At 42.6% G+C, this 113,775-nt stretch overlaps 1 protein-coding gene across 1 annotated transcript; it reads left to right on the forward strand.

Annotated features, from left to right (window-relative positions):
- The first annotated feature begins 1,215 nt into the window (after positions 1-1,215).
- Positions 1,216-103,638, forward strand: lamb1a (laminin, beta 1a). The gene is made up of 33 exons (XM_086010185.1): positions 1,216-1,455; positions 3,048-3,223; positions 9,698-9,827; positions 13,431-13,504; positions 19,526-19,714; positions 19,964-20,027; positions 22,082-22,287; positions 24,051-24,171; positions 26,921-27,109; positions 27,603-27,782; positions 29,918-30,030; positions 32,945-33,024; positions 33,866-34,001; positions 34,089-34,247; positions 34,342-34,469; positions 34,689-34,809; positions 35,245-35,446; positions 36,917-37,060; positions 41,704-41,935; positions 42,039-42,202; positions 43,001-43,225; positions 50,935-51,152; positions 52,846-52,942; positions 74,787-75,156; positions 78,589-78,773; positions 79,373-79,614; positions 79,970-80,173; positions 83,824-83,968; positions 87,573-87,780; positions 88,239-88,380; positions 90,640-90,816; positions 100,403-100,562; positions 103,077-103,638. The coding sequence occupies exons 1-33, from the start codon at positions 1,425-1,427 to the stop codon at positions 103,211-103,213; spliced, it is 5,349 nt and encodes a 1,782-aa protein (XP_085866311.1). The 5' UTR covers positions 1,216-1,424; the 3' UTR covers positions 103,214-103,638.
- Positions 103,639-113,775: the final 10,137 nt, after the last annotated feature.

The following is a 113,775-nucleotide window of genomic DNA, read 5'->3' on the forward strand; positions in this document are numbered from 1 at the left end:
GAACAACCCCAGCTTCTCCAGTCTATCCACATAACTGAAGTTCCTCATCCCTGGAACCACTCTTGTCAATCTTTTCTGCACTCTCTCTAATCCTTCCTAAAGTGTGGTGCCCAGAACTGGACACAGTACTCCAGTTGAGGCTGAACCAGTGTTTTATAACGGTTTATCATAACTTCCTTGCTTTTGTACTCTATGCTTCTATTTATGAAGCCCAGGATCCCATATGCTTTTTTAACCTCTTTCTCAACCTGCCCTGCCACCTTCAACGATTTTTGCATATCTCTGTTCATGCACACCCTTTAGAATTGTACCCTTTAGTTTATATTGCCTCTCCTCGTTCTTCCTACCAAAATGCATCACTTTGCACTTTTCTGCATTAAATTTCATCTGACACATGTCCACCCATTCCACCAGCCTGTCTATGTCCTCTTGAAGTCTATCACTCTCCTCTCCACTGTTCACTATACTTCCAAGTTTTGTGTCATCTGCAAATTTTGAAATCGTGTTCTGTACACCCAAGTCTAAGTCATTAACATAATCAAGAAAAGATTGGGGTTAGGGGTAGCTACTCAGACTGGCAAAAGGTAGGAGGTGGTATTCCACATGGATCGGTGCTGGGACCAGTGTTGTTCATCATTTACATAAATGATTTGGACTTGGGAGTTGGAAGTACTATTACAAAATTTGCAGACGACACCAAATTAGAAGCTTTAGTCAATACCAGCGAAGACTGCAACAAAGGGCAAGAAGACATTAATAAACTTGCAGAATCGGTGAGTAATTGGCAAATGTGGTGGTGAAAACCCTGGAATCATTGGATGCCACAATGGGGGGTGGGGGGGACGTTAGGACTTCTGAAGGCATGAATTGAATTAACATGGGCTGAATGGCCTCCCTCATATGTAATTGCCTTCTGATTCTTTACTACTTCCCTTTATGTTGCTGGCCAGTCTTCCGTCTTACCCTTTAATCTTTTTTGTAGCTGCCACTCGAGTTCTCTTTTATGTCTTAAGGTTTAGATATGACAGAGCCTCTCGAGTCTGTGTGTTTTTGCTTCAAGAAAAATATTTTAGTCAGCTTGCATTTTGCACCCTTCAAACATTTTGGAGCACCAGAAATTTCTCTGCGGGGAGGGGATCACTGACCAAGGGGTAGGTCCTGGATGTGAGGAGTGAGTGGGTGGAGGGAGGGACGCATGCGCGCTGGGTCTCCGCTGCTCCGGGAGTGAAGCGGAGTCGGAGTGTCCCGCGGAGAGAAGCTGAAGCGAGTTAAAGCGCGCCGCGCCCTGTCCTGCCGTAATGTGCTCCGTCTGACTGTGGCACTTCAATTAATGAATTGTCTCTCTCTCTTCATCTTGTGTCGTTTATTAGCCGAACAATTTGCCTCATAAGTTTATTGGCTGTGGAGAGAGCAGTTAGACCACAATGTTCCACTTCAAGATTTTAACTCTTTTCGGTAAGTTTTTAAAAAAAATATTTCTTTCACAAAACAGTCCCGACTGCTGAAGATTGCATACAACAAAGTCAAAGTACGTATTTTTTTAAAAGGGGGGAAAACTCTCAGATAAGAAAGAAAACTGATCACGGCTGCATGGCAAAAACTTTATAACCATCTGTTCGGACGAAGAGTGAATTCCCCACCAAATTCCGAAAAATGTTTAAAATAAATGATGTGCCAAATTCCCAGCCGTTTTTTTTTGTAGGAAACGTCCCAACAGTTTTAAGTGAAAAGTTTCCAGTGTTCTTCACGCTGATTTTTTTGTAGACTATCGAACGATCTTTGTCGTAAGATAATTAATTGTGTTTTGTTGGAGATTCGTTCTAAGTTCCTCAAAATACGTTTTACCATGTATGTACTCCTTGTAAAACTTTTGACTTTGCTTGACAAATTTGCTCGAGATCAATGCGATCGTCCCAGTTATATATAAATAAAAAACCCTGGTCAGTAACACAGCAATGCAAATACAGCAAGACTAGCGGTGAATAAAATCTGGATTCCGTTCTTCAAAGGGTTTCCCCCTTCTGTCTATTATCAATTAGCTGGTCCCAGCATTGTTTATACTGTAAATTTAAAAAAATCATAATTTACAGGGGTAATTCAGTACGATTTACATCTAAAGTAAAATGTATAACTGCTTTTTCTCTCTCTCTCTTCCCCCGCCCCCCGAATTTTTGGGAAATAGAACTAGCTTTTAATGTAGCTTTGTAATGGCATATGTGTTTGGTACCATTGCAGTGTACTTTGTTTTAAACTGATCTTGTAGATTTATATACTTTATGTTTAAACCAGCACTTTAGCAGCTGTCTAAAGTGCCTTTCTAACCTCATCAACTCAAAATTGTAGCACAGCCCAGGAGCCAGGTTGGCACCGCCACTGCAGCCAAGAGGTACGAGATCACCGATGAAAGGTAGTCTTGCACAACATTGGCTTCACAAAGTGCAGGATAACCGCAGTGTGGAGCAAAAAAGGTTCCCTTGCTCCCATCAACTCCCTTAATATTGGAAATGTTGCCAGAATTTGAAACCCTGGAAGAATACATGTGCGTGCGGAGTTTGGTGGTAGCTGGACAGAAAGTAGTGTGGGAGGGAGCCAGCATTGTAACTGGTATCAGTAGTTTAACTGGGTGAAATAATTTATTATTCTCATTCCGTGGACTTCAGTCAATCTGACTCTCTTAACCTATGATCTGTCTGTAGATCTTTACATTTTTAGTTACCGTTCTTCTCTCCAACAAATTATGAACTTTGCATGAGAATGTGTAACAAACCTAGAACACAACACAATATCTTAAGATCTTGTACAAGATATTATCTTATTTTAGACTAATGTTCCCAAATAGAAGTCTTGCATAGGAAAATTTGAAGGGGAAAATTTGCAGGGCTGTGGGGAAAGAGGAGGGGGAGTGGGACTAATGGAATATTTCTTTCGAAGAGCCGTACAGGCACGATGGGCTGAATGTCCTCCTTTTGTGCTGTATGATTCTATGATATTGGTCTACATCTTTAGCTATTGTGCGTTATACCCTAAATATGCTCTTTGTCTTCCAGTTGCAGCTTGGCACTCTGTTGTCACTCAAGGGCCACAGTTCAGCTATGGCTGCGCTGAGGGAAGCTGCTACCCAGCCACAGGAGACCTGTTGATTGGGCGAGCAAATAGATTATCTGCCACCTCCACCTGTGGCAAATATAAACCTGAACCCTTCTGCATTGTCAGCCACCTTCAGGTAGGATGTATGTATTAGTGGGTGTGATTCAAGAGAGAAAAAGGAGACCACAGCAGTGTATACAGAACAGAAAAGTACTGGAGCCAGGGCTATGATCTACTTTTGTCTTTATATTAACTACCCAGTCACTCTGGCCTCATTCGTGTTTAATTGCTTGGCCTTCAGCCTGCTTCTCTGATGTACCACAGGTGCTGGTGTGGTAAAGAACACCTGTACAAGGTAACACGGTGCGACAAATATATCTTGATGGGAACTACTAGGCTATTGCTATCACACAATCACTTTAAAAAGCAGCTCTATTATTCCCTGAGGGGTCCAATGATGTAGAAACTGCCCTAATTGTACTGTGGGTCAAATTACACTCACCAAAAAGAACTGTGCATGTGCATACTTGTGCAAATGCTGTTTTAAGCTGCTTTTACACTGAGGTCCAGTTTGTGGAAGTGTGGATCTTGTGCAAAGCAAATGTAAAACAACAACTACTTGTGTGTATGTATGTCTCTCTATCTCTCTCTATCACCTTTACCATAATACATCTGCGCCTTGGGACATTGTACTAAGACAAACAATTTGACACCGAGCCACATAGAGAAATTAGGGCAGGTGAAGTGGTAGGTTTTAAGGAGCATCTTAACGGAGGAAAGAGAGGTAGCAAGGCGGAGAGGTTTAGGCAGGGAATTCCAGAGCTTAGGGCCTAGACAACAGAAGGCACGGCCACCGATGGTTGAGCGATTATAATCAGGGATGCTCAAGAGGGCAGAATTGGAGGAGTGCAGATATCTCGGAGGGTTGTGGGGCTGAAGGAGATTACAGAGATAGGGAGGGGCGAGGTTATGGAGGGATTTGAAAACCAAGATGAGAATTTTGAAATCAAGGCATTGCTTAACCAGGAGCCAATGTAGGTCGGCGAGCACAGGGGTGATGGGTGAACAGGACTTAGTGCGAGTTAGGACATGGGCAGCTGAGTTTTGGATGACCTCAAGTTTACATAGGGTAGAATGTGGGAGGCCAGCCAGGAGTGCGTTGGAATAATCAAGTCTAGAGGTAACAAAGGCATGGATGAGGGTTTCAGCAGCGGAAGAGCTGAGGCAAGGGCGGAGTGGGCGATGTTACGGAGGTGGGAATAGGTGTTCTTAATTATGCTGTGGATATGTGGTCGGAAGTTCAAGTTGACACCAAGGTTGCTAACAATGTGGTTCAACCTCAGACAGATGTTAGGGAGCGGGATTGTGTCAGTGGCTAGGGAACAGAGTTTGTGGCAGGGACCGAAAACCATGGCTTCGGTCTTCCCAATATTTAATTGGAGAAGATTTCTGCTCATCCAGAACTGGATGTCGGACAAGCAGTCTGTCAATCAAGAGAAGTGGTATTCAGGTAGAGCTTGGGTGTTGTCAGCGTACATGTGGAAACTGATGCTGTGTTTTTGGATGATGTCGCCAAGGGGCAGCATGTAGCTGAGAAATAGGAGGGGGCCAAGGATAGATCCTTGGCGGACACCAGAGCGGGAAGAGAAGCCGTTGCAGGTGATTCTCTGGCTGTGATTAGATAAGAATGGAACCAGGCGAGTGCAGTCCTACCCAGCTGGACAACGGTGGAGGACGTTGAAGGATGGAGTGGTCAACCGTGTCAAAGGCTGCAGACAAGTCAAGAAGGAAGAGGAGGGATAGTTTATCTTTGTTATAAACGTTTCCTGCCAGTTTATAACATCATGATCTACAAATTTATTTCTGAATGTCATACCTTCCTCAGTAATTGGGGAAATTTGTCATGGTTAGAGACCAGAAAACTGCATAACTGAGGAGGCTAAGCCTGACAGTGGCCAGAAAAGATTACAATCTTTGCCTTTGGTGGTGATGTTTATATTGATATTTTCATCACTTCCTCTGAAGGAACTTGCCTCCAGGTAGATCTTCAGTCTTTGAAGGCAACGCTTGGACTCACAGCATTGCTGCTGCTGGAGATGGAGTTGCTTTCACCAGCAGCACTAAGGTGTTTCTTAAGTCTATTAAAGGTTCATAACCATTCAGTATAAAATCATTGTACCTGCATCTATTACGTTCTAATGCTTGCGTCAACAATGGAAATACATTTTAAGAGACATTTCATGGTAATTCCTTCACATATTAAGACTATTTCCTTCTATAGTATTACTTCAGTGTAGTATTGAGGGACTGCTGCACTGTGGGAGGTGTTGTCTTTTGGATGCAACATTAAACCAAGGCCCATCTGTCTGCTCAAGTGGATGTAAAAGGTTTCATGGAATTGTTTAAAGAGCAGGGGAGATCTTCTGATGTTCTAGATACAAACCAGGAGATAAAAAGGTTGTGGGTGGGGGGGGGGGGGGGAGAGAGGCAGGTTAGGGAAGGGATGTGAAGGCATGGTATAAGAGAGAGATTTTGGGGAGGCTTTTGAAAGCAGAAAGGTTAGTCATGAGGCCGAGGTATATTTGTTTGGGAAGGATGGATATGGAGGGTGCGCAAAGCTTTGTGCAAGAGAAGATATGGGCTGCAATGTAGTTTGAGGAGGCAGGGAAGCCAAGAAGGCAAGCATATGAGAAGTTGAACCGTAAGCTATTGGGGGGAGAAGTAGAAGGTGAGGTGAGCAATATTTGAGGTGGAAGAAAATAATTTTGGTCTTGATGACGGATCGGATGTGAAGAAGAAAGCTCTGCTCAGGATCCAGCAGGGTTCTGAGACTTCATTCCTCTGGGCAAAGCTTCATACAGTAACTGGGGAATGTGCTGCTGCGGTTTATCCTTCAATCAAGCTGAAAATATTCAGTCTCCAGTTGCAATACATGGGGTATTTATAAAAAAAAAAAAAAAAAAAATTATTTTCTTTATCAAATGACTTTGCATTACAGAAGTACAGCCAATGGCGGACTTCACATTCTCCTTGTCAGCTAAATGTGCTGCTTAGTATAAACAGCCTAGAACCGATTGCATCAGAGCTCCACAAAAATGTGGGTCTGCAAATCTTCCATCAGATTAAGGCCACTGGTTCCTGTAACGACGGGGAGTGAGTCCCAGCACTCTAAATTACAATCAGGTCTGTCTATTATATAGCTGAGCCCAGCGCGACCAGCAGCTGACTGAACAGTAAATGGGGGAAGAGCAGTGCACGGAGGCTGCTCTCCCTAGACAGAAACAGTAAAAAAATAAGCCATGTAAAAATAAAAAAAAATACCTGCAATCACTATGCAGACTTTTTTTGGGTTTGCTAGAAAATAGAGAAGTGATGCGATCACTTGAGCGAATGGCTCCAAAGATTACTTCAGTAACTGAATCAGTAATAGTACCATTGTCAGCTAGTACCAAAAGTCAACATCTTTGTTCAAATGAGGTGACCCAGAGAAGGTATAGAGAATAATGTTTGAGTCCGTAGATGTACTGGTTAAGAGTGGGGCAGGGACAGACTCGATCATCCAGTGCGCTGCATCTTTTGCTGTACATGTCTGATTGCAGAGCTGACCGACTAGTTAACTGTATTCTGTATTGCATATTTTCTTGATGCCCATCAAGGTGGAAAAAAATGGAATATTTTCCCATTTCAGTCACCCAGTGTTTGCATCAAGCAATCCTGGCTCAAGTGTAGTGCACCCAGCCGCAGAGTGAAGCTCATTCTGATCATCTGCAGCTTGATCAGAGCCAGTGGGTCACTTGCACAATGCTGCTGTTCAATCTTCAGTTTTAGCTTCTGGTGGGACCAATTGCTAAAATAATTCAGTTGGGTATTTTTCTTTTGTGCTTCAACAGCTTTATTCTCTTCAATACAAGTCAAACACTTAAAGCAGTATTATTAATATTTAGTTTAAAAAGCTTTCCGAGGTATGGGATGAACAAGTTACTCAAATAGTTAAATGCTTTTGTTGCAGCTGAGTAGTAAAGTCTTCTGTTCAATAGGCCTAATCAATTGAAGCCTGACAGCTGCTTTCATGCGAGATTATTGCTTGTAATCTCAATCGGCAATCCTGTTTTATCGTCTTTATGCAAGCAGTATCTAATTGTTAAATTTGAATGGTGCCAGTTTTTATCTTTCTTTATTTGTTCAAGAAATTGTGCAAATAATGATGCCCTGAAGGAATTAGGCCAGTCTGACCTTTACAAGAATTGATTACATTTGATTCTCACTGAGAGCAGTAACCTCATCACCGTATCTAATCCTTGCCATGGTGTTCCCTAACTATCAATGCAAATAGAGCTTTATAACTTCAATTGTAGGCTTCTAATTAACGTATGCTGAAAGTTATTTGCATTCTCTTTGGGAACTAACTGTATCCCAGGCACATCTGTTTCAGATTTTAAACTTGCAGGGCAAGCAACAAGGCACTTCGCAAACATTTCAAAAGAACAAGACTCCCTAATGTACAAAAGCAGTTTTGAATTTTATACTTTATTCCTCCAATAATTAAGTTGGCCAGCTTCAGGTAATTTTGATTAAAGCATGAACATGTTTGGAATGGAAACCGGGTGGGTGTATAATGGACAGCTGATCCACTACCGCCCATTTTGTGGCCCCAGCTGGAGTTGAATTTTACCCACTGGCTTGATGTAGATTTCATGGTATCTGTGATTTGCTGGGAAGTCAGTGATGGATTGCAGATGGTTAAATTGGCTTGCATGTTCTTGGTTTTTAATTGCAATGATTCCAAAGTTATTAAAGGCATGAACCAATTACCTAAAACAGTAATTTGTGACTTTCAAAGTGCTTTCATTTTTTTTAAAAAAGTGCTTGGCAAACTTTTTGTTTAAAACGAGACACAAGAATAATAGTCTCAAAGTATATCATCATGTCACTTACATCTGGCATTATTATAACAATGATATATGGCGGCTCTTCCTCCACAAATAACTTTATCATGAAGGAGTCACCGGAAGTTTATTTTCAAACATGTTTCCAATTCTGGTATGAGATCATGATGCAGAGATCATCTGAGTTTGCTTTGTTAATCCCTTTGTTATACTGAGGTTTTTACACCAAATTTATGCTTGTGACGTGCAAGTTGTAATGTGGAGCCATCTACTTTGTCCATACTTCAGTTACAGGTCCCTCCTATAATAATGGAAGATGCTTTGAAACATAAGTGACCATAATACACAAGCATAGGAAAGAGTCATATTTGGCAGTGTCTATCACATTAAGTATTATATGTACACCTCCTGAAAGGTTCTCCAATAGATCTGTTGTTGAGGCTGAAGAGCCCTAACTTATCCCAGTACCCTTTCCTAGTTCCTTGTGAGCAAGGCGAAGCAACGCAAATGAACACACAGCAGGTGGTAGGAGAAAGGACACTGAGGCAAAAGGACATCTTATTGACATTACATGACTTGTACTTGATCGTCTAAGAGGCATTTTAGTTTTATGCATTCCCTGCTGTTGTAAATGTGGACTGGTCTGCCTCAGCTCATCTGCTGAAACCTTCACCCATGCCATTGTCACCTCTAAACTTGACTTGATTATTCCAATGCTGTTCTGGCTGGCCTTCCACCTTGCACTTTCCGTAAACTTGAGCTTATCCAAAAACCGCTGCCCGTTTGCTAACTCGCACCAAGTTCTGTCCACCCATCACCCCTGTGCTTACTGACCTACATTGGCTCACGGTCCAGTAACTTCTCTTTCCCCAAAAAAATGTTCATCCTTGTTTTCAAATCCCTCATGGTTTTGCCCCTCCCCATCTCTCTAACCTCCTACAACCCTCTGAGATCTCTGTGCTCCTCCAATTCTGCCCTCTTGCACATCCCTGCTTTTCAACACTCTACCAATGGTGGCCATGCCTTCAGCTGCCTAGGCCCTAAGTTCTGGAATTCCCTCCCAAAACCTCAACGCCTCTCTTCCTTTTAAGACACTCGTTCAAACTTGCCTCTTTGACCAAGCTTTTAGTCACCTGTCCTAATATCTCCTTATATGGCTGTGTCAAATTTTGTTTAATAACGCTCCTGTGAAGCGCCTTGGGACGTTTTACTACGTTAAAGGTGCTATATAAATGCAAGATGTTGTTGTAGTGTTGGGTATGGCTAATTGACTATGGAAAATATTATACTCCATACCTGCCGTCATGTCCATGCACGTGCACTTTCTAGCAGTGATCACTCACTAGCATTCAGGAGTTAGATTATGTCTTTTCCCCACTCCGAGGTTGCAGACATAGGCCAATTGTTGTGTCCCTGCTGTCACCCTGACCGATCTTCTATCTCACCACTGACTCGGATTGAAACTCAGAACCTCCTGATCAGTATGGCTCAGTATCATATGTGGTGCATCTACCTCCACTGAGCACATTGGGGGAGCTTCGATTGCTATTAGAAAGAGAAAATGCAACTGGGTGGTCAGTGTGTACTACTCACTGTAAAATAGGAAAATATATAATGTGTTTGTGCCAGATTTTGCTGTATGGCTTCCATTCAATTTTACATTGGATTCAGCATTCAGAAAATAGAAAACATACACTAAATTAATTTTCAATTTAAACTTTCAGGAAGAAAAGAAATGCTTTTCATGTGATTCACGGACTCTTTTTGAGGAAAATCAAAACAGTCATACAATTGAGAATGTAGTCACAACTTTTGCCCACAACCGACTAAACACCTGGTGGCAGTCTGAAAGTGGTGAGTATGGTTCATATGAGAAAATAAATGGAATGTATTCATTATAAAACAAGACCTATATGTGTAGATTTAGTATCTGAATTGATGTATGCTAACAAATTTTCAGTTGTAAATGGTCTTGAAACTTTCTAACATTAACCTAGAGCTTTCACTGTAATGACTTGGGTGAGTAAATCGTACCTGGTGCACGACTGAGCCATGGAGATCAGAATGTTCTCTGGTTTAATCACTCTGCTGTGCTGAGCTAACTAAGCTCAGCTGGGTGCTATAATTGGGTTTAGTGCTTCTGGGCATTGGAGGAGGGCAGAAAATCAGCTGGAGTTTCCAGTCCACATTTCTGCCCAGTGACCCCCTGCTGGGAATTGTAGATGGGTGAGGGGACATCTACTTGGCTTTGAGGTCCCTTCTTAAGCCAGCAATTGGGGCCTTGGAAAACAGTGACCGGATCGGACAAAGTCAACATGGATTTACAAAAGGTAAATCGTGCTTGACTGGAATTTTGAGGATGTAACTGGTAAAATAGATAGGGGCGAACCAGTGGATGTGGTGTATTTGGACTTTGAGGGCTTTCAATAAGGTCCCCCATAAGAGATTAGCATGTAAAGTTAAGGCACACGGGATTGGGGGAAAGGTATTGACTTGGATAGAGAACTGGTTGGCAGACAGAAAGCAAAGAGTTGGAACAACGGGTCTTTTTCCGAGTGGCAGGCAGTGACTAGTGGGGTACCGCAGGGCTCGGTCCTTGGACCCCAGCTATTCACAATTATATATTAATGATCTAGACAAGGGAACTAGATGTAATATCTCCAAATTTGCAGACGACACAAAGCTGGGTGGGTGTGTGTGCTGTGAGGAGGATGCCGAGAAACTCCAGGATGATTTGGACAGGTTGGGTGATTGGGCAGAAGCATGGCAGATGCAATATAATGTGGATAAATGTGAGGTTATCCACTTTGGTGGCAAACAGGAAGGCAGATTATTATCTGAATGGCAATAGATTGGGAGAAGGGGAAGTGCAACGAGACCTGGGTGTCCTTGTGCACCAGTCGCTGAAGGTAAGCATGCAGGTGCAGCAGGCAGTTAAGAAGGCAAATGGTATGTTGGCCTTCGCAGCGAGGGGGTTTGAGTACAGGAACAAGGATGTCTTGCTGCAGTTGTACAGGGCCTTGGTGAGACCACATCTTGAGTATTGTGTGCAGTTTTGGTCGCCTTATCTGAGGAAGGAGTTCAGCGAAGATTCACCAGACTGATACCTGGGATGGCAGGAATGATGTATGAGGAGAGATTGGGTCGATTGGGCTTGTACTCGCTGGAGTTTAGAAGAATGAGAGGGGAATCTCATTGAAACTTATAAAATTCTGACAGGACTGGACAGATTAGGTGCAGGAAGGATGTTCCCGATGGTCGGGGAGTCCAGAACCAGGGGGTCACAGTCTAAGGGTAAGGGGTAGGCCATTCAGGACAGAAATGAGGAGGAATTTCTTCACCCAGAGAGTGGTGAACCTGTGTAATTCTCTACCACAGAAGGCAGTAGAGGCCAATTCATTAAATATATTCAAGAAGGAGTTAGATATATTTCTTAAGGCTCAAGGGATATGGGGAGAAAGCAGGGACCGGGTACTGAATTTGGATGATCAGCCATGATCTCATTGAATGGCGGAGCAGGCTCGAGGGGCTAAATGGCCTACTCCTCCTATCTTCTATGTTTCTATGCTCACAGATGACAAATTACCACTTGATTGAGGTGCTAGAGAGCTGTTATGCTCATGGAACAGTATCTCCGCATAGGTTACAATCTGAGGAGAGGTGAAAGAAATTAAAATTGAGACACAAATTCCTATTCATAAAGTTGACTGATGTAGAACATGTTGTATTAGTTCAGTGTGCATGTTGTATTAGTTCAGTGTGGTGAACTTTTCACTAGAATGAAGGGAGCTTTAACCAGCATCAAAGGGCAGGCATATATGTTGGTACCAAAAAGGGCTTAATTCTCCACACTAACTTTCCTCAACTAAAACATTCTCAAAAATATAAGTTTTTCTAGCCTAAATGCTTTAGATCATCCAGCCTACTATGGAACTGAGAATTCGTTCAGATGACAGTGAAAATTAACTTGAATAGCTATTGAAAATTGATTTGATCCAATGGTTAAAAAATGACTTGGATAGTACATTGTTTGGAAATGTAGTTCTGAACTACTGTAGCCAGATTTCTCATGAGATTCACTTGGAATAACTCTTTGGTCTATGGAATTCCCACTTAAGTAGCTTTTATATTGGTCTTCAGCCGGTGGCTCCTGTACCATGGATTTTGCACAAGGCCAACAGTCTGGATGATTTGTTCCTTGGTCTTGGGGCCAGTAAATATGTTGTTTCAGTGGTGGAAGCAACCTGTTTTGGGATTGCGATCGTAGCGTAATTGTTGTGAGCCACCACACATGTTTTCTCTGCAGTGACGTCATGACTTCAAAGATGCATGCTGGATAAGGTGTCATGGCTTGTCTGCTCACATGCAGAATAACAAGTTCCACAGATCAGCTGGTTTGTAGGAAAACCTGCTGTGCTATCAACAAGATCAGAAGATAGTTATGAATGAGCAAAGCCATTCAGCCCATCTAAATTCATCCATTCTGAAAGATCATAAAGTCCCCCCCTGGTTTTTCTTAACATTCTGGAATAAATACTTTGAGTCCTTCTAGCCTGTTGCCTTCATTTTGAAGTTAGATCCTTTAGGGCTTCCTCTGCTCTTGTACCACTTGTGCAGCATCTGTCTTTGTTGTATCAGCCAAGATAATGCTTACTGCGCACACACTCTTTCTTTGGTTACATTTTTTTTAAAAAGCTAGTGAACAAACGGCATGATTTTCCTGCACTACTTTTTTTCCTGCTGTATATGCTAAGCCTGGCCATAACATTTTGTACACTCTCTTGTGCCTCAAAACCTTTAATAGAAATGGTTGTAAATAATCTAGTACTACTGTATTTGTGCTTGGTTTACCGATCCTCTTAATACCGTGGTCTTTTCAAAATCACTTTCCTCGCCCGCCCATTGATCCCATGAAGAAACCGCTGATCTTCACCCACCATCTCCACCAGATGGCCTGGCAGAGAGTAGAAGCTCAATGTATCGAGTTGTGAACATGATGTATTCCCACCAGTGGAACGTAGATGTTACAGAACTAAAAGTTCAGGGTTTGTTGGAGACATTCTTGGCACCTTCCAAGGAATTTCTGTTTACATCAAACCCTAAAATCAGTGCTTGTGAAAAAGATAATGGCAAATTACTAGTGCACCAGTGGTGTTTGTTTTAGATTCTGCCACTTTACTCTGCTTCTCATTATTACTAATTGTTATTTTATTGTGCTTTAATTTTAGTGTTCGGACCTGAAGTTATTTACTTCCTGTATTTTTATTTGTAGGGTGGGAGGAGGCTTGTGTGGTGCACAAATGCCAGCGTAGACCAATTGGGCTGAATGGCCTGCTTCTGTGATGTGATTTCTATGTAATTTCTATCCTGTTTTGCCACTTACACAAGTTTCAAGTAATGAAATGTAATGAACTTTATCCTTTTTTTAAATTTAAAATTTGCTTTTCCTTTCTGTAGGAATGGAAAATGTTTCCATTCAACTGGATCTGGAGGCTGAATTCCATTTTACCCATCTCATCATGACTTTCAAGGTAAACAGTTTCAGTGCTTCTGTTCCTGAAATGCTCATAATCTTTATATAAGTGAAGGAATATCTGGAATGACCTTTCACAAGTGCAATTTTTGTTGGAATGAGTGAGTCTCCGATTTTAACTGGCCTTATAAATGTGAGCTTCCAAACCTGTAATGATTGCTCACTTACATTATAATTGTGTAAATTATTGCTCCTTTTGGGCAGTGAAAATATTGAAGCTCCTGCAAAGAGCTTGTGAATTTTGCTAAGGTTTTACCAGGCTTTTAGTCACCATTGGGGTGATGTGACATAGACACTTTTTTAGCTGCTGTTAATAAAGCAGCTGCATTTCAGGAATATTGAGAGTCATTCTTTTAAACTTGCACGTACATCTTATGCGCTTATTCTACCCACCTGGCATAGACTCTCCTGTATTTGGAGCGAGTCTCCCCATGAAGACTGCTTTATAAATAGCCACCTGAAAAGAATTAGGAATGGTTATAGCAGTTCTCTGATTTTAATTTGTCATATTATAATTAAGGAGTGAGTGGAGTGTGATGCTATGAGGCCATAATTTAGAGGAGTTAGTCCACATAATGTGGGGAATCTAAATCAACACCAATGCAGCTGAGTCGACCTTGGTTAGTGCTTGGGTGCCACTGACTCTTTTTAAAAATTCATTCTCTGGATGTGGCAAGGCTGGCATTTATTGCCCATCCTTCGTTACCCTTTTACAACTGGGTGGCTCGCAAGCCCATTTCAAAGGGCAGTTAAGAGTTAACTACATTGATGTGAGGACTGGAGTCACAAAGCCAGACTATGTAAAGACAACGGTCCGTAATTTGCGGTCAGCGGTGAAGCAAAGGTGTTCACCACTGGCCACGGAGAAAGCTCTTGTGATCTCTGTGGCGAGAAGTTTGGCTTTTCTGGCGTTCAATTGAGATCAATGTAGTATAGTGGGAATCCCGTAGCGCGATCTACTGTGATGTCAACAAACTGTCTAAGCAGCCAATCACAACGCAGAATTCTCAGACCAAGAACCAGGAAGTGAGGAATTGCTTTCGTTCTGACTTTAAGAAAAAGTGCTACAGAGAGCAAAACAAATATTGGGGTTCTTGCATGGGGAAAAGGTAAACCCGAAATAAATATCAACAAACTTAAAAAATATATATTTTTTAAGTTCCTTTAAAAATTGTAATTTTTATTAAAATGGAGAATTTTGACACTCCACAAAATTAAAATGAGTTTTTCAGGGCCATAACGTTTGTTTAGCAGTCAATACACTGTTAAAACCCCAGTTACACCTAATCCAGCAAGGTCTAACTTTTTTAATGGGGTATTTAACAGTGATATTACCGCGGAAAAGCCCAAGTTTTCATCAGTTTCACTGATTGCTGGCTATGGTGGGGTGGGGTGGGGGGAGGGGTGGTGGAGGTGCCACAGCACAGCCAGTGTCGGAGCAGTGAATGACTGACTGCAACTTTAGGAGTTCCGTGTTAGGATGCGCATGCACTACATCCTATAGTTGAGGTCAGTTTCAAAGGGGTAATAACAGTGCGCGCTGTTCGTTCGCTGTTATTACCCACCGCAAATTCCGGACCACAAATTCCGGACCAATCGGTTTCCTTTCTTAAAGGACATTGTTGAACCAGTTGTGTTTTTAGACAAACTGACTGCTTTGTGGTCACTTTTACTGGTTCCAGCTTTTCTTATTTCCAGATTTTTTCAAACTAAATTCAAATTCTCAAACTGCAATTGTGGGACTTGAACTTGCATTCTCTGAATTACTAGTCCAGCAACATAACCACTGTACTATACCTACCAAAACAGTCAGCCATTGTGGGTGGATTGTATACACGTTTGAACAGCTGACAGTAGTTTGAAACAGGCCTTTAATCAGCCCTTCTTGATGATGAAGCTGCATGGCATCGAGAGAACAATAAGTTACTGGGGCAAGAGTTGAAAATTGCCTTCACTATGTCTGTGCTTCTCAATTACTTTTTTTCTTTTGGCCTTTTGCTTCTGTGATCTCTGCACCTTTTAGAAAATGTACAGAAGACAGGCAGAATGCAGTGAAGACTTGTTCACTAATAAGGACTTGAGAATAGTACTGAGAATTCTAGATACATCAATTATTTAGGGGACGATGGGGTCTTTCTAAAGAAATGTAAGTATATTTGTAACCAGTGTTAACATACTAGATTAGAAACACAGTATTCATTTAGCAAGAAAAAAAGTGCATTTACTGCTATTTAATCTCTCTTTGAGGATGCGCAGCTTTAACAATTTAATAGTTCTTCCTTGAAGCCATATTTGTTTTCAAATTGTAGCATATTATTTGTATAATTAATATCAGTGAAGCAACCATTTATTTTTCACACTAGATTAAGCTAGTGTGCTCTAAAAGCAAAAGTATTCTAATGTTAGGTATATGCTAATCAAAACTTTGCCCCATGTGTAGGACAGTTTTTGGATTGAGGCATTTCCCGTGTTTAAGACATTCTTTAAATTATAAATCAACGACGGTGTTCTTTTATTGCTTTCTGCTCCCAAGTAGCTTTCCAGTACCTCTGGCGCAGGTCACTCTCCAGTACTTCAGTCAAGTGACCACTGTCATTTGTCAACCTAGTCATTGGGTGTCTGAAGGCTGTTTGTAGAGAGGGGTAATTGCAGTCCAAGTCCACCACCGTAAACATTTACTCCCTCCACCACTGGCGCACCGTGGCTGCAGTGTGTATCATCTACAAGATGCACTGCAGCAACTCGCCAAGGATTCTTCAACAGCACCTCCCAAACCTGCAACCTCTTCCACCTAGAAGGACAAGGGCTGCAGGTGCATGGGAACACCACCACCAAATTCCCCTCCAAGTCACATGCCATCCTGACTTGGAAATATATCGCCATTCCTTCATCGTCGCTGGGTCAAAATCGTGGAACTCCCTCCTGAACAGTACTGTGGGAGTACCTTCACCACATGGACTGCAGCAGTTCAAGAAGGCAGCTCACCACCACCTTCTCGAGGGCATGGTGTGGAGATGCCGGTGTTGGACTGGGGTGGACAAATGTAAGAAGTCACACCACACCAGGTTATAGTCCAACAGCTTTATTTGAAATCACAAGCTTTCGGAGCGCTGCTCCTTCGTCAGGTGAAGTGGAGCGATGCATAAAGACACAGCTTATATAGTCAGAGAATAATGCCAGATGATTACAGGTACTCTTTCTAACTGCCATTTATCACACCTCGGCATAGAGATAATCACAGCAATCAAAAGGTGTGAATGGTGTCCAAACAGGTCAGTCAGGAAAACATTGCATCAAAGAACAATGAGGTGGGTTCACAAGGGGGCAACTGTTGCAGATGCTGGGGTCTGTATGAAAAACAAAAAACAAGACAAAAAAACTTTTTTTTTGCTGGAAATCACAGGTCCGGCCACATCTGTGCAGAGAGAATAAGCCAACGACTACTCTAGTCTGGATGACCCTACGTCAGGTGGGGTTACGTGTAGCGTGACATGAACCCAAGATCCCGGTTGAGGCCGTCCTCATGAGTGCGGAACTTGGCTATCAGTTTCTGCTTGACGATTTTGCGTTGTCGTGTGTCTCGAAGGCCGCCTCGGAGAATGCTTACCCGAAGATCGGAGGCTGAATGCCCTTGACTGCTGAAGTGTTCCCCGACTGGGAGGGAACACTCCTGCTTGGCGATTGTTGCGCGGTGTCCAACGTTGTCTACCTAATATGTTGCAGGAAAGGATGCCCCAGAGCATGGTACATCGGCGAGACCATGTAGACACTGCGACAACGGATGAACGGACACCGCGTAACAATCGCCAGGCAGGAGTGTTCCCTCCCAGTCGGGGAACACTTCAGCAGTCAAGGACATTCAGCCTCCGATCTTCGGGTAAGCATTCTCCAAGGTGGCCTTCGAGACACACGACAACGCAAAATCGTTGAGCAGAAACTGATAGCTAAGTTCCGCACTCATGAGGACGGCCTCAACCGGGATCTTGGGTTCATGTCACGCTACATGTAACCCCACCTGACGTAGGGTCATCCAGACTAGAGTCGTCATTGGCTTGTTCTCTCTACACATGCGGCCGGACCTGCTGTGATTTCCAGCAAAAAAAATATTTTTTGTTTTTCATACAGACCTCCACATCTGCAACAGTTGACCCCTTGTGAACCCACCTCATTGTTCTTTGATGCAATGTTTTCCTGACTAACCTGTTTGGACACCATTCACACCTTTTGATTGCTGTGATTATCTCTATGCCGAGGTGTGATAAATGGCAGTTAGAAAGATTACCTGTAAACATCTGACATTATTCTCTGACTATATAAGCTGTGTATATATGCATCTCTCCACTTCACCTGACGAAGGAGCAGCGCTCCGAAAGCTTGTGATTTCAAATAAAGCTGTTGGACTATAACCTGGTGTTGTGTGACTTCTTACATTTCTCGAGGGCAATTAGGGATGATCAATAAATGCTGGCCTTGCCAGCGACGCCCACATCCCATGAACGAATTAAAAAAAATAAAAAATAAAAAAAAATTCCTAGCCAGTGGCACTAGGTAACAGCAATAAGTGAGCTCCCTAGTTGGCCAAATTTACCCAATCTTTCCTAGCCCACGGATATTGAGGCAAATTGTAGCATTCCTACCAATTGAAGAGCTAACGCCACAGACAGGGATTGAACCTGGGACCTTCCTGGTCTGTACCGTGTAGCTATTCCCCATCTATACTGCTGAACTATAGAGAAGCTTACAATTTAGTGAAATTAGTATGCCTTTCCTAGTTGTCTCTTTCCCAACCTTCTTTCCCAGAAATGTCTTGCGTTGAAGTAATTGTAAGTAGTACAAGGTATACCATAAGTCTCCTTGGTAACATACATTTATCTGGAAAAAGTAGTTTATGAAAAGACACTGAATAAACATTTTCCTGAATGCTACATTTTTGTAAATTGCATGTGAAAACATATATGAAATTAGCTCTACCTTGTGATTCTCTAAATAGAGATGCTGGAAAGGGTAGAAATAAGTCTATTCATTAAGGCAACTTTGTATGCTTTACAATCTTAAAACAAAACAAAATCTAAACAATACCAAGCACTTTTTTTAAAACTGAGTTTAAAATATACCCATACATTAAGTTAAGTGATTCGATAGTATTGAGTTGAGCAAAATGGAAGCCTGGTATTGCAAAAGATTTTTTTTTCCAGCAAAGAAAGAAAAGTTGGAATGGTCATAACATTCCTTAAATAACACTGACATTTTAGTCAATGACCTTTTTCCATTTTAAGGCTGTTCCAAGTTCTTCACATTGCCTTGCTGTCTTATTTCCTTGGGCTGAAAGGGTTAAGTTATGAGAAAATGTTGCACAAACCTGAGTCGTATTCCCTCCGGTTATTGAGGGGTGATCTAATTGATGTGTTTAAAATGATAAAAGGATTTGATAGGGTAGATGCAGGAAAACCTATTTCCTCTAGTGGGGGATTCCAGAGCAAGGGGGCAGAATTTTAAATTAAAGCTAGACCATTCCGCAGTAAAATAAGGAAGTACTTTTTTCACGCAACGAATAGTAGAAATCTGGAATTCACACTCTCAAAAGGGTGTGGATGCTGGGTTAATTAAAATGTTCAAAACTGAGATCGACAGAGTTTTGTTGGGTAAGGCTATCGAGGGATATGGATCAAAGGTGGCTGAATGGAGTTGAGGTACAGATCAGCCATGATCTAATTGAATGGCTGAACAGGCTCGAGGGGCTGAATGGCCTTCTCCCGTTCCTATGTTTCATTGCCCACACGCAAATTAAGGACATAAGAAACAGGAGTAGGAGTAGGCCATTCGGCCCTTCGAACTGGCTCCGCCATTCAATAAGATCATAGCTGATCTTCTACCTCAATTCCACCTTCCCGCACAATCCCCATAATCCTTTATTCCCTTAATATCCCCCAAATATTTCAGGAGTATTATTGAAAAACATTTGGCTGAATTAATTAGTACCTTTTTTGAAAAAGACAAAAAATGTGTCTTTTCCCCTCAGACTTTTCGTCCGGCTGCTATGATGATAGAGCGATCTTCAGATTTTGGAGAGACCTGGCAGGTCTATAGATATTACGCTTATGACTGTGCGTCATCCTTTCGAGGCGTTTCAACAGGATCATTGAAGAAAGTGGATGACATTATCTGTGACTCTCGGTACTCCGATATTGAACCTTCTACAGAAGGAGAGGTTTGTAACAAATGCTGGAGAATAGACCGAGCTGTTGGTCTGGGCTTTCCGCTTGGCTCAAAATAGTGCAAATCTAAGTATTAGTAAAATGCAATTTAAAGTAAGATGTTCATTCAAAATATTTCAATCCAAGACACTTTCCAAGAACTACATATAAATGTTATCCTGGCTCATGAATTTAAGCAAGCTTGTCTGAGATACACACATTGTCATTTGTTATCTTGTAAAACTTATCTTGTCTGTCTTTAGGTTATCTATCGAGTGTTGGATCCAGCCTTTAGAATTGAAGATCCTTATAGCCGAAGAATACAAAGTAATTGTCACTTCTGGGCATGTTTATTCTACTGCAGTTTAATAATTTAAAAAAATGTAAACTGAACATTTCTGTAAACTTCTCACTTTTTCTCCGATGATTGCTGTCAATTATTTTGCACAGCAGCGCAATGATTTAATCTTCTTACTGCTAATACTAACATGGACCACTAAATATTTTCTGTCATAATTGTTTTTCTGATCATTGTTTCTATATTGACACAGTAACTGGGTAAATTAATTTGTATTAAACATAGTTTCCTGTCTGACTTACATGCTTCCTGTTGACTTGAATATAACCTGGTTGCTGTAAAGAAGTGTAGGATGTTCCTCTTTCAGGATGTTGTTTTTGGCAGAAGACTGAAAAATGTAGATTTTTTTTTTTTAAAGCTCTCAACTTCCAGCCTTTGTTCAGTTTTGTCTGTTGCTGTTACATTCCCAATGAAACAATAATGATATTCTGTTGGAAAAGGGCGGAGGGAGAACGAGAGAAAGAAATTAATTGTATTTTTTTTGCCAACAAAGCATTTTTCCCCTCTCTGAATTTGGCAAAAATTGAAATTTGAATGTTGGACTCTAACAACATGGGCAACAGGTCCACCCAGATTTACATGTAAATCCAGCCTGGTATGTTTCAGAAACTGGCAAATAGGAGCTACGCCTGCCGTACTGAAGCTGAATTTTTATCTTGTGCAGCAGTTTCCCCCCCCGTTCTTTATCTGCATTCAGGAGTGCTCCAGTTTTATTTTTTGGCTTGTGGCATTCGGGATGGAGCCTACAATACTGTTCATGTCTCAATTGGTCTAGCTTTTACAGCTGAAATAGATTCTGAAATTTCGATTATTTATTCAAATGGGTGTAGGATTCGTCTGATTTTGTGTGTCAATCTTGCATTCTACTTGTAAATACTGTAAGAGATAACTCGGATGGCGTTGGGAGAGATATTTAGCAGCCTGATGCTACTGTCTTTTATAATGGCCCAGAAATTCGGGTCGGAGGCTTCCCGCGGGTGCAAGCCTCCGACCTGCACTTACCTTGCGCGCCCGACGTTGAGCTGTGGGCCCGTGTGGAATTGCGATCCTGGGCCGCTTCCAACTGCTGGCACGCAGTGCTTGTGTATCCCAGGGGTGCAGTTAGTTCGATGCATCCCCTGGGATCACGTGGGCCATGGAGAGCCAATGGTAGCAGGGAATGCTTCATTCATAAGTTTGACCGGAAGTGCTGTCAAACCTATAAATACTCTCAGCCCCAAAACATCACTAAAACTTCAAATAAATTTTTTTAAAATCACATTTTAAAAATAACTATAAATTACATGAAATAACTATTTTAAACAATTTAAATTTTTGAAAAAATTAATGACATTTTCTAACTGGGCTAAAAATAAACCTTTTTAAGTATTTAAAAATAATAAACCTGTGGAAAAAATGTTTTAATTTTAATTAATTCACCACTTACCTTGTTAAAAGCAGGCCTTACGACTGCTTTTTACATGTCTAACTTCTGGAGACTTACCTTCCCGGAGAAACCTGGAAAAAAAAAACGTAAGTTCAATGCGCACGCGCTGCCTCTCCCGCGCACGCATTCCACCTCTTAACCCCTTCTTTCAGGGGAACGGAAGTGCCAGTTTCCCACGCATGCGCAGTGCATGCACGAAATCTGCACTTTCGTTGGGCCTACGCGTGAGTACCCCGTGCGTACTCACACGTTGAGACCTGAATTTCTGGGCCATTAAATTTCCTAAAATTTCTAACTCTGTATTCAGTTTAGCTGATCTGAGCAGCTATTTCAGTTTCAGAACCTTCCATTGATGTGTCATAAATAACACATTTAAGGCACCTTTCGGGAGTATTAAAACTGACAGATTTGAAGACTAGTGCAAATTTTTTTGATTTCTAATTAATGCAGTGGAATTAACGAATACAGTAGTTTGATGTAGAGAAATTAATGAAACATTTTGAATGTGTATTTGAGGAAAATTATAACCATATTTTGAAGTACTCCATCTGATCTTTATGGAAGAATTCTAATTTAATTGCTTATTTTATTTTGAAGATATGCTGAAGATCACAAACCTGAGGGTTAAATTTACTAAGCTCCATACTCTGGGTGACAATTTGCTAGACTCGCGAGTGGAAATCAAAGAAAAATATTACTATGCTATCTATGACATGGTAGTTCGGGGCAATTGTTTCTGCTATGGACACGCCAGTGAGTGCGCTCCTGTTCATAATGCTGATGACCAAGAGGTGGAAGGGAAGGTGAGTACAAACGTGATTTGCAGTCCCTTTGACCTTCCTGAAGTAAACAAAATAGGCATTTTCAATTTTTGTTTTGTACTGTGTTGTTAAATTCTGATTGTAATCGCTTAACCATTGGTGGCCGTGCCTTCTGTTGCCTAGGCTCTGAGCTCTGGAATTCCCTGCCTAAACCTGTTCGTCTCGCTACCTCTCTTTCCTCCTTTAAGATGCTCCTACCTCTTTGACCAAGCTTTTGGTCATCTGCCTGAATTTACCCTTATGTGGATCGGTGCAAATTTTTTGTCTTAAAATACTCCTGTGCAGTGCCTTGGGGCATTTTACTATGTTAAAGGTGCTATATAAATATACGTTGTTGTTGTAAATACTTTTCACTGCCACTGACTTCCACGTTCAACATTGCAGCAATAAAATAAAACACAATGTTTCTGCAGTGTTGCACTTGGGCTGTTAGTTACAAAATGTAGAAAGTTACAAACTTTTGTTTCAAGTCTTGAATTGAGAATGTGGCCTACTCCACAGTGAAGTTTGCTGGTGCTACCATCAAAGCTTAATTGAACCCAGATGAAAAGTTTCCCTGACCTGGCTCTGCCATTTCCTGTTCCGAGTCTGAAGACAAAACTACGTTTGAGTTCACGAACTCTCAGCAACTATAGTAGTTTTTCAGTTTCCTGTTAACGGGGGTCAAATTGCAGACTGGAAATATTTGGTTCTTGTAAGGCACTTATTTTATTAATATCACTTTGAATTCTATTTTTTTTCTTCTCTCTTTCCTCTCCTGGGTTACACCCCAGCTGCAAGATAAAAGTGGCAACTGATCTGCTTTGAGCCTTGCACTAATAGTCTGAGCCAGCTGATGGGATGTATGCAAGAGTGGTCTAGGGAAAAACTCCCTCTCATTTCCCTCTTGGTGCCTCTGATTCCTGTTTCCCAGCTGTTTTGTGGCTGAGATCATTGATTCAGTGGTGTGACTGAAAGTAGGATTATTGTGTCCCACTGCTATATGGTGCAGTCATTTAGTGTTTTTGTTTGCTGTGCCACCATATTATTTGAAAGCCCTTTGCTGATGGGAGGCTCAGAGTCCAGTTGATCTGTGCAGACATTTGTCTTGGTGCTTGATATTACTGAGGTGCTCCAATAAATATACAATGATTCAGTTTTCAGGCAAAACACTTGATGGAAGTGTAAAAATGCTTATAAAAGCTTCAACTTCAATCACTACATTTGTCCCTGTTTCATTGCATTTGCTTTTGTGCTACAAGAAGTAGAAAAATAATGTACATTTTAGAAATTGGCACTGGAAAGAAAATGGTGAAATTACCCCCTCCCTGCCAAAGATTCCTTTCGTGTATAATTGATTAATGGCATCCCAGATCATACAAGTGCATGCTACTTCTAATACATTCCAATTTACCTTTGAATCCTCCTGAGAGAATTTTGTTCCAGAAAAAATTGTGCCTAACTTTGTACACAGTGGCTGCAGGCTCAATTTTGAGAATGTGTACAGGGATTAAGAGTTTGATTTTGAATTAAGTGGAAAATAAGTAGTTTAGTACTTGTGACTCTCAACATGGAGAGCTGCAAGAATTTTGAAGTGTTTGTCACTCAAACTGTTCTTGTGCCCATCTTGACTACATTTTTAGAATCTTAATAATTCTAATAAATGAATATTATTGGGTTTGTTGTGAACTTGTGTTCAAATCAAATTAAGGTAAATGTGGAAGCAATATTAACAATTTTTCTGTGGTGCTAAAATTGTTTTCCAGGTACATGGTCAGTGTGTATGTCGACACCACACCAGAGGTTTAAACTGTGAGCAGTGTCAGGATTTCCACCATGATCTGCTTTGGAAACCTGCTGAAGGACGCAACAGCAATGCATGCCAAAGTGGGTTTCAAATCAAAATATTTAAAGATAACAATGAATGTCTTCATTTTGGGGCTTATTTTCTGCATGCAACCTATATTTGTAGCTTTCTTTATCTTTTAAAATACAAAATGGGCAGGATTTCCCAATAACTCAGCAAGTTCATCCATTGAGTATGGACCAAAAAGGTCTCGGGTTCAATCTGTGTTGAGCTCACTGACCTCCGCTAAGATGACAGTAAGGATGGTTATAATTGACTACCACACCTATAAGTTCCTGAGGGAAGAATCAAACCTGCTTCTCATTGTGGTTCAGGCTTTCTTCCCAACTATTAATGTTCACAGAAAATGCAGGTTCCATAGGCAGACAAACCCACATCTCTTGAGATCCAAACCATGCACCCATATGCATGCCATGAATGAGAGTAATATGCCACACGATTGATCTTTTACCATGATATTTCACACCGGATGGCTGTGCACTCTGACGGAAAACATTGCACTGTCGGATTATTTTATTGGTTTCTTAATGATAAAACAAGCAGTCAAATTTTGTTACAAGATTTATTATTAGAGAAGCAAAAGCAATAGAATAAATAATGCTTGACTTGTGCAATACTTGAGCCTAGTAAAGTGTTCAAACTTAAGTCCTTTCATGATGTTTTAACTGAGACTTTAATGAATGTAATGTGGATGCTCTTCCTCTATTATGTGGAAACCAGAAGACTGCAGAATATGAAATATTAGCAGCATTTGCATTACTCCCAAGTAGGCTTTTGATACCCAAATCAAAACAATACTCTCACATAGTCATGTAATACATTATTAATCAAGTTTACCTTTTAGGTGGATAGCGCATGCTTCAGTTGATGGGTTTCAGTTGCTTTTGACACCTGACCTTTCAAATCAAATAGTCTAACTGCCCAAAAAAATATAGCTATAAGACTAAGCTCGAATGTAACAACATCTCAAACGTGAGAAAGTTGCTCATTAACTTGTAAATCTGGGCAATTAGCCAGCCCCCTCTGAAACCCATAAGCTATCTCTAAACAGATTTGTGTATTGTATCGCTTTCCTAAAATATAATAAAATTGTTTCAGAAGGCAGCTAACAGAGTTCTCTAAATTTGTCCGAGCATGTCCTACCTCGCACCAAGTCCCGTTCACCCATCACCCCTGTGCTCACTGCCCCGTGTCCTACCTCGCACCAAGTCCCGTTCACCCATCACCCCTGTGCTCACTGCCCCGTGTCCTACCTCGCACCAAGTCCCGTTCACCCATCACCCCTGTGCTCACTGCCCCGTGTCCTACCTCGCACCAAGTCCCGTTCACCCATCACCCCTGTGCTCACTGCCCGTGTCCTACCTCGCACCAAGTCCCGTTCACCCATCACCCCTGTGCTCACTGCCCCGTGTCCTACCTCGCACCAAGTCCCGTTCACCCATCACCCCTGTGCTCACTGCCCCGTGTCCTACCTCGCACCAAGTCCCGTTCACCCATCACCCCTGTGCTCGCTGACCTACATTGGCTCCCGGTTAAGCAACGCCTCGATTTCAAAATTCTCATCCTTGTTTTCAAATCCCTCCATGGCCTCACCCCATCCTATCTCTAATCTCCTCCAGCCCCATAAGCCCCTGAGATATCTGCGCTCCTCCAATTCTGCCTACTTGAGCATCCCTGATTATAATCGCTCAACCATTGGTGGCCGTGCCTTCTGTTGCCTAGGCCCTAAGCTCTGGAATTCCCTGCCTAAACCCCTCTGCCTCTCTACCTCTCCTCCTTTTAAGATGCTCCTTAAAACCTACCTCTTTGACCAAGCTTTTGGTCACCTGCGCTAATTTCTCCTTATGTGGCTCGGTGTCAAATTTTTTGCCTTGTACTCCTGTGAAGCGCCTTGGGATGTTTTACTACGTTAAAGGTGCTATATAAGTACAAGTTGTTCTAATATAATGGTCTCTTTCAAATTTCCTATGAATAAGATGAGGTTTTGTAGTTTGAAGCAAAATGGCGCAATGTTTTGTCGCATATAGTTCCTGCTCCCAATCTCTCTACAGCAACCACTGCTTACAAGGACTGCATTGGACTTGATCCATCGCTGTCATATATCTTGCTGACATTTACTGTTGAGGCTCACAAATGAATAATGGCTACTTGTGTGAAATACTAGAGCATGGCTGGTGTCTCTTGCAATAGCACCTTATCAAGGAAATGGAAAAATTAATAAAATGCACTGTGGGTAACAAAGCTATACTTTGTGGGGGCAAGAATGTTCAGCTATTTTTTACAGCGGGAAAGTTTGCATATAGGTTTGGATGTTGAAGGTCATTCACCCTTTTTGATCTCATCCTTTCACAGTATCATTCCTACAGCTGTTTGTTAAGTAAGTTCAGTGTCCTGGTCGGAGTCACCCATCCTCTGTAAAACTTCTGTTTTACACTCATTGTGAAAATTTACCAAAATCTGGTACTAAGTCGTGCCTTTATATAGTGCATTTCATTTGTAAAATGTTCCAAGGTGCTTCACAGGAGCGTAATCAAATACTCACTTGTAACCTACAGGTGCTGGTAAGCTATGCACAGCTGGAATGTAACACCCTTCTCCATACAATCTGCTTACACAGATTAGCTGCCAGAAACTAGCACTTGGATGGTTGGGGCCATTTATCCTTTACATGTGCTTTGGATTTTTGTGTATTTTTAATGCGTATGATTCTAATTCATATCTTTAACTGCTGATATTGGTTACGTTAAATTTGTGTTTTTTGAATTTCAGGGTGTAGCTGCAATGGACATGCTGATAAATGTCACTTTGACATGGCTGTATATATGGCATCTGGTAATGTCAGTGGTGGTGTTTGTGATGGCTGTCAAAATAATACAATGGGGCAGCACTGTGAACAATGCAAACCTTTCTACTACCAGCATCCAGAACGAAGTATTCGTGCCAGTGACATCTGTGAACGTAAGTGCTGTTATTTGATACACAAAGATCTGTGAAAGAAGTGAATGACACTGATCTGTTTGATCCTTTTTGGGAACTTCAAAAGTTTGAAATGGAACATGTGCTTTGAGGTGATTCTTTTCTTCATACAGCATTCCTGATAAATTCAATGTTATTTTTGCAATGAAGAAATTTGAATTAAATGATTTTTGAGTAGACTATGTAGAAAAATGAGCTTTCAGTGTGATGCAACAACATAAATACAGATTTCATTGTAATTAGACCTATAATGTTTCTGACAATTCATAGTTTGAAATGTAAAACTGAATCAAGCGTAATTAAAGTTTATGTATGGTCTTTGGCTCAATCATTCTTGCGAACAGTGGCCAAGGTAAAAAAAATATATACTTCAAGCTAGAAAGTGAATAAATTGGTGGCATCTGTTTAGATGAATAAATCATCAACATAATTTGCTATGTTTTTAGTGTATAATTACTTTAATCTGTTAATGCAGATTGTAACTGTGACCCTGCTGGATCATTAAATGGTGGAATCTGTGACGGCTACACGGACTTAACAACTAATCTCATTGCGGGACAGTGCCGCTGTAAACTAAATGTTGAGGGTGAGCGCTGTGATCTGTGCAAAGAGGGTTTCTTTGGACTAAGTGCAGATGAACCAGTGGGATGTCAGCGTAAGTCAATGACTGTTTTTGATCCTTGATGTACTTTTTTTTCCTCATATAATTTAGTTTGCATAGTGTTCTAATTTTTAATCTTCCCTCCCCACACCCCTGCTCTTGATTCCAGTATTGCAGAAATCTGCTTATGAATACTATAGTTTCTGAGGAAGGATGTTCTTGCCATGGAAGGAGTTCAGTGAAGATTTACCAGGCTGATACCTGGGATGGCAGGAATGACGTATGAGGAGAGATTGGGTCGATTGGGCTTGTACTCGCTGGAGTTTAGAAGAATGAGAGGGGATCTCATTGAAACTTATAAAATTCTGACAGGACTGGACAGACTAGATGCAGGAAGGATGTTCCCAATGGTCGGGGAGTCCAGAACCAGGGGTCACAGTCTAAGGATAAGGGGTAGGCCATTTAGGACAGATGAGGAATTTCTTCACCCAGAGAGTGGTGAACCTGTGGAATTCTCTACCACAGAAGGCAGTAGAGGCCAATACATTAAATATATTCAAGAAGGAGTTGGATATATTTCTTAAGGCTAAAGGGATCAAGGGGTATGGGGAGAAAGCAGGGACAGGGTACTGAATTTGGATGATCAGCCATGATCGCATTGAATGGCGGAGCAGGCTCGAGGGGCCAAATGGCCTACTCCTGCTCCTATCTTCTATGTTTCACCTCAATAATACAATGTCTCAATGCATGTTTGTGTTTGTGTGAAAATGGATCTACATGGTCTGTTTATCAGTTTAAAAAGTGATGAAAGTGTCTTAATTGGATTTTCAACAGATTGTCAAACTTTTACTGGCAGATTTCTGATCTAACTTCAGTGGCCGCTCAGCAGACACTGGGTTGCTTTAAAGGAATTTTCCACTGGTGCAAATGTGATTTTTAAAAGGGCCCCTTAAGACATGAGCCATTTTTAGCACAAACAATGTAACTAGCACAAAATAAATATTTTAAAAGCAAAAATGTACAGATTCTGGAAATCTGGGGGGAGGAACTGGAAGCACTCAGCAGGTCAGGGAACATCTGTGGATAGGACAGAATAATTTAGTGTTTCAAGAGCAGGACCTTTGTCAAAAAATTGAATATTTTAAAGTTAGCTTGCAAGCAGAGGGAGCCATGCCAAAAAAGCACATTTGTTCTAATCAAGTAATAACTGAAAAGGAAAATCAAACCTTTTTTGATTACTTTGTTATACAGGCATCCTTCTCATGTTTTGTTAATGACTTCCAGATCCACTTATCAGGAATTTTCTCGATGCTCTCCAGATGTCTAATTTACTTCCCATTGTTGGTGCATGTGTCTTTTCTTCTTTATTTTCTTGTGAAAGATCGGTTGGGAAAACGAGGAAGGATCAGGGCTGCCAAAAGAATAGAAGAAGGGGGAAAAAGCTTTAGTGAAGTGAAATTAGTTTTCTGACCTGGGAAACACTATTGCGGGGGGGGGGGGAACTCTTTCAATTTCAGCTGAAAACGACCACAAAGTTGGCATTGTGCCTGCAGTATCTGCCCAAGGCCATAGTCCGTTGCAGCTCACCGTTTTCAGTAGCTTCTGCACGGACCCAGCCAGCAGGTGCAGCCTGTTGGGGTGGGCGGCTTGAGAGTGGACCAGCTGTGGGTGGGAAGATTTTTGTGGAACAAAATGAAGTGTGAATGTGTCCCCGGCCCCCCAAAAATCTTAAACATTAGCAAAAAAAAAAAGCTTGCTTTTTCTTGAGCGTCCTCCAGCAGTCTCTAAGGATTAGGCCACTCAACGCCCAGTAAGACTGGGCAAAGCATGTATGGCGTGTGCTGTGCCCAGTTGTACATTAAAATTGCAATCCGAGCCTTACAACCAGCACAGGATACCAATTTTCATATTTAAACAGCCTTCGGCCTGCTTTGGGCGGGAGTGATGGGCACCCATTTAAAGGTCTGCCTGAAAATTGAATCATGCGGGCAAATAGGTGTCCAAGGTGGCCGCTAGATTTTCCGCTGTCGGTCACCTCATTCTTCCGGTGAGACACAGGCAGCCAGCAGTTGAATTTCTTTCCCCCCCCCCCCCCCTCCCAAATAATTAAATATTCCTAAATCACTGATTTTTTTTGTGTTTTAAAATGGAGACTGTTTCTGAGGCTTTTTTTTTGTTTGGTCAATTAGTGTGTACCTGTAACCATTTGGGAACTCATCCAGGAGGTGCTCCATGTGATGATGTAACAGGAAATTGCTTCTGTAAACGTTTGGTGATGGGAAGGAACTGTGATCAGTGTCTGGTAAGAAAACTGCAGATGCAGAAATGGAAAAGCACTGCAAAAACATGTTAAAGGTTTCTATGAATTGAACATAATTATAAAATCTATTTGGAAGAGCACACAAATGACTAACATCTGGAGAAATATTTTCTGTTTGGAACAGCATCAGAATTGCTGAACAAGATTTGAAAGATGGACCCAATTGTGTTTGAGCTCAGCTGAAATGATTGTAATAAATGGTAGTTACTAAGTACATTTTTTGCTTTCTCCTTTTCATTTTGCATATTCCCAGACCACAAGCTATTTCCTGGATGAAAGGATGGGCATGAAACCTATTCCCAGACCTCCTGAATCGCAGCTATTGACACATTAAAATTAAGTGTGTAGAGTTTTTCCCCTAAATGTTAACTTTTTTTCACTTTTCTTACTTGTATGTGTTCGCTGGGACATCCTGTCTCAAAACACATCCCACCTGTCCAGTCATAGTCATAGAGGCACAGAAGGAGGCCATTCAGCCCATCGAGTCTGTGCCGGCTCTCTGTAGAGCAATCCAGTCAGTCCCATTCGCCCGCTCTATCCCCGTAGCCCTGCAAGTTTATTTCCCTCAAGTGCCTATCCAGCCTCCCCTTGAAAACATCGAGTGTCTCCGCTTCCACCACTTCCGTCAGCAGCGAGTTCCAGATCCTCACCACTTGCTGCGTAAAAACGTTTTTCCTCACATCCCCCTGTATCTCTTGCCCAAAACCTTAAATCTGTGTCCCCTAGTCCTTGTACCATCAACTAGTGGGAACAGCCTTTCCCTGTCTAGCCTATCCAAACCCGTCATAATCTTTTATACCTCTAACAAATCACCCCTCAACCTCCTTTGCTCTAATGAAAACAAATCCAGCTTCTCCAACCTGTCCTTGTAACTAAGAACCCCCATCCCCAGAACCATTCTGGTAAATCTCCTCTGCACCCACTCAAGGGCCTTCACATCCTTCCTAAAGTGTGGTGACCAGAACTGGACGCAATACTCCAGTTGTGGCCTAATCAGCGCTCCATTGCATTCCCTTCATCAATCCTCCCTGTTATTTCATCAAAAAATTCAATTGTATTAGTCAAACATGATCAGCCTTTTACAAATTCGTGTTGGCTCTCCTTAATTAGCTTAAACCTCTCCAAGTGCCTGTTAATTTTTTTTCTTGATTATTGTTTCTAAAACTTTACCCACCACTGATGTTAAACTGATCGGCCTGTAATTACTAGGATTGTCCTTGCACCCTTTCTTGAACAATGGTGTCACATTTGCCATTTTCCAATCCTCAGCCACCTCCCCCGCATCTAGGGAAGATTGGAAAATTATGGCAAGCCGTTCTGCTATCTCCTCCCCAATTCCCTTTGCAACCTGGGATGCAAGCCATCTGGACCAGGCGACTTATCCACTCTAAGCATACCCAGCCTTTCTAGTACATCCTGTCTATCAATTTTCACCCCTTCCATTGCTTCTACCTTTTCCACTTTCCTCTTGTTGGAATGTACCTAGCCTGTACTTGGAGCATCTCCTCCTTAAAGATCACCCATTGTTCCATTACAGTTTTTCCTGTCAGTCTTTGATTCCATTTTACCCTGGCTAGATCCTTCCACATTCCATTGAAGTTAGCCCTGTTCCAGTTTTAGAAGGTGCACTCTAGATTGTTCCTTGCTCCTCTCCATTGCTAATCTAAATCTTATGATACGATGATCACTCATACCCAAGTGTTCTCCCACAGACACTTGGTCGACCTGGCCCAGCACCAGATCCAGCAATGCCTCCTTCCTAGTTGGGCCAAGAACATACTGGTCAAAGAAATTCCTCCCACATTTCAGAAATTCCTCCTGTCCTTTCCCTTTATCCTAGCATTATCCCAATCAATATTTGGGTAATTAAAGTCCCCCAATATCACCACTCTAAAGCTTTTGCATATCTCTGCGATTCCCCTGCAGATTTGCTCCTCTACCTCCCTCTCACTATTTGGAGGCCTATAGAATACCCCCAATAGCATGATCATACCCTTTTTGCTCCTCAACTCTAACTAAATGGATTCTGTCCTTGTCCCCTTAAGAACATCCTCCCTTTCCAACACTACAATGTCTTCCTTAATCAGCACTGCCACCCCACCTCCCTTTTTTCCTTCCCTATCTTTTCTGAACACCGTGTACCCTTGAATATTAAGTGCCCAGTCCTCACTGTTTTTAAGCCACGTTTCCATTACTCATACTGAGAATCTCCGAGGAAGGGCCAATGCCCAAGGTCCAGAGTGTGGAACACAACCAAGGGGGAAAGAGGAGGTGAGAAGGGGAGGTAAATCAAAGAGTAGGTACTGAGGCACACCATGCTTCAGTATTAAAGCTTGTAGACTTCAGGAGGGGAAGACTGAGTTCAGTAGTTATACGATCCAGGGAGAAAACGAGCAGGCATGTGTGCGTGTGTTTGTGTGCGTGTGAGATCCAGAACCTGGTATAGAACAGTGCCCCCAGTGACACTTCCCAGTTTTGATCAACTATTCATTTGTATACAAAGTTTGAATTATATTGACAGAATATGAAAGACTTTGCTAAAGATTGATATTCAGCAATGCTGATAAAAACATTATGCCTGTTTTTCTAAAAAAAAAATGGAGACGTTATGCAATATTTTAGGACTAGCATATATGGCATGGTGATTATGGATCACTGGAAACGGCTTTTCTAGATTGTTCTTTCTGATCTTGTTTTGAGTCCAAAAAACTGACATTTCTCTTTATTTACACAGTAATGTGATTATAAAAAAGAACTCTTCTAATACACTGTGCTCCACTGAATTGATTACGAAGTTCTACCACATGATATTAGAGCATGCATAATTAATTTATCTTTGTAATGGTTTGAATGTGGTCATGCGATATTGAAACCATACTGGTTTATTGTTTTACAGCCTCAACACTGGGGACTGAGCAGTGATCTAGATGGGTGTCGCCCTTGTGACTGTGACCAGGGGGGTTCGTACAACAATGAGTAAGGCTGGCTTCTTAATCACTTACTGTGCTGAGACAAAGTTCACAGTTCATTAGCAATCATTTGAACGCTCAAATGTTATAACAATTTGAACAAAAGGAGGCAGGCAACTCAATCCAGCAGTGAGCTGCTTCTAAAAGTAGCTTTTGTCTCTGGCTATCTCCTTATCCTGGTTGAACAGTAGCTGAAAGAATGCTTCTAAATGTTTAACTTACTCCAATAATTATGTGACAAATGCCAATCCGTTTATAAGCCTCAATTTACTTTCACAATAAATATAATTAATTTTCTTTGTTTCCCCCTTTCATTATTACTCCCAATTTCCTCCTCTTGTCTGTCCTTTGCTGGAGGTGATGACTCCTGCTGTTGTAGTTCTTTGTCTATCAGCAGCCCTCTGGTAGTTTGTTCAAATGACCATTTTGTACACTCATCTAAAAAGTGAATGTCAGTAGGCAATTTGTGTCGGTGTGTGCCTTTTATAAAGGTTTTTTTTTGTTTAATAGTTAAGTAAGTGTTAGCTTTTTAAGAAAAATCTGTCTTGATGTTTTAGTGTTTAATGCTGCTAGTGAAGTGTCTGATGGGGGAGACGTCAGAATTGGGCATGTAAACAGACCACCGCTCCCACTGTACATAGTCAAACTTCTCCAATCAGAACAGGGAAGATCTTTCTTACACAGCCACCAGAAACTTGTACAGAATCTTTTTGGTGGATTAACATTTTGTTCAAATGTGGTGTTGCACATCCTCCTTGCATAGGCATTTTATACTGCATGCTGACTAGATTATGTAAGCTCTTCTACTTAAAAAAAAAGTTATAGATAATGCTGATTTTTTTTTTAAGCTGTTCCGCAGAGACCGGCCAGTGTCCATGTAAAGAGCATATGGTTGGGCGTCGCTGCAATGAGGTTGAATCTGGGTTTTACTTTATCACCCTGGACCACTACACATATGAGGCAGAGGAAGCTGACTTGGGTCCTGTAAGTTTGTTTTGATTCTGGACTGATCTGTAGAGGTATTTTTCTGATCTTATTTCAAACGTTCATGATGGCATTCATTCTTTGCAGGGAGTGACTATAGTACAGCGAAAACATCCACAAGATCGTTCTCCAACCTGGACAGGAATTGGATTTGTACGGATTCCTGAAGGAGCATATCTAGAATTCCACATACATGATGTTCCATATTCCATGGAGTATGACCTATTGATTCGCTATGAGCCACAGGTGGTTAATCTTCAGTCATTGAGATGGCACCTTAATAGTTTAATAGAACTGTTAGAAATGTTGACATGAATGTAATGTGGTTCTTTCTGTTCAGCTGCCAAAGAATTGGGAAGAGGCAAAAATAACGGTGTTCCGCCCTGGTAAAATTCATACCAGCAGTCGGTGTGGGAATACAACGCCTGGTGATGACAACCAAGTGTTCTCTCTGCCATCAGGATCAAGGTTAGAACAAATAAAATACTTTACTGTTTTGCGTGGTAACTGACAGTTTTAGGTTTTATATAGTCTTTGACAAAATTCAAAGAGGGAAAGAGAATAACAGACTTGTAAGTGGCTAAAAGTGACTTAAATAAAAAAAAGAAAGAAAATCATGAATCGCAGGTAAACCACCACTGTGAAATATTGGGCTAACTATGTATGTTGGTCATAATGTTCCTCTAGGTATGTGGTTCTACCTCGGCCTGTATGCTTTGAAAAAGGCCTAAACTACACCATCCGTTTAGAATTAACAAAGTATTCTTCTGATGATGAAATGGAAACTCCTTATACACTCATAGATTCGGTATGTATAACTAAAATTACGCTATAGAAACAAATAAGATGATTTAAAGTTCACTTGCAAGAAAGTTCTGATCATCAAATAAATGTATTGGCATGTCCGGCTTCGATTATGTCTTTCCTCCTATTTTAATGCTTGCGAATGTTCCATGACGTATGATCACAGCATCAGGCCATTATGGGCACAGTATTTAGTAATGCATGGATGTTCATGGAATTAACTGATCGATTTTACAACTTGCATGCCTAGGTCACAGTTTTTCACTTGAGTGTATCCGAAATTCAGGTGTAGAGGTCAGCATGTCTCACGGGAGTGATGATGTGTAAAGTTACCCCAAAGACTTGACTTCTAACTGCATAAGGTATATAAGATTGTTTGTTTTTTTCCCCCAAAAAATGGATCTTGAAAAAAGCTGATTGTCGATCAAATATTTTCCAGCTTGTACTCATGCCCCACTGCAGATCATTGGATATATTCTCAGCAGGAGAATCGAGTGAGATTGTCACAAACAGCGTCTGGGAAACCTTTCAACGGTACCGCTGCTTGGAGAACAGTCAGAGCGTTACTAAGACTCCGATGACCGATGTCTGTAGAGGCATCCTGTCTAGTATTTCTTCTATAATCCATGAAGGAGCTTTGCGTATGTCTAAATTTTCTTTTCCAAAACATTTTTCATGAGGGAAGCGGACTACTGGTTAAGAAATGTAGGGTAATCAGAGCAGTGATGGAATATTTCTTATAATTGGGAAAAAATGTGAGACTCCTAATTTTAACAGTTGATGGCTATGAAGATGGTTAGATCATAGTTAGGGTACTGTGTGCAATTTAGGACACAACCTTATAGAAAGGATGTTTAAACATAGAAAATATAGTTTGGTACCAGAGATGAGAAGATATAATTATAGTGTAAAACTTGGGGAAAAACAAGGACAGTATTCACTAAAGCATAGCAGGTTAACTGTGGGGGGAGGATGTAATTAAGTCTTCAAAGTCTTGAAAGGATTTGAGAGAGTAAGTAGTGAAAGATTGATTTCCACTAGTTGGTGAATCGGTAACAAAGGGATGTAAGCATAGGATTGGTACTGAAACCATAAAGGGAGAGGTCCTAAGTTTTTTGTCTGTTCAGAGGGTTACTAGAATACGGAATGCATCACTGCAAATTGCTATTAATAAGTCAGCCCCAGCACAAACAAGGAAATTGGATAAACATTTGAAGAAAAATATTAAAAGCTGAGCAGAATTGCCCCCTTCCATGCTGAAAATTCTATGATTCTGTAAAAGCAGTAGCACGTCCTCTTCCGTACGTTATCTGCATATTGGGGTTTTTACTGAAGAATTTATTCTGTACTGGTACTCAGTAAGTGCATGAACATTTTCTGTTGTGACTTTGTTTTCTAAAAGTAAATCCGTGCAGGAAGAGGTCATTGCTTAATTGGAAAGTGAAATTGTTGGCATGGCCGTAAAGTTTTAGTTACTTGTTCATTTCATAAAATGAAAATTGCCAATGATTTGTGTACTTAACAAGAAGTTAAACATGAATTGAGGACTTCGACCAGTTAGTCTGACATTACCAGTGAAGAGATATTCAAACGTTTAACAGGATGCTATCAATGTTCATCTAAAGAGCATAGTTTAAAAGTTATGGGTCACGACTCTTGAGGAATGCTTTGAGGAGGTATGTAAATGAGTGAATAAGGGATTTTGCTTGTATGGAGTATATTTGGATTTTAAAGTAGCATTTCAAGTTCCACGCCCGAGGCTAAGTAAAAGTGGATTGAAATAATGGGAAGGGAAACAGTGACTAATAGTTATTCAGAAGCCCATAATAGTCCCTACTGTTCACATTGCTCTTAAAACTGGAAGGAGAGAATGAAATCTTTTGGGGGCCATGGGATAGATTTCAGAATCCTTTGTAGTCTTCTGGAGTCTCGGTTATTTTTGAATCTCCCTGGAAATTGATTAATTTGGGAAGAGTCTATAGTAGTGCAGATTGGAGCTGGTCCATTTCAAAGAGCAGCTTTGATTGAGGATTCTGAATATGATAGTTTCTCATGAAGGTATCTTTTACTTGAATACTCCTATAATGTGTACTTATTCTCTATCTCTCCAGCTTGCGGCTGTGACCCTCAAGGTTCTCTCAGTTCTGTTTGTGATCCCAGTGGTGGACAGTGCCAATGTCGCTCCAGTGTAGTTGGCCGAAACTGTGACCGATGTGCTCCTGCAACCTACGGTTTTGGTCCTAGTGGCTGCAGACGTAAGTACAGCTTTCTAAAATGGTGCGATTGTAATTTAGTCCTTCTACTTTTGAAGTGTTTTAGAGATAGAGACATAGAAACTAGGAGCAGGAGTAGGCCATTCGGCCCTTCGAGCCTGCTCCGCCATTCAACGAGATCATGGCTGATCATCCAAACCCTAGCACCCGGTCCCTACACCGACAGCCATCCCACCCAAGCCCTATCCCCGTAACCCCACGTATTTAATCCCCCCTAACACTAAGGGCCAATTTTTATCATGGCCAATCAACCTAACCCGCACATCTTTGGACTGTGGGAGGAAACCGGAGCACCCGGAGGAAACCCACGCAAACACGGGGAGAATGTGCAAACTCCACACACAGTCACCCGAGGCCGGATTTGAACCCAGGTCCCTGGCGCTGTGAGACAACAGTGCTAACCACTATGCCACCGTGCTACCCATATCTTTGAAAGGAAATAGTTATTTTGTCTCCACTTCTTAGTACTCTTATTACACCTTCATTATTGTGGTCCTGCAGTGTGAAAGGATGTACTTTCCAATATCTTGAAAGCAGATATTTTTAGTGTCATCATGCATAATATGTTAATGCGAATGAGTCGATATCCTGTGCTAAGTCAGAGTGTCTATTGACACCACTGTGTCAGCTAATGAGCTGGAGGCAGGGCAGGACTTCTGGTAGGGCTTGCAGCAAACTGTCTATTTTATAGTAGACAACAAAGCAAACCAAGTCTCTTTATAGAGTCTATTTAAAACAAGTTTCTATGAACTACAGCAAACAGAATCCATGACCAAAACTATAGCAACTTCTCCTGATAAAAACAGGGTGATTTCTCCAGCAAAATGCAGTGAGTGGAGGATAGTTACATCATACAAATTATGTGCATAAAATCAATCCCAGTCACTTGCAGCAGTGTGGTCTCCAAGCATGATTGATGAGGGAATTACCTAATCATCTCCATTCTGGCCAGGGATAGCGGTGTCACTGTGCAATTGTTCCTAGTGTGGGGAAGAAGGGAACATTCCTAGCCTGTAAGTTAAGTTTGCCATTTGCTCTCGAGGTTCCTGCATGGAACACACTATTTTGTGAGAATGGGAAAAGTGATCGATAAAATATTGGGCTTTTAATTTGCAGTGCATGTGGCTGAGGTGAACATTAATTAATTTGCTGCGTTGATTTTTCTTGAAGTAACTCTTGTAAACTGAACTGTGGGAGAAAGCTGGTGATAAGACTTCTGTCTTTGTTGTGGAGGTGGTGACTCGTACAGCATATGGGGGTTATGATTCCACGGGCCTTGGCAACCCTTCTCAGTACCTCCACAGATGACCAATCTTCATGTTTGAACCTAGTCACTGTGGTCGGCAATTTCAATAAGTGGGGTGGAGGGGAGCCATGGCCAAGCCTAATTCTGTTATCGTCCATTATCTACACGCTCACAGTTTTCAGTCGGGGGTCACTGGATAGCAGTCAGGAGTGGACAGTCTGGCTAATTTTCCCCATCCTCCACTATCCGTATCCTCTCCGAACCAGGTCCCATTCACCCGTTACTCCTGTCCTTGCTAATCTACATTGGCTCCCAATCCTGCAACGCCTCCAATTCTCAGCTAAGCTTACAGCACAGAAACAGGACATTCGGCCCAACCAGAACCGAGACTATGAAGGTATGAGAGCGGAATTGAGTAGAGTGGATTGGGAAAATAGATTAAAGGGTAAGACGATACATGATCAGTGGTGTACATTTAAGGAGTTATTTTACAACTTCCAAAAAATATATATTCCACTGAGAAGAAAAGGGTGTAAAAGAAAAGACAGCCATCCGTGGCTAAGTAAAGAAATTAAGGATAGTATTCGACTAAAAACAAGGGCATATAAGGTAGCCAAATCTAGTGGGAGGATAGAGGATTGGGAAAACTTTAAAAGACAGCAAAAAATAACAAAAAGATTGATTAAGAAAAGGAAGATAGATTGTGAAAGTAAATTAGCAAAAAATATAAAAACAGATAGTAAGAGTTTTTATAGTTATATAAAAAGAAAAAGGGTGGCTAAAGTAAATGTCGGTCCCTTAGAGGATGAGACCGGGAAATTAATGGTGGGAAATATGGAGATGGCAAAAACACTGAATGAATATTTTGTATCAGTCTTTACAATAGAGGACACCAAGAATATCCCAACACTGGACAAGCAGGGAGCTATGGGGGGGGAGGAGATAAACACGATCAAAATCACTAAGGAAGTGGTACTCGGTAAAATAATGGGACTCAAGGCGGATAAATCGCCTGGACCTGATGGCTTACATCCTAGGGTCTTGAGGGAACTGGCGGTAGGGATTGTGGATGCATTGGTAATAATTTTCCAAAACTCCCTGGACTCGGCAAAGGTCCCGGCAGACTGGAAAACTGCTAATGTAACACCCTTATTTAAAAAGGGCAGTAGACAGAAGGCTGGAAACTATAGACCGGTTAGCCTAACATCTGTGGTAGGTAAAATTTTGGAGTCCATTATTAAGGAGACAGTAACAGGACATTTGGATAATCATAATTTAATAGGACAAAGTCAGCATGGTTTTATGAAGGGGAAGTCATGTTTGACAAACTTGCTGGAGTTCTTTGAGGAAGTAACGTATAGGGTGGATAAAGGGGAACCAGTGGACGTAGTGTATTTAGACTTCCAAAAGGCATTTGACAAGGTGCCACACAAAAGATTATTGCTTAAGATAAAAAATCATGGGATTGGGGGTAATATTCTGGCATGGATAGAGGATTGGCTATCTAACAGAAGGATAAATGGTTCATTCTCAGACTGGCAATCAGTAACTAGTGGTGTTCCGCAGGGGTCAGTGCTGGGTCCCCAACTCTTTACAATCTATATTAACGATTTGGAGGAGGGGACCGAGTGTAACATATCAAAGTTTGCAGATGATACTAAGATGGGGGGGAAAGTAGTGAGTGAGGAGGACATAAAAAACCTGCAAGGGGACATAGACAGGCTAAGTAAGTGGGCAGAGATTTGGCAGATGGAATAGAATACTGGAAAGTGTGAGGTTATGCACTTTGGCAGGAAAAATCATAGAGCAAGTTATTATCTTAATGGCAAGAAACTGGAAAGTACTGTAGTACAAAGGGATCTGGGGGTCCTGGTGCACGAAACTCAAAAGGTTAGTATGCAGGTGCAGCAAGTGATTAAGAAGGCCAATGGAATGTTGGCTTTCATTGCTAGGGGGATAGAATATAAAAATAGGGAGGTATTGCTTCAGTTGTACAAGGTATTGGTGAGACCGCACCTGGAATACTGCGTACAGTTTTGGTGTCCATACTTAAGAAAGGACATACTTGCTCTCGAGTCAGTACAAAGAAGGTTCACTCGGTTAATCCCGGAGATGAGGGGATGGACATATGAGGAGAGGTTGAGTAGATTGGGACTCTACTCATTGGAGTTCAGAAGAATGAGAGGCGATCTTATTGAAACATATAAGATTGTGAAGGGGTTGGATCGGGTGGATGCGGGGAAGATGTTCCCGATGGGTGAAACTAGAACTAGGGGGCATAGTCTTAGAATAAGGGGCTGCTCTTTCAAAACTGAGATGAGGAGGAACTACTTCACTCAGAGGGTGGTAGGTCCATGGAATATGCTGCCCCAAAAAGCTGTAGAAGCTACATCATTACATAAATTTAAAACAGAAATAGACAGTTTCCTAGAAGTAAAGAGAATTAAGGGTTACGGGGAGCGGGCAGGAATTTGGACATGAGTCTAGGTTCGGATCGGTCATGGCCCTGTGGGTAGCGGAGCGGGCCCAGGGGCCGTGTAGCCTGATCCTGCTCCTATTTCGTGTGTCTAATTCTGTTAGATTCAGGAGATGGTTCTGTGATGGTGGATTGGCGGTTAGGATCAGATCAGTCATGATCTTATTGAATGGCGGAGCAGGCTCGAGGGGCCGATTGGCCTACTCCTGCTCCTATTTCTTATGTTCTTATGTTCTAACCCAACTTCTTATCTATTTCTAACCTCCCCCAGAACTTTCTGTTCCTCTGACTCTGACCTTTGTGCATCCCTCCCTCCCCGGTCATCATTGGCACACATACCTTCAGCTGCCTAGGCCCCACACTCTGGAATTCCCTCCCTAAATCCTTTTCGCTTTCCACCTCCCTCTTCCCCCTTTAAAACCTTCCTTGAATCCTACCTCTTTGACACAGCTTTTGGTCGCAACTCCTGTTTCCTTATTTGGCTTGTCGTCCCTGAAGCGGCTTGGGACATTGTAAATAAATGCAAGTTGTTGATTTTCTCCACCTATTCTTTTCATTGTAGTGCCACTACTTCTGGCTGCGATCAGCTAACTTAACATTCCAATGATTGAACCTGCTCTGTTGGCATAATCGGTGGTGTCATGGTTTCACCTCCTAAAACATTGGGGGAACTTTGGCATTCATTTTAACTCCAATCTCAAGTAGACGTCCCAAAGATATTTCTTATGCTGCTCTACTCTATTAAAGTAGTGCTTAATTGTGATTTTTAATAACTTGTAAAAGTGCATTTGCTGTTTAGATCAAGATTCTTGTGTTCAAAGATGCAAGTGATTAATCTTCATCAAAGTGATTGACCGTTTCATATACTATTTCTAAATATATATATTTCTAAATTTACTGTAGCGTGTGACTGTCGACGAGAAGGTTCTGTCCATGAATTTTGCCATCACATTACTGGTCAGTGTCGCTGTAATGAAGGAGTCTATGGCCGACAGTGTGACCAGTGTCAGCCTGGATATTGGGGGTTTCCTAATTGTCGCCCATGCCAGTGTAATGGCCATGCAGATCACTGTGACTTGGAATCTGGTGAATGTTTAAGCTGCAGAGATCATACTAGTGGACATAATTGTGAGAGGTATTGTGTCTTTAATTTTACTGCTGTTCATTATCCTAGGTGAAATTTCTTTTGCCAACATAATGGAACAGCTATTGTTAAAACCGCCTTGTTTTTCTCATAGCTGCCTGTCAGGTTATTACGGGGACCCTGTACTTGGGTCAGGTGACCACTGTCGCCCATGTCCTTGCCCAGATGGTCCAGATAGTGGACGGCAGTTTGCCACTGGCTGTTATCAGGATCCTTATTCCAGAAATATCGTATGCCTCTGTCACCATGGATATACAGGTATGTAATGATGATGAACTAAAGATTGACTTTACTTGAAACTTTATAGCATAGTTATTCCCAGTCTAATGTTGAATGGATTACAATTGAAAACCAAATGTTGGACAGTATCGGCAATGTTAAGTGTTTTGGACAGGAGGTCTGTCCAAAGCTGAAGAAATTGAACTGTCCTAAAATGTACACAAACGAACAACATTGTTTCTTTAACTGGCCATAATTTTAGAACCATAGAAATGTTGGTACAAAAGGAGGCCATTTGGCCCATTATGCCTGTGCTGCCTCCCCACTGGAGGTAGGTAATTAAAGCGGGCTTTAATACTGACTTTAATAACTTCAGACCTTAATTATAGCTCCCATTTTCTCTCTGGCAGGAAATACTGCCAGTGAGATGTGTATGCCAACATTTCTGGGGATTTGGTGGGGGCAAGGAGCGGGTTGGTGGTTGAGCGACCCAGTTTAAGGGGACATAGATGCAAGATTAAATGTAAGAGAATTAATAGAGAGTGTGCAGGAGAAAGTGTTTTTCATACAGAAGGTTGTGAGGGTGTGGAATGCACTACCAAGAGTTAGTGATCGAAGCAGAGACCACGTCAACTTTTAAGAATCGGTTAAACAGGTGGTTAAAGTTAAGGGGGGGGGGGGCGATGGAGATATAGGAACAGGACACAAGATTAGGAATATTGCTTCTGTGGAGGATTAACATCAACGCCTGTTTCCGTGTTATAATTTCTATATAATCATACCAGTTGTTATTACTCAACTTTTTTGTTTAAAGAGATTTAATGTTTTCTCTGACAGGTGCTAGGTGTGATGAATGTGCATCTGGGTTTTACGGTAACCCTAATGAAACTAGAGGGTATTGTCAGGAGTGCCAGTGCAGCAACAACATCGATATGACTGACCCAGAATCATGTGACAAGCAGACTGGAGCGTGCCTAAAATGTCTATATCATACCGAGGGTGAAAGCTGCAACCTCTGCAAGCTTGGCTATTATGGCAATGCACTGCAACAGAACTGCATAAGTAAGATATGCTGGACAAGTTTTCAAACTGTATTTGAAATTAAGAATTATGAAATATTTTGCTTTATAATCACTTGGCTGAATTACATCCTTTTTTTTAAAGGATCCCAATGTGTTCTGATCTTTTTGTGGTGTCTACTCTCATCCATCCCAGTCCAACGCAGCCCCTCATGCTTTTTGTCCCCTTTATATATTGACCTGTAAAATGTGCCAGTTCCATTTGTGCTAAATTTGCCTTGTTTATATACTATGGTGAATATTCTGGGACACTGGGACAACAGCACGTTGCAAATTTGTGTGTGTGCTATTTGTACAAGATCAGGTTTGAAAGAGGTGGCTGTAGAGATGGTGGATGCATTGGTTGTCATTTTCCAAAATTCCATTAATTCTACAACAATTCCCACAGATTGGAAGGTAGCAAATGTAACCCCAGTATTTAAGAAAGGAGGGAGAGAGAAAACAAGAAACTACAGACCAGTTAGCCTGACATCAGTACAGTAGTGGGGAAAACGCTCAAATCTATTATTGAGGATGTGGTAACCGGGCACTTGGAAAATAATAGGATTGGGCAGAGTCAACACGGATTTATGAAAGGGAAATCATGTTTGCTGAATCTGTTGAAATTTTTTGAGGTTGTAACTAGCAGAATAGATAAGGGGGAAGAGTGGATGTGATGTATTTGGATTTTCAGAAGGCATTTAATAAGGTGCCACACAAGAGGTTATTAAACAAAATTAGGGCTCATGGGATTGGGGGGTAATATACCAGCATGGATTGAAGATTGGTTAACAGACAGAAAACAGAGTAGGGTGTACCGCAAGGATCAGTGCTTGGGCCTCAGCTATTCACAATCTATCAATGATTCGGATGAGGGAACCAAATGTAATCTATCCAAGTTTGCTGCTGATACAAAGCCAGGTGGGAATGTAAGTTGTGAGGAGGATGCAAGGAGGTTTCAAGAGGATATAGACAAGCTAAGTGAGTGGGCAAGAATATGGCAATTTTTTTTTAAATTTGTTTATGGGATGTGGGCGTCACTGTCAAGGCCAGCATTTATTGCCCATCCCTAATTGCCCTTGAAGGTGGTGGTGAGCCACCTTCTTGAACCGCTGCAGTCAGTGGTTGAAGGTACTCCCACAGTGCTGTTGGGTAGGGAGTTCCAGGATTTTGACCCAGCGACGATGAAGGATCGGCGATATACTTCTAAGTCAGGATGGTGTGTAACTTGGAGGTGGTGGTGTTCCCATGCGCCTGCTGCCCTTGTCCTTCTAGGTGGAAGAGGTCGCGGGTTTGGGAGGTGCTGCCAAAGAAGCCTTGGCGAGTTGCTGCAGTGCATCTTGTAGATGGTATACACGCCGGTGATGGAGGGAGTGATTGTTTAAAGTGGTAGATGGGGTGCCAATCAAGCGGGCTGCTTTGTCCTGGATGGTGTCGAGCTTCTTGAGTGTTGGAGCTGCACTCATCCAGGCAAGTGGAGAGTGTTCCACCACACTCCTGACTTGTGCCTTGTAGATGGTGGAAAGGCTTTGGGGAGTCAGGAGGTGAGACACTCCCCACAGAATATCTAGCCTCTGACCTGCTCTTGTTGCCACAGTATTTATGTGGCTGGTCCAGTTAAGTTTCTGGTTAATGGTGAACCCCAGGATGTTGATGGTGGGGGATTCGGTGATGGTAATGCCATTGAATGTCAAGGGGAGGTGGTTAGACTCTCGCTTGTTGGAGATGGTCATTGCCAGGCATTTCTGTGGCGCAAATGTTACCTGCCACTTATCAGCCCAAGCCTGAACGTCATCCAGGTCTTGTTGCATGCGGGTATGGACTGCTTCATTATCTGAGGAGTTGTGAATGGTGCTGAACACTGTGCAGTCATCAGCGAATATCCCCACTTCTGACCTTTTGTTGGAGGGAAGGTCATTGATGAAGCAGCTGAAGATGGTTGGGCCTAGGACACTGTCCTGAGGAACTCCTGCAGTGATGTCCTGGGGCTGTGATCATTGACCTTCAACCACCACAACCATCTTCCTTTGTGCTAGGTATGGCTCCAGCCAGTGGAGCGTTTTCCCCCTGATTCCCATTGACTTCAGTGTTACTAGGGCTCCTTGATGCCACACTCAGTCAAATGCTGCCTCACTCTCTCACCTCACCTCTGGAATTCAGCTCCTTTGTCCATGCTTGGACCAAGGCTGTAATGTGGTCAGGAGCCGAGTGGTCTTGGCGGAGCCCAAACTGAGCATCAGTGAGCAGGTTATTGGTGAGTTAAGTGCCACTTGATAGCACTGTCGATGACACCTTCCATCACTTTGCTGATGATTGAGAGTGGACTGATGGGGTAGCAATTGGTCAGATTGGATTTGTCCTGTTTTTTGTGGACAGGACATACCTGGGCAGTTTTCCACATTGTTGGATAGATGTCAGTGTTGTAGCTGTACTGGAACAGCTTGGCTAGAGGTGTGGCTAGTTCTGGAGCACAAGTCTTCAGCACGATAGCCAGGATGTTGTCAGGGCCCATAGACTTTGCTGTATCCAGTGTGCTGAGCTGTTTCTCTATCACGTGGAGTGAATCGAATCGAATTGGCTGAAGACTGGCTTCTGTGATGGTGGGGACCTCAGGAGGAGGACAATATGGATCATCCACTTGGCACTTATGGCTGAAGATGGTTGCAAATGCTTCAGCCTTGTCTTTTGCACCCATGTGCTGGGCTCCACCATCATTGAGGATGGGGCTATTCATGGAGCCTCCTCCTCCCATTAATTGTTTAATGGTCCACCACCATTCACGACTGGGTGTGGCAGGACTGCAGAGCTTTGATCTGATCTGTTGATTGTGGGATCGCTTAGCCCTGTCTATAGCATGCTGCTTCTGCTTTTTAGCATGCATGTAGTCCTGTGTTACAGCTTTCCCCAGGTTGACACATTTTTAGGTATGCCTGGTGCTGCTCCTGGCATGCTCTTCTACACTACTTATTGAACCAGAGTTGGTCCCCTGGCTTGTTGGTAATGGTAGAGTGAGGGATATGCTGGGCCATGAGGTTACAGATTGTGGTGGAATACAGTTCTGCTGCTGCTGCTGATGGCCCACAGCCCCTCATGGATGCCCAGTTTTGAGCTGCTAGATTTGTTCTGAATCTAGCCCATTTAGCACGGTGGTAGTGCCACACAACATGATGGAGCGTGTCCTCCGTGTGAAGACGGGACTTCGTCTCCACAATGACTGCGGTAGTCCGCACTGCTACCAATACTGTCATGGACAGATGCATCTGCAACTGGTAGATTGGTGAGGACGAGGTCAAGTAGGCTTTTCCCTCGTGTTGGTTCTCTCACCACCTGTCGCAGGCCCAGACTGGCAGCTATGTCCAACAGGACTTGGCCAGCTCGGTTAGTAGTGGTGCTACCAAGCCACTCTTGGTGATGGACATTGAAGTCCCCCACCCAGAGTACATTCTGTGCCCTTGTTCATCTCGGTGCTTCTTCCAAGTGGTGTTCAACATGGAGGAGTACTGATTCATCAGCTGAGGGAGGACGGTAGGTAGTAATCAGCAGGCGGTTTCCTTGCCCATGTTTGACCTGAAGCCATGAGACTTCATGGGGTCCGGAGTCAATGTTGAGGACTCCAGGGCCACTCCTTCCCGACTGTATACCACTGTGCCGCCACCCCTGGTGGGTGTGTCCTGCCGCTGGGACATTGGCTGAAAGTTTTGATTCTGTGAGTATGTCAGGCTGTTGCTTGACTAGTCCGTGAGACAGCTCTGCCAATTTTGGCACAAGTCCCCAGATGTTGGTGAAGAGGACTTTGCAGGGTTGACTGGGCTGGGTGTGCCATTGCCATGTCCGTAGCCGGTGCCGAGTCGATGCCGGGTGGTCCGTCCGGTTTCACTCATTATTATGTTTCGTAGCGGTTTGTTACAACTGAGTGGCTCGCTAGGCCATTTAAGAGGGCAGTTAAGAGTCAACCACATTGCTGTGGGCCTGGGGTCGCATATAGGCCAGACCAGGTAAGGACGGCAGATTTCCTTCCCTAAAGGACATTAGTGAAGCAGATGGGTTATTATGACAATCTGGTAGTTACATGGTCACGATTACTGATACTAGCTTTTTATTCCAGATTTATTTAATTAACTGAATTTAAATTCCCCAGCTGCCATGTCTCTGGATCATTAGTCCAGGCCTCTGGATTACTAGCCCAGTGACATTACCACTATGCTACTGTGGAATATAACGTGGAGAAATGTGAAGTTATCCGGAAAAATAGAAAAACAGAGTTTTTTTTTTAATGGTGAGAGATTGGGAAATGTTGGTGTTCAGAGGGACCTGCGTGTCCTTGTACACGAATCACAAAGTTAACATGCAGGTACAGTAAGCAATTAGGAAAGCAAATGTACAAGGACACCCAGGTTTTTTTAATGACAAAATTGAATAAGGATGAAGCTATACTGTGTAATTTTTTTAATGTGTGATCTGAAAATGTTCTCGAGAGACAGGACCGAGTATTTAAGTGTCTGTAAGTTCCTGTGATTTTATCTTTTTAATCCTCTTAGTGTTTTTCTTTCTTAATTTAATTTGTCCAGGATAATTAAAATTTCACTAAAGAAATCGAGTTCCCAAAGGGAATGAAGACAGACAATAGATAAATTCCATTGGCCCATAAATTCTGTTCCCTACGGGTGTGTACGTGCTGTGTACTCGCCCGTAGGGCCAACGGAAGCGGTTTCACGCATGCGCTAGAAACCGGAACTTCCGTTCTCTGAAGAAAGGGGTTCACAGGTAAAACGCCTGTGCTGGAGAGGCAGCGCGTACGCCTGGAACTTCTGTTTTTTTCCGAGGTTGCTACAGTCCGGGTAAGTCGGTAGCAGCTGCGCCTGAAGAGCAGGCGCAAGGCCTGCTTTTAACAAGGTAAGAGGTGATATCAGTAAAAGAATTTTTTTTAACACTTATTTATCATTTTTAAATACTTTAAAGAAAGGTAAGTTTATTTTTAACCCCCTTAAAACCTTTAATTTTTTTCAAAAATTTAACTCTTTTTGTTTAAGTTAATTTGTGATTTATAGTCATTTTAAAAATGTGATTTAAAAAAAATTTTATTTGAAGTTTTACTTGTGTTTTGAGGGTGATCTCTATTCATAGATTTGACAGGTCTCCCTGTCAAATCGATGAATGGAGTTTCCCTGCTCCGATTGGCATCCCAGGGAAGCTGCGAACTAGCTGCGCCCCCGGGGTACGCTGCGCCTCCGGGGTACCGGCAGTTTGAGGAGGCACAGCAACGGAATTCTGCGCCGGCCCAGAGCATTACAGTCGGCGCGGTTCGTTTGTGCAGGTCGGGGGCTTACGCCCGTGGGAAGCCTCCGACCGGAATTTCTGGGTTATATAGTCTTTCCCCCCCCCCCCCGAGGTCTGATTTGCAAACCTTCATTGTTGCACTTCATCACCCGATCAACATGTTTGTCCCCTGTGGTTTCACAAGCCCCAGGGAAATAAAGGCTTTGTTTACATAAACACACTTGATGATTTCAGCATCGGAACAGAATGGTGAAGTAATTAACAAAGGATTCTTGGCCACTTGCAATTTTGCTTCAGTGGCTTTCTTGTTGACACATCTGCAGCACTTAATGCCAGTTCATTTGTTCTTGTTTGCATTGATTTAACTAGTCAAACGCAGATGAAAAGCCTCATTTTGAGGAAAATATTAATTACTAGGCAGTTCTTTGCTTCAAGGAAGAAGTCATTGCAGATCAGCTAGGATCTTCAATTACTTCCTTGAAGCAAATAAATGGCCAGTAATTAATATTTTCCACAATATGTGGCTTTTCATCTGTAATTCTCCAGCAGAAACTCACTTGTAAATTTTTCCAAGTGCCACCTTTTCAGCTGTACAGCCAGTGTCTTTTCTAGTAGCTCAGTCACACATCAAGAACATGAATGACTTGTGTATTGAGCTGAAATCCGATTCTGACCCCAATCTGGTGGAAACCAGTGTTCCTTGCTTTTTTATCTGGTTTTCCTTCAAGCAGTGGTGCAAAACTGTAAGCCAGTCTAGGTCCCCTATTACAAACTTGATGTAGAATAATACATTTTGGAGTGATCTGGGTATGTGCCTTAAAGCCTCATCAACTTGCATTTAATAGGTTCTTTAATATACCAAAATATCCCAGGGTGCTGTGAAAAAAGGGATGAGGGAACAGGGACATTGATCAGGAGTTAAAGAAGGTTCCAAATGCGTGGTTGAAGAGATTGATCTTGAGGAAGCTTTTGAAGAAGCGTGGTCGACACTCTCGCTGGTAGAGTAGTGAAGGGGAAAATCCTGGCATTATTTACAATTGGGTGCTGCAATACACGGAGATGGGAACATATAAGAGGGGGAAAAAATGATAAGTCCATCTGGCAATAGGGGGAATGTCAGGGTCATTCTGGAAGGGTGGATTAAAATAGGCCACATGGTCTTACTTATATTTTAATATTTTGTGATGAGAGACATAGCAAGGTGGAAAAAAATTCTAGAGGACTAGACAGACTAGATGCAGGAAGGATGTTCCCAACGGCGGGGGAGTCCAGAACCAGGGATCACAGTCTAAGGATAAGGGGTAAGCCATTTAGGACAGAGATGAGGAACTTCTTCACCCGGAGAGTGGTGAACCTGTGGAATTCTCTACCACAGAAGGCAGTTGAGGCCAATTCATTAAATATATTCAAGAAGGAGTTAGATATATTTCTTCAGGCTAAAGGGATCAAGAGATATGGGGAGAAAGCAGGGACTGGGTACTGAATTTGGATGATCAGCCATGATCTCATTAAATGGCGGAGCAGGCTCAAGGGGCCAAATGGCCTACTCCTGCTCCTATCTTCTATGTTTCTAGCACAGCACTGTGATGGCTGTAGGCTCTGCGATTAATGCTGGAAAAGATGGGGAGGGGACACATTCGGCCGGAGTTTGAAGCCCTGAGGGTGTGAGCTGGAGGAGGTTGTAAAGGTAGAGTGAGGTGGGGTCATGGAAGTATTTGTAAATTAATTGTTTTTATGAGCCAGTTTAATTAGTCTAAAGTCCAAATTGTGCTTCATATAAACTGTCCTAGATTTTGTACAACAGAAGTTAGAAATAGGGACAGGAGTAGACCCGTCTTAACCATGACTTCCTCCTTGAATAGTTCTTCATGATCTGGCTCTTAATGGCCACGGTTCTTTGTTGTTTGCCTTTTAATTATGTTAGTTTACAAGAAAGAACTTCACATCAAATGAACTACTTTTGAAGTATAGTAACTTTAAGTAACCGTGATCGCCAATTTGAACATAAGATCTCTCAGTTGAATGACCAGTTAATTTGGGAATGTTGGCTGTTGAGGGAGGAATGTTGGCTAGGAGAATGCCCTGCCCTGTAATTTAACATCCACCTGAACAGAGTCTGTTTAATATCCTGTGGGAAAGACACACCTCACTCAACTGCACTGAATGTCAGCCTAGATTACAGTCTCGAGTCTCGAAATAGGGCTTCAACCCACATACAGCCTTCTGTCGCTAAGGCGAAACTGCTACCATTTGAACAACAAAATTATTCTTCATTTGCTTTGAAAGTTTTCATTAAGCCAAATAATGAATTTTTGTTCTGTTTGAGTATCTATAATTTGCTCTGCAGAATAATTTTGCATTTCAGAATAGTTCAGATGTATAGTTTAAAATGTACAATATGAAAGATGAATATATATGCTTCTATTTTATTTTTAGAGTGTGTCTGTAATTACTTGGGTACAGTACAGGCCCAGTGCACTTCTGCTGTTGAATGTCATTGCAACCAAACCAGTGGTCAGTGTCCTTGTCTTCCCAATGTGATTGGTCTAACGTGTGATCGCTGTGCACCTAATACCTGGAAGCTAGCAAGTGGAGCAGGTTGTGAGCTCTGCAATTGTAATGAAGTCCACTCGCGTGCATCATCATGTAATGAGGTGAGGAAAATTCCTGCAAAGTTGTTTCTCAGGTGGACCGAAAAACATTTGGTTGAAATTTTGAACTATTTTATTGGGTGATGCTCAATATTAAGAATTACTGGACAAACACTCTCATTGCTCTTGACACTAAAGTAATTCTAATGAGTAAATATTTTAAAGTTTGGCCTTGAAGTGCAACCTGAGCATTTTGTATTTATAGTGATGTGTATATTTACTGAATGAATGTAGTGTCATGATTCAATAGCCTTACAATTGGAATATAGCAGTAAATGTGATTTAGCACTCCCAGCTCAACAGGAACACAGACTGGGAATTCTGACAGAGGCCTGGGCACTCAGTGTGTGTTCAGCATAATTTTCCATTTGTTAAAATGAATAGACAAAAAGCCGTGCAGCCCGTAAACCTGATGCACCGACCTCTGTGCCCAAGCTCCCACTGTGGGCTCGTGCTGCTTGAAGCCCTGCAGGGTAGTGCGAAACTATATCGTTTTCTATTAAAATGTATCTTAGTGAGGATATTGGTTGGGACAGTGGGGTAACCACTAGCCTAGTGGTTCACATTTATGTGGTAGTTTAGTGGTTATAGGTTAGCAACCCAGGGTGAGTTCAGAACCCGCTGGAAAGTTGTGAAATGTAATTCAGTACATTTGGTAATTTATAGGCTTGCACAGGGGGTGGGGTGGGGACGACTAACCATGAAGCTGCCGGATTGTCATAAAAAACCCAACTAGTTCACTATGTCCTTCAGAGAAGGTAACCTGCCACCCCTACCTGATCTGGCTTGCATGTAACTCTAGTAGTTGATTCTTAAATGCTCTCTGACCCTAACAAACCTGTAAAAAGACCCACTACCAGGGTAACTAAAGATGGGCAGTAAATACATTCATGTTAGCATCACTCGCATCCCAAGAATGAATAAATTAAAATTAATCTCCGGATTATGTGACAAAAACATTTTCTGCAAGCTCCCCTTAATGGCTCAACAACTTTATCCAGCGAGTATCTTAAGCCATACAGTACAGGAGTGCCAAGCCAATTTTAACCCAGGTTTGGACTGAGTTATCTGATCTCAGCTGTGGCAGTAGTACAGAGGGGCAATAACCCAGGTTTGGACTGAGTTATCTGATCTCAGCTGTGGCAGTAGTACAGGGGGGCAATCAGCCAAGATTACTGTTTCTAGATCACTGACAAGTGTCCCAGGAAGTGAATGTATGTGGACACGGTGGGGGGGGGGGGGGGGGGATAGAATAGGGCTTGGCTGTGATTCCATTCTTTCCTCTTCATCCCTTCCCTGCACTATAATCAAGTGGCCTGCCTACTACACTCACTGCCAAGACTCAGACATGAATAGCATCCACTAGAATGAGATACTAGAGAGAAATCATGTCTGGGCAAGGAGTAATTACCTTTGGGGATAAGGAGTTTTGTCTGAAGTAAGTTTGGGAATCTTGTCTAGTGGACATGAATCCATTGCATGAAAGTTGGCCATAGCTTTTGATACTAATTGACATAAAATTGTTAATTCACTGAGAGACCATAGCAGTGGAAGTGCTTTTCTCAGCTTGAATGTTCGACATATTTTGTAGATTGCGGTTTTTTGGTTAGTTTACCTTTTTGTTTTCCTCGATTGCAAATTGATAAAAGTAATGAATGTCAAAAGGATATAATGTAAGCTGCTGTATTTTTTCCAGTTCACAGGACAGTGTCAATGCATGGCTGGATTTGGAGGGCAAACTTGCAGTGACTGCCAAGAATTCTTCTGGGGAGATCCTGATGTGGAATGTCTGAGTAAGTAACTATGCACAAAATATTGGAGTTTACCTAATATTGCTGCTGATAAAATTTCCAGGCTTATGTTGGTGCAGGAAATACTAGTAACTCCTCTATCTGTTGCTTTATGGGATTAATGGCAGGGCACATTGGACAATGCTGAAATGTAGACTGAATTTGATTTGATAATTGGCTACCTCAGTTTACTTTTTTAAAACCCACAAGAGATTCATGTACTTGAGATGCATGTGGCCGTTTTCTCACAGCACAACTGTGTTTACATTAAACACTCCAGTAGGCTATATGGTTTTTGAAATTCTACCTTCAAGAAATCAAAGAGCTTTTGTTTCTTTGTGCTGCACTCTTTACTCTGCTCCGGTCTTGTTTCAAGTTTCCACATCTAATATGATCAAGGAAAAAATTAAGTGCAAAGTACCTTTGATGTTCCAAAGTAGTTTTACCTGAAGAGTAGTGGCAACATTATGTATATCTAACTTTGACATTTTATTGTAAAATTGACATAAGATGCTTATTGCCTAGATTTAGATCATGCTGTGTACAGCACTGGTGCAATTGCTAGTAATATCGTCTGAATGTCTATAGATTTTGGAGATGACACCAATGTAACTATCCAAAGGAAAATGGTGTTCTGGTCGCAGAACATATTTTTTGCTATACCGTATGTGCTAGTAAGTCGCAACACATACAGAAATATATTGAATGCAGAATTTGTGAGACAGACTGTTCAGAGTATGCCTGGACAAACCAAAATCTGACCCCTCAAAGCCCCTAGGCGCTCCTCGCAGACTCCAGTTTGAAAACCTTTGCCTTCAGTATTGAGTGAGGTAATTTCTACACTATGGAACTGGTGTGTGTGTGGGGGGGGGGTCTGAAATTGAAATTGGCCATCTTTGTAAGAGTGGCCACAACTCTAGTCTTTGTCTTCATGAGGATTCATGGCATGGAACACTATCTTGTGGGCTCCACTTCTGCCATACAAAGGTACTGTACGCCTGTATTTTTCCACTGTATAGTACATTGAATTGTTCAGGAGGCAGGGCTAGTGGGAATTCTGTTGGATGACTCTTGCTGGCAGTGCCACCTCCTTTTCATATGTCAGGCTTCAAGGAGGCAGATAGAAGAAATCTCCGCAGTCATATCTTTAGTGTTACCAAGTCCTACCCCATTTCCTGCGCCCACCTATTGTCCGCTCGATTATAGAATTACATAGAATTTACAGCACAGAAACGGGCCAGAATTTACAGTACAGAAACGGGCCATTCGGCCCAACTGGTCAATGCAGGTGTTTATGCTCCATACAAGCCTGTATTCTGCGCCAGGACCTGAAAATATTCAGGCTAGAGTTGAAACTATTCTCTTCTATCATGAAATGCTAGATTAGCCAGTCAGTAGATGTGCAGCACAGATCTAAAATCTATTTTTAATAAGATACAGTACAATATTTTTACACAGGATTATTAGCCAAAAGGAAATATCAAGACGGAATTTGTAAATGATCAGCCAGCAAGTTGTCAATCATCCCTGCATAGAATAGGGATTTATTTCAACAGCTTATCATTAGACTGATTTCCATTTTAGAATCGGCATGCTAGCTTTTTGGTTACTGAAATCAGCTGTCAATAAGGCTATGACGAGTAGATTTTACACTGGTTTCTGTAAGTGGGCTATGTCCTTTAGGACCAAAAGCTGTACCGTTTTAATAATCTGCCCTTACAGATGTGAGAGTCCTATGATTAACAATGACACTATTTATCTGTGCACTAGATTAACTGTGGGCTTGTGCTTTCATCACTTTCATCAAATTGGTGGCATATCGAACAAAGAATTTTTTTCTATAGCGAAAGCGAACATATAATTTTTAAATTATTGCATAGAGAAAAGAAGCAGTAAGTAATTTGGCAGATGCTAATGAGCACACATTTAATTGTCATCAATGATCAGTGCCCTAAGGGGTTATTTGCACTTTTCAAAAGGTTTGCCAAAGTACTGAACACCATTTAAAAATAATGGGCACCTTCTACCTGATTTTTGCCATCTTGTACTCCTTGCCATCTGTGTCAATTTGACATGAATCACACTGTTCCAGCAGCCCTTGTTAGTCTGCCCCTCCTGACCAATTTCAGAATTCAGATATGAACTGTAGCAAAATAATAGATTATGGGAAATTTGCGACTTGCTCACCACAACAATATTTCTCCAACCTTTTTGAGTGCTCCTGATAACCACTGGGTAACATTTTATTTGTACAACTGAACCTGACCATACAACTTTTGTACCAGGAAAGCAGTCCTACTTCTGGAAGGGAGCTGACTAATGAACAGCCTTGTTACAAAGTATGTACAACACAGAAACAGGCCATTCAGCCCAACAGGTCCATGCCGGTGTTTATGCTCCATACGAGCCTCCTCTCACCCTTCTTCATTAAACCCCATCAACGTATCCTATTCTTTTCTCCCTCATGTTTATCTAACTACCTCTTAAATGCATCTATGCTATTTGCCTCAAATACTCCTTGTAGTAGCAAGTTGCACATTTTAACCACTCTGGGTAAAGAAGTTTCTCCTGAATCCCCTACTGGATTTATTAGTGACTATCTTATATTGATGGTGCCTAGTTCTGGTCCCACCCGCAAGTGGAAACATCTTCTCCACGTCTACCCTATCGAACCCTTTCATAATCTTAATGACCATATCGGGTCACCCTTCAGTCTTCTCTCTTCTAGAGAAAAGAGACAAAGGGGGGGAGAAATTCATTATAGCCCCGTTTGAGGCGCTAACTTTTTAAAAGTTGAGAAAATTAGCGCCAGGCGCTAATAGTTCTCAACTTTTAAAAAAAATTCACTTTTGCACTCCAGGAGGGAATTGGAGCGCTTAATCAAGCACCCCACTTCCTTCCTGGAGTGCAACAGGCCGCAAGTGGGGCTGTAGTTGTGCAGCGCTGCTCACTGGGCCGTGCACCACTGCCGAGTTGGAAGGCTCCTTCCCTCCCTTAAAGGGAAGGGCCAGCGCTGCAGGCTCTGTGAGAGGGAAACTTAACTTGTCCCCGACGGCAGCCGCGATGCGGCCCAATCAGCAGAGTGCCGGGCTGATCGATGGCTGCTGAAAGAAAAAAAAACGGAAAGAGTGTTTCAGATTTTTTTTTCACCTACCTTGCCTTTAATTATCGCCCCCGTAGCGCCCAGCCTCCTGCAGCTGTCTGTTTTCGCCCAGCGATGCTGCAGGGGCGGAAATGAATTTCGGGTCCGGGGCACAACCAGAACGATGTGACGCCAGATGACATCACGGTCTCCAGGCGCAGGAGATCATGGCGCTGGGGTTACTGCCGCTGCAAACCGGTAGGTGAATTTTGCGGGCGGCGGTAATATCGCTGTGCCCGGGCGGAAAGTTTTTAGCGCCCCGTTATCACCCCCCCCACCCCCGGAGGCACTGACTGGAGGCGCTAAGGCACCGAATTTCTAGCCCTTTAAAGCCTGTTGAATCGTTCCTGATGGGTATAACTTCTCACTTCTGGTATCATTCTAGTAAATCTTTTTTGCACCTTTTTATAGTGCCTCTATGAGCTTTTTATAATATGGAGACCAGAACTGTTCACAGTACTCCCAAGTGTGGTCTAACCGAGGCTCTACACCAGTTCAACTGAACTTCTCTGCTTTTCAATTCTATCCCTCTAGATATTTGTTGGCTGTTATTTTTGACTGCATTTTGTTAGTTACATAGTGAAGGAAAAATTTGCAGGACTGTGGGGAATGAGTGGGTGCAGGCACAATAGGCCAAATTGCCACCTGCTGTGCTGTAATATTCTATGTCCCATAATAGCCAAAATAATTAGGTTACATTCTGTAATGGACGATGGTTTTTTTCTGGCATTTGCCCAGCTGAGACGACAGAAGGCTATTAATTAGTCAGCTCACTTCCAGAAGTAGGATTGCTTTCCTAGTCTGAAAGTTGTATGGTCAGGTTCAATTGTGCAAATAACATTTGGGCAATGAAAACTTTTTTTAGGTACTCCTTCAAGATGTATAGAATTCAAAATTTAACTTTTTTTCCTCACTTATCAAAAAAGTGAAATGCCAAATCTGTTCAGTAAATTAAGAAGCAAAAAAGATGTAGAAGTGGAATAGTGAACACTCATGTGGAATATTGAATACTCGTGTGCTGGTATTTGATGGAGCATGTTAGATCCGTGATTCTGAGAGTATAATGTTTCCAAATAACTACACGGATGCTGTAACTTAACAATCAACAGGTGTTTACTGGAGTAGGGTAGTCTCAAGACTGGGGGTACAGAGGCATGCTCAAGGCTTATATACAGGTGTGGTCACTGCCGGTACTACAGTATACAGGAGCTGTAAAAGTAGTTCTCTCTTAAAGGTACATACACTACAATTCCTCCCCTTTTAGATTAGCAGTACCCATAATATTCAAATAACAATTAACACTTTAACATGCACATTAAACAAAAATAGTCCATTTATAGATTCAGTCTTTGGGGCGGCTTCCTGACCCTTTCTGGATAGCGCCTTTCCTGAGGTTCTTGTTCTTGGTGCGGAGGCGATTCTGGCCCCTTTTCGTCGGTTAGTTCATCAGTTTCCACTGCTACTGGTTCTGAGGTAGATGCTACCGGTATGTCGGGTTCATCCCCAGGTACTCGAGACATGGGGTTGACTCGTTCCTGTGACGCTAAGATCTGATTGACGTGGCGTCTCACAATGTTCTCCCCGACATCCACTGTGTACATTAATGGCCCCTGCCTTGTGCATATCATTCCGGGTTGCCATTTCTCTGTTCGGTAGTCACGGGCCAAGACTGGTTGTCCTACATTGAAGCTCCTTGTCGGCTTCTCATTGATGTGCTGGAATTGTTTATCCTCAACATTTCTTCGCACATTTGGTTTGAGCAAATCCAGACGAGATCTCAACCTTCGGTTAAAGAACATCATGGCCGGGGTCTGGTTGGTAACTGCATGTGTCGCATTTCTGTAGGCTAATAGGAAATTGTCCACCTTATGCTGTAGTGGAATTTCATCGTCGCACATGGCCTTTATCGCCTTTTTAAAGGTTTGTACGAACCTCTCAGCCAATCCATTTGTGGCTGGATGATACGGGACGGATGTGTAATGCCTTACCCCATTCCTTCTCATAAATTTCCGAAACTCTTCGGACACAAACTGTGGTCCATTATCAGAGCAAATCTGCTCTGGCAAGCCGTTCCTGGCAAATATGGTCCGTAGGACTGCAATCTTTTTCTCTGTAGTGGTTGAGGACATTTTTATCACCTCAGGCCATTTCGAGTGAGCATCCACTGCTATTAAGAACACTGAGTCCATGAAGGACCAGCAAAATCAATATGCACCCGTTGCCATGGAGATGAGGGCCACTCCCATGGGTGTAGAGGGGCATGTGGTGGTGCATTTTCTGAGCAGCTCTTGGTTAGGTCCTCGATTTGTTGATCAATCCCCGGCCACCACACATAAGCCCTAGCAAGGCTTTTCATTTTCACCCCTCCCAGATGACCTTCATGAAGCTCATTTAGCACTCTCTCCCTTAACTTGGGTGGAATCACCACTCGGGATCCACACATCACTGTCCCCTGGCATACTGACAGCTGTTCTCTTCTGTATGAGAATGCTGGCAACAGTGAGTCGCCATGTGTTGGCCATCCCCTCACCGTCAAATCATATACCCGAGACAGTGTCGGATCATTGCGGGTCTCCTCTATATCCACGTTAGTTACTGGCAATCGTTCAATTATTGACGAATAAAATATCTCGATAGGGTCCACTGCTGGTGCTTCCTCCACAGTAGGCAGTGGCAGGCGTGATAGCCCATCAGCGTTTCCATGCTGTTTCGTGCCTTTATATTCTATTTCATATTGGTTCGCCCCTAGAAAAAGGGACCATCTTTGTAACCGTTGTGCAGTCATCACCGGAACGCCCTTCTTTGGATTAAAGATGGAGACAAGTGGTTGGTGGTCAGTCAGCAAAGTGAACTTCTGCCCATGCAGATAGTGGTTGAATTTTTTTACTCCCCATACTAGGCTGAGGGCCTCCCTGTCAATCTGGGCGTAGTTACGCTCGGCCGAGGTTAGTGACCGAGACGCAAAGGCTACTGGCCTCTCCAACCCGTCTGGGAATTTGTGCGACAGCACCGCTCCAATACCATAGGGTGATGCATCACATGCCAAACGAATTGGTAGTGCTGGGTTGAAATGGGCCAACACCTCTTTTGATGTGATTAATTCTTTGCACTTCTGGAAAGCTCGTTTACGTTCGTCATTCCACTTCCATGGTACCCCTGTTTGCAGTAGGGTGTTCAGTGGGTGTAATACCGTAGAAAAATTTGGTAAGAACTTATGGTAGTAGTTTACCAGCCCGAGGAACGACCTCAGTTGTGACACATTTTCCGGTGCTGGAGCCTTGACTACTGCCTCAATCTTTTCAGGGGACTTATGTAACCCCTCTTCATCGATAACGTGGCCACAATACAAGATCTGCTTCTGGAAAAACTCGCACTTGTGGCGATTAGCTCGTAGCCCATATTCCTTTAATCTAGTGAGCACCTTCTCCAGGTTGGCGAGGTGATCAGTGTCATTTTCGCCCGTGACCAGGATGTCGTCCAAATAACACTGGGTCCCTGGAATCCCTTGCAGGACTTGATCCATCGCCCTTTGCCAAATAGCTGGAGCCGATGCTACCCCGAATACCAGCCGGTTGTATTGGTAGAGACCTTTGAGTGTTGATCGTGAGGTATTGTTTCGAGGCTTCTTCTACCTCCATTTGCAAGTACGCCTGGGCTAGATCAATTTTGGTGAAGCGTTTGCCTCCAGATAGCGAGGCGAAAATATCCTCAATTCGTGGAAGCAGATATTGTACCGTGTGAAGGACTGGGTTCACTGTCACCTTAAAATCCCCACAGATGCGGACCTTCTTTGGTTCCCCAGGCGTATTACTCAACGACCTCTTCATTACAGGAACGATGGGTGTAGCCCACTCGCTCCAGTCTACTTTGGACAGTACTCCTGAACGTTCCAACCCTTCCAGCTCTGCTTCGACGGCTGGTCTGATCGCATAAGGCACTGGTCTGGCCTTCAGAAACTTTGGGCTTGCATTTTCCTCTATTTTAATCGTTGCTGTTATGCCTTTCAGTGTTCCGAGTCCCTCCTGGAACACTTCTTTTGCGTCGGTTAGCATTTTTGACAGTCGTCCAGGTGTGACGTCGTCATCCTTTTTGGCCTCAACCTTCAGTGCCTGTATGGAATGCCAATCTAATTGTATCTTCCAGATCCATTCACGTCCTAGTAGTGGTGGTCCTCCATCTGGCAATACATATAGGTCCATTTTAGGTATTTCCTGGCCTTTGTATATCACTTCCACCCTTATTTTTCCTTTGGGGTAGACTTTTTGCCCCGTGTAAGTCTTCAAGACAATCTCTGTAGCTTCCAAGGGTATATGTGGAAATAGCCGTTTGTAGTCCCTTTGGTTTATGACTGTTAGGGCTGATCCTGTGTCCAATTCCATTTTCACTTGGACTCAGTCTATCTTGAGTGTGACCCAGATAGTCTGGTGATCCTCCATTTTGGTTACCTTATGTAGTTTCAGACAACCCAGCTCCTTGCTTCCGGAATAACAACAGAAAATGCTGGAAAAACTCAGCAAGTCAGGCAACATCCGTGGAGAGAAATTTGAGTTGACGTTTCGGGTTTGACCCTTCTTGAAGGGTCAAACCCGAAACGTCAACTCAAATTTCTCTCCACGGATGTTGCCTGACTTGCTGAGTTTTTCCAGCATTTTCTGTTGTTATTTCGGATTTCCAACATCTGCAGTATTTTGCTATCCTTGCTTCCGGAGTCTGTATCACTTTTCTGTTCGTCTGAACTACTGTCCATCACCTTGTGTACCTTTTTGTACTTCTCCTGTGGAGATTTCTTGCTGTTGGTTTTCTTCCCTGACCTGCAGACTCTCGCTATGTGTCCTGCTTTTCCACACTGTCTGCACACTTGGTCCTTGAACCAACAATCCTTCTGGTCGTGTGTTGTTCTGCCGCAGCAATAACACTTCCCTGTTCCATATGACATTTCATTGGTGCCATATTCTTCTGGTCTCCGTTGTATCTCTGCAGCGCCCCTTACAGCTGCTTCGTGTGATACTGCCATGCTGAAAGCCTTGTCCAGCGTAAGATCCTTTTCTGATAGAAGCCGTTTCTGGGAACCCTCACTTTGAAGCCCACACACAAACTTGTCCCATAACGTATCTGCTAGTCCCACTCCAAACTGGCAGTGTTTCGATAGCTTGCGCAGTTCCGTTAAGTACTCAGCATTACTTTCGTCTTTATGCTGGTTCCTTTTGTGGAACTTAAATCTTTCTGCTATCAGCAGTGGTGTGGGGTTTAAGTGGTCCTGTAGGATTCCTACTATGCTTTCGAAATTCTTATCCACAGGCTTCTCTGGGGTTATTAGATTTCGCAGTAAGCCATAAGTTTTTGCACCCATGGAATTTAACAAAACCAGTGCTTTCCTAGCATCTGGCACTTCATTCGCCCTGCAGTACACCTCAATACGTTCCACATATGTCGCCCAATCTTCGACTTCATTGTCGAACGTAGAGATACTGCCACTCTTCGGCATCCCTGGGTGTGATTTAACTGTCAAAAATGGCGTCTCCCGCGCTCTCCCTTCTTCTCCGCTGGCACAAAATGGCGTCTCCCGTGCTTTCCTTTCTTCCCGCGCTCGCCCTTCTCCGCTGCGGCTTCTAAAAATGGCGTCTCCCGCGCTCTTCCTTCTCCGCGGCTCAATGGCATCTCCCGCGCTCTCCCTTCTTCTCCCCGCGGACACTGTTCAGCCCTTGAGCCCTGGCTGTGCTCTGCACGTTTTTTTTCTGTGCGCCTTTCCCGTTTCCGCCGCTCTGTCCTGAACCCGGCTGCTGCTTTACCCTCTCTCTCTGTTTTGTTTTGTTTTTCCTCGATGCCGCTCGGTTTTCAACCCCCGGCTGCGCCCTGTGCGCTTCACCCTCTCTCTTACCCCGTCGACGCTGCTCGGCTTTTTCTCTGCCGTCGGTCGGCTCCAGCTGCCGCTGCGGTCCGGGAAGGGTCTGCTCTGTACCTGTTGTCAGTCTGTTGCTGGATCGTCGTGGCTGGGGAACCAAGCCCGGCTCTCAACAGCCTCCCCTGCGATGTTCACTCTCTGCCGGACGACTGGGCGGTTGCTCGTGGTCGACGCCCGTGCTTCTGGCCTCGACTTTCTTCCACCGCCCTCCCGGAGCGAATCCTTGAAGAGAAATGCAGAGTTGCAGGTAGATTCGAATCGACGCTCGTCGCCACTGTTAGATCCGTGATTCTGAGAGTATGATGTTTCCAAATAACTACACGGATGCTGTAACTTAACAATCAACAGGTGTTTACTGGAGTAGGGTAGTCTCAAGACTGGGGGTACAGAGGCATGCTCAAGGCTTATATACAGGTGTGGTCACTACCGGTACTACAGTATACAGGAGCTGTAAAAGTAGTTCTCGCTTAAAGGTACATACACTACAGAGCACAACATGGTTTTACTCCAGTAGTTTCCCATGTGAAGAGTGCTGGTCAAGAACAGTCACCGTGTAACGAGCACTGATGCACAGACACCGACTGAGAGGCAATAAGACAAGATTCTAGAGTTTGTTGAGATAACTGATTTACTGTCATTTTCTGAAATGGGTTTTTCTACATAGGATCTTTGTAAATATTAAGGCCTAGAAATTGGGTTGAGGCGCCAAGTTCGCCTGGGCGCTGATTTTTGCGCAGCGTTCGGAGCATTAACGAACGTCAGAAATTCAGTTTCAGCGCCCCTAGAGGGAGACGGGGCGAGGCTCGAGGCGCTCCGCGTCCCTCTTAGGGCGCTGAAACTGAATATCGCAGCGCAATGTGCCACACGCTGCGGCACGACACTGCAGGCCTTCCTCCCATTGTTAAGGGGGAGGGGCCTGCAACAGCGGGGGGGGTGGGGGGCGTCAGGAGGCCGGGGACGGAGGTGCTGGCAGGCACTGAATATCACGGGAGGCGCGGCCAGTGGCGCTACAGCCACTGACTGCCCTCTTTAGGTGCTAATAGGTGGCGGTACATACCCAATTTCTCCCCCTAACACTTTTTTTGACAACAGTATGTTATTTTCCCCAATACCTGTCACTCTCTGCTTTCATCCATTTTGAGGGGGTGAATTTTTACACTACTAAATCATGTAGCATGTACAGGAATAATTTATTGGAGAAGCAGTTTGAGAGAGTTTTTTCTAAAACAAGTAGTGCAGCTTCAAAATCTCTCTTGCTGCCCCCACCCCCCATGTTCAATCTGAGGTCATGTGCAGGAGCATGATGAGTCTGTGTGTCTGTTTGGCAAGTTAGTCTGCAGACCAAGAGGAGTGCTTGGTGGTGGCAGCAAGGGTGATGTAGTTGGAAGGTGGTACGCCCAATGGCAGGAGAAAGTACTTTTGTAACTGCATTGACTTTCTAAAATATATTTCCTCTTTTAAGCCCCATAGCTGAGAGAGCAAACAAGTGAACTGCTGCCAGGCCATTAATGTTACCAGCTGTGCAGAATTTTTTCTACTAGCTTTTATTGCTTTCCTCTTGGCCTAAATAGAAAGTACAAGGAAAGCTGCGAAATAGAATTTTTAGTTCTACACCTGAAGTTTAGGATGGGAAGGAGTAATCTTGTTTTCTGAGATGGACCGTTAGCGCTAAGCCAATTCCTGAAAGACCTCTCTGCTCTCTAGTTCCATGCCATTTCCTGTTTTTTGTATGCTTGTGTACAATCCAGCTAACATGGACCAATAATGTGAAAGTGATGAACATTTTCATTCCAAAGTGGCTGGTTATTTTTTAGGAGCTATGTACGTGTTCTTGCCAAACTTGAAATCCACTGAGTGGGCTGCACAATTTAACACTGAATGTTTCAGTTTGATAAATGTCAACCAGCATTCCTCCTGCTAATCACTATCTTGCAATCCTCTGCTGGAAAGTATGCATGTGAAAGCATTGGGCTCTGTGGTGATGCCCATCACAGTCAATTAGCCCACAAGTGATCAGCTTCCAGACTGACCCATGAGCAATGGCCAGAGAACCAACTGCACGTAATGAAAATATCCTCCAACTAGAGTTAGGTGCCTTCAGGAAAGGAAGGGAGAAATTAAGGTCCAGATTACCAAAATGACTACAGCACATGAACATTTGCTGTTTACAGTTCACATTCCTTTTTCCTAATAGGTGAATATCAATCCTGGTGTTGTCGCATAGAAACATAGAAGATAGGAGCAGGAGTAGGCCATTTGGCCCCTCGAGCCTGTTCCGCCATTTAATCAGATCATGGCTGATCGTCCAAATTCAGTACCCTGTCCCTGCTTTCTCTGCATATCCCTTGATCCCTTTAGCCTTAAGAAATATATCCAACTCCTTCTTGAATATATTTAATGAACTGGTTCTGGACTCCCCCGCCATCAGGAACATCCTGCCTGCATCTAGTCTGTCTAGTCCTGTTAGAATTTTATAAGTTTCATTGAGATCCCCTCTCATTCTTCTAAACTCTAGCGAATATAATCCTAATCGACCCAATCTCTCTTCATATGTCATTCCTGCCATCCCAGGTATCAGACTGGTGAATCTTCGCTGCACTCCCTCCATGGCAAGAACATCCTTCCTCAGATAAGGTGACCAAAACTGCACACAATACTCAAGGTGTGGTCTCACCAAGGCCCTGTACAACTGCAGCAAGACATCCTTGCTCCTGTACTCGAATCTCCTCGCTATGAAGGCCAACATACCATTTGCCTTCTTAACCGCCTGCTGCACCTGTATGCTTACCTTCAGCGACTGGTGCACAAGGACACCCAGGTCTCGTTGCACTTCTCCTTTTCCCAATCTATTGCTGTTCAGATAATCTGTCTTCCTGTTTTTGCCACCAAAGTGGATAACCTCGCATTTATCCACATTATACTGCATCTGCCAATCACCCAACCTGTCCAAATCATACTGGAGTTTCTCTGCATCCTCCTCACGGCACACATGCCCACCCAGCTTTGTGTCGTTTGCAAACTTGGAGATATTACATCTAGTTCCCTCGTCTAGATTATTATTAATATAGTGAATAGCTGGGGTCCTAGCACTGATCCCTGCGGTACCCCACTAGTCACTGCCTGCTACTCGGAAAAAGACCCGTTTATTCCAACTCTCTGCTTCCTGCCTGCCAACCAGTTCTCTCTCCAAGTCAGTACTCAATATTTGTATCCTCTTTGCCAATAAATAATTTCTCTGCATTCTGTGGTGTACTGCAAAATCTTAGCATTCCTCCCTTATCTTTTTACATTATTAATGACTAACATTCTGAATAGTGCATTCATTTTATTCAATATAAACAAGTCAGTAACGTTTGAACAAGTTACTTGTTGGTACACTGTGAGTTCATTGCGTTTCTAGATGCTAACATGAAATTGTTACAGAACTAGAAAAAATTGCATCTTTAATCTCTCTCAAACTTTTGATTTGGTTTTAAAATCAAATATGTGCTTCAATCCAGACAGCTGCTTGCACCAGAGTTCTGGGGGATTTCCTGTTGAAATTTGCAAAAATGAGATTGAGTCTCAAGACATTATATACTGAGTTAATACTTGTTATTATGTACACACAGTAGTACTTTATCATGGCACAGAGTCGAGGAAGATTTATTTGGAATGCCTTATATTGCCAACTCAAACCTTAAGCCAAAAATGTGTTGGAGGAACATGAGTTATGAAGTGCATCCATTTGTATGTGCTGTTAAAGCCACTAATTCTCCATTGGGAAAAGAACGTACTATGGGTAGATACAAATATACCAGATGCTTAATCGCATTAGTTTACTATTGGTTACACTGGGACAATAGCCAAATCTTCTAAGCATAGAAATAGAATAAAACAATAACTGAAAAAATATGAGAAGACTGAGGTTCTGAGGTTGTCATATGACAGAACTTCATATACTTAGTGCAACATAGTAGTGAATTTAAAACAGACTATAGATTCTGTGAAGAAGAGTCTTTTACACACCACGCACCTTATTGTTCCTTGCTTTGTTCCCCCTCCTCTATCTGCCCCCTCGATCTCCATAGGTTAAGAGTCAGTTTCATGCTAATGAAGACAGAGCTCTCACATACACATTAACAAAAATTAAATTGCTTCTTAATCACTAAATTTAGGAGGGATTCTATGCCTGCTGAGCACCATGGGCAAGCTCTACCTCCATTAGTATGGCAATGACTCTCAACCTGTAACAGAGACACAGATAGTAGTGCACTGCAGCACTATTTATTTAATGGCCACCTGTAGCTGCTGACTACAGTATCAGGTCACATGAACTTATTGAGTCTAGTGACATTTGGGCATAGAAAGTAATCGCTCTGCGGACAGAGGAGGTTTGTGAGCCAAAATGCCGTTTCATCATCAGGCCCATTGGAGGAGTGCACCATTCGAGTAAGGAATGGGGTTGATTCTGCTACCAGTTTATACTGACACAGGACCTGCTACCTCCCTGAGGTGGCTCTGGTTTGTGCCACTACTGATTTTGGAATTTGCAGTAGCAAGGAATGGCTGTTAACTTTTGAGACCAAACCAACTTCCTTTTCTCTTGCTATAAACAAGGTAGGTTTATAACAAAGTAGCATTATGACATTGTGCAAAATTATTTAAACAATCAATAGCTATGGTTAATTTTGTTTAAAGTACTCCACATGCTATTTCACTAATGGATTTGTTGCAATGCTGCCTAAGAATAACCATATAAAGTAGCAACTCCATTCAAACCGTCCTTGAAAACCCAGCAGCTTTTTCACTGAAATGTAGAGATTAATTTGTCAATGAGCAAATTGCCCTTTTTTATACTACCTTTATTCTATATTGATTTTAGAATGTACAACTGAAAATGTTTTTCATGCCGAGCATTTCTGGGATAGGTATGTCTATCAGTTGTCTGGTTTAGCATTAGAACAGTCATGCAGTGAATAAAAACTACTTGGCACTTTTTCGAAATGTTTTTCCGAGATATATTTTACAGTCCCGAGGGCACTGATTTGAGGGATGAGATCATTTTGAATTTGGTCCTTGTAGAAAATTGTAACTGTACAGCAAAATTTTCATGCACTTCAACCATGCATTCGGGGTCAGAGATCAAAATCTGTAAATTATGTACGGACATGCAAGATTTGATTGCAAGGAAGTATAAGCCTTTTTAATGAAAACTTGAGCATTTTTAGACAATATATAATTGTTTTGAGAAACTCAATACCCTCCCATACCATCCCCAGCCACCTAGTGCATAGAATGTCACTGAATACCATTACAGATGGTAGAGATTATTCTGTGGTCAAACAAAGAACATCTGGCTTTCAACCTACCCTGAAATTTCCACTGCAGGCATGTCAAAATATTGGCTAAAAATTTGCAGTCGGAGGCTTCCTGCGGGCGGATGCCTCCGACTTGTAAAAAATCTACGCATTTACCTGGTGGTCCGGGAGGTACAGAGACTTGCGCTCCTGGGCCTCTCTGGGTACGTGCGGGCAGAGGCCCACGTATCCCAGGGGCCCAGGTGGTTTGCAAACACCCCTGGGATCACGTGGGCCGACCCAACCAATGAAAGAAGGGAATCCCCATTCATACTGATGGGAGTTCCGTACGTACGGAATCCCCATAAGTATGAATGGGGATCATTTAAAAAATACACGAACACATGAAATACATTTTTTTAAATTACTTATTTAAAACTAATTGAAATGCCATTTAATTAAACATTTTAAACATTTAATTTTTGGAACATTTATATGTTTTAATGGGGTTAAAAGTAAACTTATTGGACAGGGTTTTTAATGTATAAATGAGTGATAATTTTATTTTTCTATTTTTAAAAACTCATGCTGGTAAAAGCAGGCCTTACTCCTGCTTTTACCAGGCATAAGAATTTTACGGGCATTCAGCGGGCGGAAGTTGGGCAAATAGCGCAACTCTCCGCCCACAGAGGCCTTTTTCCTGGGGATGCGGATCATCTGTCGAGAATTTTTGACGGATTGCAAGTTCCGGATTTTCACGCATGCGCTTCGCATGCATAAACCTGGAACGTGCGCGGCCCTTACAGGCGTGTACGCACCCGTAGGGGTCGCAAAATATGGCCCATGGAAAATAAGCAATCTCGAGTGGCTCTGGTGGGGGTTATTAAACAACTTTGATTATTTACCTTCTATCAATTAGTTGTGTTTGTTAAATTAGCAAAAATAACTCAGTTTACAACCATATTTTGAAAGTATTGGACTTTTTTTAATACTCTTTAAATTGAACTCTGTTCCTATCTTTTCCCCTCAACCCCCAGTAATTAACATTTATCAACATGGTGTGCGAGTTGCCTACTTCCAAGCACTTGTACCTCAGTCAGTCACTGTGTTGCTGAAGCGGGACAAATTGTGAGTTTTTTTTCCTTTCCCAAAGGGCAGGTGCTTCGCCTACAAATGTAGCTGCTTGAAGCTGAGTGGCCACCTCACCTCACCCCACCCCACCCCCCATTTGTAGCTAGCTACAGGCCTCTTGCTGCTGGGATGGCGCCTGGGTGCCAGCAATTGTAAGCTCGGTCACATTTTAAGAGTTCTAGTGCAGTGATTTTTGCGGTGGTACATTCAGCTGTTAGCAGCAATTAGTGCACTACGTGTACAAAAAATGCAACTTCCATACCCATATCATGACATGAACACTTCAAATAGCTCACTGTGATATAGGAGCTTTGTAAAGATTGTTAAATTGATAGCATGTCACAGTCAGATGTGATATCCTGCAGAAACCTTTGATCTGTTGCGCTTTGAGGGTCTGTTCTACGAGACAAAATGCCACATGATGGTAATGATCTACGTAAACTTGGTACAACTATGTGAACGTCTCCTCCTCCCAGACTGTAAATTTCTCCCTTTGTTCCTCTGTCTGATTCGCATTGTTAAGCAGCAGTCCTTTGAGGTCAGTAATTTCCTGTTTGGTAACATCCTCTCCCACTCATTTGGAGATTGACTTCTCACCCGAGGTCAAACTAGAGTAGGAGACCCTTATTAAATTACAATACTTCTTTCTCTCTCAACCCTGCCACCCACCACCAACCATCTCAGATATGTGATCAAATTACCAAATTGGTCAAAAGTACCATTAAGGGGGAAAAAGTAATTAAGGTCAAGTTTCTTGAGGATTACACTGGATCTATAAATGGTTGTAACTTTAAATTATATTAATCAACAGGGAGGTTAAAATTTTAATTGGGATCTGTTTGTGCTTTAGGTATTACTGAAATAATGAACGTACATACTAGCTCCTTTTCTTAGAAAATCTGTTCAGAATCCTGTCAGGTTTTTGTCAATTCTAATTAAAATGAGAAATACAATAAAATGCATCCACATAACATCTGTGATTAATTCTTGTTTTGCTTTTATTCCCCAATTTCTCCATAAAAGAAAACTTGCTACTTTTTCGAAGGAAACAAATATTGACCCAATTAGGGGATAAAATTGGTGGAACTTTTTTATAGTAAATAATTTAGTGCTTTGCATGATCATTCCCATCCTGTTGTAGTAATTGTTGGCTTTGGGCTAGTCACTTAGACTGGAATTTTCACAGGAAAAACGGGTGGGTTGAGGGCAGGGCTTGTAATGCTATGGCCATACAGTCTGTGAAGTGTTTTATTGTATAAATGTTGAAGCATTTAATTCTAACACTGGTTTATTGAATAACAAATTAAAAAACTGGCATTTTTATGGTGCTTTTATTGACTCTTAGAAACGTATCAAAGCGATTTACATCAAATTAAATATTTTGAAGTGCAGGTGCTGTTCTGTAGGTCAATACAACAACTATTTGTTCACAGTAAGATCCCACAAAAAGCAATAAGATGACTGTTCTGGTGTGATACTGTTTGAGAAAGGAATATTGGCTAGGTTCCCAAGAGATGTTGCTGCTGTTCTTTGAATAGTGCCATAGAATCAATGCAACAAGTTAAATCATGCAACATAATGTGTGCAGTATGGAATGTGAATATGTTGATGTTTTGCTATTATGTAAACTAACATTAATTTAACAGAAGTGAATACGTTGTGAGGGACTTGATGGTGCAATGGGTTATATGCTAGGCTTTCACCTCTGGGAGGTAGGCTCCCCTTCAGCCCAAATGGATAGAATGAAAGTCATGTATGAAATGAATTTGGGCAATCTAAATCCATTTCCTAGTGGGCATGGACTCACCGCATAAAACAACACCTAATTTTGCACTAGAGTGGCATTCTTACTCTGACTACATGATGACTGGTACGGGAAATGGAAAAATATCACACTGGCACAATGGAGGGGAGATCTTCTGAGATGATTGAGGGACATTATTGGGTAAGAGCAGGGGGAACTTTACTATGCAACTAAGCATGCTATAGCTGGCCTTGGAGTAGTCAATGCTATCGGTGAACTGGAAGATACTCTCTTTCCTAGTATCGGCATCCCTTGCCTTGATGAGCACATCATTCACAAAAAGAGTTAATATTTAAAAAGTGAATGCACTGTAGGTACAAGATTTTTAAACATTAACTGTAATTAAAGTAATAGATTTTAGTGCTTCATGCTAGTGTTTAAAGAGCAGGTAATGTGAAACTGAGGTTTCTGTTGAGCTGTTTTCGATACTGATTTGCGAACACATGTAACAATTTTAGTCTCAGTGATGTGCCATTGTTTGTGTTGGAGCCTCCAAACTCTGAGGAAAATTCCAGAATCTAGCAGAGATTCAAATTTAGGGTGGCAGCAGTGAGATTATGGCCTAGAAATTCAGTATAGCCACGTTTGGGGCGCTACAGCCGGGCGTTCGCTAAATTTTGCGCCCGGTGCAACTTAGCGCCACCTTCGCCGATATTCAGTTGCATCGCCCCAAGAGGTTGCTGCTGCGCTAAAGCAGGCGATGCACGACTATCATTAGGCGCTAAGCCGGTGATCTGGGGCACTAACGCAGTAGGCGGGTGCAGCGCAGGTGCGGCGAGTTTCTGAATGAAGGCAGATACGCTGGCTCCGGTCAGCTCTTAAAGGGGGAGGGTCGACTTGTTTGGCTGCCATGCCCTGCACACTGCAGCCCTGAAGCAAGGCCTGACCATTGCTGGTTCATCAGTTCTACGTCCTGGACCATGGGGAAGCCCGCTATTCTTCCAAATCCCATTGCATGCTCTTGCTGCTTGTCCAGGGTCATGGGGAAGGAGATGCACTGATGTCTCCTTCTGAAAAGGGCATTGGTCACCTGGCGGATGCAGCAATGTACCGCGAACTGGGAGATGTTGGCAATGTCCCCTAGTGGATTGGAAGGAGCCGGTGGCATAGAAGTTGAGCCACCGTCACCTTCGCTGCCACCGACAGAGACGTCCTGCTCCTCAGCTGTGGCTGCAGATCTCTGCGAAGCAGGTGGCAGATCTCAGTGACCACCTCCCTTCTGAATCGCAGCCTCCGAACACACTGCTCCTCAGACATGTTCAGATATGAGAACTGCTGGCGGTATACCCTGGGTGGGTAAGGCCTCCTGTGCCGATGCCTGTTGGCCCTTCTCCGTCTGGCCATGACTGGCACTCTCGCATGGCGTCTTTGAGCCCTTTGAATGCAATGCAGTAAGCCAATGTCTCCACCCATTGCAGCCCCCATTAGATGTATCGAATCAATGCTGTGACACTGAAAGTTAAATCCAAGTACAAAGCTCTGGCTTGAAGCCACAAGTACCTGTGAGTGTTCAGCCAAACCAGAAAGCGCTCTCCCTTTGTCTCTCCAAATATCCGTCTCACAAAGAAGGAGTGGAGCAATATGGCTGACATTTATACTGCAGGAGGAGTCCCCTTTAATTAGCGCCCCGCAGCGACTGGGAACCGTTCCCCCCCCCCCCCCCCCCCCCCACCAGTCGCGGGGGGCGCCAGGCGCACATTAGGCCGGCGCCACTGAAGTTCTGGTTCGGGGCGCACAAAGGGTGGTGCACCATGAAATGATGTCAGGATCTGCGCACGCAGCTGAGCGCGCGCTACGGTTTTGCGCCGCCGCTAAATTTTAACTGAATTTCGCGAGAGGCGCAGATCGCGCCGCGCCCAGGCGCTAGTCGCTTAGCGCCCCACTTCTAAGACGCTAGCGGCTGGCGCAAACAACTGAATTTCTAGGCCTATACCTCCTAAATTGCAGCAGAGCATTTCTGGGGGTATTTAACTATAAATGTTGCTGGTTTGAGACCAGTAGCCTGAGTTTGGGTTCTGGTCAAGCAGAAACAGATTTATATTGCGTGGCTGCTGCCAGGCTGAAATTCTATGCATGCTGCCCAGAAGAGTTGTGCACGTGTGCAGAGCTCTGTTCCAACAGTTGGAAACTTAAATGCGTAGGGAGGGGAAAATCCCTGCGCTCTCGGCATTTAATTTAAGGCCAGGTAGGTTTGAAAATTGGCCAATAGATCAGATTTGATACCACATTGGATTTACCCTCCACGCGATGGATTTACCCTCCACGCGATGCAAGACTATCACCTCCAGAGAATCGTGCTTCGCTTTGCTCTCGAGTCGGAGCAGGCAATGACACTGGAGCTACACTACAAATTTAATGTTGGTTCAAAGCAGTGTAAAAGCATCCTAGATATGCAACTTCTTTCCCATTATCCTGTCAGTTCTTGCTATCCTGACATTTAAATGGATAGTTATGCTACACACACTTTGTAATCCTGTAACAATTGAACTTCATAACAAACACCATTGATTACAGTGATCTTTATAATTGCATATATTCTGTCATTGCTTATGTATGATTTTCCTAAGCCTCCTTCCCTGACAGGAAATTACTGTAAATTAGCTTTTATGGTTCATGTATCTGCTCTTATTACGGGAGACAGAAAGGGGAGCAGTTTTGGAATATCGTCAATTTGGTATCGTCATGGAATTTCACTTTAAGGTGTTCAATGTTTCTTGTAGGTTGATTTGACACTCCCGATTCACCAAAGTAATGGCAGACCCTCCAGAATCACTCTTATATTAATGATACCTGTCGCTGCTTTTACCTTTGTTCCCTTCATTAATTCTTTACTGTCCGCTAAACCCACCATGGCAGGTTTCTAAATCAATACTACAGAAATGAATTTAAATCAAGTAACCATAGCATTTATTTATCTGTGGAGAGGAGAAACAGGAAACATGATTTGGCAGCTGTTTAATTCTTTACGCCAGTGATACATAGATGAGTTAACCTATCTAGTAGCCAGAAAACCAAAACTACTTAAATACAAAAATTGTATAATTAGTGTGAATACAAATTTCTATGAACAGATAGGAAGTTGTCTTGATACTCGCAGGAAGTTGGATTAAAAACCATCTTATACCAATATATTCTGCTACGGTGGTGGTTTCTAAGTAAACTGAGAGAGGTCAGAGGTTAATTGTTCACTGAGGGAATTGTGCAGGTTGAGGTCAATCAGAGTATAATTGCTGTTGGGAGGTTAGAATTTCCACTGCTGCTTCTGGCACGGGCCAGGAGTACATATTGCAAAATTGGGTGCTCTGGTTGTGATATTCTCTCCATAAATCAGTGCAAAATCGCAGGCTGGGAGTGCACATTTTGTTTATGCGCCATGAGCAGCGAAGTGGAATTTTTACCCCCCCCCACCCCCGGTTGCAAATTGGAGCCCAAGATTAATTATGATTATTAAAGTTATTTTTTAAGTCAAAGGCTACAGTCATTTTTAACCAGGAGCCAGTGCTGTACCTATCCCCAGCCCGTAACTAGTTGGCTTTACAGTCAACATGTAGTCTAGTCCTTTCATGGGCTCTGTTTAAAATTAGAGTTTGAATTAAATGCCAGGAAGCATAACAGCACCAGTTTAAACTGGCTCCTAATTAAGATTAAAGTAGAATTAAAATAGGAAAAAACACCTGCTGTATTTTGGATGTGGGACATAAACAAATGAGATTTTTTGGGGCATTTTAATCCTGGATCCCTGGTCCTACAGAAATAATTTTCAGTTCAGTAATTTAAATGGACTATCTAATATTTAACAAATTTCTATTTCCTATACAAAATAATTTGTTCATGTTGGTAAATTAATGACTATTTATCAACAATACAGTATTTCTAAATCCTGCTTTTGAAACTTCATCCGTTGGCATTTGGAAATGAAATCAAAAAACATAGTCAAGTCTTATAGATCCAATATCTTGAAATATGAATGCTTTGCCCTGCATAAAATTGCATTGAATTTTTGATTCTACCTTGCTTGTTTTCCCTAGTGCCACTCATTGGGCAGTCTTGTGCTCTGCTATGCTGCTACTAACTGCCTGCACGGTTTAAGCTGGGCCGACTCCCGTGGCATAAATGGTGTGGGTGCCTCTTGCATTACTGCCAGTGCTAGTGTGCTGCTTCCTGGCTATCTACCAATAAGTGAAGAGCACTGAAACCTGATTCTTCTGTGCCATCAGGCCTGCCAATTTCAAACAAACTCGGCAGTCTAGAAAGCAATAGTTGTTCTGACTCCTGGTCGCACACTGAACAGTAATAAAGGAGACTTTTGGACTATTTATATTATGAGTGAGGCCAATTTTCACAATGCAGGCCCGTCAGTCGTAGCAGTTTGGGCCAGCAGAAGACTGGCCAGACAGTGGGACTGGGCAAGGAGCGGAAATCTTGATGTACTAATGTTTCAGTATATCAAATGTTTGGACCAGTCCCTTTGACTTTGCTACATGGGAATTCCACTGTAGATCTGTGTATCTTTCGTCTAGTTAATGTGCTCACTCTTTTTGGTTTTCCTTTTATATAATCACGAGAATTTTCTCCTGGTTTTTTTTTAGAATGTGATTGTAATGAACTTGGCATTGAGACACGGCAGTGTAACCGAACAATTGGCCACTGCATCTGCCGGGAAGGGATTGCAGGTGAACATTGTGATAAATGCGCTCGAGGGTACTCTGGTACATTCCCTCATTGTCAACCGTGCCACGCATGCTTCAGTCTCTGGGATAAAGAAATTGAGGAGCTGACTACTCGAAGCAAACAACTTGTAGCACAGGCCGATACAGTCAAAGCCAGTGGAATTGTTGGTCCTTACCAAGAAACTGTTAAAGCTGTGGAGGAAAAGATTAATGACCTACGAACTCTACTTGCTGAAAATCCTGCTACTGAACCACTTGATAGTATTGGGGACCTTTTGGAAGAAGCCAAGTAAGTAAGCTTAGGGTATGCTAATTTCTTCTTCTCTCCCTCCTATATACACACACTTTAGTACTTTGTGCTCCTAACACGAAGGGGGGAATTTTTCAGCGAGTCAGTGGGCGCGTTTGGTGGTGGGTTGGGTGGGAAAAAAAAAAAAATTTTGACGGCAGGTAGGGAACCTGCTATATAACCTGCTGCCACGTTAGTTTCCTAGATTTCGGATCTGTCATGCGTGAACAGACCCGACATCAAGTGGCGGGGGAGGCAATTTAAATGATTAAGAGCTTGTTAATAGGCACTTAAAAACTATTGAGCTCACCTTTAAATTTTACGAGGTCTCCCACAGGTTCTCCGTTGCTTGGGGATCACGTCGGGTAAGCAGGTCGGGAGTTGTCACCATGATATAATTTCTTTACCTGACAGCTGCAGATGTGCTATAAAAGCTCCCACCTCATAGCTGTTCACTTTCCAAGGTCAGAAGCTGTTGCTTACTGCATTTGGAAGACAGATTGGAGCAAACTCTGTATCCAGTGACACCTCATTGCTTCTGTCATCTTAACTTCACCTGCCATCTATTACATCAGCATCGGTGCCCTTGAAACTATCTCACCTTGGTCCTTGGAATCCCATCACGTTCAGCCCCAACACCAGCAGCACCAACAACAACACCAAACTTCTCCGCAATCAACTGATGTTGTGCAGGGCATCAGCACCTGACCACATTGCTGCCCAGGATGCCAGGGATGGCCTCACCATAGCCAGATTTACTTCATTTGACGCTGTACACCCTGGTTGCCACATGATGCGCCAGGTTGGCACCACCCCACACCAATACCATAAAGCATCCCTACAATGCCCAAGCCATTCCTTCCACACTCATCGCCATTGCGGGGGGTCCTGTTATGTCTCACCATTCACTGCAACTCACTAAGCCACTTCCAAAGGTGCACATATCTGTCCCAAGAATGCAAAGTGCTGAAAAAAGATTTCAATGTTTGACACCACATTAACAAACTTCAAGAACATTGCATAAAACACCCAAGCGCCTGCCTTTGTGTGTTAGTTGGTATGATTGAATTAGGATGTGTGTGAGGGGTGGCTAGTGAGATGTGGAAGTGATAATGTAGATAGAGAGGGATGGGTGGAGGTGCAAGGTAAGTTGGTGTGAGTAAGGATGTGCAGGAGTAGGGTAGGGAAGGCAGAGTGATAGGGATGTGATGAGTGGCACAGCAGGATGAGGTTGAGTGTGGCTTTGCAGTAACGTTTCGTGATCTACTGAGATCATTGAAAGGTTTGTGCCACTGCAGCCTGGTCCTCCTAATAACATCCCTGCTTGTGTCCTCCTGTGCAACCAGGCTGCGTTGATCTCCTGGGGAGGTATCTTCTGCCCATTGGAAGCGAAGAGGACCTCCCTGTGTAGGAGAGCCTGGGTGCAGCCGTGCTTGTCAGTGTTTGCAGCACCTCCATGCTGTAGAACACTGACAGCACAACTGTCAAAATTAATTTGTGCACGGTCCCTTTAAGGAAACCGTCTGATGACGTGTCATCAGACTTGCTTCCTTCAGTTGGTCGGGAAACGGCTGGGCGGGCTTAATGAGCCCAACAGCGTAAGATCAATTTGGACAGTGGGCTGGAGCCAGCAGCAAGGTTGCAACCCGCTACCGACCCCGGCCGCACCAGACCCACCGAGGTTGGGGAAATTGCGGCCGGATGCACAGTGCTGCGGGTTACACTTCGTGTCAGGTTTACCATTTTGATGGGAAAATGGCTGGAGACCGAGGAGTGGGACTGGGACGTTGTTTGGTTGTACAAGTAATCCACTGCCTGAACGCTGTTCTCCAATGTGAGAGTTTGTAGTTGGTCCATACAGGGTATTGCCCATTTTGCTGTGCAGTAGAAAGGAGGCTCCAGTTCAGCACCAAAGAAACTGACTGATCTGGAACTGAAAACTGGGTAAAAGACTGAAACTGTGTGTCCTTATTTCAGTTTGTTTGTATAATGATTTTCATGATACAAAGGCAGATCCACTCTTTTATTTATATATATATAGATAGATAGATGTATATTTTCTTCCATTTAGGTTTAGTCCTAAAAATGACCATATTATGTGCCAAAAATTTGTAGTGAAGATTCTTTTTTTCTAACAAAATCATGCTTTTGAATTATTGCCTACCACTGCATGCTCCCAAGGGTAAAAGACCAAAAGGCATTTTGGAATTACTGGCTAAAACCAAACATGTTTATCGAGCCAGGCAACTTTTTAAAAAATTTGGCAACAAAATCTTAGTTGGTGTTTAGCCATCTGTGCACTAAAATTAATCTCATTATGTTGGTCTTTATCTAGTTGTGATTCACCAGGAAAATTTGGAGCTTATTCTACGCCTGCTCTGGCTGCATGACAGGTCAATATGGAAATATTATTGAGAAACCATCTGCAAGGCAGCTGTGTGAAGTAATTTTCATTTTTTTACAAACATTTTTGGCTTGGTTTGACAACTGAAGCTCATATGTTTGGCATGTTGTTCCAAGATTTCTCAATATTAAATCAAACAACTTCTCAGCTCTGCATTCATTTGGAAATGAAGGTTGAAGGAAGAATATTCAATTATCTGCATTGGATGTCATCTTCCTCATTCTTTTAGTTCAACTTCCACCTACTTGCTCCTTCATTTCTTTGTTCCCAGAGTACATGCAGGTTATTGTTGTTTTTGGTCCATTGTATCAGTTTGCTCTTTGCTATCACCTTTGTCAGAAAGAATTGGGTTCCCAGCATGACCTGGGAAATGCCATATACCATAGTTTAGTGCCAAGTGGTTTTGCCCATTTTGATGGCCTAATTATTTGTATGTGTAAACTAAACCATATTAAAGATATACAATGTAGCATTACTTCTCGTCTGGTGTGGAGACGGTTTCACTCTTTTGGGGGGGAAGAAAGACATCCTCCGCATACCACATTCAACTGGATCAGCCTGTCTTTCGGGAGGTAAGGGTTTGCATGTAGATGTCACAATGCTCTATTTTTGTACTTTAATATTGATGTCACTGCTTGTGGGAGAAGAATTGGTGACATCCAGGAATTGCCATCCTTCATAGGGTGCAGAAAAGGGTCATGTTTCATGTTTTGGGAAATCTAACATACAGAGAGGTGTTGCTCGGTCTCAGCCATTGACATCATCAGCTTCATTTAGCTGTATGTGGAGAATGGACTGGCGTATTTTTGGCTGGGATGGGGAAACAAATTTTTCTTATGGTTTATATTTGTGTACTTGGTAATTGTCAAAATGACACATCTGATTTCATTTACATATTGCATCTAATGGCTTGTAATGCTGCCCAATTTCAAGGATTTTAGACAGCTGCACCTTGGAATTCGTAGCTTTCCTAAATGTCATTCCTAAGTAAAGTAAATGTATTAAGGTTTAAAACTCTTTGATTTTAGGAAGAAAGTCACCGGTCTTGCAGAAAAGGTGAATGTGATCGAATCAGATCTTGCAGCAACAGAAGACCGAAGTAATGTGACAGACACAGAACTAAATGTCCTTCAGAGTGACGCCGAGAGTTTAAAAGCTGTTGTGAGCGAGCTAGCAGAACGGTTGGAGTACATTAAGAACTCTGATGTCCATGGTGAATATTTGATTACATTTATTGCAATTGAAATGGTGTTACACTAATATCTGCAAGCTTGTTATCAGAAATTAGTTATCTTTGTCCTACAGATCTGTGATAAGTTTGCACTGAATTTTGAATGGTGAGGGGTGTAATTTAGAAAAGTGAATCTCCCAAAGAACTTCTGGATACTTCAGATTATTTTAAAATATAGTAAGAATGTATTTGAAATATGTTTCTCTGGATATTTAAAGCACTTCTTGGATTTTAATTGCAACTTCAAATGTTATTCAATGGTGTTTCTAAATGTATTCTTTAAATAGGGCTCCAGGAAGTATTGTATAATGTTTTGGTATAACAATCGTAATTTGTTAAAGTACTTCTGCTTTACACATCAAGCCAATGATAAACTTCAGTATTGTTCTGCTCTCTGCACCTGTGTAAAAATTTAAAAAATGTTGATTTTTACACAACCCCAAATGGTTATGATTAGATCTATCCTTTACAATTGTAATCAATGGACCAAATTTTCTATTGCCCTGCAGAATCCACTACTCTCACCTGGAAAGTAATGCTTGATTTTGATGTTTTCTAATCACTCCACTACTCTGTTGTAGGAGCCTTGGACAGTGTCCAGAAATACTTTAAACAGTCACTTGAGGCTGAAGAAAAAGTTAATGCTTCCACCACTGATTCTGATAATATACTGCTGGAATCCTCGACCATTCGACAAAAGGTGGATGATCTGATTACAGAGAGTCAGGATAGCTTTGAGGAACAGCAAAAGGAACATTCACAAAGTATGGAAGAATTGGCTGACAAATTGCAAAATCTAGACCTCTCGCCACTAAGTGAAAAGGTACACTCATTTATGTTTTCAGGGTTAATTTTAACGTTACAAAAGCACTATAGAAATTCCAATGGTCTATGTTAAGCAGCCATTTCTAGTGGTACAGTAAAAAAAAAACATATAATCAAATTTACAAAGTCGGTTAAGAGCAAGTTAAATTTGATCCCAGAATGGGTGCATTCCATCTAAACTATGTGTTTTACTCATCATTTAATGCATTAGACGTGAGACTGATCTATTTGCTGCCTATTGTAATTTTAAAAAATTCGTGTCCAGAGCGCGCCAAGCATTCTTGATGGAACAAAAATCAGCTTTGCGGGAGCTAAATTGTTTAAACTACACTAATGACAGTGTGTTTGTCCAGATTTGCGGTAGCCCTGCAGGGATGCCTTGTGCCGAAGCACAGTGTGGAGGCCCAAGTTGTCAAGCTGATGACGGAACTAGAAAGTGTGGAGGGATTGGCTGTGATGGACTTGTAACTTTAGCTCATAATGCATGGCAGAATTCCATGGATTTTGACAGCGAGATCCTAAATGCTCTGGCAGAAGTGGACCAACTTTCTAAAATGGTATGTTTTCCGTTCAGAAACTTTAGTTGGAGGAAACCAATGTGAGGTTTATCAAGCAATTTGTAGCTTTGTTTGAGTACTGGGAGTGAAAGTCACTAAGTGATTAAATGTCAACAAAGATGCAGATTCCCACTTCAGGAACATGAACCAACACCTAACAGCAGTATGCAGTCAGCAAGACACCAGGCAGTTCTACAACGTTAGTCAGTACTGGAACACAACTTGCAGATACTTCACCAAGGCCATCAACATCATCATCCCCCCCCCCACCCCCCCCCAAAAAAAGCTGGAGTAGGATAAACATTTTGCTTGTGCACTCCATGCAAACAGTTTTCCTTTTCAGTTGTCTGTATTACTTTGATATAATCTATGTGTCAGCTGACAAAATGAAGAATAATGTTTAACCTGCTTTTGGTATGATTATTTGGGTTCTTTGAATTTAGTTTATGTAAACAGCTCCCATCATCATACCGCTCAATTTTACTATGATGGCAACTTGTATTATAAACAGTTTTTTAGGAATCACCATCTCTACAACAGGTAAGGATTTTAGTACAGTCTCCACCAGTATACCGCCTGGTTTTTTCTGCAGCAGAAAACGTGCTGTAAAGAGATGAAGCTCAGCCTGAAAATTGACCACCTAAACAAGATGGATGAGCTGCCAAGGATGAGCCAGTGAAGCACCTGGTCTACCTAAACTGTCGCTGACTTGGAGACAGCATCAGCAGCTGTCCACTGAATGGCATTAAAAATCCCACCCTGATAGAAAGATGAAGCGTGAGGGAAAGGACAAGGAGGCATTTCTGTGCTGGTTTCAGAACACGAGTGGGAGCGATGCGCTTAGCAGTGGGCCCCTTCTAGCCCAAAAAGCCAAGCAATTGGCTGAAGCACTTGGCAGACCTAGGACATGCTAAGAATGGTGAAAAAAGTTTGCCGTCTGTACTTTGGAAGAAGCACTGAGGGTAGCAAGAGCACAGAATGTACTCTGGGTGGGGGACTTCAATGTCCATCACCAAGAGTGGCTCGGTAGCACCACTACTGACCGAGCTGGCCGAGTCCTGAAGGACAAAGCTTCCAGACTGGGCCTGCGGCAGGTGGTGAGAGAACCAACACGAGGGGAAAAACCTACTTGACCTTGTCCTCGCCAATCTTGCCTATCGCAGGTGCATCTGTCCATGACAGCATTGGTAGCAGTGACCACTGTCCTTGTGGAGACTAAGTCCCAACTTCACGAGGACACCCTCCATTGTGTTGCGTGGCACTACCACCGTGCTAAATAGGATAAATTCAGAACAAATCTAGCAGCTCAAAACTGGGCATCCATGAGGTGCTGTGGGCCATCAGCAGCAGCAGCAGAATTGTATTCCACCACAATCTGTAACCTCATGGCCCGGCATATCCCTCACTCTACCATTATGATCAAGCAAAGGGACCAACCCTGGTTCAATGAGGAGTGCAGAAGAGCATGCCAGGAGCAGCACCAGGCATAAAAATAAGGTGTCAACCTGGGGAAGCTGTAACATAGGACTGCATTCATGCTAAACTGCAAAAGAGGCATGCTATAGACAGGGCTAAGCAATCCCACAGTCACCGGATCAGATCAAATCTCTGCAGTCATGAAAGGTGATGGACAATTAAACAACTAACGGGAGGAGGAGGCTCCATGGATATCCCCATTCTCAATGATGGCGGAGCCTAGCACGTGAGTGCAAAAGACAAGGCTGAAGCGTTTGCAACCATCTTCAGCCAGAAGTGTCGAGTGGATGATCCATATCGGCCTCCTCATGAGGTTCCCACCATCAGTGAAGCCAGTCTTCAGTCAGTTCGATTCACTCCACGTGATACCAAGAAACGACTGAGTGCATTGGATACAGCAAAGGCTATGGGCCCCGACAACATCCCGGCTGTTGTGCTGAAGACTTGTGCTCCAGAACTAGCCGCGCCTCTAGCCAAGCTGTTCCAGTACAGCTATAACACTGGCACCTATCCGACAATGTGGAAAACTGCCCAGGTATGTCCTGTCCACAAAAAGTAGGACAATTCCAATCTGGCCAATTACCGCCCCATCAGTCTACTCTCAATCATCAGCAAAGTAATGGAAGGTGTTGTCGACAGCACTATCAAGCGGCACTTACCAATAATCTGCTCACCGATGCTCAGTTTGGGTTCCCCAGGACCACTTGGCTCCAGACCTCATTACAGCCTTGGTCCAACCATGGACAAAAGAACTGAATTCCAGAGTGAATGCCCTTGACATCAAGGCAGCATTTGGTATCAAGGAACCCTAGTAAGACTGAAGTCAATGGGAATAGGGGGGAGGGGAGGGGGAAAACTCTCCACTAGCTGGAGTCATACCTAGCACAAAGGAAGATGGTTGTGGTTGTTGGAAGTCAGTCATCTCCACCCCAGGACATCTCTGCAGGAGTTCCTCAGGGCAGTGTCCTAGGCCCAACCATCTTCAGCTGCTTCATCAATGACCTTCCATCCATCATAAGGTCAGAAGTGGGAATGTTCAATGATGATTGCACTGTGTTCAGTTCCATTCGCGACTCCCCAGTTAATGAAGCAGCCTGTGCCCGCATGCAGCAAGACCTGCACAACATTCAGGCTTGGTCTGATAAGTGGCAAGTAACATTTGTGCCACACAGATGCCAGGCAATGACTGTGTCCAACCACCACCCCTTGACATTCAATGGCATTACCATTGCCAAATCCCCCAGCATCAACCTCCTGGGGGTCACCATTGACCAGAAACTTAACTGGACCAGCCACACACATACTGTGGCTAAAAGAGCAGGTCAGAGGCTGGGTATTCTGCGGTGAGTGTCTCACCTCCTGACTCCCGAAAGCCTTTCCATCATCTACAAAGCACAAGTTAGGAGTGTGATGGAATACTCTTCACTTGCCTGGATCGGTGCAGCTCCAACAACACGAAGCTCGACACTGTCCAGGACAAAGCAGTCATCTTGATTGGCACCCCATCGACCACCTAAACATTCAACTCTCTCCACCATCGGCGCACCGTGGCGGCAGCGTGTAACTTCTACAGGATGCACTGCAGCAACTCGCCAAGGCTTCTTCGACAGCATCTCCCAAACCCGCGACCTCTACCACCTAGAAGGACAAGGGCAGCAGGCGCATGGGAGCACCATCACCTGCAAGTTCCCCTCAAGTCACACACCATCCTGACTTGGAAATATATCGCCGTTGCTTCATTGCTGGGTCAGAATCCTGGAATTCCCTCCCTGACCGCACTGTGGGAGTACCTTCACCACAAGGATTCTAGCAGCTCAAGAAGGCGGCTCACCACCACCTTCTCGAGGGCAATTAGGGATGGGCAATAAATGCTGGCCTTGCCAGTGATGCCCAGATCCCAGGAACAAATAAAAATACTGCTAATAAAAGAGTGCACACACTAATTAGAGTTCTTCGCCAAGGACACTCATTCATCTTGTACAAAATTTAGGCAAATCAAGATTCCTATGCACCAGAGTAGCCTTGATTTATGTTGCATTCTGCATTTTCGAAATTCCCGTTTTATTGTAATTTGTGTGGTTGCCCCGTGTGGCTGCAATTAAGCAGGTTCCACAGGGTGTACACTTATTAGATTACATAGGCCATTAATAGGTGGTAATATTGTGCCCCTGCAGGTCACAGATGCAAAAGTTAAAGCAGATGAGGCTAAACTAAATGCACAAAAGGTCCTGTTAAAAACCAATACAACAAAAGAAAAAGTGGACAAGAGCAATGAAGACCTAAGGAATCTTATCAAGCAAATCAGGGAATTTCTTACACGTAAGCATTAAGATGAAACATTGTTTTAATGTTATCTTGCATTTATCTCTGCAGATTAGTTTATTTGTTGTGTAATATCCCTCGCCTAATATCAGAGGTGAAGAATAAACCAAATGATCATGGAGAGCCATTTTGAGTTGCGTGATTGGAAAATGTGTTAACTTTCCTACTGCTATATTTATTTATAGCCAGAAGACCAGGATAGTCTATAGTACAGACCTTTCTGTGATTGCCGTGAATACAGTTCTGATTTGCTGATGAAGATATGATTTTATAGCATGCATTTTGCTCATCCCAGTTCATTTCTTTAGCTTTCCTGTGCAAGAGACTAAATGCTTTACTGGCTAGCAGTCATCCATCTAATTGCGGTTTGAGATTCTTGTGCTTCACCGCGAGTATTGATTGGTCATCTAGTATTTATTGTAATGGCACCACAGTTAGTCAAGGAAAAATAACAAACTGATGTAACACAGGCTTTCACCAGTCTTGGCTTGGTGCCATTTCAATCTAGTTCATATTGTAGTTCACTTAGGATTGCATATGAAGCTAAACGTAACTTATATTAATCAGTTTCATTTTCAGAAATCTGGCAGAAAATTACTCGTTTAAGTAAAATTCTTATATTCAACATGCTATGTATAATTTGAGCAAAACAAACTTGGAATATGTTAGTTCCATTACAGTCTTCACCTTGTGACAGCTTTGCCTTTATACAGTCTGTCAACATTGTGTCTCCCATTATTATCTGCTGTATTTGCACTGCTCCGAAAGTGTCTGTCCAGCACTGGATTGAGTTATTTTCAGTAAATGAGCTCGGAGTGATTTCTTCTAAATTTTATATTACAACTATTCTCTTAATCTATATTTGCTGCAATAAGACATGTCCTGAACCAATGCTTCTCACTACCCTGCTTATTGCACATTCTGGCAACATCTAAAGGAAGACTGTAACAGGAAAGGGGTTCCAATGGTTTAAGTTAATGAAATATAGACTGGTTTCATCAATGGCACCTATACAGTTAAGGAGGATAACACATCTCTTTCCATGTCCTTGTGGAAAAAACCTTTGGAATGGAGGGCTTTTTTCTTCCCCCCCCCCCCCCCCCCCCCCCACTCACTGCTATTCTTCATTGGCTTCACCATGAAAGACACATTTGGTAACTTTTATATGGACCATTACAAATTGAGGTTCCCATGCAATTTAATATTTGAGGCTGGACCAGTTTGGATGGTTTTGTTGTGGGCTAGATCCTCACTGTACATTGGTACAGTGGAATTCAGCATTGCTGCTGACAAATCTTTGGTTTACTTGATGTTTGTGGTTCATGAAAGCATCAATAACTCAGTTCCTGGAGGGAAAAGTACTGCACTCAAAGCCATGTGCCTGTAGGATGGCATGTTACCAAGCTTACTCAGTAATTTACTGATCAGGGTTTTCCTATACCTGTGCTAGCTCTCTGAGCTATCCACTTGGTCCCATTCCCCTGCCCTTTACATTTTGAAACTTTTTTATCCCACTTTCCTGATGGGACATTCCAAGTCTTTATCCTAACTTTCCCTTTAGTTCTTGATCTTAAATTTATGCCCTCTATTTACTGACTCGCCAACCATTGAAATAGTTTTTCCCTTCTTTACCTTATCAAAATCCCCCTCATAATTTTGAAGACCTCTTCAAACATCTTTGCTAACTTCTCTCTAGTGAAAAGAGCTCTAGGTTTTTTTTAGTCATTCCTCATAATTAAAACCACTCATCCTTGGTACCATCCTAGTAAATCTCTCCATAGCTGTGAGCTATTTCCTAAAGTAAGATGCATAAAACTTGAGACACTATTCTAGCTGCAGCCTAGCCAATTATTTGTATAGGTTTAGTATTCTCTCTCTTTATAAAACCAAGGATCTGATGCTATATACAGGTACCAGCCTAACTTACTCTAATAAGCCTCCAAAAGACCAACCTGTATGATGATATTCAACATCATGAATCATTTTAATCTGAGTTATTTCCTCTAATTCATAATGAAGCTTCTCGGATTGAGGGGTTTTGCATTCCAATTGTAGATGCCTCAAGCTGAAAACACTGCTGTGCTTTTGGTGATGGAGACCCTTTCAGAGCTGGAGGGAGGGGGTTTCTATTCTATTCTAGTGGTATTTTCAAAAGTCAGAAAGTTACCACTCCTCCTCCATCTGCATTATAGGAACAAACTCACAGTGATGCTGTTCCTTGGCACTGTAACTTAGAGACTGATTTTAACCACCTTGGATCTAAATGACATTTATTCACACGATAATGAGTTCAGATAATGAGGCAGAAAGTCCAATCCCTACGGGTGTGTACTCACCCGTAGGGCCAACGGAAATGCCGGTTTTAGGCATGCACTGCGCATGCGCTGGAAAGCTCTTGACAGATCCTCCGGCTGCCCTGGAGAAGGGCCTCTGCGGGGGGAGAGTTCCATTTTTTAGAGACCCTCCGCCCGCAGAAAACACTTACAATTCTTGCACCTGGTAAAAGCAGGTGCAAGGCCTGTTTTTACCAGGATAAGAGTTGAAAAAAGTTAAAAAAAATTTTTTTTTAATGTTTTCCACTGATTTATCATTTAAAAATACTTTAAAGAAAGGTAAGTTTATTTTTAGCTCCGTTAAAAACTTGAATTTAAGAAAAAAAAACTTTTGTTTAAAATTTATGTAATTTAGTCATTTTAAAAATGTGATTTTTTAAAAATGTATTTGAAGTTTTACTATGTTTTGGGGGTGATCTCCATTCATATATTTGACGGGTCTTCCTGTCAAATGTATGAATGGAGATTCCCTTCTCTGATTGGCTCCCCATGGCCCATGTGATCCCAGGGACACTGCAAACTGCCTGCACCTCTGCGATACGTGGGCCCTGCGCACCAGCAGTTTGGAGAGGCCCAGCAACAGAACTCTGCGCCTCCCGGGAGCCCTCCGGTCCAGGCGCAGATTTTTCCAGATCGCAGCCCTCCGCCCGCGAGAGGCCTGCGAACGGAATTTCTGGGCCTCTGTGTCCAGGACACAGGGAAAAGCCAACATTAGGGACTTCTCTTTAGACTTGTATCAGCTACTTACTAAGTGTCATTCTATTACCTTGCCCATAACACGTGTACATATTTAGACAATCGACTGATCGATCGGAACATCCTCTCCTGAGATCAGGAATGCAGGAGAGAAATGCAGACCTAAAAGGTGACTTAATTAAACTGATTTAATTTGGATTTTTACCAAGAAACCGCAGCTCCAACTTCCTTGTTCTAAGTGCAACAAATTCTGTCAGGCAGGCTTTCATTTAGTGTAGAAATTCTGTTCCAGTTTAACAACCCGATTCTATTTGACAATATAACTCCAGTGCTGATTACTCCTAAGATCCAGTCACATAAGGGACAGTATTCTCACAATGTTACGAGCAATCATTAGTATACAAGATGATAACTTTGTCTGGAAAAAATAGTTGTGATAATTAGATTTCTAAATTGATTGCATTTTAGGTTAACATTTTTCAACTTAACTGTATTTTGCATACCATTTTACTTTTACCCATTAATTATTTGGTCCAAAAATATATCAACAGCTTTGTTTGCTTCCCCTGCAGAGGATGGTGCTGATCTAGAGAGCATTGAGGTGGTTGCCAATGAAGTATTGAAGTTAGAATTGCCAACCACTCCTCAGCAGCTTCAGGATCTGACCAGTGACATTCGTGCCCGCGTAGAGAGTCTGTCAGATGTAGAAATGATCCTAAACCAGAGTGCAGCAGACATTGAGCGGGCCGAAGCACTGCTGGATGAGGCCAGGAGATCCAGGTGTGTCACACAATCTCTTCTTGCTTAAACTACCAACTACATCAGCTAGATGCAATTTTAGTTAAAATTAATATTTTCTACTTATTAATCCTTGAGTTCAACAACTTGTCCTCATTTTAATAGTATATATTAGCAATACTATTTTGCAGTCAGTAACTGCTGATTTCTTAAATTCAGAGTGATTACTTAATCATGAATCTTTCAGTATTGATTTCCCTCTCAATGCCTCCCATCTGTCATATAAAACCCAGTGCCCATCAGTATCCGCACCAGTTTGCTGTCACCAAAAATTAAAACCACTTGACAAATTACTAAGTATCCTGGCATGATGTTTGAGGCTCCTTATTTTAATGGCTATTACAAACCACCTGGACATAATCTGCTCCGATTAAATTAGAAGTATTACAATTGAGGCTGATCATATTAACGGGATATCTCAAACTACTTGTGTGTTACAGAATTCATGCAACGGATATTAAAGTCTCAGCTGATCGTGTAAAGGAGGCCTTGGATGAAGCTGAAAGGGCGCAGAATGCAGCAACAAAAGCCATCAAACAAGCTAATGAAGACATTGAGGGGACACAAAACCTACTGACCTCAGTACGTCACTATTTAGACAAAGACTTCAGTCGCAAGGAATGTTAAGAGTTGTAAGGTTCAGAGGTCCTTAAACCATGAAATCAGATCTCCATTCTATTACAGCCTTAACATCCACCCATCTTCATAAATGTATTGGCACTGGGACCAGGTGTCTACCCAGTCAGTATGAATATTTATTCTTCCATTGTCCTCTGCACACCAAATAATATAGCTAATTTGTAAACTGGGGAAACTCAGCAATGATTATGATTTGGCTTTGTGTATGCCACGTGACTCACTGTTTTCTTCCCTCATGTTGGCTCAAACTGCTGTCATTGATTTTTTCCCCCCGAAGACATTACTGCTAATCTGTAGGAATGGAATCTTGTATACTAAATTTCTGTTGTCTCTCTTCGCTTTTCCCCCCTCACCCGCCTCGAAAAGCAGATTACTCCTGACATACTGTTCTGTTGAAACATACAGGCCCCTGGTACATCACTCAGATCTCCATGCTTCAGGTGTGAACTTACCTGTTCAGTGAGCTGTTGTTTGACTGCGGCGGGTGCCACAGCCGAGCCAGACCTCAGCTGATGTTTCTATATGCACACTTTCTGGCAGGAGATTACAGGACCGTGATCAGGAGTATTAATCCTGGTTGGATTTAATCCTCTACAGTCCAGACATGTTGAGGGTATCTGCAGTGCCCCAGCTAAACTAGCTCACTCCACACAGACCAGAAACCTGAGATTTTCATGGTCTGTATAGCACCAAACAAGTCCTTACATTTACCCATCGAGCCATGGGAAGAATTTAGGAACCTAACTCTTGAACAAGTCTGAAATGTAAACAAGGCTAAAATATTTTTCAAAGATGGCTACAGATTAGAAACTTGAAACAAATTCACTTAATTTCTGTTCAGGGCCTTTTCTAAAATTGCATTTCGTGCCTGTCAAAATTCAATTGTACTTGTCAGGCAACCCTGATGCCTTCATCTGATGCTTGTGAATTTATAGCTGACCCCACAGCACTAAAGCATTAGGGTGCTAATGTTGTATTCGGAGAAGTCTTTGAACTGCTCTGTGCAGGTTTATGTTTCCTGATAAAATGCCAGCATCTCACCCATTGCCTACAGCTGTATTGCCACTTGTATCAACAGAATAGTCCATACTCAGCCTAAGTCAGTGCAGCCCCTGTGATTAGATCAAAGAACTGAAGCAAAGTTAACTATCACAGACTCCTAAGTGCATATTTGTTTGACAGCAGATGTACAGCGTAATCTGTTGCAATTAAAATGGTCTTTTATCTCTTGTCTCATCTTCACAGTTTTAGCATGTGTCTTTGTCTGTTTCAATAATTCAGCAGCTTGCAGACAGACACCTGTTTGTTTAAACTTATCTAAGTGAAATGTAAAACAAATGTAACTGATGGCAAAGAAAGTAGCAGCTTTAATCTAACCACCACAGAATTGACAAGTCTGTGAGTGTATTGGTATATTGAAAATTCAGTTTACTGCACTCCAATGTCATGCAACTTTGCATACATGAGAAATCTTATTATGTCCTATGGGGTTGGCAGAATTTAGTACCATTAGGTTGGTTATAGAAAGGAAGATTGATGACCTACATAATGCTAGTAGTATTAATGGCAACATAAGATGTAACTTGTCATCATGCCAATAAAGCGAATTGAATTGAATTGAATGCAGACTAGATTATATCCAGGCTCTAATCTAGATCCTTTCAGTACTGCTGATGTCTTTGTATTTACCTGAAAATTACTATTTTTTTCACATCTTTATACATTATAATTTTGTTGACAACATTGTTCCTTTCATTCTCTCTCTTAATATGCAACAGACTAAAATTCAGAGGTGAAATTTCTTCAAGAAAGAATATTCAAGGTGATCTCTAGTTCCACTGTAGTTTTAATTTGCCAATTTAAATAAATATATAGCAGCGAGAAGAATATTTGTAACTGGACATTACTGTAAATTTACACTACCCATCAAAACATCTTTGAAATAATTTTCTTGTCTCATGGAGTGATCCTGTGAGAGATCAGTGAGAAAATTACAGCATCTAATTGGCAAATCAGTAGTTTCTATTTCAAAACTAAACCGAAATCTTTACTCATCTAAAGTAAATGAAAATGTGTTGACTTAGTGCTGTATCTCCCTTGTGTTGAACTGTTACTTGTGAAGTTATTCAATAACTGAGCTTGTTTGTATACCTATACTACTTCAGTACAAATCTTTGCTTTTTTTAAAAATATATATTTTAGATTGAATCGGAGACCGTAGCATCAGAACAAAGTCTCAACAATGCTACTGTACGCTTAGCACAGATTGAAAAGGATATTGATGAACTAAAACAAAAGACCACGGACAACACAAACACTGCAGAAAACATTGGGAACACAGCAGATAAAGTAAAGCAGGCTGCAGATGAGGCCAAACAGGTAGGCATAGGATTACATTACATAGGATATACGGCACAGAAACAGGCCATTCGGCCCAACCAGTCCATGCCGGCGTTTATCTCTCGCCTCCTCCCGTCTTTCCTCATCTAAATCTATAAGCATAATCTTCTATTTCCTTCTCCCTAATCTGCTTGTCTAGCCTCCCCTTAAATGCATCTCTACTTTTCGCTTCAACCACTCCCTGTGGTAGTGAGTTCAACATTCTCACCACTCTTTGGGTAAAGAAGTTTCTTCTGAATTCCCGATTGGATTTAGAGTCATAGGCCTAGAAATTGGGTTGGGGCGCCAAAGTGGCGCAAAAGTCGGTGTAGCGCAGGATTTAGCGCAGCGATCGGAGTGATGCCGATCGCCAGAAATTCAGTTTCATTGCCCCTCGAGGGACACGGGGCGAGGCTCGAGGCGCTCAGCGTCCCTCTTAGGGCGCTGAAACTGTTTATCGCAGCGCAACGTGCCGCTGCGGCACGGCACGCTGCGGTACTGCAGGCCTTCCTCCCACTGTTAAGGGGGAGGTGCCTGCAACAGCACGATCCCCGATCGCGAGTGCCGGCAAATGAGCCCGGCACCAAGGAGAAGTGCCGGGCTCTCGGGAAACAGCCGGCAATGCTGCGGGGGGGGGGGGGGGGATTTAGGAGGCCGGGGACGGAGGTGCTGGCAGGCGGCCGCCGAAAAAGCGGCCGCCCCGCACCTCCACCTTAACTTGCGCCGCTGCCAGCACAGTAAGGCCCCGTGAACCGGGCGCGGGTAGCGAGCGGCGCAACTGTGGCGTTCACTACCAAATATCGCAAACGGGGCACAAATGGGGCGCTGCGCACACCAATGACGTCATCGGTGGCGGCGCAGTGCAAATGCCTAACGCCACCATTCGCGCCCCTACTGAATATCGCCACAGACGCAGCCAGTGGCGCTACAGCCACTGACTGCCTCTTTAGGCGCTAACAGCTGGCGCTACTCACCCAATTTCTCCCCCATAGAGTTATACAGCACAGAAAGAGGCCCATCGCGTCTGCGCCGGCCATCAAGCCCTGTCTAATTTAATCCCATTTTCCAGCATTTGGTCCGTAGCCTTGTATGCTATGGCATTTCAAGTGCTCATCCAAATGCTTCTTGAATGTTGAGGGTTCCTGCCTCTACCACCCTTTCAGGCAGTGAGTTCCAGATTCCAACCACCCTCTGGGTGAAAAAATTCTTCCTCAAATCCCCCCTAAACCTCCTGCCCCTTACCTTGAATCTATGCCCCCTTGTTATTGACCCCTCTACTAAGGGAAAAAGTTCCTTCCTATCTACCCTAACTATGCCCCTCATAATTTTGTATACCTCAATCAGGTCCCCCCTCAGCCTTCTCTGCTCCAAGGAAAACAACCCCAGCCTGTCCAGTCTTTCTTCATAGCTGAAGCGCTCCAGCCCAGGTAACATCCTGGTGAATCTCCTCTGCACCCTCTCCAAAGCAATCACACCCTTCCTATAGTGTGGCGACCAGAACTGCACACAGTATTCCAGCTGTGGCCTAACCAGCGTTTTGTACAGCTCCATCATAACCTCCCTGCTCTTATATTCTATGCCTCGGCTAATGAAGGCAAGTATCCCATATGCCTTTTTAACCACCTTATCCACCTGTTCTGCTGCCTTCAGGGATCTATGTACATGCACACCAAGGTTCCTCTGATCCTCTGTCTTTCTTAAGGTCCTACCATTCATTGTGTATTACCTTGCCTTGTTAGTCCCTCCAAAATGCATCACCTCACACTTTTCAGGGTTAAATTCCATTTGCCACTGTTCCGCCCATCTGACCAACCCATCTATATTGTCCTGCAGACTGAGGCTACCCTCCTCGCTATTTACCACCCCACCAATTTTCGTGTCATCTGCGAACTTACTGATCATACCTTTTACATTCACATCCAAATCATTAATGTAGACCACAAACAGCAAGGGACCAAGCACCGATCCCTGCGGTACCCCCCTGGACACAGGCTTCCAGTCACAAAAACAACCTTCGACCATCACCCTCTGCCTTCTGCCACTTAAGCCAGTTTTGGATCCAATGTGCCAAGGCACCCTGGATCCCATGGGCTCTTACCTTCTTGACCAGTCTCCTATGCGGGACTTTATCGAAAGCCTTACTGAAATCCAGGTATACCACATCCACTGCACTACCCTCATCCACACACCTAGTCACCCCCTCGAAAAATTCAATCAAATTGGTCAGACATGATCTTCCCTTGACAAAGCCATGCTGACTATCCCTGATTTAATCCTTGCCTCTCCAAGTGGAGACTAATTCTGTCCCTCAGAATTTTTTCCAATAATTTCCCTACCACTGATGTTAGGCTCACTGGCCTGTAATTCTCTGGTTTATCCCTACTACCCTTCTTGAATAATGGTACTACGTTAGCTGTCCTCCAGTCCTCTGGCACCTCCCCTGTGGCCAGAGAGGTTCTGAAAATTTGTGTCCGAGTCCCTGCAATCTCTTCCTTTGCCTCACACAGCAGCCTAGGATACATCTCGTCCGGGCCTGGGGATTTATCCACTTTTAAGCCTGCTAAAACCGCTAGTACCTCCTCCCTCTCGATGCTAATATGTTCAAGTATATCACAGTCCCCCTGCCCAATTTCTATGTCTACGTCGTCCTTCTCCATAGTGAACACAGATGCAAAAAATTCATTTAAAACCCCACTTACATCTTCTGGCTCCACACACACATTGCCAGTTTGGTCCCTAATGGGCCCTACTCTTTCCCTATTTATCCTCTTGCCCTTAATATACTTATAAAACACCTTAGGATTTTCCTTTTATTTTGCTCGCCTGTGTTATTTCATGGCCCCTCCTCGCTCTCCTAATTTCTTTTTTAAGTATCCCCCTGCACTTTTTATACTCCTCTAGGGCTTCCTCTGTCTTTAGTCCCTTGTATCTGCCAAAGGCCCCCCTTTTTTTCCTAATCCATTCTCGTATATCCCTTGACATCCAAGGTTCCCTGGCCTTGTTGGTCCCACCCTTGACCTTTACGGGAACATGTTGCCATTGTACTCTCTCAATTTCCTTTCTGAAAGACTTCCATTGCTCCGATGTGGATTTTCCTACAAGTAGCTGATCCCAGTCCCCTTTGGCCAGATCCTGCCTTATATTAAAATCGGCCTTCCCCCAATTTAGAACCTTTATTTCCGGTCCATCTCTGTCCTTTTCCATGACTACCTTAAATCTCACCGAATTATGGTCACTGTCACCAAAGTGCTCACCTACTAACACTTCTACCACTTGCCCGGCCACATTCCCTAGAATTAGGTCCAGTACCGCCCCCTCTCTTGTAGGACTTTCCAGATGCTGGCTCAAAAAGCTCTCCTGGATGCACTTTAAGAATTCTGCACCCTCTAAGCCTTTCACACTCTGACTATCCCAGTTAATATTGGGGAAGTTGAAATCCCCCACTATTATTACCCTATTATTTGCACAGTTCCCTGAGATTTGCCTACATATCTGTTCCTCTATCTCCCCCTGACTGGGGGCCTATAGTACACTCCCAGCAAAGTGCTTGCCCCCTTTTTGTTTTTAAGTTCTACCCATATGGCCTCATTAGAGGAACCTGTTAATATATCATCCCTCCTTACAGCAGTAATTGACTCCTTAATTAATATTGCGACACCCCCTCCTTTTACCCCCCCCCCCCCCCCCGTCTTGCCTGAAGATTCTATACCCCGGAATATTGAGCTGCCAGTCTTGCCCCTCCCTCAACCATGTCTCTGTGATAGCAACAATATCATACTCCCATGTGTTCATCAACACCTTCAGTTCATCCACCTTATTCGCAAGACTCCTTGCATTAAAATAAATGCCATCCAGCCTTGCCCTACTCCCTTGTGCCGTTACATATTTGCTCTGCCTTCCAAGCTGACTTGTTTTTTCCTCTATATTTGGCTGTACATCACCCCCTATTATAGCTCCACTCTGTATCCCATCCCCCTGCCAAGTTAGTTTAAACCCCCCCCCCCCCCCCCCAACAGTGCTAGCAAACCTCCCCGCAAGGATATTTGTCCAGTTCTGGTTCAAGTGCAACCCATCCGACTTGTACAAGTCCCACCTTCCGCAGAAGCAGACCCAGTGATCCAGGAAACTAAAACCCTCCCTCCTGCACCAACTCTTTAGCCACACATTCATCTGCTCTATCCTCCTATTCGTATACTCACTAGCACGTGGCACCGGGAGTAATCCAGAGATTACAACCTTTTGAGGTCCTGCTCTTTAATCTGCTACCTAGCTCCCTAAATTCTTGCTGCAGGACCTCATCCCTCTTCCTACCCATGTCGTTGGTCCCAATGTGAACCACGACCACTGACTGTTCACCCTCCCCCTTCAGAATGCCCTGCAGCCGTTCAGTGACATCCTTAACCCTGGCACCAGGGAGGCAACAAACCATCCTGGAGTCACGTCTACGGCCACAGAAACGCCTATCTGTTCCCCTTACGATAGAATCCCCTACCACTATTGCTCTCCGACTCTTTTTCCTCCCTTCCTGAGCAGCAGAAGCACCCCCGATGCCAGGAAGTTGGCTGCTGCTGCCTTCCCCTGGTAAGTCATCCCCCTCAACAGTATCCAAATCGCTATACCTGTTTGAGAGGGGGATGGCCACAGGGGTCCCCTGCACTACCTGCCTGCTTCTACTGCTCCGCCTGATGGTCACCCATTTCCCTTCTGCCTGTGCAGCCCTTACCTGCGGTGTGACCAACTCACTAAACGTGTTATCCACGACCCTCTCAGCATCACGAATGCTCCAAAACTCATCCATCCGCAGCTCCAGCGCCTCAATGCGGTCTGCTAGTAGCTGCAGCTGGATACATTTCCGGCACACATGGTCGTCAGGGACACCGGCAGCGTCCCTGATTTCCCACATAGCGCAGGTGGAGCATAACATACTTGGAAGTGACTATCTTATATTGATGGCCTCTAGTTATGCTTTTCCCCACAAGTGGAAACATTCTCTCTGCATCCACTCTATCAAAATTTTTCATAATTATAATGATTTAAAGATTAGGTCATCCCTCAGCCTTTTTTCAAGAGAAAAGACACCCAGCCTGTTCATCCTTTCCTGATATGTATACCCTCGCATTTCTGGTGGTATCCTTGTAAATCTTCTCTGCACCCTCTCCTGTGCACCTCTATCCTTTTTATAATATGGCTACCAGAACTGTACGCAGTACTCTAAGTGTAGTCCAACCAGGGTTCGATACAGGTTTAGCATAACTTCCCTGCTTTTCAATTCTATACCTCTAGAAATAAAACCTAGTGCTTGGTTTGCTTTTTTTATGGCCTTGCTAACCTGTGTCGCAACTTTTAGTGATTTGTATATTTGTACTCCCAAGATCCCTTTGTTCCTCTACCCCACGTAGACGCACACCCTCCAAGTGATAAGTGACCTCCCTATTCTTCCTACCAAAATGTAATCATCATCTTAGGCAGTCCCTCGGAACCGAGGATGACTTGCTTCCACATTAAAAAGGTGACTGATGAGTCCAATGCGGGACCTACAGTCTCTGTCACAGGTGGGGCAGATGGTGATTGAAGGGGCCGGTGGTGGGGTGCTTGGGTTGACGTGCGCTCCTTGCGCTGCCTGTGCCTGGCTTCCGCTTGCTCCCGGCGAAGAGACTCGAGGTGTTCGGCGCCTTCCCGGATGCTTCTCCTTCACTTTGTGCGGTCTTGGGCCAGGGATTCCCAGGTGTCGGTGGGGATGTTACACTTTTTCAAGGAGGCTTTGAGGGTGTCCTTGAAGCGTTTCCTCTGCCCACCTGGGGCTCTCTTGCCGTGCCGGAGCTCAGAGTAGAGCGCTTGTTTTGGGAGTCTCGTATCGGGCATGCGGACAATGTGGCCCATCCATCAGAGCTGATTGAGCGTGGTCAAAGCTTCGATGCTGGGGATGTTAGCCTGAGCAAGAACACTGACATTCCGCCACAGACCCAATTCACGTACAAACCGGGGTCGAGCAAGGCTGTGTCAACGCACCAAAATGTAATACCTCGGTTATCTGTGTTGAACTTCATTTGCCAATTATATGCCCATTCTGCAAGTTTATTAATGCCCTCCTGTAACTTGTTGCAGCCCTCCTCAGTATTAACTATCTCTCCACCAGCTTCCCCCCCCCCCCCCCACAAATTTGGTGTCATCTGCAAATTTAGAAATTGTGTTTTTGATTCCTAAGTGTGAATCGTTAATGTAAATTGCGAACAGCAGTGGTCCCTCACTGAATAGCTACCCTTTACTCCTACATAACTTGCACATTAAGAAAGAACTTGCATTTATATAGCACCGTAGGATGTCCCAAAGTGCTTCAAATCAGTCAGGTATGTTGGCAAAAATGGCAGCCAACTTGTGCACAGTGAGGTCCTGCAAACGAGATGAATGGCCAGTAATGTTGTGTTCAATGTTAGTTGAGGGAAAAGTGTTGGCCAGGAAACTGGATGAACTCCCTGCTCTAATCTCAATAATGCCATGGAATATTTTATGTCCACTTGAACAGCCAGACAGGACCTTGGTTTGAAGTCTCATCTGAAATACCGTACTTCTAACGGTGCTTATGTTAAATCTAGGTGAATTACCATGTAAACCAGAAAATACTTCGCCGGCCAGGAAACTTTCTATAGTGTTACATTACAACAACTTGTATTTATATAGCGCTTTTAATGTAGTAAAACATCCCAAGGCGCTGCAAAGGAGTATTAAAAGACAAATATGACACTGATCCACATGAGGATAAATTATTTTGCATTCTCCGCTAGTTACGGCAGATTATACAGGAACAATACACTACTGATACTGTATAATGTATTCCTAATGGGGAAGTGTTTCAAAATAAATCTTCACGTGTTGCACATATTGGTTGCCTAATTTTCCTTCTGAAATATTTAAATTTATCTAAACATTGCTTTGAAATATAAACATAATTATCAAACGAATAGATGCCAGTCTATTTTCAATCATTTTGGAGTAAATTAAGCATTCAATTGACCTATTCTCCCAATCTTAAATAGTTGAATAATTTTACCCTGGAGCCTTCACTTCAGGGTAAGCAATCCCAGGTTCTTCAAGCTCTTCTCATCGCCACAGGTGCCTTATGCTATCTATCAATTTGGTTGATCTTTTCTGCATTACCTCCAGTGCCTGGATATTGTTACTGGCTCAGTGGTAGCACTCTTGAATCTACATTCTTCTGACTCCGAGGCAAGTCCAACTCTGAAACTTGAGTGCATAATCTAGACTGATGCTTCAGTGCAGTACTGAGGGGAATGTGGCACTGTCAGACATGCCATCTTTCAGATGAGACATTAAACTGAGGCCCCATTTGCCCCCTCAGGTGGACGTGAAAGATCCCATGGCACTATTCAAAGAGGAGCAGGGGAGTTCTCCCAGTGCCGTTGCCAATATTTATTCCTCAACCAACATCACTCAAACAGATTATCTGGTCATGTTGCTGTTTGTGGGGCCTTGCTGTGAGAAAATTGGTTGTCCTGCTTCTCTACATCACAAGTGACTACACTTGGCTGTAAAGTGCTTTGGGATGTCCTGAGATTATGAAGGGCATTATGTAAATTCAAGTAATTTTCATTTTCTTTTCTTTCACTGTCCACTCTTTCAGGAAGACTTCTAATACTTTATACAAAACAAATAGTAAGCTCACTGTCCTCGACGTTCCTGGGTCTGCTCCTTTTTTTAAAGATTGGTTCTATGTTAGCTACTTTCTACTACTCCCATTTTGAAAACTCCTAAGTTAGTGGAAAGGATGTTACTGATTCACTGACCTCTTTACACACCCTCTTATGAAATCTATGTACAGGAAACTTTGTGCTATCTGGCACCGACGGGACCGAGCTGTTGCCATCCCATCAAAACTGCCGGACAAACCAGCGCGAGATTTTGAGCTCCGTATCTGGCAACAAACCCTGTTGCTTAGCAACAGCTTCTAAACGGTCGGCCGTACCTTGCAAGCGTCTCTGTAGCTTAGCAACAGCTTCAGCGAGACCTTGCAGAGCCTGACTGGTGGGGAAAAAAAAAGCAACGAAAAGAAAAAAAATCTAATGAAACGGCTACTGATTTTTGCCGGTGGCGCGAGCATTCCGGACAGTTAACCTCCGGATAAACCAAAGTTTCCTGTACCCTCATATATGAAATCCATGCAGTCCTGGTGACGTGTTTTCCTTTAACTTCCTCAGGTTATCACTGGCCACCCTTTCCAAAATTTCTATTTCTTTTTGTACTTCTATCCTCTGCAGAAATTCAACATCTGTGTTGCGTTTGCTCATGTTGCTGTGTGAACACAAATAAGAAATCATTTTCTCATCGGGTTAGATAGAATGGGGTGAAGGAGGCTCATATAGAGCGTAAATGCCAGCATAGACCAGTTGGGCCGAATGGTCTGTTTCTGTGCTGTAAATTCAATCATTAAAACAGGTATGTTACCATAATAAACTGTGCCATCTTGTGATATACTTGGACTGCCCATCCATTGTGGGATGTTGATATACAGAATTACATAGAATATACAGCACAGAAACAGGCTATTCAGCCCAACCAGTCCATCCACTCAAACCTACTCCCTCATCTAACTCTATCACCATAACCCTCAATTCCTTCCTTCCTCATATGCTTATCTAGCATCCCCTTAAATGAATCTGTACTATTTGCCTCAACTACTCCCTGTGGTAGCGAGTTCCACATTCTCACCACACTCTGGGTAATGAAGTTTCTTCTGAATTGCCTATTGGATTTCTTGGTGACTATCTTATATTGATGGCCTCTAGTTATGCTCGTCCCCACAAGTGGAAACATTCTCTGTGTCTACTCTCTGAAAACCTCTCATAACTTTAAAGACCTCAATTAGGTCACCCTCAGCCTTTTCTTTTTCCAAGAGAAAAGAGACCCAGCCTGTTCATCCTTTCCTGATGGGAATAACCTCGCATTTCTGGTATCATCCTTGTAAATCTTCTCATCACCCTCTCCAGTGCCTCTCTATCCTTTTTATAATATGGCGACCAGAACTGCACACAGTACTCCCAAGTGTGGTCTAGCCAAGATTCGATACAAGTTTAGTATAACGTCTCTACTTTTCAATTTTATCCCTCTAGAAATAAACCCTAGTGTTTGGTTTGCTTTTGCTATGGCCTTATTGACCTGTGTCGCAACTGAGATTTGTGTATTTGTATTCAGAGATCCCTTTGCTCCTCTACCCCATTTAGATTCTTATTTTCCAAGTAATATGTGACCTCCTTATTTTTCTTACCAAAATGTGATACTTATCGATGTTGAAATCATTTGTCAATTATATTCCCATTCTGCAAGTTTATTAATGTCGTCTTTTAATTTATTGCAGTCCTCCTCAGTATTGACTATTCCTCCCACCAACCCCCCCCAAAAAAAGTTGGTGGTGTCTGCAAATTTAGAAATTGAGTTTTTGATTCCAAAGTCTAAATTTTAAAATAAATTGAGGTGGTCCCAGCATTGATCTTGTCAGACCCCACTTCCCACCTTCTACCACTCTGAATAGCTACCCTTTACCCCTATCTTACAAGATTTTTTTTTAACCTAGGTACTCGATACTGTCCTTAAAGAAAAGTACACTATTGTAGAAGACAACGTTGTAAAAACATCTGATGCAGCTTCTGATGCTCGAAAGAAAGCAAAGATATTGCAGAATGAAGCTGAATCCTTGTTATCGGATGCAAGTCGGAAACTTGAGTTATTAAAGAGTAAGTATTGCACCGAATGTAACGTGCAGTCATTGCACGAGTCAATGCGAAGGACAGTAACAAAATGCTAAACCAAAAGGCTGCTTACATAAATATTTATGGCTTAAATTTAACTTGTATTTAGACTCAAAATCCCTGAAGTTAAATTTACTGTAAACTAATTCAAACAGAGTAAGATGGAATTCAGTCCAGCTGTCCAACATCCTTACAGTTAGAGACCTAATGCACAAGTTACCCAGCTGAGATCACAATTATCAAAATGTTTGGATTAAGTAGAACATAAGTTACCCACAACATAGAGGTATAGAATGTTATCCAGACTGGACTGGAGGTCAGGGCTGAGTGTAGAGAAAGGGGGTGGGGGGAAGCACTGAGACATTGTGGTAGGGACTGACTTCATATAGATCTTCCTCATTCACATTGTATACAGGGAGTGCACATCTGTTATTTTTCTTCTATTGTCAGCAACAGTTGATTTGGGTTAGCACATCAGGAAATGGTTTCTGTTTTTTTTTAAACAGTACATGCAAAACTATTGTTAAAAATATCTTCAAAATGTTCTGACTTGCATATATCTTTAATTTTAACCTCAGTAGATTAGTTGGAGTTCAATTCATCGATTGAGTACTCGAACTGGTAGTATACTAGCAAAATAAATTGACATCTAGTGGTTCATTGTCCGCCTCAGTTGATGGTGCCTAGATTAAAGATTTGTAGTCCTCGCATGAGATCCTTTCTGCTTTGATCTCGGCATGTCTTGGTGTCTGTTGCCAGTGATGTTCACCTGACTACTCCTGATCTTTCAGTGCTTACCTCTGCTAACATTGTTTCTGAAATGTTGGAGTTGATCATTGAGCACAGCCACTCTAGAGGCTTAATCTCCATCACCTCAGTCTTGTTGAGACTTCAGACCTCATTTGTTGGATTAATATATTTAATCAAGGTCTTTGTTGCTGTATTACCAGGCCAGAACAAGTGACCTAGTTCCAGATAGCGCTATGCGTAGATTAATTGCACCTAGATTTAAAGACCGCCTTCACATCTGATTGAGAATTCGAGCTCAGCACTATGCAGATCTTGGGATGATGGCAGCAATGACCTTGTGCTACGAGACCCCTCGAGTCACTGCAGCTCAACCATGCATGCGGTTTCCTTGGCTATTTTGATGGGCATAAATGTGAACCTATGTCCAGATGAGGAGGAGGTCTGGAGCGAGGAAAGTCCAAAAAGCTGCTCCATCTAAAGTCCATGCATTCGGTCATGGGTGTCACCCCCTCTCAAACTATGTTGATCTCTACTTTAATGTACACCTTTGATCTTTCCCCACCTCCCTAGGTGGCAAAAATGAGTAACCCCGTTGATATCCCTAGAACCCCCATCCCTCTTCTCAGTAGATATTTTTCCAGCTCTCTCAACAGTGTTAATTTACCCTGGATTAACAGAGAGTTTGTTCTACATATCCACTATCGTGTGAATTTTTTTTTTGCCTAATCCTTACTTGAAGCTTTTGAATTTTGTACTTGTATCTTTTAGTCCCATCACCATCTAGGTTAAATAGCTTAATTCAACCTAAGCTGTAGCCTTCATTTATTACTTTTTCACTTGTACGCTATTAGAGGTAAATCATTTGGTAGACGTCACAGGTAGGTCTTGCTGAAATCTGTTGAAATTAAAAAAAAAAAAAGTTTTATCAGTTTACTTCCTAGCCAGGTCAGCACCTGAAATCCCCCCTCATTTGTTCAACTTACGTTTCAGCTGAAGGCATTGCTGCCCTAACGTGCAGCGTAGACTTGATTTTCCTAGCTCTACATAGCTGTGGCAAGGAAAGCAATTGACCTTGGTGGAAGTAAACTCCTATCATTTGGAGATTTTATTTTCTATAGTCAATACCCAGCTCTTCACACAGGATCATAAAGAGTCAATCTACATGAGTATTTTAAAGACAAGTAATGCAGAAATGTGAATCAGCCTAGTAACTTATCAATTCACCTACTGACAAAATATTTTTCTACCTGAATGTTTGTCACAGAATTTGACAGTGCATTCAGTTAGAAAATCGGAATGAAATTAGTGAAGCTTGTCCCACAGTAAATGCTCCAGATTAAAGTATAAATTGAAGGGCTGCAGTCAGCAGCAGTTGATCAGCAACGTACATATGCGTTCCTGTATGAAAGATAATATGCCTGTTGAGCACTGTATAGACTCTTATCCAAAATTAAAAGCTATTAAGATGAAACAAATTAGAGCAAAGGTGAAATTGTGAGCACAATTGCACCTTCAGTTAAGATCTAAATGTAGGAGTAAAAGAAAACCAATGGAAAACACAAGCATTGAACTTGATTCATAAATGGGAGCAGCAGCGTTGATTGTACTAGAACATCTTCATTCTCTTCATAATTAAAGTATCTGATACAGAACCTACAAATGACAAGACTGCTACTGATCTAAAATCTGTGTAATCACATCTAACTGCTCAAGAATTGCAATTGTGAGCTAACATTCTGTTTTCTACAGAACTGGAAAAAAGCTACGACGACAACCAGAAAGCCTTGGAGGAAAAAGCACAAAAGTTAGTAAAACTGGAAGAGGATGTGCGTACATTACTGCAGACAATTAGCCAGAAGGTTGCTATCTATAGTACTTGTTTATAATGAGAATCATTTTACTGACACCTATACTCTTCAAGTTGCCTTACTGTCAGTATTCAATATTCTACTTGTTAAGCAAGCTGAAGAACAATCAATTCCAAGCCTAATTTTTTAAAAAGAAAACTTGCAAATTTAATGAATTGTTGTTTAAAAAAAGTGCATGTTTTACTTCTATGCACTTTGGTTTATATTTAAAATGTTTAAATACTAATGTTTATCGGACATAAAATGCAATCTACAACCATCAGCAGTATTTTTGTACTACTGTTCATTTTTAAAAGACCAAATTTAATGAAGTAAAAGAGTTCTCTGGAAAATGTAGCAAACTTTTGTAGCCAGTATTTAATACATTTATTGCAATCATACTATACATGACATGGATTTAGTAAACATTAATTGAGCAATAAATGCTGTTTTAAAAAAAAAAATACATGTCTTGGTATGTAGGAATTGCACTGTATCGCCAGATGTTCAACTGTACTCCGATTAGAAAAAATCAGTGATTGGCACGAAAGAAGCTAAGTTTTCGGAAAGCATCTTTAGCAGTGTAAGAGACAGTGAAGCTTAAAATACCAAAGGAGGACAAGGGATGTATTTACACTACTGTAGTGAAACCGCTGTACATCAACACTGCAGTTATAGTGTAAGCAAACCCTCAGGCCAGTGGTGGGGCTCAACCTGTCTCCAAAATGAATAATAAAACACACTACGAATGGTCCTGTGGATGGCTATTTTCGCCATGCCCAGGAACAGACCCAAGAGAAGGTCCTCTGACTGTTTTGAAATCAGGGCAGGCCAAGAATATTGACTTTATTCACCCATATTCCTTCATTTATCATTCATATTTGGTAATGTATAACAATAGGAAATGGTGTATGTTCTCTTGTCTGCAAACTTAAACTCAGAAACTATCTTGAGCTGATACAGGTAGAGGCTGGGTTGAGTTGACCAAGCAACTCCAAATTAGGCAAAGAATGCAATCTAAGACAGTGTAACAGCTAGAACTCAGCAGGAAAAAAACATACACCAGATTTACAGAATGTGGAATGTAAAGTGTACAAGACCATAAATGTAGAATCAATTAAAGTGTTTAAAAAGGGCGGTAGATACTTGGAAATTGGATAACAAAATGGCAGAGCAGGCTCCACGGGCTGAACAAACCTACATTTGTTCTTCTGTTCCTAGATCCAAGACTGTGATTTAAAAAAGCAAGCACTAACCTGGTGGAAGCCTGTAAGTTGGGAGTAAGAACATTTAGGCTACGTTGGCCATAAGAAACTGTGCTTTTCAAGTGTCACCACCGCTGCTCCTCTTGAAGATATGCATGTGCCTGGAATTTCTGCACCTGTTCTCCAGCAGGAGCTCGGAACCCCCCCCCCCCCCCCCGGAGAAATGGCTGAAACAGTCAATTCTCATGGGTTTCCACTGGTTACAGTAGGAGATTGGGTAGGAGAAGCTAACGTGAAAATTCTCCCATAATTTTAGGTGACTCTTCGCTTATTCCACTTGCTGTGGAGACAGCTGGTGAGAAACCACAGACTGGGAAAGAGAATAGAAAATCTGAAAGCAAAAAAAAAACAGCAGCTGAGAGAACAAAGTATGAGAGTCATTTGGGAAAAATGGAAAGTTGAAATATGTGTGGCAATTAATGCCCTCTGCTGGCGATTGTAGTCCACTGCGCCTTTAACTCCATGATTACAAAACAGGCCTAACCCAACACAACTTTGAAAGCAGATCAGGTATATTAAACACTTTTCTACTGACTTTGTCGATGCATAAAAACAGATTAAAGCTACAATTTCTTCATACATTTGACTTATAAATCAAAGGAAAACTCTTGAGGCAAAATCCTCAACACTGCAGCAATAATAGTGCCAAACCAGCATGAAGAACGACACACACTCCAAGATCTTTATAGTGTGGAGATTAACGACCTTCTGTGGGGCACAAAAATATATTTTCCCAAAACAACGGACCACATTGTGAAAAATTTGCACAAAGCTGATGTAAGAATCCTGGGATCAATACCCTAACTAGGATATTAATCAAGGGCACCAAATTATCCCTTAACCCCTCACTTTAACTCCTTGTCGAGAACCGCCTGGGGTTTACCACCCAGGAGTTGATGCCTAAATTTGGATCGGTGAATTGCCTTACATTAATCCGTTTGGCCGTTTGGATTATGTTAGCCTTTACACTACCAACCTCCCATTCGGACCTGCACAAGCTGCTGAGTGAATTAACCCTTGCCAATTATTGACATGAAACAGTCATAAACTAAGGATTACTTATTAACCATAGAATCATAGTTAGCAGCACTTAGAGTATGCAAGTATTATATAAAGGCCATTCAGTTATTTCACTAATTCAATATTAACTGCTTAATTATAAATTTGCAGTTCAGATCAGTCTGAGATGTCTGATTAACTCAGGAATAGACTTATTAGATAGCCTGTCTATTTTATAGATGAAAGTCTATAGATTCTTGTGGTTGGCAATATTTCCAGAACTTGTATGACTCATCCTTATGAGCTGCCATGGATGAACTTGCCTTCCTCTGGGAGGATGGTGTCAGCCTTCTGAGGTGTCCGTGATAAATCTGTAGAGGAGCTATCCATTCCTCCCGGAGCCTGTGCTCCTGGATAAATTCACCCTCCGTGCTGATAGCTATATCTGGACAAGCTGGCTTATATCTCATCTCGCTTGATCTCGGGAAAACTTCTACATCTAACTGACACTTGTATCTGGCTGATATAGCCATGCAGTCTTAACTTCTATAACTTTTTTCTCTTCAATTTAAATTTTGCAGTCACCCTGCTACATATACTAGACACAGATCTCGTACACAGTCTACTACAAAGTTTAAAAGAATTAGAACTAAACTAAGACCGAGGACTGAACTTTACTATTAAAAACACCATCTTGTATATCCTTAATTTCAAAAGAAATCTCAATTTTATTTATCAATCGGAGGGATATGTTTGAAGAGTTCAACCCTTCTGGTGTAAATCACCTCATAGTCCTATTCATACCCTTGATGACCTCAATCAATGCCACACCAGCACCTAGACATGTCGAGTCAGCCGCTTACTCCTTGGTTTCTGAGATCTTTGCTAACAAAGGGGTTGCATGCAGGTCAAGATGAGCCTGGACATCTTTATGTCCCCCTTAATGAGCGTATCCAGGCCTGTGGTCTTGAGGGATTGTTTTCTATCCCTGGTAAGGAATGTATTGTTTGTATAAGCCTTCATGGTTTAATTAGAATTCACCCTTTACTTTTTTAGCATTTAGTCTGACTACTGACCCCATTTTGAGGATACATTTAAGGCAATTCTTAGTGCATTTCCCTTCCATTGATTAATGTAACTTCCCTAATAGGTCACTGTGTAAATGCAGTGCTTCATACACTAGTGAATCATACAGACCAGGAAGATTCCAGGATTTGATCTCTGGTCCGATTTCAGCCAGGGGAGGAAGGAAGAAGTCAGTCACAAGTACATGTCGTGTATGAACTTTGTGTGATTAGGTTTGGCTACGATTCACCTGAAATGAATAACCTACCCATGCTCAACGCCAATGGTCCACGTAAAGAGTGATCACTTCAGTGAGGTACTAGATGCTTGCCAGTGTTTATAGAACGATACCTAAGCAAGAGTCAGTGCTTTCAGAAGAAGGGAGAAGTTGAGCTTACTACTTTGGTTTAATTGGACTTAAATAAAGTAATGTTCTAATTATGAAGAATTTCTGCATTGGAATATAGAAAATTGAAGACAAAACCCATCTGACATGGATTGACTAAAGGTCATTTAATTGCATTTATAAATATAGGATCAGCTTCCTGAAAAATATCTTTGTAAATCATTCCCAAATACTTTTTAAAAACGGTACAAGCTCTCATCAATGCAGAAATAAATCGGGTACAGTCTCACCTTGCTTTTCATATGTGAAGGTGAGTTATCCTAAAATTCAGTGGGATCCAATTTGGAACAACAATAACCAAAAGTACAGAGCAGCAGGAACCCCCAAGATCTGCTCCTTATATCAATGTTTTAGTTGTAGTTTGCAACTTCAACCTGCTTTCTCCTAATGCACAAATCTGGATGATAAAGCAGAGGTAAGTAATCTATTTTAAATAAGTGGAAAATTTAAAAGCAAAATGCTGTGGATGGTGGAAATCTGAAATAAAAACAAAATGCTCAGCAGGTCAGGCAGCATCTATGGAAAGAGAAACAAAGTTAATGTTTCAGGTCGATGATCTTTCGTCAGAACTAGGAAAAAGTAAGATAAGTGCAGAGGCAGGGAAAGGGGATGGGAGGAAAGAACAAAAGGGAAGGTCTGTGATAGGGTGGAAGGTAGGAGAGATTCAAAGAAAAAAGGGATAATGGTGCAAGGCAAAAGGAACAAGTTAAGAAACAAAAGATGGGTCTGGAAGAGCTGTAAATGGGAACAGCAGAATCAACAGCTACTGTCTGGGGGAAAAAATGGGGGCAGAGATTATGATCTGAAATTGTTGAACTCGATGTTGAGTCCAGAAGGCTGTAAAGTGCCTAATCGAAAGCGGAGGTGCTGTTCCTCGAGCTTGCTTTGAGCTGGAAAATTTAACCTGCTGGATTTTACCATTGCATACTACCCTGACCAAAGTAAGTGGAGACTGGCCCCTTGTACCTCCTTTTCTGAGCACATCAGTCACCTTAAAAGATAACACAATCAGGACCGTCAATTATGAGACCATGATAGCTCTACTTTGATTTCTCAAATGGTATTGACTGACTCCAGGTAGATTCTTCCAATAGTGTTCTAAAATCTGTTCCCAGAAAATATCTAGCACTTGGATCACCCAAACATCCACTAATGTAGGGATGATTAGCTGGAAAACCCAGTTACGATGATGCCCACCATTAATATAACATCCAAATTTGTCTTTATGTATGTCTGGGGTTTAGTACATGATGCTGGTTTGCCAGATACAAACGAATGAATGGAGCGATAGTTGTATTTCAAATACTTATTTCCTAACTTTACACGTGAAAGATAATATGGTTATCAGAGATCATTACAAATAGTACAATAACTTGGTTTTGAAATTCAGTTCAGAATCCAATTTCAAGGATTACATAGTGTAATCTTTTGTAGTTACATAACAGCATAACTAAAGCCTTTTAAAATATTTTTTCAACTAATTTCCATTGATAAATTGCCAGATTTTTTCCAATAAAAATCTGTATCTGTTTTCTACCTTCAAAAACAAGCACTTCTCATGCTCCCAGTGGATCCCAAGCTGAGTGTTGTCACACCATTGACATCATTACACACATGCCAGATCCTGACTTTTTCAGTGCCAAATTCTGGAAGAGAAACAATTTGAGGCAAGTTATTTGAGGATACTGTTCTTCAGCTGTGTAATAGGAAGAAAAATTTAAGTATTCATCTTCCCGATCCCAAGCACCCTCAAATTTTGGAAAAATCAAAGTAGAAAATAATTTACATAGAAGATAGGAACAGGAGTAGGCCGTTCGGCCCCTCCAGCCTGTTCTGCCATTTAATGAGATCATGGCTGATCAACCAAATTCAGTACCCTGTCCCTGCTTTCTCTCCATATCCCTTGATCCCTTTAGCCTTAAATATATCTAACTCCTTTCTTGAATATATTTAATGAATTGGCCTCAACTGCCTTCTGTGGTAAAGAATTCCACAGGTTCACCACTCTCTGGGTGAAGAAGTTCCTCCTCATCTCTGTCCTAAATGGCCTACCCCTTATCCTTAGACTGTGACCCCTGGTTCTGGACTCCCCAACCATTGGGAAGATCCTTCCTGCATCTAGTCTGTCTAGTCCTTTCAGAATTTTATAAGTTTCAATGAGATCCCCTCTCATTCTTCTAAACTCGTGAATATAAGCCTAATCGACCCAATCTCTCCTCATACGTCATTCCTGCCATCCCAGGTATCAGTCTGGTGAATCTTCGCTGCACGCTCCATGGCAAGAACATCCTTCCTTCGATAAGGCGACCAAAACTCCGCACAGTACTCCAGGTGTGGCCTCACCAAGGCCCTGTACAACTGCAGCAAGACATCCTTGCTCCTGTACTCAAATCCTCGGTATGAAGGCCAACATACCATTTGCCTTCTTAACCGCCTACTGCACCTGCATGCTTACCTTCAGCGACTGGTGCATAAGGACACCCAGGTCTCATTGGCAATAGATTGGGAAAAGGGGAAGTGCATTCAGACAATAATCTGTCTTCCTGTTTTTGCCAACAAAGTGGATAACCTCGTATTTATCCACATTTTACTGCATCTGCCCAATCACCCAACCTGTCCAAATCATACTGGAGTTTCTCTGCATCCTCCTCACAGCACACACGCCCACCCAGCTTTGTGTCATTTGCAAACTTGGAGATATTACATCTAGTTCCCTCGTCTAGATCATTAATATATACAGGTATTGTGAATAACTGGGGTCCTAGCATCGATCCCTGCGGTACCCCACTAGTCACTGCCTGCCACTCGGAAAACGACCCGTTTATTCCAACTCTTTGCTTCCAGTCTGCCAACCAGTTCTCTATCCAAGTCAGTACCTCACCCCCAATCCCATGTGCTTTAACTTTGTATGCTAATCGCTTATGCAAGACCTTATCGAAAGCCTTCTGAAAGTCCAAATACACCACATCCACTGGTTTTCCCTTATCTATACTACCAGTTACATCCTCAAAAAATTCCAGTAGATTAGTTGAGCATAATTTACCTTTTGTAAATCCATGTTGACTTTGTCCGATCCTGTCACTGTTTTCCAAGTGCTCTGCTATTACATCTTTTATAATGGACTCTAGCATTTTCCCCACTACCGATGTCGGGTTTACCGGTCTATAATTCCCCATTTTCTCTCTACCACCTTTTTTAAATAGTGGGGTTACATTAGCTACCCTCCAATCCATGGGAACTGTGCCAGAGTCTATAGAATTTTGGAAGATGACCAGCAATGCATCTACTATTTCTCGGGCAACTTCCTTAAGTACCCTAGGATGTAGATTATCAGGCCCTGGGGATTTATCGGCCTTCAATCCCGTCAATTTCCCTAACACCATTTCCCTACAAATACCGATTTCATTCAGTTCCTCCCTCTCATTAGACTCTATGTTCCCCGGCATCTTTGGGAGGTTATTTGTGTCTTCCTTTGTGAAGACAGAACCAAAGTATGTATTTAATTGGTCTGCCATTTCTTTGTTCCCCATTATAAATTCCCCTGATTCTGACTGCAAGGGACCTACACTTGACTTCACCAATCTTTTTCTTTTTGCATACCTATAGAAGCTTTTACAGTCAGTTTTTATGTTCCCTGCAAGCTTACTCTCATACTCTATTTCCCCCCTCTTAATTAATCCCTTTGTCCTCCTTTGCTGAATCCTAAACTGCTCCCAATCCTCAGGTTTGCTGCTTTTTCTGGCCAATTTATATGTCCTCTCCTTGGATCTTGTGCTATCCCTAATTTCCCTTGTTAGCCATGGTTGAGTCACCTTTTTTGTTTTATTTTTATGCCAAACAGGGATGAACAAATTCAGTAGTTCATCCATGCGATCTTTAAATGTTTGCCATTGCCTAGCCACCGTCAACCCTTTAAGTAATGTTCCCCAATCCATCCTAGCCAACTCGTGCCTCAGACCATCGTAGTTTCCTTTATTTAAATTCAGGACCCTAGTCTCTGAGTCAACTACGTCACTCTCCATCTTAATGAAGAATTCGATCATATTATGATCGCTCCTCCCCAAGGGGCCTCGCACAACAAGATTGCTAATTAATCCTCTCAGTACATAATACCCAGTCTAAGATGGCCTGATCTCCAGTTGGTTCTTTGACATATTGGTCCAGGAAACCATCCCGTATACACTCTAGGAATTCCTCCTCCACGGTATTGTTACTAATTTGGTTAGCCCAATCTATATGTAGATTAAAGTCACCCATGATAACTGCTGTGCCCTTATTACACGCGTCTCTATTATCCCGTTTAATGCCATCCCCAACTTCAGCATTACTGTTTGGGGGTCTGTATACAACTCCCACGAACGTTTTCTGCCCCTTGGTATTTCTCAGCTCTGCCCATACAGATTCCACATCATCAGAGCTAATATCCTTCCTTACTATTGTGTTAATCTCCTCTTTAACCAGCTTTTCCTCTTTACCTTTTTGCCTGTCCTTCCTGAATATTGAATACCCCTGGATGTTGAATTCCCAGCCTTGGTCACCCTGGAGCCATGTCTCCATAATCCCAATTATATCATATCCATTTACATCTATTTGCACAGCTAATTCATCCACACATTAAGACACAAAGCCTTCAGGCTTGATTTTTTTAACACTCTTATTCCTTTTAGCATTATTATTTACGGTAGCCCTGTTTGATTTACATCCTCAATTTCTCTGCCTTCCACTTTTGCTTTTCTCCTTCCTGTCTTTTGTTTGTATCCTTGCTTCCCTTTCCTCTGTCTCCCTACACAGGTTCCCAACCCCCTGCCATTTTAGTTTAAACCCTCCCCAACAGCACTGGCAAACACTCCCCCTAGGACATTGGTCCTGGTCCCGCCCAGGTGCAAACCATCCAGTTTGTACTGGTCCCACCTCCCCCAGAACCGGTTCCAATGTCCCAGGAATTTGAATCCCTCCCCCTTGCACCATTCCTCTAGCCACGTATTCATCTGAAATATCCTTCTATTTCTACTCTGACTAGCACGTGGCACTGGTAGCAATCCTGAGATTACTACCTTTGAGGTCCTATTTTTAAATTTACCTCCTAACTCCCTATATTCAGCTTTTAGGACCTCATCCCGGTTTTTACCTATATCGTTGGTACCTATATGCACCACGACAACTGGCTGTTCACCCTCCCCTTCCAGAATGCCCTGCAGCTGCCGCGAGACATCCTTGACCCTTGCACCAGGGAGGCAGCATACCATCCTGGAGTCTCGTTTGCGGCCGCAGAAATGCCTATCTATTCCCCTTACAATAGAATCCCCTATCACTATAGATCTCCCGCTCTTTTTCCTCCCGTCCTGTGCAGCAGGACCACCCATGGTGCCAGGAAGTTGGCTGCTGCTGCCTTCCCCCGATAAGCTATCTCCCTCAACAATATCCAAAGTGGTATATCTATTTGAGAGGGGGGTGGCCACAGGAGACCCCTGCACTACCTGCCTGTGCTGCCTACTATGCCTAGCGGTCACCCATTCCCTTCCTCCCTGTGCAGCCTTTACCTGCGGTGTGACCAACTCATTAAATGTGCTATCCACGAATGCTCCAGTATGTATCCATTCACAGCTCCAGCGCCGCAATGTGGTCTGCCAGTAGCTGCAGGAAGTGTCCCTGATTTCCCACATAGTGCAGGAGGAGCATGCCACGGGGCCGAGCTGTGCTGTCATGACTTACCCTTTAATTAATTTAAATTAAATCAAATCAATACCACCAATTACACTACAATTAAATTATATACACAAGGGCCCTTGTTTACTAGCACTCCCCGCTACACAACAGAGACCTTACAAACTATAACCACAAAAATTAAGACCTTTTAAACTTTATAAACTATTAACCTTAACTGTCAAACTATAGAGTAGTATAAATACTCACCTGCCTGTACTCACCCAATCAGCTGCTTCCTCTTGCCCGCGTCACTTTTTGAATCGTGACGTGGCTCTAAAACGCTGCCGCTGGTCTGTGAGATTGGTAAGCCACGAAAAAAGCCCGCGAAACTGAGTATAAGATCTCACCGGCTTCTCCCGACACTGGCCCTCTGGGGGGAAAAAAAAAAATCTGCGTTTGACTGCGGCCGTGCGAACAGGGGCAGGTGGTTACTACACGATAAACCCGAATACATTGTTTTGCTGCCAACCATGACCCATGGAATTGAGACTGCATACAACTGTAATGAATTTGCTCAATTAATTTGGAATAATATTTTCAGATAATGGACCCCACAGTCCAGAATTATAGGGAGCCTTGCATTTTGGAGCTGGAGCTTCATGAAGTCCAACTTTACATGCACTGAAGTCTGAATATATATGAATGCTTACTTTTATCTTTTCATCTCCAGTATGCTTTGTGACTACTTAAACGATTCATTTAGCTTAACTGTGCCTTGCTGGTCTCTTGCTTGTTTTGAATTTCAAAATAAACCTGATTTTACCCGCTTTTGAGCTAATTTTCTTATGGTTTCTTTTAAAAGTAAAAACTGAAAAACACAGATTTTTAAATTGGCAGCACAAACTGATTTTAAAAGGTCCTTAAGCATAAACAATACCAATCACATGCACTCTATATTTAAGTGTGTGGTATTAGCAAAAAGGCACATCCACTTCGCTCTGGAAATGGCAGTGTAATCGGGTCAAGGTTGAATCTTCCTCTGTAGCAATCTGGTTTTGTCTGGGATGAGCTGCTTATGGCAGCCAAGTTGTGCCTTCCATGCATCTTCCATAATGGTCATTCCTAGTTCATCAGGCATCTTCCTGGTTTATCATGTGCATATATTCTGAGAGTTTATAATACTTAAATTAACAGTCCATCGTCAACTTGTCCGACCACAC

This window comes from Somniosus microcephalus, chromosome 17, assembly GCF_052327205.1.
Source record: "Somniosus microcephalus isolate GS21.2 chromosome 17, FLI_Smic_1.0, whole genome shotgun sequence".
NCBI lineage: Eukaryota > Metazoa > Chordata > Chondrichthyes > Squaliformes > Somniosidae > Somniosus > Somniosus microcephalus.

What these genes read in the sequence shown, in the direction of transcription:
- lamb1a (XM_086010185.1), top strand. Translation starts at nt 1,425, where the DNA reads ATGTTCCACTTCAAGATTTTAACTCTTTTCG. An exon ending in GTGCATCATCATGTAATGAG is followed by an intron (nt 51,153 to 52,845) that starts GTGAGGAAAATT and finishes TATTTTTTCCAG; the next exon opens with TTCACAGGACAGTGTCAATG. An exon ending in GACCTTTTGGAAGAAGCCAA is followed by an intron (nt 75,157 to 78,588) that starts GTAAGTAAGCTT and finishes CTTTGATTTTAG; the next exon opens with GAAGAAAGTCACCGGTCTTG.